The sequence below is a fragment of the Schistosoma haematobium genome, chromosome 1, assembly GCF_000699445.3.
Source record: "Schistosoma haematobium chromosome 1, whole genome shotgun sequence".
In the NCBI taxonomy this organism is placed as follows: Eukaryota; Metazoa; Platyhelminthes; class Trematoda; order Strigeidida; family Schistosomatidae; genus Schistosoma; species Schistosoma haematobium.
Window position 1 is genome coordinate 38,789,161 of NC_067196.1, and position 144,179 is coordinate 38,933,339.

At 33.9% G+C, this 144,179-nt stretch overlaps 3 protein-coding genes across 4 annotated transcripts; 1 reads left to right on the forward strand and 2 right to left on the reverse strand.

The window, feature by feature from the left end:
* Positions 1–8,764: 8,764 nt before the first annotated feature.
* Positions 8,765–90,419, reverse strand: MS3_00009662 (uncharacterized protein). Of its 2 annotated transcripts, XM_051218063.1 has the most exons (12): positions 90,361–90,419; positions 87,668–87,943; positions 81,514–81,696; positions 77,630–78,108; positions 41,665–41,969; positions 39,080–39,421; positions 34,606–35,318; positions 29,525–29,596; positions 21,604–21,994; positions 20,000–20,423; positions 11,921–12,040; positions 8,765–10,284 (listed from the first exon to the last, which is right to left on the reverse strand). In XM_051218063.1, exons 2-12 carry the CDS (start codon positions 87,863–87,865, stop codon positions 10,104–10,106), a joined length of 3,408 nt encoding a protein of 1,135 aa, XP_051074002.1. In that variant the 5' UTR covers positions 87,866–87,943; positions 90,361–90,419; the 3' UTR covers positions 8,765–10,103. The 2 variants fall into 2 exon arrangements, with proteins under 2 accessions (XP_051074002.1, XP_051074003.1); XM_051218062.1 differs by having other exon boundaries at positions 8,771–12,040.
* Positions 90,420–106,938: 16,519 nt separating this feature from the next.
* Positions 106,939–124,331, forward strand: MS3_00010122 (uncharacterized protein; the record flags this gene model as incomplete). Its single annotated transcript, XM_012946415.2, has 5 exons — positions 106,939–106,948; positions 112,466–112,481; positions 113,811–113,998; positions 114,363–115,135; positions 123,828–124,331. 5 exons carry the CDS (start codon positions 106,939–106,941, stop codon positions 124,329–124,331), a joined length of 1,491 nt encoding a protein of 496 aa, XP_012801869.2.
* Positions 124,332–127,079: 2,748 nt separating this feature from the next.
* On the reverse strand, positions 127,080–134,173 carry CWC15 (complexed with cef1p). Its single transcript, XM_051218075.1, has 4 exons — positions 134,058–134,173; positions 132,800–133,050; positions 130,030–130,521; positions 127,080–127,826 (listed from the first exon to the last, which is right to left on the reverse strand). The coding sequence occupies exons 2-4, from the start codon at positions 133,029–133,031 to the stop codon at positions 127,681–127,683; spliced, it is 870 nt and encodes a 289-aa protein (XP_051074004.1). The 5' UTR covers positions 133,032–133,050; positions 134,058–134,173; the 3' UTR covers positions 127,080–127,680.
* Between the last annotated feature and the right edge of the window lie 10,006 nt (positions 134,174–144,179).

Sequence of the window (144,179 nt, forward strand, 5' to 3'; positions counted from 1 at the left end):
TTAAACCTAAGTTACTAGATTTTTGATTGATTTGAAAGACGATAGGTATAAAAACGTGGAAATTTGTAATCTATTTATAAAATTCTAGTAAGTTAGAATCTTTTTGTATAATAAGGAACGTATATACTTTTCTCTTTTTAGAAACGGTAATCTGAATTTGTTTGTCTACAACACAAGGTCTTAATGTTCCTGCTGAAATCTGAACAACAGACTAACCTTATCAAATGTTAAAGAAGTATGCAGTAAACTGATAAGTCTGTATAGTCAATCACTTCTTGTTAGATAAATATGTATAAGAATGGGTTTTGTGGAGATTGTAGTAATTTCGACAGTTGAGATCATGAGTCTATTGAAGCTAGACCAGTGGGGTTCAACCGGGTCAGTTGTGAGATAGTAACTCACTGATAACAATGGTGGATGTGTCACTCAATTACGTGGATTAGTTGAAGTTAGACATTAACACCGTTGGATGCCGGCTCAGTGATATAGTGATTAAGCGCGTGGCGTGAGACTGATAGATCCTGGATTTGAATCCCGTGATGCGGGGTCGTGGATGCGCACTGCTGAGGAGTCCAAAACTAGGACAGAACGGCCGTCTAGTGCTTCCAGGTTTTCCATGTTGGTCTAGCTTCAATAGACTCATGATCTCAACTGTTGAGATAAATATGTATCATCCGTTATTACAACTTAATTTGATGTAGATTGCATACTGGAGAACGAGTTACATTTGCAGATAGTTAATTGTAACTTAGCATATTAACTGTCTAATAATTTAATCTGGAATATATATATTCTATTTGATTCTTTTTTTGACATAATTAAACTTCAGAGGAAAATTATCGACAACTTTAGTGTAAAATAAGATTGAATACATTATTCTGAATCAAATCAAATTTAAAACGAATCACTAACACCCCCTATTTTAGATAAAATCATTGTTACACCTTGAATATCCCAGTTTAAAAAAAGGATTTGAGAGAAGTAAACGTTTTGTGAAATAAATAATTCCAAATTAAAGTACACTATATGATTATAGTATCATTTTGTCCGTAAGCGAAAAAGCTGTAGAAAGTTGACATCTATCTGGAACAAAATTGTCATTTGTGTACATTGTTAGAGTTATCTCCTAGTGTATTATTTAGTGGTCAACAGGTCACAAACAACAGTCATAGTGACAAGAACTCAGTTATTATAATATACCTGGTTAAAATAGTAACAGAATATAATGGCAACTCGTTATGGTGCCGTCTGAAGATGCTTTTTGTCTCCAGGATGAAATCCACAAGAAACTAGTATTTTGAATGTAAGTAATTAAATTATATAAATAATGCTTCTCCAACAAACCATTGGTAATGGTAATGTGTTTTGTCCAATAACATATATGTTGTTACATTAAGGAATTAGCTGCACCTATTGTGCAATATTAACTCCGCCTGTAGCTCTTATAGGGTTACTGCCGGTCCCAAGCCCGGGTAAAGGAGGAGGGTTGGGCATGGGGTTAGCGTCCCCATCCCGTAGAAAACTAAATCGCTAGAAAAACGCTTACCAGAAAAAATAATTCAAACCATTTTAACTCTGCCCTGGGAGTTAGAAGGTCTTCATTTAGAAGAATTATGACGCTCCATGGTGAAAGCTGAGTTCCTTCGGAAGCCACGAGGCCGATGCCCCTTCTAACAACCAGAGCAACAATTTTTATAGGTACATGGAACGTTCGAACAATGTGGGAAACCGGGAAGACTAGTCAAATAGCAATGGAAATGAGGAGATACAACTTAGCAGTACTGGGAATCAGCGAAACCCACTGGACCCAAGCTGGACAGAAAAGGCTAGCTACGGGAGAGATGCTGCTATACTCCGGTCACGAAGAGGAAAATGCTCCACACACTCAGGGAGTCTCTCTAATGCTGTCCAAAGTAGCACGAAATGCACTTGTAGGATGGGAATCTCACGGATCCAGAATCATCAAAGCATCATTCAAAACAAAGAAGGAGGGGATCTTAATGAATATTATCCAATGTTATGCACCCACCAATGATAGCAACGACGACATTAAAGATCAGTTCTACGAGCGGCTGCAGTCAATCATTGAGAAATGCCCAAGAAAGGACCTAACTATTCTGATGCGAGATCTAAATGCCAAAGTCGGAATACACAACACTGGATATGAAGATATTATGGGACGACATGGACTGGGAGAAAGAAACGAAAATGGAGAAAGATTTGCAAATCTATGTGCATTCAACAAATTGGTCATAGGAGGCACAATATTTCCACACAAACGTATACACAAGGCTACATGGATTTCACCGGACCACACTACAGAGAACCAAATAGATCGTATTTGCATCAACAAAAAATTCCGAAGGACAATGGAAGATGTGAGAACCAGGAGAGGTGCTGACGTAGCTTCAGATCACCACCTAGTTGTAGCCAATTTGAAACTGAAGCTAAAAAAGAACTGGACAAGTGGACAAACAGCAATACAAAGGTTCAATACAGCCTTCCTTCGAGATACTGACAAACTCAATGAATTCAAGATAGCTCTCAACAACAGGTTCCAAGCCTTACAAGATCTACTGAAAGAAGAAGAAACTACTATGGAGGACAACTGGAAAGGCATCAAAGAAACATTGACTTCAACGTGTCAAGAGGTTCTGGGTCTAAAGAAATACCATCATAAGGAATGGATCTCTACAGAAACACTGGACAAGATCAAAGAAAGGAAGAACAAGAAGGCAGCAATAAACAACAGCCGAACACGAGCAGAGAAAGTCCAAGCACAAGCTGAATACATAGAAGCAAACAAACAAGTGAAGAGGAGCATTAGAGCCGACAAGAAGAAATACGTGGAAGAAATAGCAACGACGGCAGAAAAAGCTGCTAGAGAAGGAAATATGAAACAGCTTCACGATACAACGAAGAAACTAGCAGGGAAATACAGTAAACCAGAGAGGCAGGTCAAAGACAAAGAAGGCAAGCCAATCACTGAAATTCAACAACAGCGAAACAGATGGGTAGAATACTTCGAGGAACTCCTGAATAGACCGGCCCCAACCAATCCACCGGACATCGAAGCAGCACACATAGATCTTCCTATAGATGTCAATCCACCAACGACGGAAGAAATTAGAATGGCCGTCAGACAAATCAAGAGCGGGAAAGCAGCAGGACCCGACAACATACCAGCTGAAGCACTGAAATCAGACATCGAAGCAACCACAAGCATGCTTTATCTTCTATTCAAAAAGATTTGGGAGGAGGAACAAGTGCCGATGGACTGGAAAGAAGGACACCTCGTCAAGATTCCAAAGAAAGGAGATCTGAGCAAATGTGAAAACTACAGAGGCATTACACTACTGTCAATACCAGGGAAAGTCTTCAACAGAGTGTTGCTGAACCGGATGAAAGACTCAGTAGACGCCCAACTTCGAGATCAACAAGCTGGATTCCGAAAGGATCGGTCGTGCACAGACCAAATCGCGACACTACGGATCATCGTCGAACAATCAGTTGAGTGGAACTCGTCATTATAGATCAACTTCATTGATTATGAAAAAACGTTTGACAGTGTAGATAGGAGGACATTATGGAAACTTCTTCGACACTATGGAGTTCCTGAGAAGATTGTTGACATTATCCTGAACTCATATGACAGACTACAGTGTAAAGTAGTACATGGAGGACAGCTGACAGATGCATTTCAAGTAAGGACCGGAGTCAGACAAGGCTCTCTACTCTTTCCCTTTCTCTTTGTTCTGGTGGTCGACTGGATTATGAAGACATCTGAGGAAAAACTAGGAGTACAATGGACAGCTCAGAACCAATTAGACGATTTGGACTTCGCAGATGACCTAGCCCTCCTATCACGTACACACGAACAGATGCAGATGAAGACAGCCAGTGTAGCAGCAGCCTCTGCATCAGTAGGCCTCAGCATACACAAAGGGAAAACCAAGGTCCTCAAATTCAAAGCGGAAAACAGCAATCCAATCACCCTTGATGGCGAAACTCTGGAAGATGTAGAGTCCTTCACATACCTAGGAAGCATCATAGATGAACAAGGAGGTTCAGATGCAGATGTAAAGGCGAGGATCGGCAAAGCAAGGGTCGCATTCCTACAATTGAAGAACATATGGAACTCAAAACAACTTTCAACCAATATCAAAGTGAGAATCTTCAATACGAACGTCAAGGCAGTTCTACTGTATGGAGCTGAAACTTGGAGAACTACAACAACCACAGTCAAGAAAGTACAAGTATTTATAAATAGCTGTCTACGCAAGATACTCAACATCCATTGGCCGGATACCATCAGCAATAGCCTTCTGTGGGAGAGAACAAACCAACTTCCAGCTGAAGAAGAAATTAGGATAAGACGATGGAGATGGATAGGACATACATTACGCAAATCGTCAAACTGCATCACGAGGCAAGCCCTAACTTGGAATCCTGAAGGGAAGCGAAAAAGAGGAAGGCCAAAGAACACATTGCGTCGGATAATAGAAGCAGATATGAAAACGATGAATTACAACTGGACGGAGCTAGAAAGGATTGCCCAGGACAGGGTTGAATGGAGAATGCGGGTGAGCGGCCTATGCTCCTTCACGAGGAGTAACAGGCGTAAGTAAGTAAGTATTGTGCAATATTCAAACAAGTCGGTGTTAAACGTGCATTCAAACGGTAATTAATCAACAACATATTTTGCAGATGGTTTTAAGTTATAATTCGCCAACTATCATAAATTATGACAGTTTCCCATCCTTTTATTTGCTACAACTATATTTTTCATTCAACATATATAAGATGAATCGATTGTAGTACATTTCACTCTCGTTTTGTCAAAGGATAGATAAGGAGGAGAACATCCCAAGAACTACTAAATGCTATGATGAATTAATTGACATAAAGTGTTCGTGAAGTAGTTCCGAAGCCAGAATGCCCAGGAGTGATGTCGTTCACACAATTGGAAAATTAAAATTTAGTCCCCAAGTTCGACAGTCGGAAATTCGGGGTAAGGCTTGATGCTTACGATAGTAGAAATGAAGGATTATTTAACATGAATGCGACTGAACCGGACACTGACTTAGAAGTTCATGCTTACCTCAGGGAGCTTAGGTCAAATAAAGATAAAAAGCATGCCAATTTCATCACGTCCAAAATTTGAAATATGATCAGTTTTCACAAAGCACTCAGTGTTTTTGGAAAATTGTATGACGAGCAGTCATTAAATTTCATCACTCGTTATAGTTATATACAAACACCCGACAAAGCTGATGATATTTATCTTGTTTATTCGGACAAAGTGGATTTCAGATACAAAAATGTAAACCTTGTCTCAATATTACAAAGTTAGTCCAATTGCAACATACCTATATATAGAATGTAGCCACCTACTGATCTTAATGAGCATAATGCACATACAAATATCCCCTCCAAATGCTTTATAGACAAAGTGAGTGTACATGAATCACATGTTTTGTTACTGACAGGTCGAAATATAAAATGTGCTTATTCATATTGTGAATGGAATAATGACATCATATTTTTCGGTACGAAAGGTGAAAAAATCACCATGTATAACATTACCCATACACGACAAGATCATATAAAAGAATCCTTCAACCGTTATGTATGACTACATGCCGCAATACTCTCAATATAATGAAGGTGTGAGTAGTGTTGAGACGCTTCAGGCCAATAAAGTCACATTAATTGTAACGTGGGTACATAAAGACCCAATATTGTTTCGTACGGGAGGGAAAGTCATTTACACGTTGAACGAAGGAGTAGAGCATAGATGTCAGGAGCTAAAGTCAATTTTTTTTTCAAAGAAAGCTGAAAAACCAACTGTAAGCGGGGACACAACAATGTAACCGACCGAAAGCTTATTCCTATGTATTCCATGAAAAAAGAAGATGAGGTGATACGACAGGAAGAAAAGACAAAATCACATTATTTTACCCATTGTGATATTTGCTCAGCATTGCTTCCGCGTTTTAATTCAATGTGATGTTTATTAAGATTAATATTTGTTTTATAAGCAGAGATGAATGTTGGGTAACAGTGGAGTCCAGGAGGCGCGTTTCATCCTATTTTGGGATAACATCCTGGATTCCAATGCTAGCCACCATCCACCTCTGCTTATAACGTTTGTGACTTATGGTAATATCGAGGCAATCCGCACAAGATGCATATATGCTAATGAGAAACTGACCAATCGCTGTCCTAAACATCAATGGGAAACTTCAAACAACTCATACAAAAAAGAACCAATATTTGTCTTGTTTCCCAGTGAGGTATTTTATTCGTTATAACATTAATGTATTTGAGTGTGCTGTTCATTCAAGATACGATATTCTTGTATAAAATTAACATGAACTGCGCGCAGCATGACATGCAGCATGTGATGTTATAAATCTGGGTATTTCTTATACATGTGATTGTATCTTAATTAATAATCAAAATGGACGAATAATCAGTATACATTGAGTGCATTTTCGACTAGTCGTCATGTTTTGGATTTAATAAGACTTCACTTGTACCAGTCCTGGTGTGCTTACTTCACATCGTGGGAATTGCAGTGGTTTCTCGTTCTTCTAAGTAAAAGAATACCCAACGCGAATATAACACGTTTGCTTTCCAATATTAATAATAGTGGTAAATTCCAGGTATTATACAATGTGTGTAAGTACCTACAGTTAGCATTCATACTTATTTAATTCAAATAAATCATAAACGTGAAGGTCAATCCCAATATTAAAAAATAGAAAGGTAGGCGGCTCAAGTGTTTAAGCACATCATCGGAAGGTTAAATGAAGTGAAATAAAGTAACACGCAGCAGAGTCGAGACCTGAACTTCAATTACAAGTTCCACAACCAAAACAACCATGAATCAATCTGACCACAACTTACACACTTTTGAAAAAAGACATATTACAAAGAAGCTGTCAGTGATTCTGAACTAACTAACTAACGTATCGGTCCCCAAATACCCTGGTATAGCCGAGAGTGAGGAGAGTCGGCTCTCCCACTCAAAATGCTCTCACATGGCCTCGTACATACAACCACTGCAAGGGAAGTCCTACTCACTGCATTCTACAATAACGGGTGTTGTTTACGAAATTGAGAGGATGAAAAGTGAATGTCCGGCACTTTAACTAGTTTGGTGGACACAGAGGGTCCACCTAAGGGAGTTGCAAAACCCTGATTACAAACCAATGGTGAACATGGGATCCAGGATCCTGAAGGAATAAATGGCGTATGAAACAATCGTTGGTCACCGGACACCATGGGGCTGCATCTCCTGACGTCGCTCCACTGCTTTGTGGATTAGACCTTTTAGGTCAAAGGCTTGGGGTGTGGCCCCCTAAAAAACCACCTACTTCGGCTTGGGCACCCAGGCAGTATCCCAGGCGTCACAAAAATCGAATGATTTATGTGGTGCATATCTATTTAGTGCCTCCATGTATCAATGTTTATGTGTTTAAATAAATAACGTATTATTTATATGGGTATTCGTCAAGATTGGAACAAATAGTTTGACGACAATTAGGCGCCGAGTATAGGGAAGTCATTATATGTAAAATTATATTTGAAATGATCTCACCGATTGAAATTTAAATAATTCCAACGTTTCGTTCATCCAACTTATCTGGACTTCTTCAGGGTAATAATCAAAATTATCAAAGAAATATTAGCGTATGACACCATAAGATCGACATAAGTTAAAGTTAAAGTTATGTTACCAAAGGAAGAACGACAAAATATTGTCTATGAGACCAACTGTCATGATTGTAATACAGCTTATGTGGGAGGAACATCCAGGCGATTGAATGTAAGGTTAAAGGAACCTAAACGGTGTTTGAAAAATGTCCCCAAATCCTCGGTCGACCTAAAGAAACTTGAGAATAAGTCTGCGATAATGTTACATGCGTTGGAAACAGGACACAAGATTAATTTTGAAGGGACAAAAATACTTCAGAAATGTTTTAACACTCATAAAGAAGGATTGACAGCAGAAGCGCTGTATATATGGGCAAACAAGAACAGCTTAAACCGAAAGGATGATACTCAGTTAGCAGCTACTTGGCAAATATTCATTGACAAGTAATTGGACCCTTTCTTTATTCAACCTGTTTATTTCACGTGCATCGTTATCTTGACTGAAGTTAATGTGAGTTATTTTTAGCAATACAATCACGCATTTGATGAATCTCATTTTACATACACATCAATGATTCAGAAACGATTTTTCAACCTTCAACTTTCACTTTTATTTTTTCCTTCATATAAAAACATTAACACCAAGTACCAATCATTAATAACCCAATCTTACACACACTATTCGTTTAGTCATTTATTTTCATATCGTGAACTTTTCAAATGATTCGCATTTAACTGACTCATGTTATTCTAATTACTAATATCAACATCCAAATATGATTGGATTAACACAGTATAGATTTGATCTGATTTGATTGTTAAAACGCTATATACTTCTTTGGTGATTTTGATTATTATCCTTAAGAAGTCCAGACAAGTTTGCTGGACGAAACGTCGGAATTATTTTGAATTTCAATCACTGAGATTATTTCAGATATAATTTTCACACATAATAACGAATTATTATTAGACTTTCCATTTTGTTAGTTGTCTGTTTCACTATGCCACGCAGTGAAATCTGACAACTTGAATTGATGCGCAAGTGTGTTGCATCCTACATTGCTGCCCATCACCAACCATTTTATACAAAAGGAAAATAAATCAAATGATCCAAGACTATTCAACACAATTTATAGATTTAAAATACCAAAAAATCTGATATAGTCGATAGTAATAATAATAAACGTAATAAGTTTCAATTATAATGATAGATACTGTATAATATAGAAGCTAAATCGTATATAAATGGCAACAGCGATGAATTTTGAACCTGTTTAGTAATAATAAATACTGTCAAATAATGTGGAACAACAGATTATGTTCAATGAATAAAAAAAGTAAATCGTGTTCATCTCTCTCAAGAACACCTAGAATGGTGTATAAATTGAAGAATAAAGGTGAAGTTTGCTTTGAACCATACATAAGTTATAGAAAAAGCCTAATAATCTTTCAAGGGATGAAAGAAAATATATATGTGAAGTTTTGAAGAATAACATCAAACGGTAAATATGTGAGACGTTTTGCGAATAACTATTCATGCTACTTATTACTCATTAATAGTAGTAGTAATTGTTAATGGTGCTGATATCGTTGAAGGAAAATGAAATGTACTGATGTAAGGGAAAAAAATTAGAATCGAACACAAATTACATTTTGTAGACATGTTTAAATAAAAAGAGAAAATAAAGGTAATTAATGAGGAAAGAAGCTAAAACTGAGAATGTTATTATAGCACTAAGGTAATAATCACAATAAGAGTATGTAGGTGATGGAATTATGTAGGAAGATAATATTTGCTAACTTTATTATGACTTTTCTCAGGGAATGAGTCAGCTCCAAAGAAAACAAAATACGAAACAGAACAACAGAGACATTTCCTTGAAATGTTTACAGAAAGACAACGTTATAGTTTGCAAAAATGAAATAATAAAGGTAAACATGGTTGGATGAACAACTTCCCAGTACGGTGGGTAGAAGAGGCAGACGATGATGATGAAGGAAAGTTGTACATAGATAAAGAGAAAAAAAATACACTAAATACATGTATATATTACCTTACACACAGACATACACGAATGCATATTATACGAAGAATAAATATGTAACGAAAACAGAGGGAAGAAATTAAATAAACGCAATTCAGCAGGCGCTAACAAGTATGGAAAGCTGATATGATATGGAATAGTAAGAAAATAAACAGAAAACGCGATAATCAGCTGAGGATCAGTGAAGAGAAGGAAGAACAACACAGCACCCAAAAAAGAGAAGTAAGCAACTGAAAAAAAGACTCATAGCACTAAACTCTGAAACAAATAAAGCGGTAGCAGTGATAGAAGGAGCAGCAGACAAAAAATCAAAAGGCAAGAAAAACTGACGGAGTAGCCAGTGTCATTGTATCAGGATCCAGCAGTAGTGAAATGAACAACAGAATAAGAAAATGGTTAGCTACGTTTACATACAGGATGTGTCAGTGTAACTGAATAGGCACCAAGTACTGGAACAAGTGTTCGTGCATAATGATAAATCATTTGTGAAACACTTGCATACGGTTGACTATATTCTCCTAGAATAAATTGACCAGTACTATTTCGTGTAATTTTCATATGTAAGAAGGATTTATGTCTGAAGTGAAACATAATTACAAAAAAAAGGAAAATCAAGCAGTGTTTATACCATTGGTATTAGTACAAATTATAGTTTTTTTAAATTATATTGACTCTGTTATGATTCCTAACCGCGTTAAGCATAAAAGCCTAATCAATTTACAATCATATGTGAAAATAATATGACAGACTGATACAAATTATTGTGTGACCTTTTTCTGGCCTTTGCATGTTTCGTTGTGACTTTATTGATTAGATTATATTCGTGAACGTCTATACTTTTTTTGCAGATATTATTCCTTCTCTATCTCCACTTATGTACTTGTGTTGATTGTTCACTGTTAACGTCGAACATATTTTAATTGTTCTCATTTTATGTGTGTCTGGCATATACACTCTAATTAGTTATCTATAATTCATGCATTATTTACACCTTATAAAAACTAAATCACGTATTATTCACTAGGCAAGTTATGCAGTTACTCCTGTTTGCATCTATGCAACTTTCATATTCATTCGGTTCAGTTTACCGTGGTCACATGAATATATCTGAAACATACACGTCTTGAATGTAATTCGTATTCGGCTTTCTATTTCTATATTGTATCAACGTGGTTAGTCAACAGAAGATATACGAAGTTAAATAGGCAATATGTATTTAATTAGCACAATCGTTTAATCATATTAGTCAGAAAACAGGCACTAAAATTCATTCAATTGCTTAACTGCCAATGGCATGATCAAAGTTACTAAAAAAACACTCTAGACATTCTAATTACTGTATGTATTAAAAACAGATGAGTAGGATTCAAGTAGGTCGTAAATTGTACGAGAGGGATAAGAATTAATTCAAATATCCAACGAGAAGCTGTATTCTGTGAAATCAGTGAGGTAGGAAGTAATAGAGGACAAATAATCACCGATAACATTAAATCATATCCAAACTATAAAAAGTGCAAAATAATTATAATTATTATGAGTATGAGTAACTGGATTTAAAAGTGAGACATTAAAGTTAACTAAGGCTTTACGATACTATTGCAATATCCCCGTTGCTGCTGTAGTGTAATGTAGCTTCGGAATAAAAATAAGACAGTTTCCGGTAAACTACCAAAAGATTTCAGTTAATTGAAATGGAAAATATCTTTTAATTACCAGGTGAAGCTGGGAACGTGAACGAGATTTGATTTACACTTGACATAATTTACAAGGTTCTATGTTTAATGAAAAACCCTTGGGTCCTGGGTCCATCCACAAGGAAGATTATAAATGAGCACTACTGATAAGTTTCATACACAAATACAAAACAGCTATTCTGTGCTGTCTTGTACTAATTGATTTATGAAATGCTATCTCTTCATGATGAAGACTAATATGTAAAGACGAAACGACACAATATTTTACGCAATATGCAGAGTACTTACTCGGCGGTTAAGGCACTCAACACTCAGCCATCAAGTCTCGGGTTCGGACAGCACTCTATCTACTTTGGTTTGGGAGACCAGGTGTTACCGCTAAACCTTATACTCAGAGCGTGGCTTGAAGCCAAGTAAACTAATCTATACCTTGAATAACAGTAAATCACTCTTCACAATAAGGCCTTTCAAATAGCTTGACAAGTCATAGTAATAATCATAATAATAACAGTAACTTACTTGATAGTTAGAGAAAAGTCATTAGGGCATGTTTCACTGGGACGAACAAGAAAACTACCTTCTGGTTCATTCCGTATTAGTTCTTCAGCTTCTGATCTTGTTAATGACGGATGAAACCATCTATTATTTTTTTTAGTACAATATACACAACATTAATAGAAATACTGGTGGAAAAAATGTTATATTATTATTGACAAAAAGGAATTAATAGATAATAATACATAATAAAAGAATAAGTAATTATTAATTAAATTAATAAAGGAAATACGTTCATCGTACTATTAAGTTGAAACAAATAAATATCAGAAATAACTTTTTTAATATAAGCCACTATCCATTATTTCTAATTTGAAAACTTTGACATAAACAAACATGGTTAGCCTATTCACACTTGGAGACTGTCACTAGTGAGCATTTGATGATTATAATCAGAGAGGGGGTTTGTGGATATTATAGTAATTTAGCAGTTGAATTCACCATCTTATAGTAATCTAGCTTCAATTGACTCATGAATTCAACTAGTAAATTACCATAATATCCACAAACCCCTCTCTCTAATTATAATCATCATATGCTCACCAGTCACGGTCTCCAAGAGGTATTTCTTGGAGTTCTAGCGGGAAGCAGTGATCAGTGAAGTTCAACCGGGTCTGTTGTGAGTAACTCACTGATGACAATGGTGGACGGTGGCGCAATTTCGTGGATTGGTTCAAGTCAGACATTAAACACCATCAGATAAACGCTCAGTGGTCTAGAGGCCAAGCGTTCGCGCGCGAGACTGATAAGTTTTGGGTTTGAATCTCGAGAGACGGGATCGTAGATGAGCACTTATGAGGAGTCCCATACTGGGACGAAACGGCCGTCCAGTGCTTCCAGGTTTTCCATGGTGGTCTAGCTTCAATTAACTCATGAATTCAACTACTAAATTATATACATATAACATTGAAAACTCTATCAGATGTAGTGAGTATCATTGCGGAAAAAAAAGAGTAACTGAAGAAGATGAAAATATAAATAATTGTAGAATAATGACATAAACGTTTTAAAAGGATTATAAAATTGATTAAAATCCGTGATTACTTAGAACTTTACAATCTACACTAAAACACTTTTATCATAACACAATTAATTCCATTTTATTATTGTTTTTTTGTTTTGAAAGAAAAAAACATGATCAAGTTAACTTATCTATTGTAAGGTGAATTGTTTATTTTATTTTGTCAGCTTAAATGATGATGATAATAAAGCTTATTATTATTAATACAATTTTAGGAAGAAAAAAAACTAGGATTAATCCTGATAGTCAAGTTTTAGTAATAAGTGTTCTAACTTAAATATTTAATGACTTTCGTTTAGGTTTATTTTTTTAAATCTAATATTTTATTTATTATTTATTTTAACGCATAGATATTGGTACAAGGAGGCACCAAATACATATGCACTACACAGATCTCATTTGATTTGTGTGAGGGCTGTGATACTGCCCGGGTGCCCAAACCGAAGCAGGTGGTTATTTAGGGGACCTCTACACCCGGAGCCTTCGACCTGAAGGTCTGATCCATAAGGCAGTGGAGCATCGTAAGGAGATGTAGTCCCATGGTAGCCAGCCAGTGACCAACGATTGGTTCATGCACCATTTGTTCCTTCAGGATCCTGAATCCCATGTTCACCATTGTTTTGGAATCAGGGTTTTCCAACTCCCCTAGGTGGACTCTCCATGTCCGCCAACCCGGTTAAAGCGCCGGAAATTCACTTTTCGGCCTCTCAATTTCGTAAACAACACCCCCGCCACGAGAAGGCAGTGTGTAGGACTCCCCTGACAGAGGCTATATACGCGTGGCCATGTGAGAGCATTTGGAGAGGGAGAGCGGACTCTCCCCACTCTCAGCCGTATCAAGGCATTTGGGGGCAAATTTAATATTTAGTATTTAAATATACAACATTTACTAAAAGGAAGTACATTTTACTGATATTTATCTAATATTCTTGTATTGAGAGAGGGATAGTTTTATTACGTCAATTTGATCTTTACAAATAATTGTTACTCGGTCAAATTTTAAATCCGTTTAGAGAATCTATTGTATACCCGAACAGTATTCCTTTACAACTGAATAAATCTGAATCATAAGTTCAGTCACGTAATGTAACTAGAAAAACAATATTGAAAGAGTGAAATTGAATTTGAATATGTAAACCATTAGATGTCAATTTAGTTATCTGAGGACTGAAATGGTCATCGTGAGCCTCGAATGACCAGAACTCTGATTGAGTCGTGGATACACAATGTTGAGGAGAATCATATTGGAACGAAACAGTTGTTCGATGCTTGTTAATTTTCAATAATTGTCTAGTCACAGTCAATTCGTGATGTAAACTTTAAAATTAAAATATTCATGTTCATCTCCTTACCATATATTGAATGTTAATCGTATAAAATTTGAAATTGATGAACTGAAAAAAAAAGATTGACCACTGAGAACACCTCAATTTTGTAAGGTTGCAGACAGAATTTACATCAAGTTCTAGGTTTAGAAGGAAACTTAATTGAAATAAACTTCTTTAATATTTTGAAACAATACTGATAAACAACAATGACAATAGTCATCTCTTTTATTATTGATCCAACGAAAAGATAACTATCAGAATGAGGATTTGTGGTGATTGTAGTAATTTCAATAGTTGAAAAGATAATTGTCAAATGAATTTCGATGTTGATTCGACTGGTGATACAGTAAATAAATAGACATTTTCAGTTCAACAGCTATGATAACAAATCTAATCATTGTATGTTTGTTGGGATATTCAGAAAAATATCCCAAAACTTATTCTGTCAAGTCTAGTGCTATCCCTTGGACTTGAGATGGTATCATTTTCCTATTGATCAATACTTATTTCACGTGTCATTTTCCTGTTGGCCAAATATTGTACAAATGTTATTTTCTATTTTATGGTACGATGTGGTCTGATTTTGCTTATATATAAACGAAGTATGTTTGAAATCTATGATTCGATATAACGGAGACTGATATTTGCGTTCTGGACTGAAGCGGCTAGGTTGAACGAGAAGATGCTATCTCAAGGACTAATAAGAAATCTATGTTGCTCGTACTGGTTTATGCGTCATTGGTCCGGTCGATAAGTCGGTGACTTTAACTAGTGATCGTATCAAAATAATGATTTTTTTGGCCTTCAGAAATCCCTGGTCCCACTAGCACTACAGTTTGTTCAAGCGATAGCCCATATGATCAGTCAAGCATAATAAACCACAGTCTATGCAAATCCAAAATACACAACATCAATAAGGAAGCTCTCGGTTTTTTTTATACTCCATACTCCCTTTTTTAAACTTATTACTTATCAATGCACGTTCACTTCTGAACAAAATTTCAGCCTTGAGAACATTAGCTTTTCTAGCCAAGCCTTCTTTCATACTTATCACTGAAACATGGTGCTCTCAAGCAGTATCGGATTCAGAATTGAATATCCAGAACTATCGACTCTATCGCTGTGACAGAGAAACTAAGCGAGGAGGTGGTTGTATTATATATGCTTTGGATACCCTAACAACTAATAAAGTTGAAGATAGTGTCCTGAATAGTTTACCAGAATCAGTCTGGATATAAGTCAACACCCTGAATCATAGTCTACTCCTTAAATGTATATACAGAGCTCCTGATAGTTCGAATAATGGGAATGATCTTATTATCAATTCATTCATACATGCAACTGCTCTAAACTTTAATGCTAAGGTTATCACTGGGGATTTCAATTATCCTGGGATTACCTGGAGTACCGGTAGTTGTCAGTCATGTAGTGATGAGTTCTCGGCAACTATTAACATGCACTGCTGGTCACAGTGGGTTCGTACCCCAACTAGAGGCGATAGTATACTCGATCAAATATTTAGTAGAGATGTCATCCCACTATCTGTAAAAGCATACGATGAATTTGAAAGCAGTGACCATAAGATAGTAGTTTGCGCTCTCCCTATCTATCCCTCTTATAACCGACCCATTCAAAAAACCTGTCAATATAGAGACTATAAGCATGCTGACTGGGACCTCCTGCATTCACCGATTAAACTTTCAGACTGGGATAAGTTTTTTTCATGTAATAGTCTCACGGATGCTATCGATCGTTAACTGATCGTTAACTCTTGTTTAGATTCCTGTGTACGTCTTGAAACGTACAGGTTTGATAAACCTTACGAACTATATATACCAGCTGAATATCGTGATAAACTAAGACGCCTACAGAATCGTTATTTTAAGTCAAACGACTTCACGGCAGTTGCACAAATAACAATAATTTTTAATCAAATTAAAGAGAAACATGAGTTAAAAACCATTAATTAGGAGATACTAGCACTTAATACTAACTCAAAGGTACAAAACCTAACTCTCCTTTTCAATAAACGTGCCAAAGCAACTCAAAATGTTGATATACCATGCATCCAGCATAATAACAATTTTATATACGACTCTAAAACTATAGCATACCTTTTCAGTGGTATTTTTGGGAATGGTGTAGGAATCATAAGTGGCTCTGCTTCAAGAGTTATGTGCGTGACTAGCAACTCAATAAAATCTATCTCCTTCACATGCATGAAAATTAATAAGGTTATAAATACCCTTAAGCTTTCATGAGGTCATGAGGCTGACGGGATGTCATCCTTCTTCTAGAAATATGGTGGTCCAGATATTCCACTTCTTCTTCTAAAGCTGTTTACTCTCTCTATGGAAACTGGTTCTTACCCTAACCGTTGGAAAACCGCGTACATCATACCACGTTACAAATCTGGAGATAAGACTGACATGAACAATTACCGGCCAATAAATATTACTCCAGTTATTTCTAGGATCATGGAAAAAATTATAAGTGATGAACTTTCCAACTATATGCTCGCTGGAAAATTTATCAATGATACTCAACATGGATTTCTTAAAAATCGTTCTTGCATGACATGTCATTTTGACTTCTTTAATTTAGTCTATTCTCTACGCAGCCAAGGATATCCAGTCTTAGTGCTATATCTGGACATTTCCAAAGCCTTCGACATGGTTAGCCAGCAACTCCTTATAAGTAAACTCGCCTCTTATGGGGTTCGAAATCCTTTGCTAGCTTGGTTTGATTCCTTTCTCAGCAATCGACATCAAATAGTTAAAATTAACTCTTCATTGTCTGACGTTGTCCCTGTTAGAACTGGTGTAATACAAGGTAGTGTCTTAGGCCCTTTGCGCTTTTTAGTGTTTATCAATATTTGTGAAAGTTTTTGTGTGGGTAAGCCCATCCTATATACAGATGATCTTAAAGTAGTATATTTATTTTCTCCACATGAGCTGAAAAATATGCGAAATTGCATCAGCATGGAGCTTAACAAGGTAGCACAGTGGTGCTTAAGATGGCAACTGGAGTTTATTACGACTAAATGTTGATGGATATGCTTCGGCGATACATCACTCAACCTAGACCTTACCATAAATGGAGAAGTGTTATCTAGGTTACACACAGTAGTAGACTTAGGACTTAGATACTCCCAAGACTTGTCGTTTACAGAACAGATATTGAAACAGACTTCTAAGTCTCAACGTCTAGTAGGTTACATAACTCGAAACCTTTATAACAATGAGTCACGTATTTTAATGTACAAAGTTTGCTTTCGACCTCTTCTAGAATATTGCATGTTTATTCTCAGCAGTGCATGCACAAATGATAAATTATGGCTGGAATCAGAACAGAGACGATTTACACTTCGTATTCTTGGAGCTGATTGTACCTTAACTTATAATTCTAGATGTAATAAACTTTGTTGGAACCACATGAAGTTTATGCTATCAAAGATTCTACAATAAAAACTGTGTTAAGTGTCATTTATGTTGATGTCGGTCTTTATTTTGATCTCTGTTGATCGTTTCATGTTTTGTTAACATTAAAAAGTTTCCATTTAACTCATTATACAGAGAGGTTACATGTTTTTCTGGAATTGAACGTCACTTACTTTCATGATTTGTAAATTCTTGTATACAACCTATTATCCCTTACTGTCACCCATTATTCTTTCATGGACTTTGAAAAACGATTGCTGAAGCTAATTAACAAGGTATGTGGTGAATCTTTTGTTTTCGTTATTTATATGGTTATGAATAGACACTTGAAATCTTGTAAACATCAGGAGTGTAATTTTATCAGACATTAACCAATCACTCCATTTACGCTTTTCTACTTGTATATCTCCTGATAGAACGAGACGATGATACATTACAATCCATGCACGCTAAAAAAGCACGAAAGCTTCACAATACTGTATCTAGCACACAAGCTATTCAATAAGCATGCTATAAAGGATGACTTAACCTAAAACGTATACTCATCAGCCTGTTGCTTATCCACTCTGGCACAGACTTCCACATTCTTGGAAGAATTTTTACTTAATTTTCATTACTTATTTGGGTATGGATGTAAATAAAAATTTATTGTGACTTATAAAAAGAATAAGAGACGTTTGTTGAAACGTTGTAAGTTGGTTAGTAGTTAAGTATCTCATAGTTTTATAGTTTCGTGTATTATAGAACAAATTCCCACTTTCTCCACCGTCTTTTATATATCATTATGATAAGTGTCTTTAAAATTAAGCAGACTTATTCGAATGTTGGAGATTAAATGACTGTCACTCACAAGATGAAATCGTATTCTTCTGATCATCAATCGATAATCATTAAATTTCACTGGTTCGCATAATAATTTATTGAGACCGGTAAAATTTATTGGTCAAACTAGTACTATACGGAAATTAGATTCGGGTTACTACAGTTATCATATTTTGTTAGTTAATTAACAGACTATCAAACAGAAATAATAAAACAGGACCTGTGACCTGATGTACATATGAATAGGTGATGTATCAGTTCAATTAACACATAGTTCTGATTCGATCCAATATGACAGATTGACAAGAAATAAATCTTTACAATAATAATGAAAAGTTACGTTTATAGTTATTGAAGAAATGAATAAATGAAATGAAATATAAAGGTATGAGTTAACCGGTTCATCTTCAAAATAAGTTGAAGTACTCAAAAACAAGAGGTTGTTATTAATTTAATTAGACAATTGAATAAAAAACTGTTATTGTGGAAAAGAACTTTATATATAACTATTTAACCAGCCAACTCATTGAATAATGACCAGCAGAAAACTATGCTCATATATTCTCGAAGAAAATTTCACTATAACAATCATGAAGATTACTTAGTCAGATAAATAAATAAGTAGTTCACAAAGGTAAGATCATAAGAACATACTCTCTTTGAAAGATTTCTTAACTGTGAACAACTTAATCAGAACACATGTATTTATATTTAGGTTTATTTACTATAAAGAAAGTCGGATATTGCATTTTATGCATAAACTTTACACGGTTTATAAAAAAATTTTTCGCATTTTGCAAAACGAAACACTCATCTACATACTTTCATATAACATTGACCGTCTAGAGACTATGAAATGCATGTGAAGAACTCTTACAATCAATATCTTCATATTGTTTTGATTTTTTTAGCAGAAATTTAAGAATTGACGTTAACAGAATCCCTAGGTTGTACCTACCACACACCATGGTAGTCATATCAAATTCAGTGATAAAATTTCACTTTATAAAGAAGTTTCAATAATCCAATCCAAAACAGTGATGATTATTAGTATGAGGATTTGTGGAGATTGTAGTATTTTAACAGTTGAATTAACGAGTTGATCTAAGCTAAACCACCAACGATGTGCTAACTGGTTTAGTGTCAAGTGATACCTAACAAACGAAAATCATATGGATTTCTGATATACTTTCTGGATCATGAGTTTTTGAAATTAAATCATAAATATATATCATTTAAAATGGTCGTTACAGTAACAGCGTTAAACTGACAAATAATATGTAAGGGTATCGGTAACCTGTTTTTACTTTTTAAATAAATGATTAAAAAATGTTTAAAAGATCATATCAAGTGTTCAAAACCAAATTCTCCCTTAACTCTCAGAAACTAAACAGTAAAAACATATTAATTGATATTAAAACATAATACTTACGGTTGTTCTTCAAGTGACAATGTTTCCAAATGAGGAGGTAAACCCTTCGGTAGGTTATTTTGACTAGATAACAATTTATTTTTACTAACTGAATTCATCGAATGATGTAAATTAACATTAGATGAAGGTAAGTGATCAAACACCTGTGTCATAGAACTGGCACAATGAGAAGGGGGAGCAACTGACGTTATTACTACATGTGAGGCCATCGATACTGATGATGACGATGACGACGAAGAGGTGGAGGAAGACGTGCATGATGAGGAGGTTGACGACAGGCTAGGAACTGTAAGCATATTTGTTGCAGAAGAATTACAAGTTTCAGAAGTCAAGAAATCATTATTCACTTCCATTATTGTAGTTGTTGCGTTTCCAGATTTACCAGTGCTTGAAATAATAGTACTAGGATCTATAAAACGTCCACCTGCAAATGATATTTTAAAACATACAAAATAGGATAATTCTGATTTATTATCTCGAAACTTAAATAATCACTCACTTGATGACAATGGATGATGAACGTGCTATAATCATGAATTAACTCAAGTTGGAAATGTAGATCACTCTGTATCGACTCAGTAGTCTGAAGGTAGGTTGCTCTTTGAACAGCTTAATATTCTTAGGTTTGACTACTGGTGATGTCAAGGTTGCACACTGTTAAGTCCTAAACTGGGAAGTAATAGTTGTTCTGCTCTCCCCTACTAATAATAGTTCCCTATATAATGTCGATTTGTGACAAAAGCCATCATATCATAACCCCAGACTATATGAATTCATCTCGTCCAGAAGAATGAAACGATTTTAAAAAATCACATTTAATACACATTATGGATAAGTCTAAAAACCAAAAGAGTTCATCATATAGAATTTGCTGAAATCATATGAAATGTGAACACTATCTATCGACAACTAGGAATCATTAAAACTCCCTATTTCCTATATTTAGATTAAAATCAAAAGGGAAATTGATTAAGTTATAACTACTCACTATTCATTTATTTGTTATTCTAATATTTCATAAAATTTTATAAAACTAAATGAATTTAACATGAGAATAATCATTATTTGAAATAGATACGGTCAAAATATTGCTGCTTCCATGTTTATTCGTTTCTTACAACAGTTTTTTTTTCATCATATGACATAATTATTTGAGTGAAATGAGTTCCGATTCAATTCCGATATAATTACTAACACACAGAAGATGAAACTTTGTATAAACTAGTTAGTTGAAATAGTATTTGATAATTATCTCATCTTAATTAAATGAGAATCAATTTTAGAACTGTTAAGGTCTTAAAAAATACTAAATAATTGCTATGAAATCATTGAACAGAAAATTGACTATCGGTAGTTTTTTTTCTAAACAATTTACTCTGGGCATAGTGAAATATTTCAATTAAATTCTTTATGCCAAAAACATGTAACATTAAATTTATGACGTCATAATGAAACAGATCAATACTTAATTATTATATCATTTAAATTAAATTATCAGTGATATTACCAAGGAAAAACAGATTGAATTTCACATGCAAAGATAATTAAATAGAGTTCAGAAAGATTTTCTTTCATGCTAAATAACAAAACTCTAATAAACTTACTCATTAATTTAGAAACTAATCGACCATGTTGAGCATCCCAAGAATCATCACAACTACTTGTAGAAATGCTATCGAGATCATTAGATAAAACTGATTGTACAGGACGAGTAGTCAAATTCAATTTTAAATCATTACCATTAGTATTTTTAATTGAAATGAATTTACTAGACTCTTGTAACTGACCAGAAGAAGATAAACCATGTTGTATAAGCTGGTGATGGTCATTTGGATGGTGTTGATGATGTGAAGAAGGTGGAGGATGATTTAAACTTGACTTTACCGTTTTAATCATTGTTGTTGTAGGTGTTGTTGTTGCATTACTATATTTTGGTATATTTGGTAGTAAAGATGTATCATTTGATGAATTATTGATGGCTAGATCTAAACTGAGCTAAATTTAAAAAAAGCACAATAATCACAAGAATAAATAACTATAGTTACATTGTCTATGTACAATAAGTAGATTATTTTTAAAAGAAAAACAAAGGGGAACAATATTGATCAAATTAATGTCAGTCAGTCAGCAACAGAAATTCTTACGTACGTACATCAGTTCAAATATAGTTTCAAAAATGTTTGCATTATCCTTAGACGAAACGAGTAACCAGTAAGGTTCATAAGTTTTACTGAATGACATGTGAAGTTCAAGCCATACTGTAAATACAGTAAAATGTACATATATACACACATATGTCAACATCTGTAGTGCCCATTCGCAATAGAATTTATGCAGTATGACAACGCATTCCTATCACTAAAATGTATGCTGTAAAAAATGCTAGATCAAAGTTTACAGTATGTGAATCTACTGAACAACATTCATTTATTCTTAAGAAGAGCAAACAAAAGATATATTATGGAAGGAAATTACACATAATCAAGGCATCTTTCTACTATAATTCAATTATGCTTTGCTGCTAATTGTTTAGATTTTAAGACGACGAAACATTGTTAGTTTATAATTAGACAATAATTTAAAAGTGTTCTTAACTCCGCTGAAAACTGAACCCAGGAGCTTTGGTTTCTCACTGTGGGCGCATAACCTTCAGACCGATGAATAGATTACACAATGGTTTGCACATCTACCTTCAATGGATGGTTGTTTGAGTTCAGTCTGTAATCTAAACTATGAAAATTAATGATCTCTACAAAACCCCACTATACTGAGAAGTATATTTCAGAAGAACCTGTTTAAAATCGCAAAACAATGAAGAGTTGTTTCATCCTAGTTTGGTACTACTACTTATGGAAACGCCAATCACAACCACACACATGTGATAGAACGAAGTACTTTAAAATTTCGCAACAACTTTGATATTTCTAGGTAAATGAATTGGAAGAATACAATGATTCAAAATTTAAACAACTTCCATAAATTTGTATTGCAAACTTCGCTCCTGATTTAATGTTGTTTATTAGTTACAGTTATACCAATGCGCATTGTTCATTCCGTAGATATAGTTTCTCAATAGGATTTTCATTAAAAAATCTTATCTCAGAGTTAATCTTCAGTAAGTACAAGGTGAGATTACTTGACAGGATGATTTTGTGAAAACGTAGTGTTACAGTTGTAACAACCAGTGAAAATTAGACTTCAGTGAGTTAAATTGGTGTTCGTTCATGATGAAAAATACTTACAAAATATGTACAAACAAACAATACCAAAAAAAAGCAACACCATAATATCACTTCACTTAATTTTTATGAATATATAATACTGACTTCTACGAATTTACACAAATTCTCAAGAACAACACGAAAAGGCCAAATTTGTAAAACACAACAAAACCTAAACCAATTCGTTTTAGTTGTTATTGCCATTTTGGGTAAAAATTAGTGTAGAGGAATTAAGAAGAAGTAAAATTCATCAGAAAAAATCCTTTAATATACAAGTCGCATCAATTATATCACAATGTTTAAGGTCAAGAAAACAGCAGCTAACCAATGACTAAGCAGTAACTTATAATAGAATGGCTACACAATATATTACATGCTGATACTGACGACAAGAAATAGACATATTATAATCAAATGAAAATAACAGCTGATTATTTCCTAAATACACACATATCTATACATGATGATATACATAAACACATGTACAATAGACGAACAAACAGGAAAGCGCACTCCTATAACTAAGGATTTACAAGTTCCAATGACCAAAAATGAGAGAAAACATGTTAATATTTCAAGTCACAGAAGAGAAAAACACAACGGATAATTAAGAAGTAAACATTAAATCTAAAATTACAAAAATATTCTTAAAAATCTAACTTTTAAACTGAACACAAAGATATAAGAATATCACAATAAGTCGGAAAATGAGCTTAAGCAAATGATTCACATTCGGATTAGCATAGATTAAGTTATTTTTAAATCAGCTAATTGAAGGATCTGTGAATAATATTGTAGTGAATGAAAACTCAGATCCAGGACAACCAATTCACTTTTTATTACAAAATTACAGAGTTCTTTCATAAAATGTGAAAAGCATACATCAAACACTTCATTTGCAAATCATTCATCAAATGTCTCAAACTTCATCGGTCCTTCATTGCTATTACAATTACTCTCTGTTCACATTCCCGTCCTGTTCGATTCCGTCTTTCCAACCTTTGCTGTCAGGCATTCAAATTCTGGTTGTTATATACTACTTGTGTCGGCAGATATAAGTAGCATACACCACAATATTAAAATAATATTTGGGAAAATAAACGGGAATACTTTTTCACGTAGCATCACTGCTATCCTCCTACTCTTATTTACACTAACATTAAATTTTGTTTGAAATTACATATGATCTATCCCAAGTTATTTACAAGTCAACAATTAACTGATTATTAATAATTTTCGATGAAAAACCAGTTGATAATGAGTACAGAGTAAGTCCTTTGAATGGAAAGAATATATATAGGGATGAGGATAAAACAATTTAAACGAACTTCAGCCACTTGTTAGCCAATCAAAAAGTAACCTTGATATATGAGTAGTTCATGGTAAGTAAAGAATAATATTAAAAAAGTTTGACATATTTTACATAAATCTATTGAAGTTTACGACAGTGTATTCTATATGGATATAGACTATCTATCTTTCCGAAACTCTATAAGGATGTCTATAGATTTCTAAAAGTCCTCACATTGTTTTTGGTTTGGGACAAACGGGTGAGAAATAGGAGTTTAAAGTTAAAGTCATCAGGTTAGGGTGTATGTGAACAATGTTGATTTGTATGATGTATACAGTCTAAATAGGAAGACTTGAGCATTTGATACTTTAAACACTATTTTTACTCTATGGTAACAATAAGTAATATTGCTTTATCAATTTGAGCGTTTTGAGCACGATGCAAAAGTAATTTTACTTTTTGTTTTAAGTGATACAAGATAAAAGTCAGTTCTTTCTAAATTTAGTGTGAAAATCCAAAAGTGGTCTGTTCGATTCTGATTGGCTCGTTGGTATAGTGTACTTTTACCAAACATATGATGTGTTATCGGTATATGGTTTCCTGAGGATTATGGAATTTTCAGTTTAAGTCACGAAGTGACCTAAGCTAGATAACCATTCAAAACTAGGAAGTACTGGACATCTGTTTCGTTTTAATATGGGACACTTCAGGAGTGCGAATCTGTGACCCGCCACGAAATATCAGACCCAGGATCTTCGGTTTCCTACGCTCACTTATTAAACCAATACGGAAGTATTACATTGATATTATTCAGATAACTATATTCTCTAGTTTTGGTCTACTTGTGGAATCCTATGATTCATGTGAAATAAAACTGAGTCATAAAGTATGTGTCTAAATATGTACCTAATTAAACGTTTGAATGTATATGTATGCATGTGAGCAAGTGAGTAAGAAAATAAGTATATGTGTGTAAATTGAACCACTAAGTAAATCTAGTTGATAAGAGCCCATCACTGAACTAAACAAATATGTTAAAAAAATAAGTTACACTTTACTGTAACAGATTATAAATTATAATAAAACAATATATACTCCAATCCTGTCCAACCCTTAATCTATATATCTAAGCTACTAAAACAAATGTTTGCACTGGATATTTACCTGGTAAGTTATTTTATATCTCCCAACTAGTCAATTCTAAAAAATGTTCTATCTATCTGTTATAAAATGAAATCAGGGTCATTAAATATGCAACATAAATGAAAGACAAGCTATTCGATCCAATTTAACTACGACAACAATAGTTCAATTCATTTTGTATTGTTTTTTGAGTCTTCCCATTGATGTTAAGGTCTGCAGTTGATCAGTCTCTTATTGGCATATGTGCATCCTGTGCGGATTGCCTTAAGTCACAAGCGTTATGAGAAGAGATGGATGGTGGTTAGTAGTGGAATCCAGAACTTCTACATGTTGAACAGTTCTACGGTTAGACACAAGGTTTAGTTTATTAAAATAAACCGTCCGATAAGTCTAGAAATTTATGTTGGTTACAGGGTTCATGGCATTTCGAAATAGTAAGTTGTAGAAAATGACTTTTTCTGGCGGAAGATTTTATGAGGTGTTATGAAGGACATTAGTAGAACTAATGTATCAGAAAAGATTGTCGAACTCTACATTTTAAGTAAAAACCATTAAATAGAAAATGATGATATGTGTATGTTCGAATTCTTTTCTCATATAAGATTACTAGTTACGGGTGTTTACTTAGATGTTCGAGCATTTGACTTCCAGGCAATAAATTGCAGATTCCAACTTCCCACCTATCTCAGCCTTGAAATGCTGGTGGTATAACTGGTCCTCAAGCGGAAAATGTGTCTTATCTGTGACAGCTTATGTTTAGATTCCGTGTTTTGGATTTAAACAGTATTAGTTATTAGCAATAAGTTCCCAGTAGCACCTAACAGGCATATCCAGCTGAAGAGTCCCAAATAGGACGAAATGCATGTCCTGGATTCCACTACTAACCACCATCCATCTCTTCTCATAACGCTTGTGACTTAAGACAATATCTAGGCAATACGCACAGAACGCACATATGTCAATAAGAGACTGATCAATTGCAGTCATAAACATCAATGGGAAGACTCAAAAAACAATACAAAATGAATTTAAACTTCACCCCATTGTATAAGCTATTGGCTATCAAGATTCAGTAACTAAGTGGATAACATGATGGCGTTTGAAGCGAACAGCATTTGGCCTGAGTCCTGGAGTGAACTTCAATTCTGAGATACAGGTATGTCCAGCTGACAAGTCCCAAAATATGACGAAACGCGCTTCCTGGATTCCATTGCTAGCTACCATCCCTCTTTGCTTACAATGGTTCAATGTTTTCTGAGATAACTTAAAAATGACTTGAATGTCAGAGCAGAAAAGTGTTCCATAGAAAAAGGAAAAGCAGAAAACTATCTATCCACCTTTTTGGCTTCAAACCTACAGACAAATAGATTTGAGTGAGTCTATTATTCAAAAAAAACAATCAAGCATAATATTCAGTAGTTGAAGTGAAAATGAAATTTGGTTAGTAAATCGATTTTATTGGCTCAGTTAATAGATTATAAAACAAGACTTTTATAGGCCTTTTTTAAGTTAGAATATTAACAATCTCCAAATTTTCAACTCTAACCATTATCCTTGTATATAATAAGTAATTTGTTTGTTTAGTGTTAACTGATACGTTGGATACTGGATTCTCACTCATTAATCAGTTTGACAAATCGTACTGACATTGAAAATGTTTATTTAAACTAAGACTTAGGCAAACCAGCGTAAATACATTCTTCCGATAACAATAAGAGAATAGAATAGAGAAACAAACAAATTAATGCAAAGTACATATTTGATGAACAAAGAATCCACGGTTAAGAATGAATATATATATATATATATATATATATATATATATATATATATATATATAACACAACCGATGCCAATCATTTCATCTTACATCTCAAGTGGAATTCTCTTTTAACTATCTTTACATAAAAATAAGTACAAATGCATATTTTGAAATACAATAATTATTTTATTAGAAATGAAAGTATTTTTGAAAACACCTTTACAGTCATCTATAATTGTTAAATTACAGGGCTAAAAGAAAACTTGGCAATTGGAAATATGAATGACAGAATGTTAACTTGTTGATTTAAGGGTGATACATTTTAATGAGGCCTGAAGGTTTCGGGTTCGATCGCTGGTAAGTACATGTGTGCGCAATGCAACTATATTCCATATTAGAACAAATTATTTGTCCAGTACATCCTGGTTTCCAACATTTATAGAAACAAAGTTGATCCACGACATAAAATGTTTTTAGATCTGTATATTTATTGCAAAACTATTGAGTTATCGGAAGAAAACTGATTGAATAGTTCTTGGAGCTAAGTAAATTAGTATGAAGGGATTTACGAAAAGTTAATGATATTACACAACTACATAAAACGAGGTAATTGTTTTCGCACTCTTCTCTGTACTGCAAAATAGGAAGTTTAAATACGGTTCTTAAACGAGGTTTTAATAAATCCCGTAGATTATATTAAATGGATAATCTAGTGTTCACAATCATGGATATACTACACACATTGTTAAATGAAAGATACGATTCATTTTAGAGTTTTACAATAACAAGTAAACAGTGCGTAAGGTTTCGCTTATAACATCATTGTGATCGAATGCGAGTCAATATTTACCTCATGATTTTCGTTTTACAACATTTATTTTCAAGAATAAAACAGAAATATATGGAATTTTGTAGCCTAATTGTTTATTTGTTATGAAATCAATGGGCGATAACCATTAGAGGGATTCGAAATTTATTACATACGTGATGCTTATATATATATATATATATATATATATATATATATATATATATATATATATATAGTGCAATCCTCGTTTCATTCTTTTTTTCTTCTAAAGTATACGCGTACTTTGTTTTATAATGCACTCATACTCGTACTCTCAGTCAGTTATGGAAAATAGCTTACGCTATCCACAATTACGATAATTTATTAAATTAACATCTTTCAAAACCTATAATAAATTGTCTCTACACTGACAACTAGATATGATTCTATTCATAATAATACGAAAAATAGTAATAGTAGTAATAATATTAATGATAATGATAACGACAGAGTACACTAAAATGAAAAAATCTGTTGTTATGATACACTCCAGAGTTCAAATCGAATACAAACTATTCATTTTCAATAGTTTTCTTCAGAAGTTTAAGTCATTTAGTTGTGAACAACATGAAGTTTGGTAATAAGTACGCATTAGTTCAAGTTGATACATTTCACAACAGTACAGGAAGAGGAAATAAAAATGAGTAGGAAATTTGAAAATAACATGAGCAGTAGTGAAAATAAAACATAAGAAACATATTTTCGTAAGGAATGTTGATGAAGTAATGAGTTAAAATTCGAAGATAATATTAAAACTCAAGATTTAGGGGAATATTAAAATTAAATTTCACCAATGTTGCGCCGTATCGCTTAAGGTCCCCAAACAAAAATTACGATTATCCTGACTTCAACCAACAAACCAGTACCTCTTAACATACATTAAACTAATATTTCATGACTTCATATACTGTTACCGTATTTTGATCTCCTAGCACTCAAAAGTTTTCCAATCTATTCTTCTGTTGTTCAACAACGCACGTTGTGATAGGTTGTGTTTAGGAAGCACATACGTGAACCACTTAGGATTGGTTAATATATCATTCATCTATTTAAAGTCAAATCAAGAATCAAGTACCGATTCGCTATTTTATCTTAAGTTATACTGTTGGTAATTCCGTTGCAGACGGAAGTGTAGAATAATGGTTTTAAACATTATAAACCAGAAAACTAAATCTAGATTAAATCGATGTCATATAAGACGAAATAAACGTTCTACAGAATGCATATATAGAACGAGGTGAAACCAAAAAAAACTTACTTTGACACCCATACTCCATGAACCATTATAAGCGTAATCATATTCACCGTTGTTTTCTGTTTTTCCACTTAACTAAATAATAAACCAATAGAAAGAGATAAAATAAGATTAGTACAAACTGCCAGTAACAACAGTTTAAGATTACCCATTTAAATTACAGAAAAGAGAATTTTAAAGAAGAATCCTAGGATAGTTTAGTGAAAACAAAATGAAAGAACTTCAAAAACTAATTATAGGCTGTAATGAATTCCATTGATTGGAGTTAAAACAAGTGATAACTTCCTTTTACTACTGAACTATATATAAACAAATAAACACGTATACTTAATTTTTGTTATCCTTCAAAACCGGAGAAAGAATATAAAATATAATTCATAATCCACTGAAGTTTATAAACAACAATTTCATTTTACAACAGTGTAGCAAATACTGACCCCACTGTATGAACAGCTTAACAATAATAAATTCAATGATTGAGACATTGTGTGAAACTTAACGCTACATTTCTCCAATAAGTCAAGAATTGTAACCAAAGTCAGATCTATGCCCCGTTGATTACAAGCAACAACAACAACAACAAAAACACTAAATGGAATCCGTCGTTGAAATGTCGAAGTATCCCCACTGAATTGAACGATATAACAAAATCATTAAAATTATTATATGTTTACGTCAAAATTCTTAGTATTATCTATTTGGAGAATTACAAATAGCAAAAAATTATAATTGTATTGACCAATTTATTAAATAGATAAAATTTATGAAAGAAATCTCGTAGATCACTTTTGGCATGGATACTATATATTTGTAGGACACGAATAAAACAGATATCCAAGGCATATTAATGGGTTTGCATTATTTTTGCTTAGAATCCTTTTTTCAATAAAAACTTTTCAACTACTCATTATCAGTGTTATTTCTGGTAGATTTCAGTTGACCAATGAACAGCATTGATTTACAATATTATATTGTACAATTTTTAAAACATTGAACTGACCACCACCACCACCATCTGGATGGTGTAAATGATTGATAATGATGTTTTAACCATGAACAGAAGTAGCGTTTACAGCATTCAGGAGTGGAGGAAATACACGGAAATTACAACGAATGATTTCTCAGTTTGATAATGACTGAAAGACGAATTACTTGTACCAGTCTTTTTTTAGACTTACTGATTCAATTTACCATGTGTAACAATTTGCATTAACCGATATTAGAAAAATTTACTTTTCCATATACATGAACATTTAACAGGATGGCTAAGCAAAAGTGTAGCTTTGCAATGTAAAAAATGTGAACTAATAACAGGCCAAAGATTAGTCACTTATTATCAATAATCTGCCGTGCTGAATAATTTATTGAAGGCAGTTATACTCCTGATTACACAAATGGCAGAATCCAATGTCATACGAATAAAATGAGTTGGAAGGTGGATTTAAAAAATAGATTTTACTTCTGTCTTTACACCAGTTATCTTATGAAACCCAACCAATTGATGATCAAATACGCTGTAAATAAAAACTATTTTCCCTTACCGACTTTGAATTATCACTATTTAATTTTATCCATCCAGTTTGATGCATATCACAAAATATATTGCGAAGATTGACTTCACATTCATCCTATTTTTAACGCTTGTTTAGTACACGTCATTTTATCCACATTACGCAATCTCTGATTGAACATTTGATTTATTCACTAATTATACAATTGTTTTATTAATCTCCATTTATTCATCTGACAATCTTCCCTCATTAATAATCTGTCTAAAGTAATATTGATCTACAAACTGTTTTTTAACTTATGGTCTTCAATTTACGTTTTGTATTTAAATATTTATTCCAAAAATGTGTATTCGTCTCAAGCCTAATTGTTTTAATTTTTCGATTAATCTACAGTTTAAAAAACTGATGAGAATCTATTGAAAAGAACTTTTTCATTCATTCAAATATCTTTCCGTACAACAAAATGACATCAAAATTGATTCTTACATCTACGTCCCATCAAAAAAAAGTGCATCTAAATGATATAATACATCATAAACACTAAGAATGAATAACATCAAATCCTAAAAACAGTTATCAACCGTAAGACATAAATGTTAGGGATTTTGAGGCAGACATAAGAAAAAAATTGATATAATAGTTACTAAAGTTACAAACGCTCAAGTAGCACAATCGACTATATCTTGTCTTGTGATATTATGTTTTTGCAAGTGATCAACAGTTAACCGACCATATTATCTCAGACACTAATAATAGTTATCACTGATAAAAATAAGGGGAAAATATTACTAGTTAACCAGAACAAATTACAAATGCACATAAATACATGCATCCATACACCATGAACACTAATGATGAAGATAAATAAAAAAAACCAATTCACGTAGAATTATGCAAAAAAAATCTGAACGAATATAAAAACTACAAAATGAACTACATAAGCATTTAAGGATAGATTGGAATTTTACAAAAACAACACAGTTATATTAACTGAAATCATTAGGCTTGTGTTGAACCATAGTGAAAAAGCATAACCGGACAAAATAATAAGTATTCATTGATTAGATTAATTTAAAACAAGTAATTATTTTGTTAATAAATGCTCACAAAAAGGAGAAAAGAGAGAATCAAATTCATGCTGAGTGTAAATTCCGATGTGAATATTAAGCACGGATACACAAGTGAATTCATCTGTCGAGTATCAAAACGGGACGAGACGTATTCTCAGTAATTCAATGCTAATCAATAAAAAAATTATAGTCAGAATAGTCAATTCAGGTTATACAGAGCCTTCTGCTTAAAGAATCATGTACTGAAAAACTGACAGAACAGTTCGGCTTTTAATGCTGCATCAACAGTGAGAAAATATGCACCCTTCGCAACTAATTAATCACTGCATGTTTAATTTTAACCTGTCATTACTAGGTTATTCTTAATCTTGTGAGTGTAAGCTTGTTTTTATTTTTGTTTTAGTCAAACGATCAATTAGTAAGAAGTAGTTTACTTCTTTTGATGGTACTCCTATAATAAACTTTAACAGAATGATAAGCATAAACAAGAAGTCAAGATCAGTGAGTTCAGGCAATGTTGAGTTGAACAATATCGTAAATTGATCGAAGTTAGATCTGTAAACCGTTAGGTTATCTCGATACCTCAAGGTCCTGGATTCGATCCCCGTTGTAGTTGTGAGTGCTTACTATCAACAAATCCCACACTAAAACGAAGCAGTTATCCAGTCCTATCTGCTTTCTAATGATTGTTCGACTAATAACAATCTATGCTATAAACTATGAAAATTCAACAATCTTTACAAACCCCAATAATAAATATAAAATGGTAAAACAATTCTTGATTAGAACCGATGATTTTTCTAATAAAAATCTCATTAATTCATTTTATACATTAAAATAATTGGTAATCTTTATCTTCCTAATAAAATTAAAGTATTACAGTTTGTCCGTTGTATTTTATTATTTAAATTGTAAAAAATATACTAACAGAACAATATATATGATAAAATGATTATTTAATATCTGCCATTAACCTAACTAATATCTAATGTTGAATTTTTCTCTTAAGAAAAAATAAAAAAAATAAAAAGGAAACAATGTAAAATGAAACAAATGAAATGTAGCAATCATAATTATGTATGAATTAATTACTCTCAAGTGACCATTACAGATTATGAAATGTTACAAGAGAAAAGCAAATCGACGATTGTATAACATAGTAGCATTAAAAAATGTAATATTATAAAATAGAAAAAAGAATAAAACCATATGGTAGAAACAAAATAAAAGACATAAATTGAATTGATGAAGAGAATTCGAGAATGAATCGGATACTTTTGGTGGTGCTCCCATAGGGCATTAGATTGTTGGTCTGTGTATATGACGCTCTATTTATATAGTATAGAAGTTACTAGACAGATCTAAGTTAAATAATTTTGTATTTAAAAAAAAGGCTTGAGTTAATTATCGGTGGAATGTACTGGCGAGTCAAGGATATTATGGTTGAAAAACTTCCTAGCTTAATTAGAAGTATAAATGGTGTGTAAACTATTGTATTACACCTCAGACAGCTTACAAATCTACATATGCATGTGAAAAAAACATATAGGGCAAACAAAAAAGGGTTGATCACGATGTATCTAAGTGGCTGGGGAAAAAAACAAAGTTCAATAGTCCAAAAAGAGCAGATGATAAACACTCATTTTTTTCCACTGCTAAAACCAAATTTGAGAAACAAGTCATAAGCTGAATCTCAATTTAACCTTTGTGATCTTTGTATGAACGTTGCTAAGGATGAAGAACTTCTATTTTCTCAAAGCTTAACTTATACGAAAGATCAAACTTCATCATGTATCTTCGAAAGGCATCTGTATTTACAGTAAACCTACTCTGATAATACTGATTACATTCTGATGTCCAAATTGTTTGAAATGTATTGCTCTAATATATCGCATGATTTTGATAAATATAGTTTTCTCATTCCATTTCCCTAGGTTTATCAAACGGACTAACATTTTTAAAGTATCATACTCATTCTTACATTCATTAGTGATATTGAAGATTATAGTCACATTAGTAATAACCTCCTAAATTTTATCAATGAATAAGTAATGTGGTTTCCTCAACTCACTACATATAAGCGTATATATATATATATATATATATATATATATATATATATATATATATATATAATATTTATACATATTCTACTTAACAGCCTCCTGTCAAGAGATATTTTCAAAAATGACAGAAAAAACAAATACTTACTAGTACTACATAAATACTATTAAATCCTGTGAAATGGTAACTTCGTACGATTAAAGCACATCGCTTTCAACTGGTAAGTGGCAGGTTCGAATCCCACCCACCTAATTTTAGTTCAATCGACCGGATAGTATCGTTAGCCGTTGCATAACTACAGTGCAGGTCAAAACTGAACACATAAAATCTGTACTTAATACATGAGTGAAACATATCTATAAGTTCTCGTAACATTTCGATGACACACACATACAATAACATAAAATCGCAAGTAAAATATAATATTTATGATACATACCACCATATGACTAGAATTATTACTAATTAGTTCATCATGACGAAATGAACCATTAGTTGATTTTCGATCCAATTTATCCAAATGTACTAGTCTTGTATCCACCACATGATCTGCACGATTTGATGCATCCACATGATTAGTAGTGGTCATTACTGATATTAATTCAGAATTACTAGTTGAATTTATGAGTTTATCATTTGAACAAGAAGAAGATGAAGAAGACGAAGAGGATGTCGATGTTGAAATATTCAACAATTTCAAATGAGATTCAATAGAGTGAGAATCATCAGTTGAATATTGCCTATTATTATTACTATTATTATCCAGTGACAAAGGTTGCAACGGTGAAAAATTTGAATTATTATTTCTAATTTTATTTCTATTGTAAACAGAAACAGGAGATATTGGGATATTTAAATCATGATTATTTGTAGAGGTATTGGAAGGCATAGAAAAAGGAAGTTGTGGAATGTAATTTTGAACATTTGATGATAGCGGAATAATTGATGGTAGACGTGATACACCGACACCAAGTTGACGAGCTAATTTTAAATCCCAAGCTTCTTCATAAGTTGGATAAGAATTGGGTACATTAGAACGTCTACGACCGAATCCATGTGAATTATTTACTTTATTATTCATTGAATTTTGTAAATCTGCAGAATTTGTCTTAGACAAGTTTATCAATTGATTCGGCTCACTGGGAATAGAATCTGTAAAGAGAAATAAATAAAAAGTTTGACAGAGAACGGTGATGAGTTTTTGTCTTAAATGAAAGTTGACCAAACTTTTGTCAAGAACAAGAAAAATTAACACACTGACTAGGCGAAAAGATATTATCAAAAACTCGTTTTGATCATGTCTTATAAAATCAAACTCCTATTGTTATTACAAAAAAGTCTCTGTCATGATCGTACACCCATGAGACTGTAAAAAGGAAAAAACATCATAAACTGAGAACTAAATTACTGAAAGTTGTGAAAAAAAAAAAAAAAAGGAAACAGACATTTACTCAAAAATGAGCTTAGGTCAAATTAATAAACACTTTCGTCATGTAAACAACTGGTTAACATTAAAAATAATGAATAGTTTAACGAACAGAAATTTTGTTGAATATCTAAAACGTTTTACATATATTGAAGGATAATGTCTATTGTTCATCGACCAAGTGTTATGGAATTTCTAAGCATTTTTATGATATTATTTTACACATTTCTTCAAATAAGCAAAATGTTTTTTTATTCATTGAACTAAATTCCATACAACTGTAATAAAGTATATGGTTAGACGTTTAATCTCACTTTCATATTTTACGAGAATATCAGTAACAATAAGACATATCTTGTGATCGATTTGAATCATGATCATCAACATTACTGTCTAGTTTAGTAATAGTGATTAAATACAATTTTATCAGTGATTTCCCTAGTTTAAATATACTGATAGTAATCAATCAATGAGTTGGCCATAACAATGAAATATTATCGCAACTGCAAATGAACAAAAGTAAATTATATGGATGACCGGCGAGACTACAATTTATGGACGAACCAATCACGCATAAGATATAAGGTCTCGGATTTTGGCGCGAAACTCACTCATCTATTTGGGTAAATAGTTTTGGCATTTTATAGACGATGTCAGTTCGTGATGAAAACACTAAATCTAATTTGTAAGCTTAATCATCAACTGTAAATTGTAATTCTAATTCCTCACACATGTTCATAACCCTCATTTCGTCCTGGTTATTAGGTGGACACTCTCAAATCCAGTCTAGCATCGCTGAAAGGTCGTCGTTCATAAATTATAGTCTCACCGGATGACCTGTTATTCAGTTAAGGGTACGTAGTGAATAAAACAATAAATCCTTGATTAAACAATAACAATAATTAATGAGTTTATAGGTATCAATGCCAAGGTTGAAATTGATAGTTTCAAATAAATTGAGCATTGGGTGGAAAGTTAATAGTAAATTTTGTTATATAATAATATTTTGTTATATTACAACGAATAGAAAAATTGCATTTCTGGCGTTTCATGGCTTGATGTAAACCACTTCTTCGGAGTAATTAAATAAGTGAATTCGGCTATTTTTCTCCATATATTATTCAATTACAAAATTTGTTGTGTTTTTTTTTACTGACTAAGAATTATCAATATAGGGTTGTGGAGAGTTCTGAGTTTTAAGTGGGATCATAAACCGAAGAGCCTCATAGTAGGACGAAACGGACGTCCAGTGCTTCCAAGTCTTTAAATGGTGGTCTAACACTGATCAGTTCATGATCTCAATGACTAAGAATTGGCTGAAAAATTGTCACGATTATTTTAAGCTTGTCGCGATAGTATATATCAAGTTTCTTATACACTGTATGTCCATTAGTATACATACACATATTTCCCTTCAACTCAATTGTTTACGTAGAATTTAATTGAATGAATTTATACATTGTATCTCGTAGATAATATTGTAGTTAACAAAGAACTCAGGTAGGAGGAAACGAATTAATTGTCTAAAGCAAAATTACAGTGTCTTCGTAAAATATGATATTAAATCCATCATTTTCACATCTTCCATCAATTGTCTCCTCATTGTTACTTCATTTCAGTTGTTATTACAACTACTCTCTGTCTATATTCCTGTTCTCTCCAATTATATATTGTCAATCTTTTGTTGGCATGCATTCCACTTCCGATTGGTGCTACCTACTACTTATATCTGTCAACATAAGTAACATACACCACAATCGTCCTATCTTGAGGTGAAAGTCACTTGTGGGGTCGTTCTGCTCACCGTGTAGCTTGTTTCTTTGTCTCAGTCAGTGCTTCGCCTCCCAATGAAATGTCGAGCCGCCAGCGCGCTAACCTCCGTAGCAATGTCAACCTCTCGGGTCATCTAAGTCCAATATCCGCCCAGCACCCGGGACGTCAAACTCCTGCTCTCCAAAAACCTGTCGAGTCATCTACACCCGATGTCAGCTCAGAAATCAGACTCACAACATCTCCCCATCAACAGCGACTGCTTCAGCCAACGCCGCCCCACCAGAGCACTCCACTCGACGTCTCATTGTCGCACCAACTGGCGATTCCTTTCCCAGACCCACAACTGCACTTTCCTCTCCCCCCCTTTGACAGAAAAATTACAGAATGCTTTTGCAAAATACGAAAACCGCACTTCAACTTTCGATTTGTGTTACATACTGCTTATATCTGTCAACATAAGTGGCATACATCACAATATGAGCATGTTACAAATACACTCATGATAAATAGTAATTACTTATATCTGTACTATTATAATCATTTTTAAAATGTCATTAGAAACTAACACTTTTTCTCAGTTTACTCTAAACAATCCCGATGTATTCAGTCTTCTATATTTCACTCATCATATTAAACAACGAATCTATTTAGGAGGAAACAAACTACAACAGAAACATTTGTATCCAGTGGCAAAAAAAAAACGAAACAATGTTCATATTAAGACATATTCTCGTTGATAAATGAATAAAATAGTTATCACTTATTATCAAAATGAACATATCCAAATACTAACCCCTTCTCACTGTCCTTCTATACACGTATGATTTGACAGTTAATCGATCTCTTCAACTGAAATCATGAATATTATTTACATTAGAATTAATCCTCACCTCTGTAAACAGAAATGTAATGCGTACAGAACTATTCCAACTATAAACGTGGAACAACAGTCATACGGTAGCAATGTACTACTCTGATCCATTACATCAACAGTAAACATTATGGATAATGTATATCAAAATAGGTCAAATTGAAAATGGCATAACATTTCATCTATATAAATTGGTTGTTTGGATCCTCCCACTGATGTTTAGGACTGCAAATGATCAGGATGATTCTACTGCAAGTCACCTTCCATCCCTGAGTAAAATGTTTGTAACTTGATGGCAGTATTAATGCAATCCGCACAGAGTGTACATATGCCAAAAGAAACTGATCGATTGCAGTCCTAACCATCAGTAGGAAAACCCAAAAAACCAATATAAGTGAATTACAATTCACCCCATTGCATACACAAATGACTACTGGACTCAATAAGCTAAGTGGATAATGCGATGACATTTGAAGCGAGCAGTAATAGGTGCGAGTCCCGGGATGAACATCAAATCGGACGCAGACACATCCAGCTGATGAGTCCGAAGAAAGACGAAAAGCGCGGCCTGGATCCCACTCCTAGCTACCATACATCGCTACTTAAAAGGCATGACCTCTAGTCATGAAATATCAAAATTTAAAAAATTCAGTGGAAGAAATGATATTTAACATATCATATAAGGCTTAGAGTAGAATGAACAGTAACCATCACTTCCTTAACCGCTTGTCTGACCGATTTCCTATGATTGCTATCCAAGTATTGTGTGTATAAAGACTAAACAAATATAAAACTATACAACTCAGTATAATATTTTTATTTCCTAAAATAAATAAAACATACTTGGCTGTTGATCACCGTTTACATGACAAGACTGATTTTGTAGAGAACAATCAGAAGAATCTGACTGAAGTTCAGTTGAAACACAAGATGAACCATCTGTTGTAGAAATACTAGTTACAGGAATATTTCGATTAGTAGAAAAATTATCAATGCATGTAGTTGTATGGGTGGTAACGGTGGCAGTTATGCAGACATTAGACATGGATACCGATGATTTTGACTGGATAGGGGTTTTAACATGAACTTCATTTTTTCCAACTACACCACGAGGAACACGTGCAAAAGGGCTGGCTGGATGATGTGTAATAACAGTATTACCACGTGGAGAACTGGCAAAACAAACTGTATAAATTTAAAAACAAATAATAGTGAACATTTCTTCCTTTCCGTTTATTATATTAATATTCACACAGCTTAATATTGTTATGATCTGATGTATACAAATATTTCATAAAAATGTACTTAGATAAAAATAAATGTGGATTTTGTTAAAATAAAGTAACTGCGCAAACTGTATCGGTTTTTTATTTTACAAATGATCAATGTTACAAAAACATATTAGACAACATAAGTTATGAGGTTGAAGTTAATGATAAAAGGATAGGTCAACAAATCACAAAGAATAAAATTAGGGATATTTTATTCAAGTATGATCATTAATACAGTGCAGACTGGACTATCTTATTTATTATTATTTATTTGAACACACAAATATTGGTACAAGGAGGCACCAAATACATATGCACTACACAGATCTCATTTGATTTGTGTGAGGGCTGTGATACTGCCCGGGTGCCCAAACCGAAGCAGGTGGTTATTTAGGGGACCTCTACACCCGGAGCCTTCGACCTGAAGGTCTGATCCATAAGGCAGTGGAGCATCGTAAGGAGATGTAGTCCCATGGTAGCCAGCCAGTGACCAACGATTGGTTCATGCACCATTTGTTCCTTCAGGATCCTGAATCCCATGTTCACCATTGTTTTGGAATCAGGGTTTTCCAACTCCCCTAGGTGGACTCTCCATATCCGCCAACCTAGTTGAAGTGCCGGACATTCACTTTTCATCCTCCCAATTTCGTAAACAACACCTCCACCACGAGAAGGCAGTGTGTAGGACTTCCCTGGCAGTGGTTATGTACACTCGAGAGGGAGAACGAACTCTCTGAAACACTTTATGAATAATTGAGTAATTTGGAAGTAATATTTTGATGAATACATATTCTTCCTTGTACTATTTATTAAAAATCAGTAATGAACTTTCATTCAAGTTTCAAACATTGGTGTCTCTACTGAAGTTTGATAGATGCCTGTCATTTTAGAATATGCCTTTCAATGTAAGACCTCACTTTAGTTTTGTGATTTTAATCCAATAAAGAAACTGTAGTATAATGTGTACAACAAGATTAAATAGTTGTAGACTAAGTGAAATAAATAAAAACCCTACCAAATAAGTAAGATACGTAGACAACTACTTAATTCATTCTCTAGTAGATTACTTAAATCTATACAGGCTGATTAGTATTTGACCAATAAAAACGTCAGAATGAGTTTGTAAGTATCATTACGAAGATTGGACCTGATGATTTTAAATCAATTAAGGTATTGAGTGAGTTCTTTATAGTGTTAATAATCTTAGTAATATAATTGTATCATTACAATAAGTCAAAAAGTTTAGTTCTCTAAAAAAGCAACTTACACTAGGCTGTGAAACGTCAGAAATTCAACTTTCTACACTATTACTCTGTTATTAATATGAAAGTTTTGCATTTTTCGCGCGTACATAACAGAGTAGCTGGTTAATTTTGAAAGTAAATATTCAAAAAGAATATAATAATAACTAGAGTGAGAACGAAAGACACTGAAAGATTTAAAGTGTAATTTAAGCCGTTTTATTAAATTTGATACTTTTTTACATGATAATGCATACTAATAAGGAATGAATTAGAATTTACTGTAGAAAAAGTTCTATAATGCCTGTAAACAGTCTAGAATAATATCTAATTCAGATATTTCCTATTAATCAGTAATCAAATTAACTATGAATTAGATATTGGTTCCTATTACCTTGTCATGGAAGTTTGATCTAAATTCTGGGTCACCAGTTTTCCAAACGTGGATTTTATGACCATACATTTACCTGTTTGAAATTTATTTTAATTAACTTATTATGTCTATCAACAACGTGTAATTAGGTGTTTCTACAGAATATTAACAACTCATCCCGAATTTAATTACTAAGAAACTTAAAAAGTACCATGACAATGGTTGTTTTTCGTTTCGAGAGACAAGAGGCGATACTTATTGGATTGATACAGTATATACATTCGGTGACGAGAAAAAGATGTCTTGCAAGCAACACTAATCATGAACAATAACAGTGCTTTCTGGCTTTTACTGGTGGTCAGGCTAAGTTCAGTTCGTGAGTTAAGCTATGAAGACTACAAATGAACAGAAACGTTTTTGTACATATTTTTGGAATATTCACAAATTAAACGCTCATGAAACGGTACAAAGAGAAATTTCATTCTAAAATTTCGATTACGAATGGTTCACACTACGATGAATACGTTTAATCATAAAACTTACCATTTGACAGTGAAGTACTGTTATTTTTTGATTGAATACTAATTGCATTGCTGACTGCATTAGTTTCACCATTATTAATATTATTGTTAATTGAAGACAGTGGTGAAACAGAATGACTATTACCATTTTTACATTGAATTGATTCAGATTTAGTATTTATAGAATGATGATGAAGAAGGATTGGACTAGAAGTCACATTTGTTATTAATGTCTTCCGAGAATCGACATTATCATTATTATTTGTACAATGGTAATTAGGATGATGATCAGAATAGTTGTTGTTGCCGCTATAATAATTGCATGAACTGAAAGAATATAAGGAGGGTTTATATGAAATATGAAATATAAAGAGTACACTAAGTAAAAAAAACGAATGAAACACTATTGCACACTTGCAAAAAAATAAAAGTTCTCACTACTTCTTGTTCAGTGATAATTATCTTCACCAATATGACATACAGAATAAATTTTTGGAATTAGTTCACATAGGATGTTTGTCTGTCCATCATGAAATTGATATTCAAGTGTTTAGTAAACAGTCTTCTATAGAAAGCTTTATTCAAAGTGTATCCTCACTTTGTAATGGTTTATTGCATGCCAAAAAATGGATTGTCTAATAGTAACAAACTCAACTATGTTTCACGACTAAAACTTCAACTAGACCGTATTACTATTTAAAATGTCAGTATAGGGTTGTGGGGGTTGTTGAGATTTTTTAATTAAGATCATGAACCGAACAATGTTAAACCACCATTGAAAACCTGAAAGCCCTGGACGGCCGTTTAGTCCTAGAATGGAACTACTCGGCAGTACGCACCCACGATTTTGCACACGGGGCTCGAACTCAGGATCTTCAGTCTCACGCACGAACGCTTTACCTCTAGACCACTGAGCCGGCTGGCATCCAACGGTGTTAATGTCTAACTTCAACCGATCCGCAATATTGCGCGATCGTCCACCATTGTTTTCAGTGAGTAACTGTTTCACGCCTGACACGGTTGAACTCCACCAGTCATGGCTTCTCACTAAAACTGCGATAATTACCTATTAGAACTATCCATTAGTGAGTTTATTTATGTATTAAATTTATTGTGGTTTCTGTTCATTTGACTTTTGAATTAATCGACCATAATTTTTGCTCGGTATAACATGAATTTGTATTACTTAATCCATTGTGATTTTTTATTTACTAAACTTTTGTTCAGTATAGTAATAAATTGTATCCTGTCTGTAATCATTTGTTTAAATGACAGCTGTTCGGTTTGATAATTTCTGTAATTAATAATCACTAAATATAATTAGTATATAACTGATTAAACTGGGATGTAATTTAATTCATCGAGAGTCTTTAGTAATTAAATCTTCCTTTCAAGATTGGTACCTTGGAGTAGTCCAGAGGCCAAGATAGGAGAAAACTACCATGTCGTAGCTCAGGGTGTGATAAGAATTACTGCTGATACCTCAAAGAATAAAAATCTGAAAAGTCCTTTACAGTTCGACAGATGTAATGTAACTTCTGAGTTGTTGATAAGAGATACTTCAAAAACAAATGATGTTATTTAGATGTACGTAGATAGTTTTCATGATAACCTTAATTCAGCGAAAGAATTACTTTGAAAACTGCTCAGCTGTCTCGTCTCAGTATAAAACTCTTCAGTAGATCCATGGGGTAATATTAAGCCATCAAAATCCGATTCCGACCAAATAATCTAAATGAATAACGGTCACCACAAGATTCTAAGTTCATGTCCTGATAGGATAATGAGTGTGTACTTTTGGAAAATCTTTTATTCGAATTAAAACAGTTATCTTCAATGCTTGATGGTTCTAAATGATTTTCTGGATAAGTTCAATTCAGAATATAAAATATTTTCATATATATATATATATATATATACAGATTTCCAGAAATTTTCTCATTTGAAAGGAATCACTTTGAAATAATGAAAAAAATTATCAATCAAGCGGACGACAGCAAACAAGTTTCTAGCTTTAGTTAAATTTGTTCAGAAATAATGTAAAAACAAAAAACAATTACACTAAAGAATAAAAACCTGATTAGTGAAGAATAAATATTTAAATACTTAAACTAGAAAAAGAATAAAATCAATTGAAATACGTTAGTTTGCTCAATTCTTTACTTTTTACAGTAAAGAAAGCAGTAAAACAACAATGTCAGTCAATAATCAAAAGCATTCGGAACAATGAATTCATAATATTGAATATGATTGATTATTTTACAGATATATAACGTACACTACCTACACATAAACATGCACACCCAAATTCATTTGTATGTTTTGTTTCCTATATAACATCATTTACATTTTGATGCACTGTTTCACTGGTACTTTATTCTCAATTTTATTCGAAACATGATTCATCTTGTTAAGTCATTTGGTTACTAATCTTAAAGCTTAACACTTCGAATTTTACTTTTTGACTTTCTATAGTGATACAAAACTCTACTTCACAACTGATCTAGAGAGTAATGAAGTTTCATCAATTAATTCATTTTGGGCCTTGATCATCAAGAATAATCTGTTTGGTTGTGTTATTCCTTCTCCTCAGTTATTCTTCTGGACCAACTTAGACTAGTGTAGTAAAATCTCGAGAATTCAATAAAAAAAAGCTCGTAAAACCGAAAAATATTAATATATTTTAATCACATTTGTATTGCATTAGTACATTAGTACCGTACTTTTGGTGGCCTTTGAAAATGTTTTCTAAAATTCAATAGAGATAAGTACCAACTCATTACAGTTGAGTTCTGAAACATCCCTATCTGAGCATGACTTCTAGGTAGATCTTGATACGATCAGAAATTAATCAATACTATATAAATATATATCATTTACAAAAAACCAATACACAATCATTAACATAGAAATAATAATAACTAGTGTTAAAAATTATTTGCATAAAGGAATCGATAGTTTTTCTATAGATTAAAATATTACTGATAATTTTATTCGTAATTTGATACTATCTAAATAATCAGTGAGATTTACATTGAACAAAACAAATAAATTTGATTAAATTCAACATTTTGAGACCGTACACATACATATAACATTTATTCAACATGAAATAATAAACAGTAATATTTCAATGGTAATATCAACCATACAGGATGCTGATTTTAATCCTTGTAGTATATGGTTATGAAGAGTTACTACCATAGTCAGATGTCAAGTGATTATCAAATAATATATATTCATGTAAAATAAACATGAAATCGGCAATTGTATAAAATGAGAATATTTAAAGTAAAATCACGATGGGGGGTGGAGTGCCGAAAATTGACAAAACTCATAGGAATTAAGACCAAAGTATCACTCAGAAATGTTACATAAACCTCTGATATCGAATAAAATAATTACATAGAATAAAATTAATTGGTTTATTGATAATATAAGAAAATTAATCAATAAAATGACTAGTGACTGGATATTTACCACTATAATAAAACAAGACAAAATCAATTAGAAATAAGAACTAAGTAGCATTGACCTTAGTTACTCAATTTATCTAGTTACTGGTTAATGTAATGATCTTCACGAAAGTTAAATCTTTCTTTAAGTTATTTAATATAATGAATAAATAGTGAAAGAAAGAAATAATCTAAAAATTTATAACAAAGTAAAAAAACAACTCATTTCTGTTGATTCTTTGTACACAGAATAGTTTACTGAATGTCGGTTGTTATAATATTGCTTTCTTTTCTGGAAATAAACACAATTTCCTTTCGTTCTAGTATAAAAATAACATGCAGTTATACATAAATATATATAATAAAGATTACCATCGTGAGACTTAGAACAACACAAATATAAGTGAACAATATTGTTTTCAATTAGATCGTCCGTCAGGCTGTATTCTAATATAGATAAATATTTACATGTAAATTTTAAACCAATCAAGGCAATTTATGAGTCAATGATCATTATGGAATAGATTGTATGACTATATATAATAGGTAAACAGTGCAAATTGTCAGTAAGAAGACAGACGTACTAGTATTGGTAAGAATAATAAAGTAGCAGAAGTTCTAGTCAATAGTTTAACATGGAAAGTAGGTCAAACGCCAAAAAAAAGTAGACATCAGAATAATAATCGCAAAACACTATTAAAATTAAGTAGCATGAAGTATGTAAATAATTAAATAGTAAAGAATATAAATGGGAGGAGATGAAAGGCTACAAACAAATACGAGGTGTGACAAAAAAAATTTTCTAATGCCAAAAATGTAGAAGACAGAGTCAAAACCCCATTAGGAAATAATGAGGGTACATGATGGAACGTTCGAAATGAATTGGCTTCGTTTACCATATGACCACTGTCAACAAAGTGTGGGGGCAAGGTAGGGCTTAGGATTGTCTTTTTCTGGGCTTTTCCAAACCAAAGTGAGAGATGTTCACTTATTTGTCGGTTAAATTGTATGATAGTACATCCAGTATAGCTACCTTCAAGGAGCTAAAAAATTTTATTATTTTATTACTCTTATCAATACTTATGTACCTGTCTTCTAACTATCAATTTGTAATTTTGCCTACTATATGTCGTTATGCAATCTACACCATAGTGATCATTGACTCATAATAAATTGCCTTGACTGGTTTAAGGTTTTCATGTAAATATTCATGTATATTAGAGTAAAGCCTGATAATGATCGATAAATATGTGAACATGGAAGAATGATAAGAAAAGATGTAGGCAACATGAAAATCAATTTTAAAGATAATAACAATTGTTAATCATTCTATTTATTGGAGATAGTTTACTAAATAGTATGTAAATCCTTTAACACACACACACAAATACATCCCCACATATGTACACACAAATACGATCAGACATTAGATGTCAAGACGAAAACTACCTATAAAACGCATTATAGCATCCAAACTAGAATGAAGTTATCATTCGAGCAATAATCGTGATTGGAAAATAGTGGTATTTCTACCTTATTTAACATAAAATTACAATCCCCATCGAAATTGATGTTGTGTTTATATTTTTATGTTGGATTAAAATAATTTTAGAATTTTGTCCTTTTGTTTTAGAACAAGCAAGATACACTGACGGAAGAGAGTTAACTTCCAAACATTAAGTAATGTAAAACAGTCAACCCAATACAATTTACCAGTAGTAACGAAGCATGTATTTGTGTGTATGTATACATTTGGGGCGACCGAACCAACAATCAACAAGAACAAACAACAACGACTTAATACACTTCAAGTTCATACTTAGGTTATTTTAAGACTTCACAATCAAAGTAAATCAATCATATGATATCTTAAAATAACTATAGCAATACGAGTGAATGAGATTTGACAATTATGACTCAATTACTATTTTTCTTCGACACATGATGAGTGTTTTTCATCAGGAAGGTTTGAAATCCTACAGGTTGACAGTGAACGAGAAATGGAAACCGTTGAAAAAAAATAAAATCAGTATACCCATTGTATTTTCTTAAAAAATTCTAACTAGAAAAGATTTTGCTGGTTGATAGTCTAATTTCTCTTTTCTCTTACAAACAAGCTGAACAACAGTGGTAGCGAAAAAAAAACAGAAAAAATCGCATCCACTACTGTACGTCAGTTTTTTAGCACATCATCATCTATCTATCTAGTAATCCTGATGAATTATGGACACATCCCACCTCTACAATTTACATGAAGTAAATAAGAAAACTGAAGCATATGTTACTTCTACTAATTAGATACTAAAACGCGTTATATGAGTACGCACGCACATAAACGTACACGAAGTAGGGCATCAGGAATGCATCACACATATTTAATGAAAAATCAATAATAAATACTATTAATATGACCTTCATAATGTCTTAGTAATATAAACGTATATATTAAAGTACTCTTATAATGAATTGGCTTAAGACAGATTATTCTGTAAGGAATTTTCTATACTTAAACGATTTCATGATGATTAGGTGTAGTTTAAATGTTCAAAGTAGTACGAGATTGGAAACCTGAGATCAGCCCCAAAATAAAGTGATCATACTTCCTCATAAAAACGAACTATTGTTGGGATATCCCAAAAATTATTCTGTTAAGTCTAACTCTATCCTTGGACTTGAAATTGTGTTATTTTCTTATTGGTCAATATTTACTTCACGTGTCGTTTTCCTACTGGTTAGTATTGTACAATGTTATTTTCTATTTTATGGCACGATGTGGTCTGCTTGATTGGTATATAAACAAAGTATGTTTGAAATATAATGATTCATATATCCGAGGATGAGACCTGCGTTCTGAACTCAACTGGCTGGGCTAGACAGGGAAGCGGGACTAATCAGAACCCCAGGTCGTTCTTACGTGTTTGAGCGTCTTTGGACCGATCGATAGTTCGCTGTCCTCTAATCTGCCGTCACAGTTATAGCAACTATCGTAGATCCAAAAGACCTGTGACTAACAATCTGAGATTTGACCTTCACTGGAGATAGCAACAGCCATTGGAGAGGGAAGGGATACAATGATATTCAACTGACAAGATTCAAGTCAACTCAAAAATGCATCCTCCATTCAACTAATAATTGCTGCCAAACAGAATAAAAAAGAATATTTTGTACATAAAAAGTAAAGATGTTGAGTATTATTTCACAAAAAGTGTGTCAATCTAAGCGTAAAACTAGGTATATTTGAATTTTCCAAGCAATGAAACAACCCGTTCACGATAAGTGAAACCAATAGTTTCCTATAGTTCGTTTGACAATGGAAAAAGAATAGTCTGATCTATAATGAGCAACTGTTGGTCAATGTGAATACTATTAACATTATTGGAAACCACTCCATTAGACTAAACGATATTTACGTAGTCAGTTGTTCATACAGTAAGTGCCATGAGTTCTAAAACAACAGATTAGTAACTCCATACCGAATTATGTAGTTTAAAACACCATTTACTTGAAAAAAAAATGTTCAGGGAAATCGCTTTTCGGAATAACATGATCGTAAACATTCGATCGTTATACATTCCAAACTAAAGGTTGTAATATTCACAAAATACGGTTGTCATATGACATTCATGATCTCGATTAAAATCCAACAATCTCCACAACCCTATACTGATAATTATTATGTGCTTACTAGTGAATAGTTCTGATAGGTAATTCTCGCAGTTTTAGTGAGAAGCCGTGACTAGTGGAGTTCAACCATGTCTATTGTGAGGCAGTTACTCGATGAAGACAATGGTGGACGATCTCGCGATATCGTGGATTGGTTGAAGATAAAGATTAACACCGTTGGATGCCGTCTGCTTCAGTGGCCTACAAACGAGGCGTTCGTGCGTCAGACCGAAGATCGTAAGTTCGAATCCCACATGCAGAATCTAAGATACGCACTGTTGAGTCGCAATGCTAGGATGAAACGGCTGCCTAGTGCTTCCAGGTTTTCAATGTCAGTTTAATATTTCAAATATAATTTTCACATATAATGACTTCTCTATACTCGGCGCTCAATTACTGTCAAACTATTCGTTCTAATCTTGACGAATATTCGTATAAATCAGTTTAATATTGTTTGGTTCAATTCAATTAAAACATTACTAAAAATTTAAGATTTATATAGAACAGATAGAATTCAGTAGCTAAAATTAAAATCCAATACATTTCATTTGTTTCTATGTCAGAATATAAAATAAAAAATTTATCTTACTTTCATTTAAATTGAGTTAGTTATAAAGTCATCAAATGTATTAAAGTGAAAAGTTTACCATATAATTTTTGTAAATAATCAATTTCAATTTTATTTCAATAAATATAAAGAAATAGTGGATAAAAGTAGGAGGTATATAAGTAAATCGCAGAAAACAATTCTCTTTAAATCGATTGATATGACTTTTTTTATAAAGTAAATGCTTAAAATTAGTTCTTATTACAAATCTGTTATGACTTTAGGTTGCTGTCGATTTTTACCCTGTGCTAATTGTTGTGTCCTTGACTGGAAAATTAGGGAGCAGCGTACTTATCGATCGACTACAGTGACACGTAAACACGAACGAACGGCCTGAAGTTCTGATTGGTCCTGCTTCCCTGTCCAGCCCAGCCAGTTGAGTCCAGAACACAAGCCACAGCCTCGGAGATATGAATCATTATATTTCAAACATACCCTATTTATATACTAACCAAGCATACCACATCGTACCATAGAATAGAAAACAACATTTTGTACAATATTCAACAAGTGAACAGATATCGACCAATAGGAAATGTCCATTTAAAGTCCAAGGACACCATTGGACTTAACATGATAATTATTGGTCTATTCCTCCGCATCCACAACAAAATCGATAATAATTAGAACAATCACATGTCTATTATTAATGAGTATTACCATAATGATTTATCCTGGGAAAAAGTGATTAATTAGGAAGAAATTTTTCAGATAACATTGAAACTGTCAGCATTTATTTGCCTGATAACAAGTTTTTATGATGAAGGTACCATTTTGTTTCCTTTAAAAAAAACTATTATTCTTGTGCATCCAAAGTACACTTTAGGTGTGTGTGCGCATGTTTGTGCAACGAACCTAACGTATGAAACAACTCAACTGAAGAACACAATACATAATAGAAATCATTATCAATAAAAACATTATTGATTTATCTACATTAGACACACTGATAGAAATATCTCTATGAAACTGGGATTACACAAATACGTTTAGATATAGAATGAATAATGTATTAGTGTATTTTATTTAACATGTAGTCAGAGATTTCGGATTTTACAGTAGTAATATTCTCTGACGAATGAATAGTTATTTCATGGGTGTTGTGTAGATCACTAGATTCCTGTCACGTAACCATATTCGTATTGTTAAGAATTAGTTGTCACCGCCTATTCACATATAGTTATTCCTATATCAAGACTCCAAATGATCGTGAACACTAGTGTCTATTATTTTTAATTATAGGCGTCTGGTTAGGCATTCGAAATGTGTTCCATTTCAGATAAGGTCTGAGTTATTTTGAGCTCACTATTTAGTGTTGAAATGAGTGCTATAACTCTCAGGCCACTTCATTCTATTTCGATGGATTTAGTTCGGAGGTAACGAATGATTTTGAAGCTGTCACTGGGACGTTATCAACACACTGAATTCGACACACTTGAAATATCATGTTGTTTCCCAAACTATTCACGATTGATCACATAGCGTGGTGAAGTTGTTTAAGAATCAGTATTATGTTAACTGAAACATGGGTATCATACACACTATTTTGAGTAAACAATCTGTCTAATCTGTAAACACTTAAAACTTTAAAAAAGAAAAACAATTTCAATATCAGTACAACGAACCAATCCTTAATAGTAAAGTCAAATAAACTACCAGAGTAAATAATCAATCCTATCATTCAGATAGTTTGTTTATAGAGATTTAGTCTGAAGATAAATTTCTGTGATAAACTATAAGAAATCAGGAACCAATAGAAAGGTAATTTTTTCGACCTGACTTGAGAATTTTCAGCAATGAGTCATATTATATCGAACTTAAAACATTTAAGTCTAATAGTAAGTGAAGTTTCCTCAGAAAACTTAATCAGAGAGGATTCCAATTGAACTTTGATCCAAATGGTTTACCTGTAAATATTAATCTGTAATCAGGCCTACATCTTTAAGTGAAGGTAAATTGTAGAAATCGAATGACACCAAATCATGTCGTTCATCTTTTAGTCAGAAAAACATAATTCCTTTAGAACATTAAAAATAATAATAAGCTTATGGGATATAACATAAAGAAAGAGGATGAATGAGAAGTATTTCTGAACAACATAACTGATCACTGAATGAGTTCCAGAAGAAGGCACACACTAGATGATGTTTTTGTATGTTATTATCCCTAGGTAATATAAAATTCAATCAAGCTGTAGTGAATAATAACGATAAAAACCATGAGTATGCTTCATTTGTGAAATAAAGAGGAAGTACAACCATTAACATTATTATCATTACCATTAGTATTTTGTATTACCTGCTACAACTTGAGCATAAAGTAAGAGAATCAAGAATTTCACGAGATGAAGTTGTACAATTTGAATCCGTACAAAATACATTATTATTAATACTACTAATGCTATTATCATTATGAATACGGTGATTATTTCCATTGGAATTTGGCAGCCATAAATTACGTCCAGAACCAAACCAATGTTGATCGGAATCAGAAGATTGACTAACTGTTACTAAATTACAATCGTCAGACAATGATGTTGACGACAAATCGAAACTGACCGAATTTCTTCGTCTATTTTTCATTTTTTTCTTGTATTTATCAATGTAGATAGATTTTGTGCGTGTTTCTGGAGTACAGAATAACGGTTCAGATTTGATAAAAATACTTTCGTTACTTCCACCAGTATTATTTTCATCATAATTATTACAATAATCACTATGATGATAGGAATTTACATTATCATGAAATGAAATCCGATCATATTCTTCAGGCCAATAAATTCCACGATCACAAATATCAGCGTCAACATCACCACCACAACTAGTGATATTCCACTGGTTATTGCAATGTCTTGTTGTACCTTTAATACACGAAATAATATTATGACGAAAGGATGATCTTTTTAGTTGATAATTTTCATATAGTCCTTCGTTTCGTTCTAATTCTTCGATAAGATGATTATCAGCATAATTATTGACTAACTGTTGACAGTTTTCAACTATAAAATTATTATTTTCATTGTAGTGTAAACATTGTCCCAGTGAACCAACTCCATCTTCTACATGTATCTGTGTCTCTTTTTCCTTATTGTTAAAGTAGTCTTTTTCTGCTTCATTATCCTCTTCTATGTATTCTTCTGCTTCTTCTTCTTCCCCCAACTCCTCCTCCTCTTCTTCGGGTATTGAAGCTGGTCGATTTGTATTCAGTATACAACAACGATTTAAATGTGATAATTTACTTTTAGCCATTTTACGAAATTGACTAATGAACAATGGAGAAGATGAATATTTATCAATGGAAATATTGACATCGCCTGGTAGCTTATTAATTTCATCTGGATGATTATTTAATAAATAAGTGCAATAGTAATAATCCAATTGGGGTGCATTGAAGTATTGTCGTTGTAATGATGATGGTTGTCCTTTTCGTTCGGATTCTCCTTCTTCATTTTGTTGTAATTGTTTATAAACACTTGGTCTTACAAGCATTATGAATGCAATAACACAATATTATAAATGGTATAATGTAAGCAAATACATTGAAATAATCATAATTTCGATAGAATATAAGAGAAGTGAATTAATCATTGTTTATTCAAGTGAATGAATTAGTTTTATTTCAAAAATGATAAAATAATGTTTAAATAATAAAAAGAATGTAAAATAATGGATGTACATAAATGCTCAAATTAAAATTATTCTTTGAGAAAAATAGTTCAAATGAGATCATCAACTTGTAATGTGTATCTCTGTTTATATTGAGTTTTTCAATGTATGTATATTAGAAATAACATACATTGGTTAGATAATCGTTATTTCTCAAGGTCTAGTTAATTAAAAGCACATACAAACACTTAATAATACACGTAGACTTTGTGTGCATATATATATATATATAATGCACAAAAACAAATTTGTGCAACACCTTGAAGAAAAAAGGTCGATTATAACACGCGCAGACACATTCATATACACACATAAAATATATACGTACAAACAAACAATATAATTTTAACAGTTGATATAAAACTTGGTGTTACACAATGATCAGTTTTTTTATTTATTGAATAACTTAAATGTGATAAAAGGTTTAATTGCAACACCAAATGTTATGACTAATTATTTTGTTTAATAATCAACATTATTATTAGTCAGTGAGTTGTTAACCTTGACAAAGTCATTTGTTAATCAGTTTAACAACTATTGATATCAAATTTACACTGTAACGTTTTTTTTCTCTCATTCTTAAAGGGAAAGACGAAATAGATGGTAACGATGGCTGCATATGAAACAACAATATAAAACTGATGGAACAATAAAACACTGAAAAAAGAAAATATGAGTACAGAGACAGTGAGAAAGATGTGATGTCTTAACATACGAAATTGATATATATATATTGAGCAGATGAACTAGATTTCGACTATTAGAAGAAAAACATAGAATGATTCAGACACAAACATTTGTAGACAAAATTAAATAAAGATGGATAGTTTTGCATAATTATGAATAGTAGTTGGTTTGTATGTATACAAACAGAAGAAATATTAAGAGGTACACTGAGTGAATAAGAGAGTAGGGAATAGGGCGCCTAAATCGAATAGAACACTCAAATATCTATACAGTATATTTACCGTGTAACATTAAAAATTATTGACAAACCGGTATAACACATACAAACATGTATCTGTAAACGATCAATATAAAATACTGATAATAATTACTAATCTTTAAACAAATAAACAAACAAACATACATACATATACACAAAGAAACTTTATTTTAGTGATTAGTGTTAGTCAGTAGAGTAAATAAATGAATGATTTATCTTAACTGATACAACTCCACACAGTAATAAATATAGTGTGATTAATCACTGGAGTCAGTGTAGACAATTCTGCTAATATGAAATTGCAGACGAGCTATTTTATTTTTTATCTTTAAAGAAAGCCAACTATCAAACAACAATAACAACAACAGGGTTGTCCTATGTCTGTCGACGATTATTTTCCATTAAATTTGTTTAAAACAGAAAATATGAACTAAATATTTTAACAACAAGTAGGCATAGACATAAATGTATATTTAAATTAAATTAAACATAAAGACAGCATTATCTCATAAAACAGTGATGGAAGTGAGTAAGGAAGATCAAAAAGAATTGAAGTATTGAATACTGCTCGTTGACTAATCTTTCATTTTATATAATTAGAGTCAATAAAAATAATAAATTGTAATTCTAGTTCAAAATAAGGTCAAATTCTTACTGTTAGTATTTCATAGTTAAATTTCTAAAATTCATTCGCAAAACCTACATGAACTTTGAAAGTATCCTGGTGTATTGTAGTGTTTCATTGCAATAATAAAAGTATTTGGATGACCCAAATTACTCAATAAGTTGTTAGAACAATCACTAGACTGGTAATTTGCTCATGTAGATACGATGAGTTACACTTATCACATAATAAATGTGACGATTAATTCTCAACATAAACGAGGTAGTGGTATCATTGGATGAGATATTAACAAAATTTGCATAATTGTGACTTTACTTAACCATTTCCTTAATGTTACCTGAATGCAGTCGAAAGTAAACCAGTGCAGTCTCTCTAATAAACGTTTGAATTATAGTAAAATAAGAAGCCACAAAACTAAGAAGACCATACAACGAAATCATGTAAGATATAATTCCTCTATTAATAGTGAGTCAGTTTGATAGATATTGACATGTGTTTTGAGTAAACCACGGTTTTCTCAAAAAACACTGATGCTACTGTGATTGTAACCAATAATGCCATTAAATCAAGAACTAGTAAAATAATTAAAATGACTGAAATTTTATGAAAACGTTTATCATTCGATAAACTACAATTGTGTGGTCTAAATTAACCAGGAAGTGATGGTATTAGGTCTGAATATGTTTTGTAGACACGCACGGACATAGTGAAGAAAAAGAGAACCATAGTGCAGAGCAAAGATAAGTATCAAGTGTGGAAGTACCACCATTCTTTTTTCTTTTACGGTGTATTTAAAACTATAAACCATGAAGCTAAATTGGTACAACTTATTGTTCCTAACAGGTGTTTTAAATGCCTCAAATCCGGACATGAATCAATTCCCTGTCTGGTTACAACTCACTGTAGAAAGATCAACTGGAATTATCGACATAGCAATCTAATGAATATCGCTAAGCCTAAAGATGCACCATCGGTTGTCAACATAAGATCCGTGAACACTAGACATCCATTCACTTACATTGAACTAATTCGATTATTTGAACTTTTAGATTCAGAAGAATGTAAGTATTTTTTTATTTAGAAGTTAATCTCATAAAAACAGATTTTCCAATCGAACTTTGGACATAAATGAAACAGTAAGCCGCATTCATCGAGGCCAAAAGCATCAAAAAACGTTCCTAGTGACATTTTTTTGTTGAGTCTCTGAAAACCTTATAAATCAAAACTCGAGGAAACATACTTCAGCATTGAAAGGAGCTTTCATTTTCAAGATATAAAATTATTAATCCTTGCTAACAAAACTGTTCTGATAATAAATAACAAAAACCTAGATTTCCCATAAATATATCAGCAAGAATTGGGCCCAACGGGCTAACTAGATGTACAGTGGGTTCTGGGTCACGGTACTTGTACTACAATGCAGTCATATCTCTACCTCAATAACACTTTTTGATTGCATACTATATGAATCTATTTGTGAGCAATAAGATAGAGGATTAAATGCCAGCGATATAACTATTCATTCGCCAACACCGTCGTATAATAATTAGTACAAGAGGCTTGTAGATGCTAGTGGAGTTCAACTATATCGGATATGAGACAGTTATCCGCCATATTGGAAGATGTTCGCATAATGCAGTGAGTTGATCGAAATTAAACATATCTAGAGGTTAAGTGCACATGGATGAAACTAAAGGTCCTGAGTTCGGTTTCTGGAAGCAGGGTCATGGGTGCCCACAGCCGAGAAGTACCATACTAGGACGAGACGGAAGTCCAGTGCTTCCATGTCTTCAAATATTTTTCTAAGACCCGTTTATGACTTAAACTACCAGATATCTTAAGAATGTATGGACTAAAATCTCTCAATGATTGAAATAAATCGCCCAACTACTGATCAGTTGAAACAAAGTTTTGTATTCACTTCTCATTATTATTCAGTTAATAATGATAATGGATAATAATAATAATAACAATAAGAAGAAATAGGAATTTAGAATAGAAGAGGGAAACATGTTTCTAGAAAGCAACGATCTGTTATACAATTTTCAAATTAAATTATTTCTTTTTTTCATGAAAATAGTCTTTTGTCTGAGAGTCAACATACATGTATATGAAACAAAATGTACACACGTACACATACATACATACATATATTACTTGACTGTAAAACATGTAGAATGTATGTAATTCATTCGATGCAGTTGGAATTTTAAGTTTTATATTTTAACAACAATGTAATTCATTGAAATGGAAATAAATGAATGAGTGAACTGAGAAGCAAAAAAAAGAATTAAAAACCCACTGTTTTCCTCTTAATAATAAAAACAGTTGAATTATATCGGAATTCGTAACAGGAATTCAAAGAGTATCAATGAAATGAAGTTATAAAATAACAAATTATTATTTATTCAATATTATTATTATTATTAATTTGAAGTTACATCTAAGACAATAGATGACAAAATTACAAATATAGATGAGAACAAGAAAAATGTATATGAACTACAGAAGATATTTGTCTGCTGTATTTAAGAGTAAAAACACTGAATGGAACTTTCACAAGGATACAATGTCATTGCTTCAAAATAAATGAAAAGTATTGTATAGTTTATAATAAAAACATTGAATCGAGTTAAACAACCATTGAAAGCCAAGAAGCACTAGGGGTTGTTTTTGTTGATATGGAACTTCGCAGTAGTGCACACCCAAGTTTTCAATGGTGGCGTACAGTTAATATGTAATGTCAATTATAAAATTTAACAATTTTTCACAAATCGATCAATTGAAATCATGCCATTTAAATTTACTAAACAGTGTATTAATTCCAGTTGGTAAACTTAAATTATTGAATACAATGAAGACAACTAATTAATGTCAAATTTAAGATCAGGTTGGTGACTATCGGTACCAGGAAAAGTTTCTAACAAAGTGATTTTGAACCAAATGGAAAATTCAATAGACACGCAAATTCGAGATCAACAAACCGGATGCCATAACGACCGGGCGTGCACAAACTAAATTGCCACACTAAGGATTATCGTTGAACAACCAATTTAATGAAACTCGTCACGAAACATCAACTCCATTGACTATGAGGAAGAGTTGACAGTGTGGACGGGAGGACTTTATGGTAAATTCTTCGACAGTGTGGTGTAACTGAGATCTTCAATATCACACGGAATTCATACGACGGACTACAGAGTAAAGTCGTGGATGGAGGATAGCTGACAAATGCATTCCAAGTAAGGACCGGAGTCAGACAAGGCTGATTACTCACCCCCTTTCACTTCCCTTTAGTGGTCGACTGAATTACGAAGACCACAATGTTTGATGGGAAGCACGGAATACAATCGACAGCTTGCATGCAACTAGATGATTTGAACTTCGTAGATCACCTAGCTCTTCTATCCCATACACATCAACAAATGTAGATAAAAACAAACAGTGTAGCAGCAGCCTCCGCATCGGTAGGCTTCAACATGCACAAGGAAAAAGGGTAAGGATTGGCAAAGAGCAGAATTCCTAAAGTTCAAGAACATATAGAACTCAAAACAACTATCAACGAACATCAAAGTCACAATCTTCAATACGAACGTAAAACAGTTCTACTGTACGGAGTTGAAGCTTAGAAAACTACTACAACCATTAAAAAGCACATTTATTTATAAGCAATTATCTAATCAAGATACTCAATGTTTATTGACTAGATACCATCAACAACCTACTGTGAGAGAGAAAAAACCAGCTTCCAGTTGAAGAGGAAATTAGGAAAAGACGATGGAAGTGGATAGGATATATACTGCGGAAATCATCAAACTACATCACGAGACATTGGAATTTTTATTTTTGTTCAAGTGTTCTACATGAACATTAACTTATCTATCATACAAGTTTACTTTTTATAAAATTGTAAGAATATTTATTTAATTTGTATCCCGAATTATAAAATTCCCGTTCGTTTTTTACCGTTCAACTGGCTCCAACAACAATGAAACACCGATAAATACCCAAAAATGGACAATAAAAGTCATTTTGTCTATAGATAGATATGTATGTTTATGTTTTAAGTAAATTTAGGGTTTTAAAAACAACTGACAGTAGAAATAGTGAGTTAATATGTATGACGTGATAAAATCAATGGATCGAAGATTTACGCAATAAATAACCAGACACTTAGTTATTTACACAACACTTTAAATTCGTAATAATAATAACAATAAAAATAATAACGTCACTTATCTAAAATGAAAACTGGTAAATTGAACAAACAAGAATAATTACCGATATGATTATTTCATCAACAAAACTATTAACCCCTATGGAATTGTGGCAGAACAGGCTTATTTATGAAGGTAACCCACCCCCACCTTCATTGTAAGGTCGCTACTTTATTACTGTACCATTGGTTCAATAAAGACAATGAAATTAATCAATATTGCGTTTTATAGCTATATAATAAAATTGATCAACAGTTATGTATATATAATTATTTTAAAATTGAAATGTGACACAATTCTAATTACCAGCAATTAAACTATAACCTATATAGTCTAATAAAATCATGATAATAATGTAATTCTTTTTATCAGGTACATGTTAATGTACTCAATTTTCAGTCATATTATTCTCATGATGGCTAATAATGATACTCTGTTCTATTTATCGCATAAAAAACTAGGGTGAGGCACAGGGTTCGGAACTAATATTTCATTAAACAGCCTTGTTGGATAGATATATATTTAACTCTGCGAAACGATACAAACAAACAAAAAAGTAGTGACAAACACTCCAGGTTGTGACAGGGCATGATCTAGGGATTTCTGAAATACTACACTAAGAACAACTCATATTAAATGAACTTGAGGGAGTGATGTGATTAATACATTTCCAAATTCATAGAAATTATCAGATGTTAAGTTTCATGTTTGAAATAATGCTGCGTCACACATACGCACACACGGTAGGTAATGTATCACATTTGAGGATAAAATCCTCAAAATTTAGCCAGATCAAAAGAAATAATTAAAACAAAAGAAAAATTATAAAGTACAGCAGAGTATTTTAAGTGTTCAAATTAATCTGATGGAAAAAATTTGATTTCAAACTATCAGTGGTGATGATGTGGTAGCAGATGATCACGGAAGTGAGTCAATGAAAACTAATAATCAAAGGTTAAATTGGCTTCCGGTGATACGTTTTTAATTCGTTATGATTTAAGTTGATCTTATTAGCTTATCTTATTATGCATATATTCCTGAATAGAAAACGTAATATGATCATATAAATTAAAAATAAATCAAATCTATGGAAACATATATATGTAATTGTCACCAATAATTCCATAATTTGAGACAGCAAACTAGGAAATTTAACATTGATTCAATATGAAAAACTTTAAAACTAACTTGTCCAAGATATATGAAATCCTTTGATTGAATACTACATGAGAACGATTATACACATCACTTACTGTATAAGATTAACAAACTGTCAAGAGGAAATTGATTGTCTTAGTTTCAGCTGGGTGTATCATTTTGTTGTTTACTCTAAAATCAACTACAATAACCTTAAAATGCTTATATCATAAGTAAAAAATCTCTCAAGTAAAACCAAACAACCCAGAATAGTAAGCAAGATAGGAAGATTATTATTTGAATTAATTTTGGTTATTTATTAAAATGTCATTCAGTAACAACGAAATAATGTTAGAGATGGGTTTCACTTTTAAATGGAAAAAATGTTGTTTCTAGATTTTTTAGTTTGTTTCGATGTTTAGTCTGATTGTAGAGAATAAATTAGTCGAGTGTGTTAACCAATTCATTTATCCTCGTATACAATAAAATATCGGGCACGAACGTCATGAGTCAACCGAAGCTAAACCACCATGGAAAACCTGGAAGCACTGGATAGCCGTTCCATCCTAGTATGGGACTCCTCAGCAGTGCGCATTCGTGATCCTGCCCCCGCGAGACTCGAACCCAGAACCCATCGGTTTTGCGTGAGAACGCTTAACCTCTAGGTCAGTGAGCCGGCATCCAACGGTGTTGATGTCTAACTTCAACTAATTCCTTATTGTTCCATTTATCTACAACCACTAATGTCGTAGAATGCTTAATTCATAGGAATACACTTCACATACACAATCTCTTACATATGTAAATCTAATTAACATAGTACATATCAATTAGCTACATAATAGCCGATAAATAGTTGTAATTACGAATTATTCTATCAAGAAAGTTCAAACAACTTGGTAATTTCATTGACGATTATCTATTCGTCTATTTATATAAAAAAAACGAAGTGAACTTCAACACAATAATTGAACTGATATTTTAGAAACATTTAATAGTCTATCTCAATTAGATGTATCAATAAATATTCATATCAATGTTATTTTCGCTAAGCGAATGATACAGATTTCAACCACATATCGCAGCCTATATATATATATATATATATATATATATATATATATATATATATATATATATATATATTCATGCTAACCAACTGTTACACAATCCATTACTAATCAATCAAGAATTCATTTAGGCGAATAAAATTATAATCATCGATGAATATTAAAGGCAGAAAAAAAAAGAAAAACAAAGAGAAATGGTAGAATAAATAGAAAAGAAAAAACAAAGAATATTTGAGCGAATAATTGTTTCCAATAATTTTATCACCAAGCCTTACAGTTATAGGTTCGAATAAGCCTTTAACGCTGTACTTAACTAGGTTTTGATGTAATGGGTCTAATAATTTCACCAACCATTTTACTGTTGAATGGCATGGTGGGTCTGACATGTCTAGAATTGAACGCAAAGAAACCTCTGGTTTATAAACCTTAGGCAGGCCATAGAGTTGAGGGGTATATGTTCCGGAAGGCTTGAGCTTGTGGATACGATAAAAAAAATATGAATATAAAAGGCGAAACCATGTTATCACTAGTCATAACATCATTGTTTACTAACATACTTCTGACTGAAACCATCCATTACATATGTGACCAGCTGCTAGAAAAGAAAATAGAGATACCGATCCCAAAAAATAGAATAAAGGAGATTCTGTTGAAACGTACTATGAATATCAACTTTATGCTTAACAACGTATTTTACAGATAAATAGATGGAGTAGCAATGGGATCACCCCCAGGCCCGATACTTTTTAATATTTTTCTTGCCAAATTGGAAAATATACCGTTGAAAGACATCCCAAATAAGCTAGACTATTACTATCAATGCACAGATGACACACTAAACGTGCGTGACGAAATTATCGACAAAGGCTACTGAACAGTTTCAATAACGTCCACCCAGCTATTAAAGTCACCAGTGAAGAGGAGAAATATATTAGTATACCTTTCATTGATGTCCTACTTTCTAAAAGGGCAGACGGTTCCATAAAAATAAATATATTTAGAAAGAATACATGAACGGGTCAGCATACCCATTTCCAAAGCTTCACACCTCTTCAATACAAAATAAATTCAGTTAAATATCTCAGCCACAGAATCAAGCTATTATGTTCTGAGGATAGCGTAGACAGCAAAATACATATACTAAAGAACACATTACGAAATAATGGCTATCCAGATAATTTCGTCAGAAAATTCCTAGTAGAAGGTAATAAAAAAGAAGAAATTGTGACTCATTCAGTAAAAAAACCCCTATATCTGAAACTGGACTGTAAAGGGGGCATACTGGGTGATATTTTAACACGTTGCTATTTGGTAACTCTTCCCAAGGACGGTTTTGTACTGTATATATACGTTTTGAATTGTGTTTGTTTTTATCGCTCGTTTCTGGCTGTTTGCAGAATATACTTCCCCATTCCAAGCTTGGACTTCTCCCTCTAGTTAACGGGGCTGAGACGCATCAGTAGCTAGCTTACTGATCTTTGGTCACCGAGTCTTGTTCTAGTTCGCAGATTAAGTGAACTCGTGATTACCTTGATAACACCTCCTCTTATTACATATTATATTCACACAACGTTATTATCTTAGTTTACAATAAGAAAATCTCCTACTATACATTTTATTATTCACATGATTTTTATTTTATTATTATATTGCTATTATATTGATGACGACTTGACACTTTACCATAAAATTAAAACACGAATTTCAGCGAAGGGATCTCTTTTCAACGAATTTATTATCAAGCTGTACAATCGTATATATATGAAATTTTCTTGTTTTTTTTTAAAGTACTAATTCCATGAGGAAATGTGAACACAGTTAATAAAAAGGTTACCATAAATCATTCTGGTCTTTATTAAATGACCTTTCTAATTTACAAATAACACAATATTGAAGTATTTACGTCGTAACAGACGCAAACGTTCATTATTTTTAACATATAACATTGTCAAATTCATTAATATATGTCTTATTTTTAACTTTGTAAAATATCACGATAATTATGGACTTCTAACAGTACAGTTTGATGGTGAAATTATTGAAAATAATTGTTCACTCAAATATTTCTTTGTTTTTGAATGAGGATTTTTAAACTGATAAAATAGAAGTCATACAAATGATTTTTTCCAACTTAATCACTTTTATTCTATTTGTTTCATACACAGTATGGTATACACAGTACATATGTTGTGTACACAAATAAACTCATTTTAACCCATTAATACAAACCTTAAACCATAAGTATATGTCAATGTACATAGAAAATATACATACACGTATAGTCAATATAGGCAATCACAATAGTGGACAAAATTCAAATTAATTATCACACTTCAATAAATGTTTAGTAATGACTCATAAGTGAGTAACAGAATTTTTTTTTAAAAAAAGCTCTTAAATAAAACACAGATGAATAATACATAATCGTAGTAATAATTTCACCTTGAATAAGATAATTTTCCAATCAATAAAATCAATAATCCAGGGTCTAGATGACGACACAAACTTACTCATTATGAATATATAATTGAGTTTATCGTCCTTATACTATACTCTAATGACAAAAATTATGACACAATTAAAATCTCTGTACATAGTTAATATTACATTGATTAAATCAATAAATGGTTAGTTATAATTTTGGGAGAATATACGTGTTATCCTTTTTTTTTAAAAAAATTTTTGGTTATAAAAGAATCTTCATTCAACTAATCAGTTCAAAACTTATTCTATTCAATGTGAACATGTAAAGCAGGAAAGAAGGAAAATAAAAATGATTAAATTTGATAGATGACTGTTAAAATGTGAAAAAGTATATGTATTATGTAACTGGTTATAAAGTTGAATATATTTCTTTTATTTATTAAATAAAAAAATACATGAGAATAATAAGGACATCGGGCAAATAACAAGTTCTTGAAGGTATCTCATCTTGTAGCTAGACAATTTATTGTCAAAACAAATATTTAAGATATGAAAAAATCAAGCCTGAATTTTACTTTAATTAAGAAATCAATTATTATTGTATTTCAATAAATTAGCAACATGAAGGATCCGTCAAGTTTATGTTATTCTCATTGACATCAAATCTTTACCAAGCAATTAAAATATATAAATTATGTATGAAAAAACAAGTTCCTACACACATTATTTATAGTTAGTTATATCCGTCAGACTGTCCTATTTTCACTGACCGGTTATATCAGATCCGCCTAACAAAGTCTGCATGTGACTCTAACTAAAGAAATGTTACATATCAACAAGCTTATATGACTTACTGCTGGCTCTTTCTAAAGATAATGATGAACTTCTGATCAGGAAATTGACTAGATTGTTTGAAAAAAGTATAGGAAACAAAGAATATTTCAATATCTTGGAACGAAAGTAATGATCGTCTCCATCTTTGTAATGGGCTTATATTGTCTACGCAGCAAGTACGAGGAAATGAGCCTTCTTCTGATTGCCTTCAAGATATTAACTCGCATTATACTTCATAGATTGTCCTAAGCACATGAAAGATGGACTCACAAGGAATAGGTTAACCTTAAATAAAGTCATTCGTGTATTAATCACATCATCGCCCTCCGATGAATGCAGGGACAAAGCCATAATTTTCACAGGCCAGCAATCGCTGTGTTGATATCAGGGTAACCTTAAACTCGTTGGACAGGACCAAGCTCTGGAATAATCTGCTGAAGAAAGATGCGTATAAGAAGTCTATTGTTGTTTTAAAACATTTGTACGCAAATACATCAGGGGGAGTGAGGTTATGCAACTACTTCTCTCCATTTTTCCATCCCAGCAGTGCGGTTAGGGAGAGTTCCCCAACCTCACCATTCCTTTTCAACTGTGCCACAGATGACATTCTAGAGACGGCTGTGAAGAAAGTAGGCAGTGATAGTGCAGATCTGTTACCTACATAATGAATTTTAGATCTTGAGGTTGCGGATGCACGAGATTGGAATCACGCCTATTCAATTGACAAATAGAGTTCATAAGTTTGGCATGTACTTTGAACCTTCTAGATATAAAGTATTTTTATAAGACGGGCAGGACCCTGCATGTTGTATCCAAACAAGATTGAATTATTTTAACTTACGGGAATTATTCATATATATATATATATACTTATTGTATAACTTTTAAGTAACTAGATAATATATATTTATGTTCCTTTTACCACAAGCTTTCATCCGACCTATTGGCTTCTATTATATGATTTACGATTCTTAATTTATTCCCAATCTATTAGTCACAGTCTCGTACTCACAGCCACTTTTGTCTAAACCTCGTATAACTGTTATTTTTTATTTTATGTTGTGATGCGATCTGGTAGGCTTGTAGATAAACTACGTATGTCTGAAATACATTATTCATACGAGGGCGAATGTTGTGTTCTGGGCTCAACGGATCGAGCCAAGTGTGAAGTTATTATCTCGCCAACAATAAGGATTTGGAGTTAACTCAAGACTGCTAGTGCTAGTTGAGGTATCGCTGGTTTAGCATAAGGACAAGATCATAAAAGTCTACATTCTGTTTGGCGATTTTATCACATGACAATTGATAGAGAAATAAGACACAACACTGTACTCACTCTTTGTGATGATCTGTTAGTAGTCGAAAAGTTAGTGTAACTAGATAACTATGTGAGCGCCGTTGGTGAGTTGACTGCTGAAATAAATGCACATATGGTGAAAGTCAGAGTGATTTATGCCAATCTGGGTCATCTTCGGTGCCGTTGTGATGTAAGTTTGGCTGTTAAAGGCCGAATTTATGATGATAGTGAAACTTAGTCCTGCCCAAGTTAATGATGTTCAGAGACTCTCTGTGTCAGATCATTGTTGTCTTTGGAGGACTGTTGATATCTAGTACCAACAGTATGTTAGTAGCGCTGATGTTCGACAATGTGTGAGGATATAGGGATAATTCATTTAGTGTCAACATCCTGAAATAGTGGCTTGGGTAGCTTGGACATCTCTTACGGTATGGATCCCGACGGCAACAACTAACGTTGAGACTAAGTGGAAAAAGCAAAGAGAGTCAGTTTATGACATGGTTCAGGTGTTTTAAAGGAAAGTTATGTTATACTGTAAGTCCGTCATGAATTCCTGGTTAGTGTCCTATATGTGATCTAACTCAGTAATTTGACACGTTATCAAACATGGCTCAAAATAGCAGCCAAAACTTCACGTTATCTAAACATTCTTTTTTGGCACGTACTATTGTATGATGTCCAGTTGTACCAGATTTTGTATGGATTAAATAAAATAAATGATTAAATCTGACACACATGTGAGTTAGCCCCATGTTGTTATGCCTTGTATCAATGCGAAAAGACTACGTTTACAAGACGAATTCCAAAGCAGTCAAAGTAATTGCAGTAACCGTTATGACTTGTGGCCGGTTAATATACCATGTGATGAGGTAGCCAATCAGAATACCAATTATGCAATCTTAACATTGTGCCACATCAACGACGTATTGACCAGCATGAGTAGCCTAGCATCCAGAACGCCAATAACAGCTTCCACTGTCTGAATCATATTTTCCAAATAAATTTGGTTTATATACAAGCCAATCAGACCACATCATACCATGAACAAAAAAAATAACAGCTGTACATGATAAAGCCAAAAAATGGCTGGAGATGTGAGAGACTAATTTACAAACTGGATATGACTTAAGAATAATAAGCCGTATAACAATAGTCTATGGGTCAAAATAAAGCTTATAATAAGAGGGATATAAATATAAATAATCTACTTACTCAATAGTTATACAATAAGAATATATGTATAATATTAGTCCATTAATAGCTCTCAGAAGTTACGCATAATTTAATCTTCGCCAGGATATAATATAACAGCACCAATGTTCGTAAGAAATACTAATAATTGTAAATATGACTAAAAGATAAAATGAAAATGCATACTTAATGGGATACCGGCATTTAGTAGCCGGAGGAAGATGGAACGAATGAGTCTGCGGTATTGTGACCGAATTAAAACCATGACACCTAACGTATCCAACCAGTGAATGCAGTGGTTGTGTTGACCCTAATTATTTAGTACAGATCTACTAACAATTAAGGAAACTCGGATAAAATAAATCTGGAATTAACTACGGCAACTAAAGTGATATGTCTTAAAAAACTAGGTGGTTTAACTATAAAATTTCAATATCCATTTAGATAAGAAAAAACCAGTGGGAGTATAATATGCTGACAACTTCATGTGTCAGTCAGCTACAACGTAGAACCAGGCACATATGTGCATCGGTCCAAGTTGCCATACCTCATTAACACAACAAGATGAACACCGTACTCATAGGAGTGGTTAGGGCAAACGTGGTAATATATAGGAGAAAGATTGCATATAAGGATACAGTATAGGAAGAAAGAATTAGTTCGTAGAAAGAAAGATGTGAAGTGATTTTAATCTCTTAGTTTAAGGGAAGACAGGGAGTGTATACACCGACGCCATTGTGATCAATTCTGAGCCATGTCACCAAGAGTCTCCAACCATCAGTTACGAAAGTCACGCGGACCCCAACCAAGTAGTCTGCATCTACTAACATGGCTCAGACTAGAAGTTAGTGACTTCAAGCACTGATGCCATGTCTTGGTTTGGCCGCTCCTTACTTTCTTACAACCATCCCGAACACCGGTTAGCATTGCACGACGTGGTAATCGGTGTTCAGGCATACGTAACACGTGGCCCGACCATCTCAGTCGATGAAGATTAACAACCTCATCAACTGATTTACCGTCATTCCCTAATACCCTGCGTTTAACCTCACTATTACTTACCCGGTGATCCCAGCAGATGCCAGCAATATTTCTAAGGCATCTGTGGTCAAATACTAATAGCTTACGAGTGTCTTCTACTCTTAAATACCATGTTTCGCTGCCGTAAAGTAAAACAGAACGGACTGCCGCGCAGTATACTCGTCCTTTTATCTCGCCTTCGCCATAGGTGACGTAAGTTGGCAAAAGCCAAACGAGCTTTTCGAATCCGTGCTGAGATTTCGTCCGATACCAACCCATTAGGGCTGATCAGACTTCCAAGATAAGTGAAGTTGTCAACGCGTTCGACTACTTCACTCCCTATCCTTAGTTCAAATGTTGATACAGACCAGTCCTGAAGCAACAACTTGCATTTCGAGGGAGAGAAGCGCATTCCAAACATTCTGGCATTGTTGCTTAGTGCTACCAGAAGACTCTGCATTTTGTCAGCGTCTTCACCAAACAGGATTATATCATCTGAGTATTCTAAGTCGATAAGTGGACCTCCTGGAAGGAGGTCAATACCCGAGAATTCAGTAGACGAGAATGTTATTTCCATCAATAGGTCGATGATGAAGTTAAACAAAAATGGAGAAAGTGGACAGCCTTGACGAACACCACTTGAGGTTGCAAAAGCAGATGACTTATCAGCCAATCAGGAGACGGTGCCTATTTATAAAATTAACACCACAAAGCAATGAAATAACGGTGGGAGAATATTAATTAGCATCACTAAACAATTGATTATGCAGTGAACCACTTCAAGTACTTATCATACAGTCTATCTTAGGAGTAGGTGTTTTTTTTAATTTAATGTTAGTATAATCTAAAATTCAATTTTTAGTTGCATAGTGTATTTTTTAAAATTAATTTCAAGCATTTTACGAGTCAAATATTGCCAATTTTCATGTTGTTAATAATAGCATACGTGTTACCTATCACTGTACTTTAAGTTTCACGCAAAATACATGAGGCTCTATCTTAATTCTGATTGGGCAAATAAAGACCGTCAGTATATCATACTTTTATAAAACCTTTATTAAGCCTATACCATTATTGGCTTGTAATTCGAACCGACTAGTATACACGTCCTTGAAGTGTTGATTAGACACTGTATAAACAAAAGGATAGAATGTAAGACAGTGAAAGCAGCTATATTACCTAATCTCGAATGTATGTAATTAGAGTTTATCTGCATTCTTGTATGGACAAACTGACTGTTACACAGTTACATGGATGTTGATCTTGGATAGTCAATTAATTATTTTGATCGTCATAGATCATATATGCTTGTATCTGGCCTACTGTGCGACGTTGAAATATATCTGACTTGCTTGATAGTACCATGTGCTTAAGCTATAAAATTCCTTTATCAGTTTAGTGTTATTCCAATGAAATATTTTGTTAACGTCGCCACAATCCCCTACATTTCCGATTGAGTGTTTTTTAAATTGGTATTATTCCCTCAAGTATGTAAAGGAAATGGGATAAAGATATGTGTTTTCCTAAATAGGATATTGTTAAGTTAGTCAAATTTATTGAGTGTCCAATTTTTAGTTCAACTAAAGTATTAGTATTTCATGGCTTGGCAATAAGCCGGAAATGAAAAACAGCTTCGTACCTCTCCAGTACACTAAATTCCAAAATAATATTTTTAACCAATCTCCTCTAAGACAAATTTACACATGACTCATACGGCAAAATAACATGAAAGTGCAGTTACGCGAGGATGCTTTCTTAAGTGAATACTGTTTAGTCTGTTTAGATATATTTTGTCTCAAATATGACTCATCATCTGATGGTCACATGTATAGAGCGTGCCATTTGTAATCAGACAGAAGAAAAATTGACTATGTGAGGATTGTCATGTATTAGTATGATATTAGGCCTATTTGTAAACAACGTTCTGTCAACAATATTTCAAGTGGATAAAACCGATAAATTGTACAAGATTGAATATTTGTTTACAGTACTCAGCTTGCGACACAGAAGCCATGAGAGTAACAATCGCATGTATGCTATATACATCATGACAGTACATTTAATCACACAATGCAATGTATCACGTTGACTAACTAATATTAACAAGGCATTTTCTGTTGTGTTGACTACTTGGATTACCCTGGATAAATCTTATAACACGAACTATAATAGAGTGAAAATAATTTAGCATACCTGAGTAACAGCTTAAGTATGGAGAAATAAACGTCTGACCACTGATTAGTACGTTATCGATCATGTATTTTATGATATTACCAACCGTATGTGGATATGCATAATAAAAGATGTTTGCAACCTGTAGCGAAGAGAATTACGACCATATGACGAACTCACTACTCATTAGTAGTTGAGTTTATTTATGTGAAAAGTTAAGTCTGCATTTAGTGTATGAGACCACCTGAGTATGGAATAAATCATTAGGTGACTCGAAAAATAAACAAAGACAAAGATTCCAACTGTGTCAAATGGGCAAGGACCATAAGGAAAAAATATTGGAGTAAGCAGTGTTAAAATATTTTCTGAATTGAACGAGGATTTTAATTAAGGCTAGTAACAGAATAACATGGGGAACGAAATCAATTAAGGTTATATTACTGCGTATTAACCGCCATAGACCATAACTCGGAAGTGTAAAACACTTGAAATTATAGAATAAAATATACTACTGTCATGTTTTTTTAAAATGAAACTACTCATTTTTATAGTAATGTACCAGTCACAACACTAATGCACATGTACATGTTGGTTGGAAGCACTTGAAACGAGTGACTCAAATAAGTTAATGGTAGATTTACCGATTGAGACATCAACAAACGATAGTTTAAATTTTATCAAATAGTATGAAATCACACAATGTTACAGGATAAATCATATTGATGAGTGTTAATAAGCCAAAAGTAAGGCTCATCACAACTTACCACTATTGATTACCTCCAGACATTTACTACTAAATGATGATCACATTACAAACTTCAAAAAAAAACAGAATTCAGAAAACTTATGAGGGTTTTTGTTTATTATCAGTTTGATCAATAATTGATGACCACTTAGAGTAACACATAAGCACATAAACAACCACTGAGTAAACAAATCCATAAACAATTATTTGACTTGACTACAACAATGTTTTTCTACAATATGTCACATGAACAATCCCCTCAATATTTATCACTACATCAAGCTTTAGTAAATCAAAAAGGCTAGTAGCAATGTAACTTTTTCAATTAAAAAGGATTAAGTCAATCAATTATATATATATATGGTTGAATCCACGAGTCGATCTATGCTAGATCATTACTGAAAACCTAGAAACATTGGACAGTCGTTTCGTCCCAGCACGGGACTCCTCAGAAGTGGGCATTCACGACCCAGAGGGCTGGACTCAAACCCAGGACCTTCAGTCTCACGTGCGAACGCCTAACCTCTAGACCATTGGGCCGGCATCTAACAGTGTTAATGTCTAACCTCAATCGATCCATGATCTTGAGCGACAGTTTTCCAGTGCTTTCAGATTTCCAATGGTGATCTATCTTAGATCGACTCATGAATTCAGCAGTAATTTTTATCAAATCATAATTAGGTCATCATAACGAGAACATAGACAAAAAGCTTTGTCAAAATTAAGATGATAAGTACTCAAAAGTAAACAGTGAAGATAGTTACAACAATTTACACTGGCTTTTTAGGCATCACATAAACCACAAAACGTGGTACATGAACATGTTCTCTCTTGGTTACTATTTCTACCAATACGTTGAATTAAGATTCATGCGACTATGTAAGGATATTGAATTATGTTTTTTCAAACAAGTTTAGTATGAGTGACACAAAACGGCAGTTTAAAATTAGTTAAAATAAAACCAATGAAAAACATCGTTTCACACAATTATTTCCTATCGTTTATTCATGCGATGTTATTGTGAACCCTAAATTTAAGTGAAAAGTCCCTCTCTCCGAGATTGATTTATCAGATAAACACAATGTACATTGAATATTCCATTAAAATTATTTGAAACCAATTGATTTATACATGATATCACATATTACAATGGTTCGGTCTTTTTAATTCATATTTTACTAAATTAAACTGAATTTCTCTCTCCCCCTCTACATATATATACCAGACAATTGAGTGTGTAAAATATGAGAGATGTTCTGCCATAAAAGTAGTATATCAAAAGTCAAATGCAAAACACTAGTAGATATACATACAGAAACATGAAGTAGAGAATACTGAAAAGACTAATATGATCAAGTCAATAAACATTACAGATAAATATAAATGATAAAAATCTAACTAACATTTTGGGAACAATAAATGAAGGAAACAAATCAATATATTGTTCACTATAATCGATCAAATTTCAGGAGCCATAAAGAATTTAAAGTAATCTCATATTTATTAATTGATTAAATAATTGATGAATAATGATGATAGAAAAGAGTATATTATACCATAATTGCCACTAATTGATTCAACTCATTTAGAAATTAACGAGAAGGACAATGATATTGGTGATAACAATAATCAATGGTGAATTAAAAAGCATGAAAAGATCAGTAAGTGAATCAACCTTGTAATTGTTTACATAGTTTCTAATTTGTTAGACATTTTGGATACATGAAACACGTTACTTATACACATCTAGCACACACTTTTTAATCTAAAAAATACTGTTTCCTTAAAATTCAACCAGAAGTCGGAATTGAGAAATTTTTAAATCTCCGTCTTCTAACTTTAAGACTGGATGTGTAAGTCAAATCCCATCGCTGAAAACGATATATTTGAACAATAGTATTATAACCTTAAGTGTGATAGATTTAATGCATAGCATATGTATACATTTTAAAGAATTTTATACCCGTAAATGATAGAATATTAAGAATATATCTATGAAGTTTTTGAAGCTATAATTTTGTATATCTGATTTCAATGAAACATTAATGTATTGACGCATTGGATTTGAATTATAATGAAATTATTGTTGAACACACTTTTCATTCTACATAAAAGAAAACTCAAGTTAAGCTTTACTTCAAATTGAAATGGAAACTTATTGCAAACAATTTTAAGAGAAAAGAAAGAATTATACAACTAATGGGAAAATATCTTATTATCAGTGTAAATGAGAGTATTTATTACGTAAAACGATTTTATAACTAACCTAGTTAACCAATCGACTTATTTGAACAAACATACCCAATAACATAAGGTGAACAACAATTAGGACATTTATTATCAGCTCTCAAGTGATTATGAACATAATGAGAATGTTATGGATGTCTTTAAAAAACCATCTATTAACAAAGATTTTAAAAAATCAAATTCACGTTTCTGCGTACAGTTTCGAAACTTCATTGACAATTTTTTTAAAAAATCTCGTTTTAGTTCATTTTAAACGAATTTTCAAGGAAAACAGTTTAGCTTAATATATAATTAAGTCACGTAATGTAATTGGATCTTTTTTCCCGAATTGTAAATTTGATTCATTCTACTAATGCTTTTTTCCTCATTTCTAGTTCATCATCTAGTGAGTCAGTCAGTCAGTAACAACGTAGAACTTCGTAGGTACGTACATCAGTTCGAGTTGCCATACCACATTAGCACAGAGATGCAGTGGTCGATTCAAATCCCGTAGTGCTAGATGTAGTAAAATTATAAGCTGTAATAAGAAAAATTAGGGTTTTAAGATGTTATTCAAGGAGTATAATCCAGTGAAATAAATTTGGAAAGAGAAAAAATAAAGGGACATGAAGAATTCAGAAGATTAGAATTTGGGAGAACACAGAGAGTGGATGCACCTGCGCCATTGCAAACGATTTTGAGCCATGTCATTCAGGGTCTCTAACCATCGGTTGTTATCATCTCGCCGTCCCCAACCAGGTAGTCTACACCTACCAACATGACTCAGTCCACTTGTCAGTGACTTCATAGACTTGTGACATGTTTTGGTCTGGCTGCCCTTAGCTTTCTTCCAATCTACTCCTATACAACAAAACATCGCACATCGAGGCAGTCGGTCGTTGGGCATACGTAACACATGTCCCAGCCATCTCAACTGATGAAGTTTCACTACGTCATCAATTGATTTGCCATCCTTACCTAGTACCCGTCTCCTAACAACTGCATTACTTACTCAATGGTTTCGAAGACACCTATGATCAAATACTAGTAACCTACAAATGTCCTCTACTCTTACCGGCCATGTTTCACTGCCATAAAGTAGGACGGAACGAACTACTGCTCAGTAAACACGTCCTTTGGTTGATAGACGGATATCTCGCCTACGCCATAAATCACGCAAGTTGGTAAAAGCTAGTCGAGCCTTCTGTATCCGTGCTGAGATTTCGTCACACACCAAGCCACAATGGCTGATGAGACTTCCTATATAAGTGAAGCGGTCGACACGCTCAATTACTTCACTCCCTATGATTAGTTCGGGTGTCGATGGAACCCAATCCTGAAGAAACATTTTGCATTTCGAGAGGGAGAATCACATCCCGAACATGCTTGCATTGTTGCTTAGAGTGGTCAGAAGACTCTGCATTTTGTCAGCGTCTTCACCAAATAAAACTATGTCATCAGCATATTCTAAGTCAACAATTGAATCTCCCGGTACAAGTTCAACCCTTGGAAATCTAGACGAGGAAAGTGTTATCTCTAAAAGTACGTCAATGACAAGTTGAACAAGAATGGAGAGAGTGGACAGCCCTGACGAACACCACTTGAGATAATCAATTCTGATGACAGTTCGCCATAAGCTCTCACTCTACCAGTTGTGTTCGAGTAGAGAGCCTTTATAAGGCTAATGTACTTCTTTGGTACTCCTTTCAGTGACAAACACTGCCATAGAACCTCACGATCAACAGAGTCGAATGCCGCCTTAAAGTCGAGAAATACTACCATTATGGGGCGTCTGAACGTGTGTCTGCGTTCTAGAACCTGACGTAGTGTGAATATGTGGTCTATACAACCACGTCCAGGTCGAAAACCAGCCTGATTTTCTCTAGTCTGCTCTTCACGACCTTTAGTTAGGCGTCGAAGTATTATTGAAGCTAATATTTTAGACACTATATTTGTCAAACTGATTCCTCTGTGATTGTCACAAGAGGACTTTTGTCCTTTCTTATAGACTGGCACAATCAGTGATTGAGACCAGTCAGATGGGATTACGTCCAGTTCCCAAATTCTACCTAAGACCTCAGCTAATCTCACTGCTAATACTGGACCACCATCCTTAAAAATTTCAGGAGTAAACCTGTCAGGGCCTGCTGCTCTCCCTCGCTTCAGATTTCCTATGGCTTTTTCAACTTCGTAAAGAGTCGGAGGACCTACACTAACTTGCCATTCAGGTTGACTGGAGATCGTGGGAAACCGAAGTGTGGCTGAAGGCCAGTTGAACTGATCCCTAAAGTGTTCTGCCCATCCATCCAATCTCCTGGATTGAGAATGTATAATATGTCCATCTTTTTCGGAAATACTTTCGCTAACAGTTGGGTTCCTAATACCAGTTTCCTTGACAAGTCTGAACAATTGTCTGCTATTACCTATTGCCGCTGCCTTTTCCATCTCTCTTGCTTTCGCTACCCACCACTGTTCGCGATCATTGCGTAGGCTTTATATCATTCAGTGCTTAAGCTGACTCCGCTCTTCGTTATCTTCGGAGCCAGATGGAATGGGTTCTATAGCATCTATCAGTGAGGTAGATGCTGCTGAGATCCAGTATTTCTCCTCAACCTTATGGTTTACCTGACTAGCAGTTATCACTGCTGTTTCCACAGTTTTGCGGATATCATTCCATGCTGCCTCGGGGTGGGCATCACATACATGACTGCCTGTTTTCCTAGATGTTCCTGAAATATACTCTTAGCTTGACTATCATTAAGTAGGACCCTAGGACGTTTCCTTGCAGTGTCTTTCCTACGTCCAGTGAGATGCAGATAAATACCCGCTAGCATTAGAGTATGATCCGAAACTAAGCATGTGCTCCAGAACGAACGACAGTCTTCTATCGAGCCCCTCCATCGGTGACTGATAGCGATGTGATCTATTTGGGTCCAACGTTGGGATGAATTTGGAGGTCGCCATGTCATAAGATATTTTTCCTTATGCTTAAAGTTAGTGTTTTCTAGAAACAGGTGGTTATCTGAGCATCGTTGCAGCAGACGGTCGTTATTATCTTTTCTTTGAGTCACGACACCATAAGATCCACCCAGGTGTCTTTCCCTTTCGCTTAGTTTACCTACTTGAGCATTAAAGTCACCAGCCACTATTACTACATCAGAGCGCCTAGCTTTTCGGAGAAGGTCGGAGAGCTTTCTGTAAAACTTATCTTTTACATCATCCGAGCTGCAGTCAGTGGGAGAATAGGCAGAGACGACGAAGAGGCAACGATGAGTGTCCCTATCTTTTCGGATCCTTACTGTTCCGTTCAGTTGAACAGCGCACAAACGACTGTCTACTGGGATCCACTCTAAGAGAGCTAGTTCTGCCAGAGGACTCAATGCTATACCTACGCCGGCGAGGCCACGGGAAGCAGAATCAGGGCTTCCAGATACACGAAGTGTGAATCGAGTCGGTTCTTTATTTTGGCATGGTGAGGTCAAATGAATGACGCTACTCGGATCCTGTATACGCGTTTCGGAGACGCAGCACACATAGATGGCGCGGGATTCTAAAGTCCTAGCTAAGGAAGCCTGTTGTCCTATTTGGCACAGTGTTCGGACGTTGAAAGCTCCTACGTGTAGTTTAGAGCGTGGTTTCAGGAGACCAGGAATAGCGTTCCGCGTACTCGAATCGTTTGCCCTAGCGGTGCGAGGTGATAAAGAAGCGTGAGGAGGGTTAGTCATGGAGATAAGAGAGGTATTAGGAGGTGTAGGAAGGATTTGAATGTGACCAACTTGGTCTCGTGTGCTGTTTCGGGTATGAGGGCTGATATCACTTCCCGGCTGCTCACACCGTGGAAGGGTATTTCTTGAGGAACCTGAAAAGGAAATTGGATTAGTGTTGGTCTTAACGACCTGGGAGCGTGACCGCAGAGCCCAAGGGACAACTGCTTGAGGCCGGTCGCGCACGGCCTTTTCGTGGAAGGTTTTTAATGTGTTAGCTCCGTTCTTCAAAGGGCCTTACCGCCGGAGACGGAAATCCGTGAGGTAAGGTGAGGTGTGACATTTTTAGGGTCGACCTTTTCTAACCCCACCCCTCCTTGTGGGAAGGCAGCATCGCTGTAGATGCCGGTTGTCTGAGGGAAACACCTTAATGCTGTCACACCCCTCTACAGTCAGCAGTACGACTTCGCCCTCAGACCTTGAGCTAGTGCTTTTAATCATACCGTTCTCCAATCGACTTGCCTGGCATGGTAGAACTTACAGTAACATATGTTCCAGCCAATCTAGCTCGGTTGGGTCATCACGATAGGCAAGCTCGACCACCGCATCAAGGTAGCAGGTTCGGTCGAGCATCATCTAGTGAAATAATAAGTATAATTAGGTTATGTACACATGAAGTATAAATTAAAAACCGACTACATAAATTTGTATTTTACATACTACAAATTGTATTGCACGAATAAAACTGTCAGTAGGTTACTGTGTTTACAGATTTTAGATTAGGATTAAGTAAACAATATTTATAGGAATGTTGTCAATATGATAAATAGTCAATACATTTTAATGATAAACTGAATTCCATATCTCTTTTTAGTTTAAATTGTTAGAAAAAAAAACGATTAAAACCAACAAGTTGCAATATAAATAATAATGATAGTGATATCTAATGAACTTTTTTTTACTAAAAATTAACGTCCAACAATAAATACCTGCTCTCCAAGAGATTACATTCTACAGGTGCATTTTTCATGATGACACTTCTAGTTGTATAAATTGTAATTGGTTCATTCAATAGTGACGATTTAGCATCACATGGTTCGTTGTATATTCCAGTAGGATTTATATTATTCAAAGTATTATTAACATCATTATAATTATTATTTAATGATTTATTACACGGATCGAAATTAGTCAGTGGTGGTGTAACAACAACACTGTCAGATATTTCATGATATTGTTGATTATGATGCTGATGTTGACGATGTACATCAACAGTGCCTCCACTAAATGGTATAGATCCACAATGCATAGGTACTATAATATTTCCGACAGGAAAAGCAGCATCAGACCAAGCTGAAAATGTATCTGGTGATTTTCTAGAACAGGGATTTGAACGACCTTTCAATCCATCCAGTATAGTATCAGCGAAATTCGCCAAAGATTCTTCATATTCTTCTTCAACAATAAACTAATACAATTAAAATATTAATATGGGAAGGTTTATGAAAAAAATTGAAGTGATACAGTCAAAATTAACTGCATAACAAATAATATCACGCCGATGAAAAACAATTCTTAAAAATCACGTCAAGAAGAACAAACAGATTTAGAACAAATGTTTATAAACAATGATAATAAGTAGTGGAATCGGAAGTTTACGGGATATGATGCTGCTCATCTGTAGTTTACGTAAGTTTTTATCTATGAGATTCATGAATGCCATTTAAAGTATGGGAATCAAGGCTGTTCAAGAGTGACATAATGCAATTTCAGGGAATTAGAGAACCAACAATGTGATAAACCTGTACTGATATGTATACATGGTGGAAAAGATTAAGGTTCCCTAAAAGAAGCTCTACCATTTTATGAAAATGTAATATTGTTAAATAAAGTCTGTGTACTTAGTTAGCTATTGACCCGTATTTTTCTCACTTTATTCACCAGGTACCTAGCTATGAGTCAGAGTTAATGATACTTACTTGGATGCCAAAACTGAATTAGGTAGAGTAGAGTTTGTACCTGAGTTTCAGTGCCCGAAAGCTGAACCCCATAACCAAATAATGTCGCATAGTATACTATTCAGAGCTAATCAAAAGAGTTCAATCACATTTTCAATATGGTTTATGTTTTGGCATAACAATGTCGATGAATACCAAAATGTTAGGTTCACAGTTTCTTGGAGATTGCCTCAGATCGTCTAATAATGAATGACTTTAGTAACGACATTTAGTGAATTAGCTAAGCGATTGCGCTACAGACTTAGTTAAAAATGTAGGCTCTTACAAATTTGCGCATTGTATCAATAAACACACTTTTTCAAATCAACGTCATTCAGTAACAGATGTTGTATTACCTCGCCCTTAAGGTAGACTTTATTTTCAGTTAAGTCTGTAGCACAATCCACTGAACTAACTCATTAAATTACGTTACTCAATTTATCCAATATTAGGTGGTCTGAGGTAGTCCCCAAGAATCTATGAACCTTTATATAATGCACAGCAATGACTGATTATTAAATATGCTGAAAAATACCGGACAGAATATAAATAAATATTCTCATTTGACAATCGACTTTGATAAAACATTGAGTCTTTACTTGGTTGATCACTGATGTTGGTTAAACTTAGTTAGAGAATAAAAAATATACTAATTTTTAGTGTTATCACTTCGAAGCACATGACTATAGCATCACTTACTCCCAAGTCGGTTCACCAGAAATAAACCCTAAACATTTGAACATAAAAACGGTATTTCACAATAATATTTTATATACTTTAGTTTATGATAAAACTGAATGGGATATCCTGCAAGGAGTAGAAATCAATCATTAGCACCAAGAAACTTGAGGAAGCGTGAATATTAATAGTTTGATAGTTTAAGAGAAGTTATTAACTATATACGAAGAGTGGCTAATGCAAATAAGATACGACTGGCCCATGAACGGAGACAGACAGTTACTCAGTATATAAACTATTGTTATTATTGGGGTGATCCAGAAAATTGCTTGCAAAAGACAAGCAAGCATCAGGAAACACTAAGAAGCGTTTCATCCAATCAGCGTTCACTTGGAGTCTTAGCCAAAAATATCAAGGAAGCGAAACGTCACATGCGGAGGCTCTGATTAGTTGGCTGCTACACTGCTGCTATGTTGAGTAGCATTCAAGAATCTTCTAGCAACCCAAGGACATTTAAAATATTATAAAAACCCTGTATTTTCTGCATTAGTTAGGATGAACCTTGGAGTAAACTACTTCTCGCGTACTTTGAGTCTTCTCTCTCGTGTTCAGGTCGCTGTATAGTTCTAGCTTGGGGGTTACAGAATAGCTTAGGAGACGAATATAGCGTTCAATCCGCAAGACTTGTCAGTTATATGTAAAAGATTGAATTCACGATTTGTATTTTACATTGAGTGATTGGACTATATTTTATTTCAATAAACGGTGGTTCTGATCTGTTGTTCGTCTTTCAACTGTCGATCAGATATTCCGTCTGTGCAAACTCCGTGATCCAGTACGGTAGCTCAATTATCGCTTGCAGAGGTTTAGTATATCTAGTCATACAATACAGCCGACTGTTCTGTTTATCAGGGTCAAGTGTAGTCAAATGTTATAGACGTTATAGTATTTTTTTATCAAAGCTCAAATCTTTAATTGTTTTTGTCGTTGTATCACTATATATATGTAGAATCCACCAAATAACTATTGAGAATAATATGCAAGATAGATTGATTTTCCTAACATATCAATTCTTGAGATATGGGGAATATCGGCATAAAAACCATGAACGACTTAGCACAATATTAACAAAGTAACAGACAAAATTATTTGCTTTATATTAGATAAACTTTGAGGTTTATTTTAATATTAATATGATTGATGCGTGAAATTTTCCAAGAAATCCATTTCATTATAAACAGATTGACAATCTACTCCAGGGCAAATATCATTCAACGTAATATAAGAGATATTATCTAATGTGTTATATTACATTATACGTTAATATGCTAAAAACCGTTTCTTGTTCATTTATCTCACTTTCTATAGTTCCTGATAATATAAACAAACTGTAAATATTGTTTAGGAAATTTGATAGAATACTAATCTAAAAAGGGTAAGTTGTTTACATTTAAAGCAATTCAGTTGTATTAGAATATGAATTCAGATACAGGCATTTAAAATTAGTACTTCTAAAGATTTGACAATTTTCTTACTACTTTATCAAAATTCAGCATAACTGAGACGCATTAAAAAAGATTTGACAGAAAATTAAATGTTGTAAATATAGAAAAAAATGTATACAATGTAGAACTATTGGTAACTTATACCTAAATCCGCTTTTAATAGTGATAGTTTGGAGAAATAAAGAATGAAAACCATTCTGATGTGTACAACTCCAATTTAATGGGACGATGTAAGAGTTAACAATGTACAAATCATAAACTTGATAGTTATCAAGCTATTATTCGTCATAAGCGCTATTTTCATTTGTAAAATTTACAGTTTTATTTATAATACGGAACATTTGTATCTTTTAACGCTAATCCGTCACTTAGTAGTAAACATTAACATGTTTGTCAAGTCAAGTATCCGACACTAGTCTACGTGACTAAGTATAGCGGTGAATTTTGTTAGATCTTAAGAGTTTGAAATTAATCGGTAGGAAGTATGCGCTAAACTTCATTCCCATCAGTTTCGTTATGTATAATTCATAAGTCTGTAAGAGACCTTTAACGTTTTTCCATTATTGGATTTTATTGTTTTATTCAGAATACTAAAAAACAGATTTTATATTTTATGATTGATTTAAATCTATGGTTTCATCATCAAGATTGTTGATATTGTTTCAGTAAAGGAAAAATAAACTGTAAACTTACTTCTGAATTGGGACTTGCATGATCACTGCCATAAGTTGGATTTCGAAAAGCGGTACTGGTAATTATCGGTGAATTTGAAGCACAATCAAATGGTACAGAAGCTGTTAAACGTCTTCCAAAATTTGGTGAATAGGAATGTGGTGATGAAGACGGTGAATTCTCAACATTCACATTGATGTCCATCTTAAATTTAACATATAAAAAGATAATAAATGAATCAAGAGTTTATAAAAAGTAAATGGAAATTGAAGACTAACTTCAATGTTATCAGTATCATTATTGTCAGTCAGTGAGCTACAAAATAGGACCAGGCACATATATGCATCGGTCCAGGTTGCCATACCTCATTAGCACAGCAAGATGGACACCGTACTCATAGGAGTGGTTAGGGCAAACGTGGTAATATATAGGAGAAAGATTGCATATAAGGATACAGTATAGGAAGAAAGAATTAGTTCGTAGAAAGAAAGATGTGAAGTGATTTTAATCTCTTAGTTTAAGGGAAGACAGGGAGTGTATACACCGACGCCATTGTGATCAATTCTGAGCCATGTCACCAAGAGTCTCCAACCATCAGTTACGAAAGTCACGCGGACCCCAACCAAGTAGTCTGCATCTACTAACATGGCTCAGACTAGAAGTTAGTGACTTCAAGCACTGATGCCATGTCTTGGTTTGGCCGCTCCTTACTTTCTTACAACCATCCCGAACACCGGTTAGCATTGCACGACGTGGTAATCGGTGTTCAGGCATACGTAACACGTGGCCCGACCATCTCAGTCGATGAAGATTAACAACCTCATCAACTGATTTACCGTCATTCCCTAATACCCTGCGTTTAACCTCACTATTACTTACCCGGTGATCCCAGCAGATGCCAGCAATATTTCTAAGGCATCTGTGGTCAAATACTAATAGCTTACGAGTGTCTTCTACTCTTAAATACCATGTTTCGCTGCCGTAAAGTAAAACAGAACGGACTGCCGCGCAGTATACTCGTCCTTTTATCTCGCCTTCGCCATAGGTGACGTAAGTTGGCAAAAGCCAAACGAGCTTTTCGAATCCGTGCTGAGATTTCGTCCGATACCAACCCATTAGGGCTGATCAGACTTCCAAGATAAGTGAAGTTGTCAACGCGTTCGACTACTTCACTCCCTATCCTTAGTTCAAATGTTGATACAGACCAGTCCTGAAGCAACAACTTGCATTTCGAGGGAGAGAAGCGCATTCCAAACATTCTGGCATTGTTGCTTAGTGCTACCAGAAGACTCTGCATTTTGTCAGCGTCTTCACCAAACAGGATTATATCATCTGAGTATTCTAAGTCGATAAGTGGACCTCCTGGAAGGAGGTCAATACCCGAGAATTCAGTAGACGAGAATGTTATTTCCATCAATAGGTCGATGATGAAGTTAAACAGAAATGGAGAAAGTGGACAGCCTTGACGGACATCACTTGAGGTTGCAAAAGTAGATGACAGTTCGCCATAAGCCCTGACTCGACTAGTAGTGTTCGAGTAAAGAGCCTTCACAAGGTTTATGTCCTTCTGGGGTACGCCTTTCAATGACAGACACTGCCACAGAATCTCGCGGTCTACAGCGTCAAAGACCACCATTGTCGGACGCCGATAAGTACGCTTATGTTCTAGAACCTGGCGAATGGTGAATATGTGGTCGATGCAGCCACGACCAGGTCTGAAGCCAGCTTGGTTCTCTCGTGTTTGCAGTTCACGAGTCTTAGTTAGGCGTCTGATAATTATCGCGGCTAGTATTTTAGATACTATATTAGTTAAACTAATCCCTCTGTGGTTGTCACAGGATGATTTTGACCCTTTCTTATATATTGGGACGATAAGTGATTGCGACCAGTCAGATGGGATAACGTCTGACTCCCAGATCTTAGCTAAAATACTAGTCAACCTAATCGCTAAAATTGGACCACCATCCTTAAAGACTTCTGGAGCCAATCCATCTGAACCAGCTGCCCTTCCTCGTTTCAGATTAACTATAGCCTTCTCAACTTCAGCAAGAGTTGGGGGACCTACTTCAATGTTCCATTCACATTGTCTGGGAATGGAGGGTAGTTGTAGAGTAGCTGAAGGCCAGTTGAACTGTTCTCTAAAATGTTCCGCCCATCGTTCTAAACGTCTGGACTGGAAGCAGATGAGAGTATCGTCTTTTTCCGAAATAATCTGACTTACATTTGACTTATTAATTCCAGTTTCTTTTATTAGTCTGTAAAGCTGTCTTGTGTTCCCTATAGTCGCCGCCTTTTCCATCTCTTTTGCTTTCGTTATTGTAACGTTAACCAACTCCAAGTCTAAATAGTCGGCTTTCAGTTACGTATATTGTTTGTACAGATGAATAATATTTAACTGACTACCTAAATCAAGACAGTTAAAACTAGTTTTAGTATTCTGGATGCCAATGATTCCAGCCGTATACGTCCATAGTGAAATATTAAGTATATTTATGTACGGAAATCTCATCGATAACGAGTAACATCAAAGAATCTAAAAAATTGAAAACCTATATAAACTTGAAATTTTCTGATAAAATTAAATCGCCTTTAATTTTATTTATCACCAAGTAAATTGTTTTAAGCAACTTATAATGTGTTTAGAAAATTTTCCTTAGAAATCATAAAATGATGTAACAAAATAATCCGTTAGAATTAAACATCAATTTATCCCTTAAAAAACTTGATGTATAATATAAAACATTTTATCGTGAACAAAATCACAATTACAAATAACAATAACAAATTGTACCATAAAACAAGACTTCTACAAAAATTAAAACATTTGTTAACACACTAAATTATAGGTGATAACATACACATACATTTACCTCGTCATGCATAAAATACACACAGTGAAAAGATGCACATAAGTACAAGTGTAAATTAAATTTCATAATTTCATGAACTGTTTAAACGATTGTGACCATATTATTGTTTTCGATACACGTTAATATATAAATATATACACACTTTGTTACTAGGCAAAAGTTCGTAGCTTGATGAATATTCAGTAGCACTCATATATACATGAAATACACAACTGAAATGATATAACTAATATATATATATATATATCGCAAATTATCAAACAATATGGTAAATTCGCTAGATCCAAACTTGTTTTTAAAAAGCAGATGAAATGAAATTATGTTGAACAATAAAATAAATCAGTATCAATATCATTAGACAACAACATTTACTTTGGAAAATAACTAACTACACTAACAGTTTGTGATGTGTACGAATTGTCAATCGGATAAATTTATCTTTTCGTATTGAATATTAATGGTAATTAAAAGCAACATTATATTCCTTGATCATTTTTATAGTGCGTACATTATAACTAACAATACCATATGAAGTTTCGAGTATTACAGGTTAAACTACATAGATATATAGATGGAATCCATAAATTTAATTCAATAAAAGTAAAAGTGGAAAAAAATCATCTCTTCATTGTTGTTATACAACCATTTATCTTTATAAATCATCGTTTATCATTGATTTTCTTGCAAAACAGAAATTCTTATTCTTATGCATTAATCGATAAGATACTAGTGTAAGTAATGAAATGTTTTTTTTTTGTTGTTGTTTAGATCAAAGAAAAAGCCTATCATTGAATAGATGTATCAATAACTTGAGAAATATTCAAATAACTTTGAATTGAAATTAATTTGAGTTCAGTATACGTTGACGTTACGTCAATATTTGTACTGTGCATAAATAATGTGATTAACTAAATATACATCAAGACAACGAAACTAACTAACATCATAATATGACATTTATAGTAAGATTTATTTCGCTCATATTTTTTCGGGAAACTCTAGTTGCATTATTTATACATACTAATGAATTGAAGTGAACGAACTAAACAGGAATTTCAACTATCCCACTTCATCCAAATGAAATATTTAAACTAATTTTAAGATAGTAAAAAAAAACAATCGAAGCTCTGATGCAAATGCTAACTGATCAAAACTAATATACCTCATAGCAAAGCAAGAAGAAATAATATTGCCAACGTTTAATGGGTGACTAAAAAGTACACGAGAAATCAGCGAAACTCGGTGATAAAAGATAGAGTATATTTCTGCCATAAACTTAAAACAAAGAATAAACCCATCTCGACGAATGAGACCTATTCTGACCTATACCATAGTTGCTCGTGAACTCCTATCAAAAATTTTACTTCCATACACAGATCAGGTCAAAAGCCGATAATCCCATAGATTGACGACACTCCTTGGTAACCTTCGTTTTTTCTAAGCTACTTCTAGGTTAATCTGAGCAAAGTGCTAGAACAAACAGTAGTTGAGTATATGCAATCGATTTCCAAAGTACTGTAGTCGACTAAGGCTAATAATGTCATTAATTTATTATTGTTTAGTCCTTCAATCAGGCTAAACTGTTTTCTTTATGTTGTTCAGAGTTCACCAGGATGAGTCCACAATGATTCATTTACTTAGAAATTAATGCGACCATTCGGGTTCTCACAATCTGGTGAACTTTGATGACACTAACGTACTCTACCTAGTAATTACAACAAGTTCTTTCTTAAACATATAACTGACATTAGTTGACCGAGCTTAGAAAGTTGTTACCGTAGTGATCTGTATGTCTCTAAAACAACTCAAGCATACATAGGCCTTAACTGAAAGTCGAAATCTGATCATATTATCTAGAAAGAGAGATGATGATTTGATTTGTTGTGTACACTCTCAAACTGTTTAACAATACTAGTCGCAAAGTTAAATATTTTTATACGTCTATAAATGATTGTAGCTAGAAACAAGTAGCTTCTAGAGTATAACTATATGGTACGGTCATAATTTCCTTGGCAGATTTGAGTTTTAAAAAGATGGCCTAAACGTTATCCTCTCGGATAAGACCACCTACTTCGCTGTTAAAGTAACATGATACAACAACTAAAATTGAGTGTTTTATTTCTTGTGTGAGCAAATATTCGTCGTATTTTTAAGTACAATTAACAGCCCGAACCCGAAATTCGCCAACTTTGATCTTACACCCCCTCAGTGATCTATTTAACAAGCTGGGTTTTACGGAGCAACCATTGCATCTAACATCTTTTCTTCAAAGTTGTTTTGAAAGGCACGTTAAATTAGTATATTAGATAATAAACTTTAAGGATGAGATCATATGCGTCTTTGAAAGGTTGCTTTAGTGTGGTGAGCCCGCAAAAAAGAAGAATATTTAGGTCGAGTAAAATTGTATGAAGCTGATAAAATTGAAAACAAAATCATTAGATGTATGAGTAATCAGTAGATGATTTTATCAGCAAGTTTTTTCTTTGTTTTTTATCCTAACATATCTAACAGAAAATTAAAAATTATACTGTTTAGAAATTCTCATTGAAAAGAAAGGGATGACAAGCTCTATGGCATAAATTATTTAATTTCTCTATGTAGTTTTTGTTAGTAAACGATGTAATACGCTTTGCCTACAATTCTCTTTACGTAATAATGCGTAGGTTATCACAATAAATAAAGTGAAACAATCAATGAAACTCGCCAATAAATAGTAGTAATAACTAATCCAACTATTTTGCGCATTCGGTCATGAGTCATAATCCAAGTGTGAAAGTTAATAATATTACTCGGTTACCTGAGCCGAAATAGACGGAATGGAGTCCAAACATGCCAATAATTTATTTACCAAAGTATGAATTGGTCTAAGTTGCCATACCTTGGGACCTACTGATCATAATTCGAATAACGTAACCACTACTAAGTCAAAATAAGAAACGAATTCCTTCCAACGCCCGCATTTTAATATTATATATATGAAAATACCACCTACTATTCAACAATATCTTGAATCATTATAAATTTCTAAATCATTGGTGAACACTATTTATTTAAACACAAACATTGGTACAAGGAGACACCAAATGTGTATGCGCCATACAAATCAAATGATTTGTGTGAGGGCTAGGACATTGCCCGGACGCTCAAACTGAAGCAGGTGGTTTTCTTATGGAGCCACTCCCCATATATACTTTTGGTAAAAGAATAAGGATTCACATAAAGTAATTTTGAATACGACAATCTCCCTGTTTATTATAATTTTACTTAACTTTTATTATTAATGATCAGAAAACATAATCGCTTACCATATCATCATGGACAGATTTACGTTTTTCATTCGATGTATCAGTTGATTTGCTTGTATTAGATTTTGATAAAAATAATAAGCTAGGTGAAAATCGACTCCGATCTAACAATCTTTTTAAACTATATCTTCCTTTTTTCGATTTATCTTTTATATCTGATTGTGCTGTTTTATCCTTCATATCAGATTTGACAGGCATAACGTTTTTGAGCAATGCAATACAATGCTTATATCTTCCTTTACAATTGATCTTCTGCAAATACTTCTAAAAGACCACCTAGATTTAGTGTATAAAAAGAAAGAGCTACATTGTTAATGTCATTGACACAACTTATAGAAAACAAAGAGTAATAACACAAGTACGGATTAGTGTCCAAGTTAAATAGATTTTGATGCAATCATATTAGTTTGATGGAAAGGCAGTTAATCTCTGGAAGGATGTTACAGTAATAACAGGGCCGTAAAAGAGTCCAACTTAGAAATCATATGCGATTGCTAATGATAATTTATGTATTTTATCCACTAAGTAAAAAAATTGGTGATAGTATTCAAACGACAAAACCTCGACAAGTTGGACAGCAATCTTTGTAGCTCAGCATTTAGAACTCAAAGTAGCTTATAAAAATTAAATGGTTTTAGATGGTTGGATGCGACTGACAAACTGGAACTGGGTTTTTTATAGATGACATTAATCATCAGGAGGTATTCCCATCCTTAAGAGAACTGATCCTCCCAACGTGATAAGCTATTCGAGAAGTGACTAACTTGTAAAGTTTAAAAACTTGTACTTATTTAGTGAAAACATTCTAATTGGAAAATAACAATATAGAGAGGACACATGTAGACAATGGAAAATGTGTACTTAACGGTAAAACGTTTGAGATTCAGGGGAACATACAGTAAACGCATTCGCACTAATAATAAGGCTTTCTTTAATCACGTCTAAGGAAGACTTAAACTTTGTTTCATAATATAGAGAACCTCAGACAGGAAGCTAATACTTTATCATGAAGTTTAAATTTGCGATCCACAATGCTGTGAATTGTTACTGTCACCGTCTGATTTTCCTTTTTTTACACTTCTGTATGTCACAGGCTTCTTTAGGTTCCATTTTATCACATTTATTACATGATTAGCCACTTTACTTTGCTGGAACTTACAATCTCATTTACCTACTGCCTCATAAACACCAATGGTTTAGTAGCTATTGGGATATTGTCGCTCCAAAAATCAAGTCGCATAGACACCCATGCCAGGCCGCTTAGAACATTCGTTTACGTTTGGAAACCATAGTTATTGTGAATGCCTTTGTCGACTTCCGTTCACGATTGAAATAATGCAGCGAACTGTAAAATAAAACGAACCAAAGCTTTCCATCCCCCTTCTTACCGCTTCAATTGTTGTAATAGTATCTTCACTACATCTGAACCTGGATGTTACAATCTGTTCTCTGTAATATATTTCTTAACACTTCTGTAATACAAAGCTTTTGAGTGTTGAATAAACAATTCACTGTTTTCCGTTTATGTTGCCTTTAGTCATAAAATCCTAGTTCACCGTAGAAGTTATGGAGTACAGAATAGATTATAGTTTCTGACTACACAGATGTGCAGCGTGCCCACTGGATATGAACAAAACGAAGCAACTTAAATTTGACAACCGATGATTTTCAACCATATATACTTTAAAATATTTTGGTTCATCAGAAAATATAAGTGACTAAAACCTATTTGAGATGTTTATACGGGTCTGTAATGTTTGCATAGACTTGTTTGGTCTATCGATAAAAAGGATATTTTAAGGGCTGTGCCACGACAATCTCTTTCTGTATAAACTCGTTGGTTTGTAGTATGTTAAACTATTTAAATTTGAGAAACGTGTGAAAATTACTGTCATAAATAACCGACTAATTAACCACATATCAACATGAATTATGACCAAGCATTAGTGTCTTTTGAACGACGCAGAAAGAATTAATGCGAAATGGTGAGAGTTGTCAATTAAAGTGATAGACCGAAAAAAAGTTAGAACTGAGACTTCTATGTATTCTCCTGACAACCAAAAACTCCACATTTTTGTATGATATGAAGTGAGGAGTAACCTAAACTTGGCAGTCAGATAGGCACACATTCTCAAAAAGACGATATTGAAGGGAAGTCTTCATGAAAGAGATTCACAATAACAATGAAACAGATTGATTTCAGATCCTACATATTTCAAACTAAAAAACACTGCAGAGTTGCTATAACTACATGCAATCTGCATCGGCAATAAAGTCGGATTGTTTTATCCCACAAAACGAATCACAAAGTGGTCAGAATAATTGAAGGCGTAAATATACATATTTTGAAAAAAAACATGAGCAAATTCCAAGTCACATTATCGAAACCCGTGAAATATATTGCGCTTGAGATGTCTGAAGTACATGTCACCAAAAGAATGCGTGAAAACGAAGATACGAAACATACTAAAACTCATGTGAAACATTTTTGTATCATAAACTATGCAACTAACAAGGTGAACACACTACACTGAGCAAGTTGAGGTGTTTAACGTAAATCAAACCCAAGAACTTTGATGTTGATTCCATAAAGCCATGTTTTAATACTAGGAAATAAACGAAACATTTTGAAATGTGTGATTTTACCAATAATAGCCGCAAAAAGAGAAGAAAAATCACATAAAGTACCCTACACAGCTTAAGACAAAAGTCCCGAAAGTAACGTACTAGTCAAATATGTGCCAATATGATCAGTCTTGTGTTCGAAATTCAGCAGTTAACAGAAAATGTATTGCTATGATAATTCAACACATAAAAGATTGTATGAAAAGTTCTAATCTCTGATGAATTCATAAAAAGACGGTAACGCTTCACCTAATGAAATAGCCGAATATCCCGAAATCTCATCTGTTATTTCCTAATTTTGTTTTAAAAGTCTGTGCTGAGAATTCTATATTGTACCAAAATATAATATTGAATAAAGCCAATAATAATAATTATTATTATAGTTGGAACAAGTCGCTTTAAACTTATGGATGAAAACTTTGAGGCTGTAAATAGGTTCTTCCTAGAGAATCCTTTATGATAGGTAAGGACTCTGAAACCTTGAGGATTCGCCTTTTCTTGCTTTAGTGCCAAATTCTAGATTTTCCCTTAACCGATATTTATGAGAAATTACTACATTTTTCAGGTCACACTCCGATAGTTTCCATATCTCTGTGAGTTAGTGTTGTAATTCGATGGTCAAAAGGTAAAGTGGTTCTTTTTTTAGTATGACCTGTCGTTCAACAAACATTATACCGTTTGGTTAATTTACAGTGACATGTATGTTCAGTGATTTTTGTAATGACTAAATATATATCCGGTATTTGTTGTTTGTATGTAATAATCGTAAGACGGACGGACATTAATAACTGGTTATTTTAACACACACGCTACTGTTAGTACTGAAATAAATACTATTTCCGTATTCCATGCTTCTACTTTATTGGTCACGTCCTGTAACTGACGGCCTATGCTCCATTAGGAGTAACAGTCGTAAGTTAGTAAGTGAGTAAGCCTGTAACTGAAGATTATAATAGTGTTATAACATCATTTCGGCTAGTCTACACTTCGTATGACTCTTGATCTGGATTATTATTTATAACACTATGGGATGAATATTTCGCTTCATGATGACGGTTTCAACGATACGGAAGCACCATTTTTACTTATTTGAACTCTATTTGTGATTGAAATCCCAGAAGGAGCTTACGAGTAACATTCGTCTCACAACAACTGTTATTACCCTTTTGTTTGGTATACCACTTTTAATTAAGTGTTATTTGTTATTTTGCTTTATTTATAAACAGTCTGTTCGGTTTACAGCGTTGATATATTTTAAGTTATATTGCCAGTAACTTTGCGCGTTGTTGCATCTTGAATAAGTTCTTTACCTGGTGCCCACTACAAATCTAGATGCAATCTCATGTTCGTACCGATGTTAATCATTCAGCAACGTCGTTATACAATAATACCAGTAAGGCCAATATCATACATAATTCTATTACGCGTATTAAAATTTCTGGAATCTTAAGAGTTACACCTCATCACGAAATTTGTATAATATTAATTCCGGATTGTCTGTGGAGGTAAATAAATCCCAAAAACAAATAGTTCTGTAAGTCTTCGGCATTGAAGCTGACCCCATTAGTTTTACCAAACACACCTAGCTGAAAGCATTCGGTCACACTTCAGCACCAGATCGCGAGTAGGTACGCCGTACTACGTGCCCCTTGCAACTGTTAAACAGATTAGACCAAACGCTTATCGACAAATCGATAGCTTTCCAAGCATATCTTCGTACAATGGCATTCCTGACTTTTGATTTGACTGGGTTTGCATGTTTCGGTCATAAAGGTGTTACATGTAAAGACGTTTTCAAACTCCGAATGTCTGTAGCATCGTAAGGTGTCTGGAATCAAAAACAAGCCCAGTGTCTACTGGCCAAATGTATGACAGATTTCTTCAATATTAAGAAACAACTTACTTTATTTCTATGGCCTTTAATGATTTGAAACTAATTAATACGTTAACTATCATATTATGGAGTAAGATTCATATTGTATTGTCATATGCAAAAATAAAGAAAATCCCTCCATGTCTGTTTTTCTTATAACCACCCTTTTGCGTCTCTACAGCATGTGTTGTTCCTTTTATTGTTGTCCTTATTTCGTGTACGGATTCCTATTCTTGAGTTTGATTGCAGTTGCTATTGCTATATTGTCTAAAAGTTCTAGATCATTACTATTTCCCTATTGTTGTTGAGTCTTTCAATGACTCTTTTATATTTGTTTTACTCACCATCGTTTTTATGACACACCAAATCATTCCGCCATACTTTGGCTGATACTTGTGGAGTGGATTCTCCCTACTTCCTGAAGTTAATTTTTAAATATATTCCGTGATTGATTTTAGAAACGTTTAGTATTATTCACTGCTGATTACTTATATTCTCAGCAAACCGAATTGACCTATCGTCCTTCTTTAGGTAGGATATTACTAATGAATGATAGTCTTTTCCTGTCGTGACGGTTGGGTTTTCCCAGGTGTCTGTACCAGTTAGATAAAATACTATTCAGTATCTCTACTGTGTATATTCTACACTATTTTGAATGGTTGTTCTGCTATTATAAACAAATTTTTGGCTATTATCGTCTTGTGAATTATCAAACTTAGGGTTGTGTGACTGAAATTTCAACTTTTGGACAAACACATTGAAACCGCCTGAGTTCCGGATCTTACAAATGATGTGATCTCTAATCTGAAACTGCCTCCATCGACAACACTTTCCAGATACCGTTAGAGTTATTTTATCACTTTCACTAAACACAGATTTGATTTAATTTCTAGCGTAGTACGTCTAGCATCAGTATTCTCCCTGAACCTACTTGCTACTTATCTTTCATTCGTTTTTAAAAATTTTCAAACTTAAAGTTTAGTCCACAATAATTTGTTTTCAGGTTTATAGTTTCTAACCAATCTTAATCTGTCTGTAAATCATGTAGACCATATATGTCAGTGTGTAGATGCTTATCGTTAAAAAAATCTTTTCACTTTTGAAGTGACTAATGTAAACGCTACTTCGACAGAAAATCAAATGTCTAGCCAGGCGTACACACTTCATGATCTACCATTGCTGAACACGCAGATGATATTTTCTGTCAAACTGACTTGTTGTCCTTCTGGTTCCCTTACATATGAGATATTATTCAGAAAATTCGAATTCCCAAGTTGATAAGCGGATTCTGCATTGTTCGCTGGAACAAAAAATGTTTCTACCGCTTTGAATTTCATCTTTACGCGCTCCAAAACGAAACTATCTAGGTCAACCACAATAAACTCATAACTGACCGGCAAAATCAATCGCCTACATCCAAGATTCCAGAGTTGTGACTAATATCAATGTTAGATAAGGTTTAATGACCATTGTGTCTACTTCATGTAACTTTTGAAGTATTATAAAGTGGAGTATAATAGAGTTTTAAACACAGTGTTAATAGATAGAAGACTCCAATTCCATGGTTTTTTTCGATACAAAGAATAATAACCTTAGAAATTTTTACCAAGGTGTTATTTTTATCAGAACATCAATCTACGGAGATGGTTGTCTTCAGAAACCCTCGAGTTCTCGAACTAGAATCCCCACAAATCGATTTTCTAGATAGCAGCGCACATTGATCGATATAGACAAAACACAATAATTGGGTAAAGGTATTAGTACTAGATTCACACAAAATAAGTGTAGAGTTACGAGTCGAACACTTTCTGAGATAAGCTGTGCAGGTCACTTATCTCTACGAAACAGGATAAAACCAAACTCCAAAAATCTTAACATCAAAAACACTAATAACTACAACGCTGGTCACTATTAAAAGATACACCAGGTTCCTGACATACAACGAACGCGGTACCAGTTAACTGAATGAACCACTCGAACCCAAAATACGGCAGGAACGCCGGTAATTTCGACGATTGGTTACTTGGTAATGGAAATAAACTATTCTAACGAATTGTTCGATTACCCTTTCTTATATATGTGTCCGCAAAAACATGTAAATTGGTAAATGTGATGAGATGTGACGTAATCATATGTAAATTTTCTGTTTATTTGCAATCATGGGCTTATGTTTTTCAATCACAACCAGATTAGCAGAGTAATAGGTTGTCGCAGTGATTGATTTTGTTGTGAGAATTTTTAATATACCCTATCGTTGAATTTTAAAACAATATGTAACTGAGGAAACAGTCTCCTTGTGGTATTGATAAAACAAAACCGAACAGTGACCGCAAAGTATGTTTGAATTTAGAACTACACCGACCTGTGAGGTTCACTCTGGCCGCTGAATAATTGGTGAAGAGCAGGTGTCAATGAAACTCAACAAGAAAATTATTATCTAGACTTGATGACCCGGCCATGCAGACATGGTTTGTCTGCAAATATGTCATGGTTGTATGAGATATATTGTCCTATTCAGCGGTTCTTATAAACACTGACTCCCACATGAGGTGGGTCAGTATAGACTAAGATGTTAGTCCGAGGTATATTCAAATAAGTCGGCCAGTCGTGTCATGGCAAATCCACTATGTCATAAGATCTGTTATTCCAGCAGCGTAGGTAAATGCACTGGTAATGACGCTGGACCTAAACCCAATACCCTTAAAACCATGCTTGGCTGAAACTGGCAGTCAATGGTCTAGCACATTAAAGAAAGGACACGGATAAAACAAATGACGAAGATCCTCAGGTATTAAATCCCATTGTATGTATGTATGTATGTATGATTTACAGTCACGACACAAATTCCTCATCATTCAAAGAAATCGTAAAGACCATAATAGCCTATGACAAGCAATCTCAAGTATTGCCGGAAATGCAAAGTACTCGTCGGGTTGATAGTCGAAAGTTCCTTTATATCGGGTTTTCATGGGAAGTTTGAGTAGGTTTTAAACCTAATTTGGTGAGTGTTCTCATTACAATACAATTCAACTGTTTTGTTATTCTCCGTTTAAATTTACGACTATTATATAATGTTGTACTACAATGTAGATCTCGAATTTCAACTTTTATAGTTTGCATTGCTGAATCTTGTTTAAGTTTCATTGCACTATTCGTAGGTCTATTTAGTTAGTACAGTTGATTAAATTGAAACTAGCATCGATTTATAAACCACCTATTTCTATTATTTTTATTCAAACTGTAACCTCTAAATGTTGTCTGGAGTCCGTCTAGTGTTATTGTCGATCTCAATCCCAGACAAAGGAGAGGGGTTTTGTATTATGTTACCAACCCAGTACCGCAAAGAACAAACTTGCTAGAAAAAAATGTAACCAGAAACGTCGTTTGAGCTATTGCGATTCTGTTGTGGGAGTAGAGGGATCTTCATTTTCAATAGTTACGACACTGCAATATGTCAGTCAAGATTCTTTGGGAATCACGTGTTCTAGCCTCCTTCTGACAACCGAAACAATAATTGACAAAGATACATGGAATGTTTGCGAAATTTGGAAGAGCAGATGGACCACTCAGATAGCCGCGTAAATGAGAAGATGCAACCCAAAGAAGCGTGAAATGAGTGAAACCCATCAGGAACAAGCTGAACGGAAAAGACAAACTTCGTAGGAGTTTCCGTTGCATTCTGATTATGAAGAAATGTATGCCTCAAATGCCAAGGAATTCCATTGATGCTCTCCAACAATTTACAAAAAGTATCATCTTCCTCACAGGTGCATACATGAAGTCACATATTTCTCACTGGACCACACTACGAAAACTGGGGCGATCACATCTGTACCCGTAGAAACCCAGGGGGTCGATGAAAAACACAAGAACAAAGTGATGAACTGATACAGTTTCAGATCACCACCTGATTGTGTCCAAGGCTCGCAAATGTGTGTGCTTTCAACTAAGTGGTTAGTGGTTCTTCCGTTTCCTTCCACAAGCACATAAATGAGGCTCCATAGGTTTCATCAGGCAACAACACAGTAAACTAGATCGACCACAAATTCACCAATGAAATGTTCAGTAGATCCATGGAAGACATAGTTGCAAAGTTAGGAGCCAATATCGCCCTAAATCACCAAGTTGAAACTGAAGCTAAAGAAGTGTTATACAGCTGGACATATAGCATTATAAACACTTCATACGATCTTCCTTCTAAGTGCCAACAAACTCATTGAGTTCAGCATAGCTCTCAGCAACAACGTCTAAGCTTTACAAGATCCGCTCAGAGAACGGCAAAACAATATGGTGAACACCTGTGAAGGGGTTGAAGAAGCGGAAACTTCAAAAGTTCAGGATATGTCGAACCGCATGAAGTACCAGGGAAGAGAATGGATCTCTGTAGATGGCCTGGGCAAAGCTAAAGTGAAGAACAAAAGGATAAAATCAACAACAACAACTGAACAGAAGTAGAGAAAGACAAGGCACAGACCCAACATACGGAATCACACAAACGAGTGGGGTAGAGCATCGGAACTGATAGGGAGAAATATGTCGAAGACCTGAGAACTACAATAGGAAAAGCTGAACCACACGATACAACGAAGATGTTAGAAGGGAAATATATTGGACTAGGGTAAACATTCACGAATGGAGAAAACAAACCAGTCCCTGAGGGTTAAGGAGAACTGAACACGATGACAGAACACAATGAAGTGCCCTTGAATAGACCAGCCCTACTAAACCCACCGATATCGAAGTAACACCTACAGACCTTCCTATATGTCACCGCGCCAACGACAGAAGCCAGCAAAGCATTCAGGCTAATCAATAATGACAAAGCAGCAGGACCATACAGAATTCCAGCTGAAACATTGATGTCTCATGTGAAGGTAGCTGCCAATACGTCCTGAGTTCTCTTCAGAAAGACTTGGTAGAAAAAGGAGATAACAAAAGGCTGGAAAGAAGGGTACCGCAAAAAGATACCAAAGAAAGGAAATGTTAGTAAGTATGGGAACAACAGAGATACCAGACTACTATCAGTATGAGGCAAATTTTCAACAGAGCGCTGCTAAATAAAATGAAAGACTCCTAGTGCATCCAACTTTGGAACCAGAAAGCTTTCAAGCAGTTACTATGTAGTGGACAGAACACGGGTGGGGAAAATCGAATGTATTTAACACAAAATTACAGGACTTGTTAATAAAATCTAACAATCAAACAATAAACGCGTAATTTGCAAAATGTCCAATTGTCTCAAAATGACTCAGGCTTCATTGTTCTTACATTTTCATACAAATTGCATTCTGTTTCCATTCTTTACTGTTCGATCCTCTTGCCTCTCTGCTGCCAGACATTCTGTTCACGACTAACATCATCTACTACTTGTGTCACTATAAGTAACACACACCACAACTACAACTCTTAACTATTCTGATCTTAATAGCCACCTAGTGTATAATTACTTTCACCTTGTAACTTTTCCACTAGACGATTATTACATGACTTCCTTTGAATATCTGATTTTTAAACCTTAACAACATACCACTTCAGGGTATATATATATATCGACAATGATAATTACCGAATTCATTCTAGTTCACAGGCATCATCGGCTTGATATAAACAATAATAATAAATGTAAAGAACATATATGTGATATAAGATTATTTTAAGTGGTCTGGTTCAAAAATTGTTTGGTTAGTACATGTTTCACATGTATTACAGCATTAAAATGCATCAGCTTGGAACTTTTAATCCTTTTTATGTTGACATCCTGTTGATGTATGAATGGTGCATTGAAGGTCATTTCCTGCCCCATTCCAGAATCATTCTATCTTATTATAGCATACTATTATGACAAATAAGATTAACTATAAATATAATTGTACAGCATAAGCAAATGAAGTCGTTGAAAAAAAAAATCTACTCGGAATTGCCTTCTTTCTTCCTCAGTAAGACAAATGGTCTCTTTCATTACTGTATTTTCAATTAAGTCAGCTAGAAATCGAACTATTATCATAAACTTAATCATATTATGGTAGGTATACACACAAATGGAACATTTTCATGCTATTATGTGAGTATCAGAAAAAGGATTGTGACATCACTATCTCTAATTATGTTCATTAGCTGAATATGAAACGTAAGAGTAAATAAATAAATATCAGGACAATTAGAATATCTTGATTTAAAGTAAAATACTCATGAACTATGCCAGTATGGTAGTTTATTCCATTTCTAGTAATTTGAGCATCTATTCAACATTGCCCGCTCATACACATACATAAAATACAGTATAAAAACAATTATGTAAAAGAAGAATAAAGTTAATGACTTAATTATGCTAAAGGTTACATTTATTGAAAAGCTTATTGAAAATAGAAAATGGAACATAGACTGAAGCAAAACAACAAATTTAGACAAATAATACAAATCATTTAAAGAATTGTTATTTCATCTCAATTTGTTTTTAATAATAATAATGATGTGGAGTAAAATAGGCATTTATTTAGTTTCATTTCCCATAAGTGGAATTTTTCGAAGTGACTTAAAAACAATAGGAAAGAAGCGCTCACCAAAATTAGCATATATATTTCTTACCACATATGTCTCATATTATTATCAGTTTATGGACTTAATTTTCTCAAAAAAAGTTATTTTGTTCTTTCGCTCTCTCTCTCTCTCTCTCTCAACGAAGAAAAACCGGTCAACATGGTCAAATATCAAGTTGTACACTTAATGATACTTAAAAACTATTAACATTTATTTGAAGATAAACGTTTCGATCTATTTAAAAATAAATAAATAAATACTCATTAGTTCTATTTGTTTTAATGAATAATATATAATTTTCTCTTCAATTCTATACAATGAATGATAATTTAAAATGTTAATAGAAGTATTTTCTTTTGTCTAATAAAAGAAATTTACTCATTCACAAACTTGATCATTGTATTTAAACAAATGATATATGTAACATTTTGAAAAAAAAGTAAGATGAATTTGTTATTTGATTTCATTATTCATATTACATAATATTAATTAGAAAAGTTTGAAAAATAAATTTATATATTCACTTAAAATTCTGAATACAATAGATACAAATGGCGAACAAAAACTGAAAGTTTAACACCAGAACAAATAATGAACCATTGAATATGATAATTACGATTATTTTAAATAAATATATCATCTTAAAAACAAAAAAAACAAATCAAACTAATAACCACTTCAAATATAAATTATCATTGTTATAGTACTAAAATGACACAGTAAATATATTTTTGTGGAGATTTTATTGAAAAACTTTGTTAAGTATTTGTTTTAACAAAAATATGTGTAAAATTAATACTTCTTAAAAATTTGAATAGGTAGAAATTCACCCGATTGCACAAGCAAGTGGCTATCAGGACTCAGTAGCTAAGTGAATAACTCGATGGCGTTTGAAGCAAACGGTACTGAGTTCGAGTCCCAGAGTGAACATCAACTCTGAGATGCAGGTACATCCAGCTGACGAGTCCCAAACAGGACGAAACGCGCGTCCTGGATTCCACTGCTAGCCACTATTCATCTTTGCTTATAATGCTTGTAAATCAAGGCGATATCGAGGCATACGCACAGTATGCACATATGCCAATAAGAGACTGATCAATTTCAGTCCTAAAACATCAATGGGAAGATCCAAGTAAAACAATACCAAGTGGAATAAATTATCATTGTTATAGTACTAAAATGACACAGTAAATATATTTTTATGGAGATTTTATTGAAAAATGTTGTTAAGTATTTGTTTTAACAAAAATACGTGTAAAATTAAAACTTCTTAAAAATTTGAATATGTAGAAATGAAAATTCATTAAATCACTGTTTTGCTGTGTTTGAAGTGAGACTATAATTTATGGACGATCTTTGAGAGGCATCAAACTGACCTTGAAAATGTCCACCTATTCACAAGGACTAAATGAGGGTTATAAAGCAATGTGAGGAATTAGAATGATGATTCACAATTGATGATTAAGGTTATGAACTAGATTTAGAATTCTCATCACGAACTGACATCAACTGAGATGCCAAAACACTTTTTAGGACTGCAAATAAATGCAACTCGATTTCGTAAATGTGGCAGTCTGCATACCGACCAATCAGAATGAGGAGGGAATTATTGTATCCGCCATCTTTATAAGCAATGGTGGTCGGTTTTCTTCGTTCTGTGTTTTTTAGCAATTTGTGTAGCTACGTAATTTAATGTTTCAGTGTGCTAAAATGCAGCAGTTAATATAATACTCCAAATGTTGGCGCAATTATTTTTTATTCAGCTTTGTTTTCTGGGTTTTTGCTGCTGCTACTCGAGTCAATGTATTTCTTAAGGCAAGCTCGCTAGTCTTATGCTACAAAATGATAATCCGTTTTCTTTTGACCACTGTTTTTTAGATATCCAAAGCCGAAGTTAGTTTTTTTTAGCTAAAATATTAGATCAGGTCAGCTATTACAACTTGTTCAAAGCATAACATGGGCTTAGTACCGTATCGCACAGCTCTTATTAATTTGCTCCCATTTAAGTATTCCCATGCATCTGCGTCTAGTTTTACAGGAAGATATAAAAGTAGAGTTGGTGTCTGATAAACTAAAAGTCCCAGTTGTTAAAAAGATTGTTATCAAAAGGGGTTTTGTGGAAATTTTAGTAATTTTAATAGTTGAAATCATGAGTCATTTGATGCTAGACCGCCATGGAAAACCTGGAAGCACTGGACGGCCGTTTCATCCTAGTATAGGACTCCTCCTTGGCAATGCGCATCCACGATCTCGCTCCTCGCGAGATTTGAACCCAGGATGCAGTGGTCTAGCTTTATGATTTCAACTACTGGAAAAAGATTTTTAACATTTGTCCCAGCCAGCCGCATTTAATTAAGACACCGAACACTCCTCTTCTAGGACTGCATACTGCTCTTTTGCACACAACTAAAAGCACAGACGCTTATCTATCCTACTACCGATGTTAACGCTGGGTAAATCGTTTAATGTCAGTGATCCTGAAATATGGTCAGTGCTAGATGTACAGTCTACTAATAAACACCAAACATAATTATCACTATCTTATAATGTATGATAGCAACAGCACCAAAGGCACTTTTTTTCCTATTTTTAATTAGGCTGATTTGAATCAACATACTCATTAAAAACAGGCAGCTCTACTTACTAAACTGATCTGTTTCGTTACAGGCTTCAAACATTATACTTAAGTATGCTATAATTCTATCGGCTAAACTGAATTATAAGACAACCAAGAATACGAAACTAAGCAGGTGTCATAATTATTATTTCGCTTGCACAGACATGTTACTCAAAGTAGTTAACTGTACATAATTCAGCCGATAAACCCAAAACGTGAACTGTGGGCCAGTCAAACTAACCTATTAGAAGACAAATGATATTGTTTTGAGACTGAAGACAACAGTCAGTTGCTTATAAAAACATAGGTTGCAGCACAACAAACCTTTCTTCAGTAACATTATTTACTGACAGTCTATGTGAAGAAAATTAACGACGTGATTAAACTTACTATGACTTGGGATATCATTCCAGCATGCAATGAACGTACAGTGTAACGCAGTCGGACGTGTCGAATAAAAATTACAACCAGAGCAAAATTCACAGTATAATCTAGTCATTTAATAAAAAATGTATTATAAAATGGCAAATTCTATGATTACATGAACGTAAACATGACCGTTATTACACTGGGCGATACATGAGGTTTACATGGAGACGTTGCGTATAAACCCACCGCTTTTTATCCAAACGATGATTGAATTTCGCGCTGAAATTTAAGACCTGTTATCTTACATCTGATTGGTTCGTTCATAACTTATAGTCTCATCGAATTAATGAGTCTCCATTGCAATAAAACCACTTCATACATATACCTGTAGACAAAAATGACACTACAAAATGTAATTATAATCACCATTATTGTAGAACCTATAGCTCATTAACCTAACTAATGGCACTGGAGTTTTTTTCTTTGTCAAATGTTGTACTTAAATCTCAGTGATACCAATCCGGAATTCAGTGGAATCCAAGTGAACTTGATTAATAAATACCAGAGAGAATAGGACATACATATCTTGGAATTCACTTCTAACCTTCAGTAAATAATTAATTGGTAGATGTATTTTCCAACTAGTTATAAATATACATTTATATTGTAACTTAAAATATTGAATGGTACCGTGTTTTATTCGTTTTTAGTGAATAAATAAATAGTCAATAATTTTACACTGGTCGGTCACTGAATAATCACAATTGTGTAGATTAGATTCTCTCGACTATAATCATAAATTGACGTGGCTCAATATTGTATAAACTGTTTTAGTGAATTGAAGGGAATCTAGAGAAAATCCTAGAACAAGGTTTTACGAGAACTGGCATTTATCACCAGTGGATATCTGCAATCTTGCAAAAATTGATACTACCAGTGTGAGAAGTTCGTCGTAAAGTTACTAAGTGTTAGATTAAATTATGAAGGCTCAAATGTCATTGGGAGCATCAGTTCCATTAATATAGTAAATACGCCATGCTGATATGTTTAAACTAACACAATACTGATGTTTAGAGTTTTTTTCAACTGCCTCTAACCAACCAACTAGTGACTTTACTTTGATTGCAATTAATTAATAGATCACAAGCAACTGAGATGGATTTTGAAGAAAACAGAAATATGTGGATCGACCAAAAGAATCACAAGTTAAAATGAGTTTATCGAACTTCATAACTTTCAATAAGTTTGCGATGAACATTGGTGAACCTATAAAAAAGTCTTTACAGGATTTTCAATTATTAAAGTTCGTAGTATCATTCTATCTGTTATTTATTAGGTGACTTTTTTTCGAAAATTCAGCATAATTCGAAGTTGATTTTAAATATGATCTAACGCTACTTTAAAAACTATGGGAACCCGGGATGCATTGGACAGTTATTTCGTCCTACTTCTGAATATTTTATTGGCGTACACTCACAACTGTAAATTACATGGTCCTAAAATTATGGGTCATTTGATGTAGTCTTATTAGTTGAATGATATCGTATACATTATAAGACTTCAGACCACTGGGCTCAACTTTGTGTGGAGGTTCATATATATGCAGTGTTGAGGAATCTAAGTAATTAGGACAAAGCAACCCTCAAGTGCACCCTTATTTTTGATAATTCTTCATCTATAACGTCAATTTATGGTGAAAAATACCTCAAAATCATACTCGAACTACCGTATGATAACCTAAGAGGAAAATCAATAAAGTCGTTACTTTTCTTGAAAAGAATTTATTCAGAATAACATAGTTGAATACATATAATTTCATGAATTAAAAATTCTCATTATATGAACGAAGAGTATTCTTCCCAATAAATCTGCATCTGATTGTGCAGTTACATATCCAAATTAATCATACAGAAGAATAACAAAGTTTAAAGCAAGTAAATCATTTAAAATTTATTCATTAATTAATTAAAATGAAAATAAAAGTTAATAAGTAATTAGTTATTCATTGTCAATAACTGTGAGGTTACAATTCCTGTTCTTATAACATCTCCACTAATAAACACTTTGAAATTATTTCACTATGGTCATTGAGTACTTCTCTTCATATTTGTTTTAGTCTTACTTTCCTACACATCATCATTACTTTTATTTCTTCTATAAATTGTTTCAATAGAACAAACTCAGTAATCAATATCTTATGTACAATGGAGTAAGCCAAATGACTAAATTTACTAAAGTATTATACTCGACATCTTATAGACTAAAGAGTAAACAATATCATAATATTAATTCTTGTCCAATGATCGGTTGGTTTAATTATTCTATTCCATTTTGAGTTGCTTAATGGTACTCCGACTAAATCAGAAACTGGATTGTGTCATTATGAATATTTTAACAAGTTCGAGGTTAGATGAAATGGTCAATATGATCATGTGGAAAGCACATAAATTTTCACAATTATTTATTTTTGATCTTTTCTTTTAAACATTAAAAACATCAATGTCAGCTGAATGTAATCTGTCAGTTGTTTCTTACTTACTACTGATTCGAATGAAATTCAAATATTATGAGATGTGAACAATTCCATCTTCTGAATTAAGTTTATATTAGAGATATCGTTAGGAATCATAATCTTAAATGGTAATATAATATTGATAATTACCTGTATGTTGAAATTGACCAATGTTCACAGTGCATTATGATCCTTCAATAAGTTAATGATTTTTTTAGAGAATGTACAAAGATTTATTATGATAGAAGTATTGTAGAGATTTGTATAATGTAAAGAGAGAGAAACAGTTTGTCACTTGCTAGTATCAGTGATCTGAGATGCATTCACTCTGTCTTCTCCTCTGTCTTGTTAATTCATTTTCCTAAGCTTTAGCCTCTCTTTCCATCATTGTAACTACATTATTTCAAGGCTCATTATCATTATTTTTATTTGGTCACGCTAATCAGATATGACAACTTGGACCAACGCAAATTTATTCCAGGCACTATGTCGATGATGATTGTTTGTCTGTCTATCTGCTATGATCAATTAGGAAAAGACTAAAGTTCAAAGCATATTTGATAATTGTTTTGTCTTAGTCTAAAACCCGTTAACTGTGTGTGTCTATGACGTTGTCAAATAATATTTCGAATCCGTTTGAGATATGTTGTGTTCTCATAGATAAGTGGTTTAGTCATGGAGCTTTCAGTATCTGCCTAGACGACATTATCAACACATACTTCAAAAAGAAAAGTGAACTACTGACATTTCTTCACAACTCATTAACAGTTTTTTTCTGTGAATCTGGAATCTGGTTAGTTGTTGTCCATAACTCTGTGGCAGTTGATTGCAAGTTTCTTTTTGATATTCTCCCTATCGAATCAAACGTAATCTTTAGATTACATGATGATTATGTTGTATTATAGCGATCACTGATTAGGACGAATATCATCCCATCAGCGGATAAGTTTTACACTGGAAATAATTGGATTCTCTCAGTCACTACTTGTTTGATAGAATTACCTAGAACCGTTTTATAACCAGTCACTAAAGATATATATATATATATATATATATATATATATATATATATATATATATATATATATATATATATATATATATATGGTTATATATATATATGGTTATTATATATATATGGTTTCCGTTAAGAATTGACACCATCAGTGAACTCTCTAATTCTCACTAATTATTATAAATGTGTATAATGAATGAATATATTCACTTTATTTTACAGTCTATTGTATTAACTTTCATTGTAGGCAGTATTACTATCTTGAAGGAATATGTTCAAATATATATAGCACGACAATGAAAGAATTAACACATTTCATTTTTTTTTCATATTCTAACTCATATTATTCACTGTCATAATTGACAATTTTGTGGGTTAATTAATCATAATCTCTAATAAATATGAGATTATTGCCATGGTAACCATTTGTATGTATTTACAAATTAGCGCATAGTATCTTTATATATATACATAAGAAAATTTCAATTATCACATTAGAACAAAAGTTTTCATAAGAATTAATTTTTAAGTAAAGTTATCTAAAGAAACAATTTGTATATTCGAATGTCTTTGAATGTGTGTGTGTATATATGATGAAAACCAACTAGAATCATTTGATTTCCCTATTATTCCAATCCTTTTTCACATATTACGCGAACACTATTCCCTGTTTTGTTTAAATTTCACACCTCCTATTCATTCAACTATTGAGAGTAATCTATCTTATTAACATATTTTTACGAACCAAAGTCATTATATTACAAATGTATTCATTTATTTACCAGTTAGTTGGCTAGCCTATTAACTGGTCCACTCATCTACCCACTTATATACATATATATAAGTATATTTCTTAATTCTTAAACGAAATAGATAATTACTTAATCGTATAATTTATTGAAGAGTTTAAACATTTTCTCACCCATTTAAACAATATTGCTTAATATTAATTTTAAATTTTTAATCTAGTTGCTACCTTCATTATCTTGAAAAGATTTTCCTTTATTAAAAGGAAAAAATTAAATTTCTCCAACTAAATTTTGGTTACTATATTATTTCTCTTTCATTCAATTTAATCATAGATACAATACACAATGCATATAGCCGCTCACCACCTACTCATCCACAAAAGTAATTATATAATCTAACCTCACTTATATACATATTTATGTCAATTATATATTCATTACTGAACCAAAGAGGAAAGTAATCTAATTCTATTGTGTGATATGTGTACTAGTGAATTTGTTTTAGGGATCATTTATACCTTATAATATCGGTCAATAATGTTCATCAATATCTCTGTGTATGTATTTGTGTGTTTGAATGAGTAAATCACCTATGTTTTACATTAATATATAATTCGCTTAGTGATTACTATATGAATTGGATTATATTAATTTAAATGTATGTAAATCTTATTACGTAATCACTATTTGTTTTGAAAATTTAATGAAGTAAAGGTTGGATAAAAGTTGGATAAATATGATGTAAACTTAGTGAATCGTAACTATGACGAGACATATAGCATGCAACACACCAATACACAACGCACCTTAATGTACTTAATAGAATCAAATTATGTGACGTCACCAGAAAGAAAAAACATTCAGTACCCTCAATTTATTGATTGTTATGATAAACACTTATCAAAACATCAAGTATTCCAAAATCATCACAAAATTTCAGTTAGACAACCAGTGTCATCCAAGAAGGACTAGACATGATTGCAAGTAATATGAGTAACTCGTCAATGAAGACAATTCAGGATAACGCTATGACATATAAATTAGATGGATTAGAAATTGTAGATCATTGGATTATAACTTAGAGGCATACAATTAGATTATTCATCTCGGGTGAGTTGACAATTTCGAATCCGACCTTTTTGTGTTGCGTCGGTTGACGACGATTTGTAATGAATCTCACATCTCTTTAAAATCTTGTAAATAAATACAAACTGTCAAATACTAACCTAACTTAACATCCTTCCCACCAAGATTCTTCAAAAATATTTCTATATGAACAATTACACCATCTATGAACTACACTGACTGAATTTAGATATGAATACCATTAAGTGCCGGTTCACTGGTCTAGAGTAGTGCATTTTCACAGTAGATCAGATATCCCAAGTTCAAATGAAGGATATGGGACCACGGATCGCCCTGATGAAGAGTCTTATGCTATTACGAAACTGATGTTCAGTCCCCCAAGATTTACAATGGTTGTCTAGGTAGGATCAGTTTCTGATTTAAATCATGAAAGTTTATATAGAAATCCGATCCAGATTCATATTCTTACTTTTATGTTACCGTTTATGAAATCTCACATTAGTTTCATTTTTAATTTTTCAGCTAGAGTTAATAACTAAAATAGATCGACCCACTGTTTATTTGATGGCGGTTTTATGTTGAATTATAAGACTTATGTATTAGTGAAGAGTCTTGACGAAGGACAAATTGAAAATAAATATTTCTTCATTTAAATTGATATCATGAATGGATGAATGTTAGACCACCGTTGGAAACTTAGAAACAATGGACGGCCGTTTTGTCCTAGCATGGGACTGCTAAACAGTGCGCATCCATGATTCTGCATGCGAGATTCGGAATTACGACCTTCGGTCTCACGCACGAACACTTCATCTCTAGACCACTGAGCCGGACGGCATTCAACGGTGTTAATTTCCAATCAATTCACATTGTCTTCATCGAGTAAATGCCTCACAATAGACATGGTTGAACTCCACTGGCCACAATGCCATACCGATAATTGTCATGTGCTTACTAGTGACTGGCTTCAAGATGAATTTCCTGGAGTTCTAGTGAGAAGCCGTAATCAGTGGAATCTGTATTTGTTGTTCTTCCCAAATCCTCCTGAATAGAACGTGGCTCATGTTTTTAGCTGCTTCTGTGTCTGAATTCATTGAATTAGCTAGTATTTTGTCAGGTGCTACGGCTTTCCCACTCTTCATTTTTCTGATGGCCATCCTGATTTCTTCGATCGTCGGTGGAGTGCCATTTATAGTAATGCCTGTAGGTGTTGCCTCGATGTCCAATGGATTCAATTGAGCCGGCCTATTCACGAGTTTCTCAAAGTGTTCTACCCATCTGTTCCTTTGTTATTGAATTTCAGTGACTGACTTGCCTTGGTCTCTTCAGTTTATTATATTTCCCTACCAGCTTCTTCGTTGTGTCATATAGTTGTTTCATATTTCCTGAGGCTACGTCAGCTCCTCTCTTATTTCTCACTTTTTCCATGGATCCTCTGAACTTTTTACTAATGCAAATATGACCGATCTGATTCGGTGTAGCGTGATCCGATGAGACTCGTGTGGCTCTGTGTATGCGTTTATGGGGAAATATTGTTCCACCTATAACCATCTTGTGAAATGCACACAAATGTGCAAATCTGCCACCATGCTCGTTCATTTATTATAGTCCATGTCGTCCCATGATAGCTTGATACCTGTTGTTATTCATTTCCACTTTGACGTTTACGCCTACTATCAGGATGGTCAGGTCCTTTCCTGAGCACTTCATTGTGATCGATGGCAGCCTCTCATAAAACTGATCTTTATTGTCGTCACTGCATTAATTGATGAGTGTATAACATTGGATAATATTCATTATGATTCCATCATTCTTTGTCTTTAAGATGTTTTGATGATCATGAGTCCATGAGATTCCTATTCTATAAGTGCTTTGTGTGCTTATTTGGAGGGCATCAGAGTAACTCCCTGAGTGTGTGGAGTATGTTCCTCTTCGTGACCGGAGTTCAGCAGCATCTCTCCAGTTTGGGTGCAATGGCTTTCACTGATTTCAAGAACCATCAGGTTGTATGTTCTCATTTTGTGGTTATTTGATCAGTCCTCCCAGTTTCTTTCATTGATCAGATATTACACCTACCTATATTAATTGTTGCTCTGGTTGTAAGAAGGGCCATCGGCCTCGACTTTCATCATGAAGCATCATAATTCTCCCTTCAATTCGGAGGGCAGAGTTTTGATTGTTTGATTTGTCTATTCTGATTAGCGTTTCCTTTTATCAAGGCTGTTTTCTACGGGACGGTTTTACTGATCCCATGCCGAACCCTCCTTCTTTTCCCGAGCTTGGGACCGGCAGTAAATCTAAAAGAGCTACAGGTAGAGTTGGCCTCTGATTAGTTAAGATTTAATTCAATTTTACAAAGCATTACTTGAAGTAACAAATTGTATCAGCCGGAGTATCATTAAATTGAAAACGGGATTGAAATGGTATTCATTGAACAAATACCTCATTCTAGTTTAATACTTAACAAAAATGCACACTCACCAACGCATAAAAGATTTCTAGTTCGTGTAGTAGGCACGATAAGTTCAAATCACTCGATCAACCTTCACTTGTTTACATTTTTGAAATAGTCAATTTTATAGCCCCCGATTCATTCAATATTATAGGTTCGTTATTGTTTTACACATGATATTTGACCGAATACACATAGATTTTTAATTATTTCTCAGTTGTCATCATATTATGAAGAAAACTACCTTAAAATAACTCCACAATTTTTTTCAAATCAGTATGTTTATGTTGAATATGGTAAATAATTATAACTAGTAATTTGAATTAATTAGTTATTCATATCATGAAAATAATTACAAGATGCTGAATAATCTTGAGCATTAAATAAAACATAATAAATTCAATCACTTATTCACGGTGTACCGAAGATCAATGTGTTTATTACTAGATTACATGAATAGTGCAATTAGTAAAAAGAATTAATTGATGAAATGCGTGAAATTGATTAGATGTTATCATCGTTACGTTTGCACTACTTAATTACAGTTTACATATCATTAGAATAAGTGCTCAGATAAATATTCTTAATAAGTTGAATATATACAGTTGAACAGAGGTTATTTTACATATTGATGATTTAGTTAATATTCAATTACAGCGACAATATAGAGTTCCAGTAGATTGTTTACAATGATATTCTAATGTTCGAATGAAATAATTTAATCACAAGCCCATCATTCTCATTTGCATGAAATCAACACTGTTTCCTTGATTTGGAAATGATTTTTTTTTTTATTATCCCATAAGAATTACAAATCAATCCATTTTCGACTTTTTTTAAATACATTATGATAAATCTGGAATTTAGTTCCGTTTAGTCAAGAAGTACACTTTAGTAATTCAAACAGTTGTCTGGATTTTTTTAGGTCTAAATTGAAAATGAAAATATTGAAAACCTATTGAATAATCAACTAGAAGTTTTAGATTATCTCAAATTTCGTGATTGTTAATAACGACTCACTGTGAAATTCATTGTGTATCGTTTGTTTGAATCTTATTGAGAAATAAGAAACTGATCAATTGCAGTCCTAAACATCAATGGGAAGATTCAAACAATACAAAATGAGTTTAAACTTCACCGAATTACACAAACTAGTGACTATCAGGACTCGGTAGCTGAATGGATAACGTGGTGGCATTTGAAGTGAACGGCACATGGTTCGAGTCCCGGAGTGAACTTCAACTCTGAGATGTAGATCATACAGCTGACGAAACATACGTCCTGGATTCCACTATTAGCCATCATCCATTTATGCTTACTAAATGCAAGCTTACAGAAAAAGGAAAATCAACTGATATTTCCCTAGTGATTCATGTCTGTACAAATCAGTATTGTAAAATGGAAAAAAATTACCGATTAAATTATTCTAGAAAGGTTAACAATCAAATTACATGTTTTAAACTTATTATTTTAGGTTAGCTTTTAATACAACTATGCTGACAGAGTGGGTTGGAGAATGCTGGTCAGCGGCCTATGCTCCATTGGGAGTAACAGGCGTAAGTAAGTAAGTAAGTAAGTAAGTTTAATACGACTACATCTAAACAATAAAAATTACAATGAAATATACCATTCAGTTTCATAGATTGTTAATCATATTTTAAACATAAAGCTACTTAACGATTGAATAAAAATATTTGTTTTAATATCTAGTTATTATGCATTGAACATGTTTTACATTGTTAGTAGTTATTACGTAATTATTACTTGATATATAATAATGGGACAAAAATTTAGATGTAAATGTAATTTCTTTATTATCAAGAGCATAACAAACTATAACTTGTAAGTAGATTTTTTTGATAACTTTATCTGATCCAGACCTTACAAAAAAATAAAATTACAAAACTGCTAAACATATTTTCTGAGAAGAAATCGAAAAATTGCACCTAACTTAATGAGACAGAAACCTGAAATTATAAATTTCTTTTAAATACTTTGTTCACTTTGCACAAACGTTGAAATTTAATCATTTATAATGGAACTTTGCAACGCAAAATGTGATGTTGTATATGGATTAAACATAAATCTAACGGATTCTTCTTTTAAAGTAATCTACAAAGCCAAAGGAATTGGATAGAAGGAATGTCAAGTCAACATTTTATGCACTACTGGGCATTGGCAATCCACGAACACAAGCCCTAACTTTGCGTGCAGAAACGATTCGTCCAACCTCTCGTCCTTCCTTGGACCTAATTCGCTTTATTGATAAATGTTTAGATTAATTATTTCATAGTTAATACCAATTTAAACATCTTTTTTCCGTTAATAATTGCACACATGTTGATTACGTTTGTGTTTATTGCTGGCTTTATTAATCGACCCTAAGTATGGGACAAGACAATTTTAGGATATTAAGTAGTTGCTTAACAAAAACTGTTAAAAAATGTCTTCTAAATCGACAATACAATTTTGTCTTTATTGACTGATTAGATATGAACAGTATTTTAATATCGAAATACAGGATCAGCTTAGATCTGATCACATTTATCGTGATGTTCCCGTAGTGTTATACATTCTCTTAGTTGGTTGGCTTAAGTAATTAGTTATTAGTATTTATTTGCAAATGGCAATAACAACCTCGCCGTTATGAAGTCATACAAATTAGGGTACGTAACATAATCTATATCCTCTTCCACCCTTTTCAATCAGGTCAATTTAAAAATTATTAATCAATAGGGGTGACTACTACATACTATAATTTTCGTCCCAATTAGACTGTCCTAAAATTTAATTGGTTAAATTAAATGTAGTTATATAAAGAGGGGAGTAAAACACTCTTGAAATTTGCGTAAATTGTGACCAATCAAAATATAATGTCATTGTTATCATTTTAATAAAATTGAATAATTTTTAAAATAATTCATTTTCTCGTAAAATTGGTGGAAACTTTTGTACTCGGTTAGAAACAATTTCTATTCGGTAAGTATTTTGATGAATAATAATTTATTTTAAACAATTTTTTTGATTAAACTTTGAATCATTTATTTTATTTCAAATTGTTAAGGAGATATGAGGGAAATTGTGTCTTATCACATCAGTCTGATAAATATTCAAAGCACTACTTTACTTTAGAAAAAATATAAGATGTTTGACCTCTGACCTGTTTCTAGTTATTTTTGTAATCCAGTTATTTACACTCATTTATGTCAATTGTTTTCACACTATCTCCATGTAAAAAAATTCTATCACAATTTTGGTTTGTAAGCAGCTGACGAGAAACCTCGAAATAATATGAATTCATACTATTCTGCATCAATGTTTGTTCTTGCTCTATTTAATTCTTATAATTGGTAGTACTCAGGCGTTCTAATAATTAAAAGTGTCCAGACTTCATATTCAGTAGTGACTACAGCTGTTATGTATGTAGATTTCAGAAGGTAATTCACAATTTATCTATTTTGTGCTCTGAAATGAGCTCGTTAAAAAAACAATGTCAAGAAACAAAACGTTTGAATTTACCAAACTGATGCTTGTAAAGATAATTCCATTAGAAATAAATTATCCTCACTGATTGCACCAATTGAAAAACACATTGAAAATCACGGTTAACTAGATAACATTGCCAAATGAGCTTAAAACTTCTGAATAATAAACGTCGATTATCTTATAAGGACCATAATCCGGTGAACTACAGTTTTTACTTATATATATTATATCGTATGTTATGTCTGACGGGCAGTTAATTGATAATGTCCAAAACTACAAAACTGGACCCACCTGAGGACATCATATCCCTCAGGATTTAAAGTACACTTTGGTAACGAGTGCTAACTAGGATAAAACGTAGATTCATTGTCTCCTGTCCACTAACCATCTGACATGATAACGTATTGTACGTCATATCAAGTCAATCAGACTAGTGGCTTCAGTGTAACTTGATCGACAGAATCCGATCAGCCCTAGGAACTAAACAAACTAGATATTGACAACTACCCAGTGATCAATCAACTGTAAATATCATAATTTTCGCGGCATATGTGAACGACTGATAAACGTATCAGACCTATTTAAATCCCATTGTTCGATACTTGATAAATGTCTTTGAAATCTTAACAATTATACTACTCACGAAAAATATGTACTAGAGAGATTTCAGTATTATTCAGCAAATATTATTTAGGTTGTTAGGATAGTTGAATCTTAGTGGGTTTAATGCTATACACCACTAGGTAAATCAATTTATTAATCTCTCGGAGTACAACAATGTTTTAATTCATAAAAATAGTCACTTTCCGTTCTGTTTTTCAGTAAAAAAAGAGCAACCACGAAACCAATGAGTTTCACAATTGAAACACTACTGAAAACAGATAATTTACCATTTAATGATTTAAATAACCTCGATCAAGAATCCGTTAATTCTGACATTGATCAAGAATACAATGACGTACGAAAATACCGATCACATCATGGCTCTCATCATAGAAAACGAAATTCTGGTAAGTTCTGAAAAAAATGTTAATGAACAGTAAATATTTTCTTATTTGTTTAGAATGCAAATATCATGATCATTCAATCCGAATAGGATAATGAATGAAAATCAATAAACGCTTTGGTTACTGACTCTTATCATATAAGTAATTAAAGAGTTGAAAATTATCCAATAAACATATTAATTGTCTTTCTTCCATATGGAAAATGATAACTTACTTTGACATATGATGTATTGTAAAGTAACAGAATGAAAGGGAACACATAATATCTTATTTTTTAAAACATGTTTGAGTGTTATATTCATTAAGTTGTGACTCTATAATCATTCTGAGGTACGTTAATTATTCGTTTAAAAATTATTAATTTTAGGGTCAACGTTCCAAAAACAAACCGATTTATCATTATCATCACCGGATAACTCCAATGAAATGACTTCTACCGCTAATTTATCTCCAGCTAGTCTTCCTTCATCAGAACCAACTCATTTGGACAATCATCAAAACATACATTTATCTTCTAGCCCATTAATTCAGTTCTCTTTACAACAACCAATATTATCGCCATCCTCTTCCTCTACTTCTTCTTCATCGTCTTCATTACTAAGTACTTTCTCGAGTCCATCTCATTCAATAACAACGCACAACAATAATATATCACCAATTACCAATAAGAAATTGAATATAATCACTGAATATGATTCGAAGTCAAATGTAAGTATTAAACATCATCATGATCATCATCAACAAATAAATTCCAAGATTGAATATTTTAATCCTTGCACAATTCAAAATGATAGAAATTCGACAAAAGCAATTGCAAATAGTATCACCACCATAACTACTACTAGTAGTAGATGTTGTAATAAGAATTTAAACGAAAAATCAACAAATCATCTTCATTCAAAATCTAACAATAAGTCTTCATTTAATTTAAATAATCGTTCTGATCACTACCACCACCACCATCATCATCATCATCATGCAAGTTCAAAATATACAATGAGACCAAGACGTTTAAGAACAACATTTACTACATATCAGTTGCATACATTAGAAACTTCATTTCTGCTTAACCAATATCCAGATGTTGCAGCACGTGATCAATTGGCAAGTCAACTGAATTTGTCAGACGGTCGTGTACAGGTAAGTGTATGAATAATATTGGTGAAATAAGTATTGAATTTTATGTATATGTTTTTGACCAGTTTTGGGTAAGCTTATCATTAGCCTTGACGAATATCATATTATTTCTAGTTGATATTTACAATTTTGATTTTTCTTGTGATTAAACGATTATATTTCTAAGTATGGTTAGAGCACCCTAACTGTCTTACCTATGTTTGTACGGTAAATGTGATCAAAAATTAACCAAACATTAACTGATAAATGTTAAAAGTTAAACTTGTATTGAATGATTTACACACCCGAATGTGGTTAGAAATTATAAAATAAAAAAAAGTATTAAAAGTTCTCTCTTGACTTACAGTCAAACTAGCGGCTTGGCATAAAATTTTATTTTGCTGATTGAACAGTGATTCATCTAAGCCATTTCAACAGAATATTCAGGATTCAATAATAATCTATAATATTTTGTCTCTAATTATAAGGTACAGTTGTTTATCATTTGTCCGGAATTCAATTATATATATATATATATATCAAGTCTTCAAGTATAAAACCCTCATAATATATTTTATAAAAGTTTCAATTAACGACTAAAAATATATTTACCGTTGTTCAGTCTTTAATTATTCTCAGCCTTCACACTAAAATGTAGAAATTACAAGACCGTTTGCGTTGAATAAATAACAGTTAAGTTCATATAAAGAAATATACAGGGTACATGTATTCATATATTACTTCATCGGTCAGAATTCGTTGACGGATGTTTGTCATCAATAGTACATTTGATGTTGTGCCAGTTATTATTCAAATATGCATTAGAAATAATACTGTATCAAACGATGATGATGTTATATGACATTATGTATTATATCGATTTACCCGACGATTGTTCCATCATGGTATATAAACAATGTATATTTTCACTATTATTATTACTAGTAATTATGAGAATAATAATAGGATAAGTATTGCTAAACACAGTTAAACATAGTTTAGAATAAAAACTTTCTATGCACTCATTATTTTATTTTGATTACATTCAACTACAAGTAAGCTGGTTCATAAAAAATTTAAGCGAAAAATGATTAGATTAACCTATTCAATGCTGAACCTCACTAAACATTTAGAAAACTTAGCTATTATTACACTAAAGTAAAGTGCTTATTGAGTAGTTGACTACTGAATGATTGATTGATAATTGATTTAACCGATATTCATAACAGTTGAATTCACGTGTTGTTATGACCTTGAATCGCTTTTACCCCGTGATACTTGTTATGAATTGACCTTGGTCGGTGTAGTCTAAATTATGACCTTGACGCGTTAGGCTGAGTGGCTTAACCTTGAGTCTAATATGCGTGAGTTCGAGATGGGGTAGAGAGAACTATTCTAAATCCTGATTGGTTGGCAAGCACACACGTGAAAGAAGACAAGACAGTTGGAACACTAAACTCTGGATTCTCTGAATTCGGATTACTACAAAAATGTACATGAATAAATAAGTGCATATCTTGACCACGACGTACGATAATTTGGAAAAATACAGTTATGCCCGAAACAGGGAATTAGGGTAGAAAATATAGTGCAAAATATTATGTTTAAATTACAATATTTTTGGAACAAAAAAGGGTATGCTAGTGAATGATACATAGAACGAAAGCTCGTGTTATGTAGAATAAGATAGGGACAAAAATAGATATAAGTGTTTTACAGGGTTTGAATGAAATGCAATAACGTCCCAAGAAAATAGCTTTCTTAATTGTCTGGGCTTCTTAATTCCCCGTTCATAACACCTTCCCCCTTAAAAAAAAGAAAAAAAATATGGTTAGTTACTATATACAGGTAAGTGCTGAGATATCATCATTGATATCTTCCTTCGGAAACGTATGTTCTCCTCTTTGGGTCTACCTGTAGAATATCTGGTCTTCTGCGTTCCCGTGATGCTTTCCTAATAGGACCTTGTTCATGTTGCACAGTCTTCTGAGTTGCTGAGCATTTTATGTCGAAACTGTCCAGAATGATTCTCCACATTGAGTCTAATTTCTCGGTTTTCTGTGAAGTGCCAGCATTTTCCAGTATGTGGTTGACATGGCGTGTCCACTTCTGTCCTTCAACTTCCACCACATACATTACGTTCCCTTGTCTCTTAAGTATGCGTCCACTGGTCCATTGTGGAGGTGAATATCGGAAATCGCGGACGTATACTTTTTGATTTCTTTGGAAAATTCTGCGTTTTGCCCCATGATGGCGATCAAATTGGTTTTCCATCTTTCTGTTTCTTTTTCCGATGTCTATTTGCTGTGGTTTTATGGCATCGAGAGCAGTTCTTACTTTTCTACCAAACATAATTTCTGCTGGGGACATTTGATTTGGTGTTGATGGGTTTGGAGTTGTTCTATAGACCAAGAGAAAGTCATCAAGAATCTCCTCTATCTTTCCCTCCCCTTTTGCCTTCATTAGCGCTCTTTTGAAGGTATCTACAAACCTTTCGGCCTGACCATTCGATTGTGGATGGTACGGAGGTGAACGGACATGTTTGACTCCAAACCTCTTGCAGAAATCTGAGAAGATGGAAGAAATAAACTGAGTGCCGTTATCTGTCACGAGAACATCTGGAACTCCAAAACGGGAGAATAACTGCCGTAGCTTCATGATAGTCTGTTGCGAAGTGATTTGATTTATAGGAAAAATCTCCGGCCATTTTGAATAAGCATCAACACAAACGAGGAAATACGTACCCTGGAATGGGCCAGCAAAATCAACATGTATACGCGACCAAGGTTCTTCTGGAGATGGCCAGGAATGTAGTTCAGCTTTTCGTGGACACTTAGAAACCTCAGCACATTTTCTGCACGCACGCACGAAATCTTCGATGTGTTCATCGATATTAGGCCAATATACATAACTTCGAGCAATAGCTTTCATTCTTCCAGTACCTGGATGGGCTGTATGCAGTTGTTTCAGGACGAGTGAGCGTAAGTTATACGGAACCACTACGCGATCAGCAACCATAATACAGTCATTTACGATGGATAAAGATTGGCGTCGTTGATAATACTGTTTCAGTTCATGAGATGTTATACGTGGGGGCCAACCACGCTGGATAAATGTAGATAATCGTCTTAAGATAGGATCGCGGCGAGTGTGTTCAGCGATTCGAGCAGCTGTCACTGGAAGAATTTGTCGAAGATGGTTTATGTAAGATACGGACGACAATTGAGAGGAAGCAGAAGACTTTGATGTAGACATAACATTAGAAAGAAGTACATGAGATTCCGAAGTTTCACTAGCGCATACTTTGTCTGAAGTATTCGATTTGGAAATTTTATGAGAAGGCAATGAATCGGCGGTATTTGATTTGACATGGTGAGAACACATAACATTTGAATTGTTTGATTCAGAAAGATCATAAGAACATGTTTCATCAGAAGCATTTAATTCGTTAATATCCAGAGAGGATGATTCGTCGGAGACATTTGATTTAGAAATATCATTAGGGATTTGGATAGAATCATAGGAAACATTTTGAGAACATACCTCATCTAATAATTTATTCAAAGTATCAACATGTGCAATCCAATCTAATCCCAATAGATCTAAATCGTGTCGATTTGTTAGATAACAAACATCTGTAAATTTACTTCCCATAAGTTGAACATTGCATAGGACCTCTCCTGTCAACTCTACTATGTCTCCTGACGCATTTCGGGCGACATGTTCTGTCGGTCGGATGGATGGGCATCCTAACTTGTGCCATGTGTTCTTTGAAATCAACGTGACATCAGAAGCAGTGTCTAACTGAAGTCGTATAAGTTTTCCATTTACTAATAAATTTACAAATTTCCGCCTATTTTTAAATCCAACTTTAAAGGTTGCAAACGTGGTTTTAATCTGACTATTTGATCGTTGCTTTGAATTTTCACTACGATGTTTAGTCTTGCGTTTATTTAACGAACAATGACCTTCTTTGTGGCCAATGCGATGACATTTGCGGCATTTATGATTCTTAAACGGACAGAATTTTGCAAAATGCCATGCTCCGCAGAACCAGCATGGTGATGGGGGTTGGCAGGTTTTTTCATGCTTGTACAATTTTGTTTCGATGATTTTATGGATCGGAGCGCATTAATTGAATCAGAACCGGAAGGTTTACCCTTCTGTTGCACCATCGCAGTGTCATGCTTGAGATTAAGTAACCGCTGACATTCGGTTGTGACCATTTGTAATGTCATATTTGGTTCTTGTTCAATGCGTACCAACATTCTGGTACGGACATCTGCATCTTCTTCATTCTTTAGACCACATATGAAAATCAAGCATTTAAATTGGTCCGCTGTGATTTCGTTTATTTTGAAGCGTTCGCACTGTCGATTTACCTTCCCGGCATACGTGAGATAATCGTCCTCTGGAGATTTCGTTATTTGGAAGCATTTATAGCGAGTATTAAATAATGAGGACTGTTCATCGAAAATATCAGATAAAATCTGGACTGTATCTTTGAATGATACATCTCGTGGATTTTGCGGCAAGATAAAATTCACATATTTATTATATTCCTGTGTTCCCAGTCTTCTTAAGAGTAAGCGGACTTTTGCTGCGTCATCAAGATGCGAGCATTCAACGCGGAAAATATCTTCACAGCGGTGAAACCACGAACTGAAAATGACATTAGCTTCAGGATCATACTGGAATTCAGAAATAGAATTTATGATGCTTTCATGCTTATCTGATTGACAAGCTGAGGACGACTGTAATGAGAACATTCGTGCCAATGCATCCAAAAGCTTCGTCTGATTTGCATCATTTTGTGCTTGCTGCATTTGAAGAATAGTTTTAAGGTCGTCCAATGATACAGGCATTTTGTACTGGATCAATCAATATAGGAAAGAAAAAACAAAATTCTCCGTCGCCAGTTGTTATGACCTTGAATCGCTTTTACCCCGTGATACTTGTTATGAATTGACCTTGGTCGGTGTAGTCTAAATTATGACCTTGACGCGTTAGGCTGAGTGGCTTAACCTTGAGTCTAATATGCGTGAGTTCGAGATGGGGTAGAGAGAACTATTCTAAATCCTGATTGGTTGGCAAGCACACACGTGAAAGAAGACAAGACAGTTGGAACACTAAACTCTGGATTCTCTGAATTCGGATTACTACAAAAATGTACATGAATAAATAAGTGCATATCTTGACCACGACGTACGATAATTTGGAAAAATACAGTTATGCCCGAAACAGGGAATTAGGGTAGAAAATATAGTGCAAAATATTATGTTTAAATTACAATATTTTTGGAACAAAAAAGGGTATGCTAGTGAATGATACATAGAACGAAAGCTCGTGTTATGTAGAATAAGATAGGGACAAAAATAGATATAAGTGTTTTACAGGGTTTGAATGAAATGCAATAACGTCCCAAGAAAATAGCTTTCTTAATTGTCTGGGCTTCTTAATTCCCCGTTCATAACACGTGTCGATTTAATCTAGACCACCAGTGAAAACCTGGAAGCATTGAACGACCGTTTCGTCCTAGTATGGGACGACTCAGCAGTGAGTACCCATGACCCCTCACAAGGGACTCGAACCCAGAGCCCTCTGTCTCCCGCACGAATACTTAACATCTAAACCACTTAACCTGCATCTAATAGTGTTTATGTCTGGCCTCAGTCGATCCATGATCTTGCACAACCCTTTATCCATTGTTTGAAGTGGATAGCTGCCTGATACGGATTGGGCTGCACTGGTCACAGCTTCTTACTAGAACTCCAGGAAATCCATTTTGAAGATAGTCACTTGTGAGCATATGATCATTGTCAGAATGGGGTCTAGCTTAGATCAACTCATGAATGTAGTTATTAAATTTACTACAATCTTCACAAACCCCCATTCTGATAACAATTTAAATGTGTTAAATAAATGATGACATTATTAACATTAAGTCTTCAACTTATTCTCATTGGTCAATTAATTGTTTTAAAAAATTCTAGGCTTCATCACATACATTTCTGATCATTCTAGCAATGTGATAAGCAATTGTTCAACCAACACATCCAATTATAACTTTATTTTTAAAGGTGTTCAATTAAATGTTATAAGGATTGTTTTTTTAAGTGTATAGACAGATAAGAGGTTGTTCATCTTTTTTGGAAAGAAACATCATCTTATCGTTAATTTTCTTCTCATCAAAAAGTTTATTACATAACCCAGTTACAACATCTAATTATGATAATAATCAACTACAAAACATAAATAATCCCATCCACTTCAATTCATTATTCAGAGTTCAAATTGTATAGATATGTCAACTTGTGTGTGTACATGATGATCGTGTTTCTAAATTAATTAGAAAATATTAAATTCTTTCCAAACAACAATAAAATTTAATCTCTCATCACATATATTCTGAGAAAAACCGTCCATTCATTGATCAATGATTACTATTCTATTCATTTAAATAAACCACATCACCCACCCCCACCCTAGTTTATCCACTTCAACTTTATTCATAGGTTTTGCTTACCATGTAGTATAACCTTATAAATTTAAATATTTGATACATTAATTTGGAAACTAGTTAATTTATCACTAAACTTCTTTTTTCCATTTTGTTTTTCGTGTTAGGTAGATGATGATAATGATTAAAATCTATTTGAATACTTTGACTACTAAAAACACAAAAGTTTTTCTCTAAAATGAAATCACAGTTACTTGGTTGAATTTTATGATTAAGATTTTATGTATAATATTCATATTTTTGTATATGTGTGTATGGATAGGTTTATGTGGTTGGGATTAATAATTAGCAAGGACATTTTTATATTTTAAACACATTACATTGTTTGTATGTTTGTGTGAATGTATGTGTGTTATACATTAATCCCCTTTTAATTAATTTCATTTCATTTTGAAAAGAATGAATTATTCTTGTCACCTTTCAATGAGTGTGTAATTACACTTCAGTAACAGAAGATATTAGTATCATAAGAAATAGGAAAAGGTGGATAGAGATAGTGTTGTACACTAATAACAATGTGTTTGAGTGTTTACATTCATACAGTTTCACTACTTGGTTTATATATATATACACACACGCACGCATACATAGATACATCGTGCTTAAGTATCAATTAAGTTGTTATTTTCAAGTGGTTAATTTAATTTGACAATAAATCTTAACTCGACTAGTGATAATACAAAATACAGAGTCACATATGACACTTAAGTGATTAAATCATTCACTGTATCTATGTTCACTGATTCAATACATATGTGTGTTTAATAGCTACTTTGATTTGCTTTATAGCACATAAAAATAATATCAATAACATAATTAAAGATGATTATCATAGTAACATGAAGTCATTATAAAAAAACATGGATTAATATTAGTGTTAAAATAGTTGAGTTTAGTTTAATTTAGGATTTAACACATGAGGTTTATTTTCAAATTATTTTATGACGACTATCATACTACTGAAATAATCGTTTCAGTTAGAACGAACATCAGACCGTATGTAAGTAAAACAGAATAGTAGTTAGGAGTGGAATACAAGATATGGGTTACTTTTTGTTGGAGACTCACTAACTGCATATGCCTGCATCCAGTGTTAATGTTCATACCGGGATTCAAGCCAGATATCCTTCGTTTCAAACACTTCATTAACATCGGAAACTCATTGAAAATTTCATTAAGTACCCATACTTTTACGAGAAAAATATGTAAATTACAGGAATATTTTGTATTTCTATATTTAAACAAGCTTACTTACTCATCACTGAAAAATTACAAACTCCAATGCCGTCATTTCCAATTAATAAGTTCGATCCTGATACCACTTAATTAATTATTATGAAAGTATTGACCGATAAACTGTATTAAACTATATCTGAAGTTATTTAAGACGAATTTTATATTTTGAAGTGGACAAAGTTTTATAGTAAATATATATGTGTATAAGTTAGCTGTGGAAACTAGAGTTTTCAGATTGTTCTAATAGTCTTGCTATTAAATCTAAATGAAATCTTGTAGAACTCAGTGTTTAATTAAACAAAGGGTTTGTGCACTTGATTTTAACCAAGTGGGGAGGTAGTGATACACCAGTTAGCTGTCTGGAATGAGATAAACAAATCATCATTTGTATCCACTACAGACTAATTTGCGAGTTGTATTTTAATTATAAGAAAGAATTGCCATAACGTATTCTATTGTAAAGACATGTATTTGAAAATATTAGATTGGACTACATTTATTGACAGTAAATAGTTTGAGAAGAAACTAATTGACTTAAATTTCACTTATAGGACTGAAATTGTCACATTTAGGTGCTGATTATAGTTACACTTGAATTATTAGATCAACATTTAATGAATGATTTATTCCAATATCAATAAGTTAACGATATGGTTCTGTAATTACCTATGGAAATAGTTCATTGTGCTTTCTAGTGACCCTCTAATCGAATGCTTTCAAAAGATCAAGGGAATTTTATTAATTCAACCGTGATGTAATGCGTAAAGGATTTCTATGGAACTATTACACCGTTCATGACTAATGATTAGTATTATGGTGGGATGATGTCATGTTTTAACGGTTTTTTAAATGGTTGTTTCATTAATAATCTCTGTATTAAGAGATGAACAATATTGTAAAATGCTCTATACAATTTCCAGTGAGCATAATTCAATGATTTCTTTTTGCTAATTCTCTTAGGTTTGGTTTCAAAATCGTCGAGCTAAATATCGTAAATACGAACGATCACATAGCCGTAATAATATGAATATCGACAATAATAATGATAATAACAGTCATAGTAGTATGGAAATAAATCAACAGCAGCTTAATCTATTGCCTGATACTCAAAAAATATTGAACACATTCAACGCTTATACATCAGCTTTGCAACATTTAATCCCTAACAACAATACAGATAACAATTCGACTGTATTATTTTCAGTTAACAACTTATCTCCTGTTGCACTGACAACAGATACTACTTCAAATGTTTCTCAAGAAATTCATCTGAAAACCAAATCATTGTTAAATTTGACCACTGGAATAGATACAAAGGAAACATTCACAAATACATTGTCCACTACAGATACAACTGTAAAATTAAATTCTAGAATTGATTATTCTACATTATTAAGTTCTAAAGACTTAGCTACAATTCTAATTGGATTCAATGGAAATCAAATACCATTTCAAATGAAATAGTCTAATTTTAAATGATCTTAATTTTAATATAGAAATGTTACTTTGATATCTTGTTATTAATTTAAAAATTGCGCCATTGTGAATAAATTTTCATTAATTTACATTCAATAAAACCTTTTTTGTCTAAAAAACACAAGATGATTAAACTGAATGTGGCGAATCAACAACAATCTTTAATTATCCATATAATGTAAGTAGTCGATTGAAATGGGTAATATTTCTTCAACTCTTTTATTCATTAATTTCAGTTTAAAATTAGTGCGTTGTATCAATGAAAATAATTACATATTTGTGTAAATATTAAATATACTGAAATATAAATAAACATTGTATATTGAAATAATAATAATTTGTTTTAAATTATTATTATTATAAAAAAATAATATCTGTAACTTCAACTAAATGTCATTTTCAAATGATAATATTAGTTTATGTTTCACTCTTAATGATAAGAGAATAATGGTGAGACTCTCATTTATGGACGACCTTTAAGCGACGTTAAAATGACCCTGAAAATGTCCACCTAATATCTAGGACTAAATGATGGTTGTAAAGCAGTGTGAGGAATTAGAATTATAATTTACAGTTGACGGTTAAGGTTAGTGTTATGTCATGATGTCCGGATTTTTATCACGTGATTTATCCACCAATAAAAACGCGACTTATGCAATCTTAGCACTGTGCCAAACCAATGACGTTCAACCGGTATGAGCAGCCTAGCATCCTTATTGGTCCTATGTCTGCCTAGCTCGTCCAGTTGAGTCCAGAACACTAATACCAGTTTCCACTATGCTAATCGAATCGTTTATTCCAGACATACTGGGTCTATATATCAACCAAACAGACCGCAACGCACCATAAAATAGGAAATAACATCTGTACACAATAAAGCCAAAAAGTGGCTGTGAACGTGGGAGACAGTAGTTAATAAATTGAGCATAATTTAGGGACAGTACATAGATAATAATAAATTATAGGTCAAAATGAAACTTATAATAAGAGGAATATTAATATACATAATCTAGTTACTGAATTGCTATACAATAAGAACATATAGATAGTATTAGTCTATTGATAGGTCTCAGACGTTACTCGTACTTTAATCTTCACTAGGATATAACAGTTAGGAATTAGATTTAAGGTTTTCATCACGAACTGACATCAGCTAAAATGCCAATCACTCAAAATGAAGACGAGCCCCAAAGGGTAATACATAGGAACAGGAGCAAACGAGGACTAAACACTTATACTACTAGTAGAACGAAGAGAAATACAAATGGTTAGGATATTTGTCTTGTTGTTGTACAGGTGTGGAAGCAATAGAATATAATTTAGATTACTGAACACTAATAAGTAGTATACCGAGACAAAAAAACCGTTACGGCCTACACTCGAAAAACGTAAATTCTTACTTCTGTTGACTCATGATAGATTAGAAATAGTGGTTTAGGCTGTATGAAGTCACATCCTGTTATAGTTATAAATCATTAAGTTCAAGTAACTAAAGGTTTGTAGGAGCACGTTTGTCTAAGATAAATTATGATTTTGTATCCAGCTAGTAACTTTTGAATTATTTACGGTGAAACTCGTGGTTTAGTACAGTAGTGCCTGTTGGATTTCTCATTACTGTTCAAATTCTTAGCCTCACTTTGTTAACTAACTATACTCACTGATGTAAGTAGTCAATGTGTGGATAACCTGATAAGTCTTTTAATGTACCTGTTGTTCAATGAAGAATATAATTGATGTATCCTACTAAATCGTTAGCATACTTATTTTAAACAAGGAAGTGTTAACTGACATACAAACAGTAAACGTGCAAGTTACACTGACCAAAATATAGCGTTCATTATGAGAAAAATAAAGCTACCAATGACAAAATCTGAGTGACTTTAAATTGCATAGGCTATACAACTACTTATCTTCAGTATGCTCAGCGGAAAAGTACCAAACCGTGTCTTATTTTCGCAACTAACTGAATGCTGCTCTGATCCCGTTCAAACAAACTTTTTTAGAAAACTTCCTCAAGACACTAATATTCACCTCATTAAGTGACAAAACATTGGGAACAACTAATTATTTAGATCGATGGTAAGATGATTACAAATCCTTAAAATTTCCGACTTATTTGCTTTTACAGTGATTGACTTGGATCCACTATAATTGTTACTGAATTAAGTTACTTGCGGTTCGTAACCATTAGTCATCAAAATACCCAAACTTCAGAAAACGGGACTACTTCTTATACCGACTATTAAAAAGTTTTTGATTGAGATCATGAATCAATTAATGTTAGGCCATCATTAAAACCTGGAAGCACCAGACGGCCGTTTCGTCTCGTTGTGGCACTCCTCAGCACTGCACACCCACGGTATTCAAACCCAGGATCTTCGGTTTCACACGTGAATGCCTAACATCTAGACCACTGAGCCGGCGTCCGGTGATGTTAATGTTTAGAGGTTAAGCGTTCGCGCGTGGAACCGAAGATCCTGGGTTCGAATACCGTGAGTGTGCACTGCTGAGGAGCACCACAATGAGACGAAACGACCGTCCGGTACTTCCAGGTTTTCAATGATGGCCTAACATCAATCAATTCATGATCTCAGTCAAAAACCTAACAATATCTACAACCTCATACTGATATTAGAAATAGTGTTTATCCTGATGGTTAGGAATGTATAACATATTACATCGGTAGCGCAGTGAATAGATACTTGGATCCTGGAAATGAATTGTCTTTATTTTTAACGCTTTGGTTAGAAACATAGCATCACTTGGTTTTTCCATTGAATGGAACTCCTCCCATTTTATTCTTTTATCAACTGGCTAACGGTACCGTGAGGAATACAATAATGCGTTTGTAAACCTAACTGCTTCCATAGAAAGAATAGACTGTAATATATACATTGAGATTTTGGTAACCTAACACGAACTGTTCCTAAAGTTACCACAGGAATCAACATTTAATCATAGCATATAAACGGAGCTTTTATTTATTATGAGACCTGGAGATTCAAGCATAAAATTCGTTAAGTTTGATGTTGTAAATTCATAAATTACACTAGGTGACGCAGTTCTGCTGCTTGATTTTGTTTGCTTCATGATAAATTCCGATCCAAAAAATCTAATAAACTGAACTATTTACGACTAGTAAGTATAAAGTATATTAATGTGATGTTTCTAGATTGAAATTTATTCATGTTTTTGGAAGCAATTTTTATTATAAAGTTTTAATACACTACATATCGAGACACTCTTGGATACAAATAAGTTAACATAAGATTGTTTAAAGCAATTATTTATTTACAGGAAATAAAGTATTATTGAGGGAAGACAATGTACATGTGCATTATTGGATATATTTTTTCATAAATTTTTTATGAAATTCAGATCGTAGTGTATCATTTACGAATCCACGTTTTACATGATCGACTTCACCTCGAGCACAATTTTTAAATACAACATCATCATCCCATCTTCTTTTGACTTTAAATTCTTCAGTACAAAAAAGGAACATATTTTACACACAATGAAACAATGTAATAATAGAAGTATAATGAATATAAAACTAAGCGGTAAAATATAAACGTCAATTTTTAAAATTTTGATTTTTTACCAGCTGACATTAAAAAACAACACAAATCGAATTTAAAGTTTTGGGTGACTAGTCTTAATGGAAACCTTGATTTCTTTATAATGATAATTACAAACGATTTCATCGTAATAACCAATATGAAAATGTAAGGTATCGAATATGGATGTATGAACCAGATATTTATTTACTGTATCTTATATCGTGTGCGTAGCAATAAATTTTGTGTCAGAAATGACTGTACGTAGGATTTTTGAGTATTTACAAAAATGTAGATTTTTAACGTCATATATATATCTGTCTGTTATTAGGTCACAAACAACATTCTCTATGAATGGTAAAAACTACTCTTGACACAACTAAAATAAATCAAGTTTAAAAATTTATTTACGAATAACTATTGCTGAGACAATGAGCTGCTAGTTTACGGCAATAATTATTTTCATGTGATGTTAGGAATAATGGATACCCAAACAGTGACAATTTATCTCCCATAGATTTGAAATTATTTAAGCAACTCAAGTAATAGTGGTATATCTAACTTCAATAGGGCAGCATCACCGATGAACAAGGAGGACTCGATGCAGACGTAAAGACGAGGATTGGCAATGTAAGGGCCACATCCCTACAGTTGAAGAACATATGGAACTTAAAACAACTGTCAACCAATATCAAAGTGAAAATCTTCAATACAAACGTCAAGACTGTTCTAGTGCACAAAGCTGAAACTTGAAGTACTACAACTATCATCAAAATAGTACAAGTATTTATAAACAGTTGTCTACACAAGATACTCAATGTCCGTTGACCGGATACCATCAGCAGCAGCCTACTGTGGAAGAGAACAAACCAGCTTCCAGTTGAAGAGGAAATTAGGAAGGGACGATGGAGGTGGATAGGACATACGTTACGTAAACCATCAAACTGCATCACGAGGCAAGTGCTGACTTGGAATTCTGGAGGGAAGCGGAAAAGAGGAAAACCGAGGACCACATTGCGTCGGAAGCAGATATCAAAATAATGAATAGACACTGGAAACGATTTCCCAGGACAAAGTTGGATGGAGAATGTTGGTGGGCGACCTATGCTCCTCCACAAGGGGTAACAGGCCTAAGTAACTTCAACATATAATATAAACCAACAGGAAAGTGCTATTTTGGGTGACACTGAGTCCTCCGAGCTGGATGATTTAATTGTGAAGCTTTGATTGTTGTTCTTAATAGAATCACCAGCGTCTAATACAAGTAGACACCTCTAGATTACAGAATACAACACCATTGAAGTCATCCGATTGAGTTACAAATCATTCCAAAAATTAGTGTACTCTAATGCCACTGATTTTTATTATTGCATACCAATCTTTTAAATTTTTCTGTTAGTTTGTATAAACTAGTATTTCATGCACTATACCGTTTATGAACATAGTAAATAATAACATTCATCGATTAGTAAGACTAATTTTATTTAATAAAATATCGAGAGTCTTCTTCAAACTACAATCAGGATTTGTTTGACCAACTAGTAAGAATATGACAGTACTAGATATCTGACCTACTCAAAGACCTACGATCTGTATACATACGTATGATCACCCTCTTCGGAACGAATCTATGGTTTTAAAGCTTTTCGAAGAGCTGGTTATTTAATAAACTATTTGAAGAGTTAATGAAACTTGAGAAGCAGGAAATTTCCCTTATAAAGGCACTAGATATATCCCAGTATTATTACTTCATTATCCCCACCTGGTATAAACCACATCAATTTGCCCGGTAAGTACGATGATTTAAGTCCAATCAGTGGTGAATGAATCTTTGTGTGAGCATTTCAATCCTGGAATTTATAACTTACTAGAATGAGCGTGAATTGGTTTGAAGACAGATGATCGACACAGTCGTATTGAATTAAATTAATAAATCATTTCATACAATTTGCATGGACGGTTGTATAAAAGTTAAATAGTTCACTGTATGTAAAAATCATTAAGCCATTATTAAGTCGCGATATGCCAGAAATTTTCTACTCACTGGGATACCAGATATATATATATATATATATATATATAATTTCATAAGTATAGATTCACTGTAAACACACTGTAAAACAAACCTGAAGAATCAGATGAATTTAAAAGAGGATTTCCTTTCAAGATATTTTCCATACGAATAGTTTCTTCAGCTGCTTTCCTTTCAGCAGCCAAACGGGCTGCTTCTTCAGCTCGTTCACGTTTAATTCTAGCCAATTCGGCTAAGAGCATTTCTTCATCTTCTTCATCATCGTCGTCGACGTCATCATTGTCAGCATCTTCATCGTCATCATCATCGTTTTGATTATTATCATCAAATTTATCTCCAGTTGAATTCTTACTTTTATTATGATTCGACTTTTTAGTGATAATTACATCTTCTTGATCTTCATCATAATCCTCATCCCACGGATCATCAGCGTCTAAATTAGTTGTTGACACAGCAGTGGTTGTTTCAGGTCGTGTACGTTTTATACTACCTATAGTACTACTATCAATAGTTGGCGCGACAGCAGCAGAACTTGGTCGTTTGGCACTGGTAATTGCTGGTTGTTGACTAGTGGAATTTATTGAGGCTGAATGAGGGCGGTGGGAAAAAGTAATACAAATGTAAAACTCCTACACTCGTAATGTCTTGACTTTTGAAAGAGGAAGAATGTCAAAAGGTAAAAGATACAAAATTCTGATCTAAAATATAATATGAATTTCACGAAGTTCCTCAAAGTCGTCGTCTTCACGAAGGAGTAATTCTGTGAATTTATTAATGAAGTGTATTAAAAAACAAAGTAGTTTAGAAGTATTTGGTGGCTGTTGACAACCTTCATCTTAAGCATTCTAACACATAATAGTAAGGTATATCTACAACGCCCACAAAATTCATGTTTACAAGCTAAGAAACAGCATTGTTTAGTGTTACTTAAAGGTATTTAGGCTGGAACTGGTACTGTGGAGAATTGAATCAGAGTTAAGAACCAATGTTATAATCACAAAATTACTTAATACCTTACAAAAATGAATCAACACAATGTGCCGTTTTCACATTAGCACAGAGGAATAAAAACAAGGAACATTGAAAGTTTTTCCAGTAGACAGCAGGGATGAGTTAAACGGAAACAAAAGGTAGTACGTTAACAATCAAGGAAAAGTGGATAGATCCGAGATATTGCGACTAACTTTGAGCTGTTACTTAAGGTTTCCAACTTCTGATCTACGTAATTTTGCTAACTCACTGAGCAAGGTGTATATGATTCTGACTAACATTAAGTGAACCATTCTGAAACAATCTCCAAGAAAAATAAGACGCAAGTCAGGTTTTAGTTGATTAGAGAATAAGTGAAATACGATCTAATTTATTGGAAATACCTAATACGTTTTATAATGTTTATTTTGTACAAAGACGCGTTATTTTATTATATAAAAGACCTTACTATCTGGCTAGTAATCTTGTTACTGGTTGATCGTTCGTGGACTCATTTATAATACCCTCAAACAATGAGTGACCTGTCTCCTTTAGCTTTTTTCAACCCTATTCTTCTTTCGTCAGCATCGCAATAAATATGACAAGGACGAGTTGATATGAGAAAACTGGAGGATAACATTTAAATAAAGTATTTCGCTAACCCCACAAATAATAAACAAGACGACAATGATAAGACAATACACTTGATCTCAAACATAGCCACTCTCGAATGCACTGGTACGGGGGAGGGTTGAGAGAGTCTGCTCTCTCTCTCTCTCTCTCTCTCTCTCTCGAAATGCTCTCATATGGCCACGAGTATACAACAACAACTAAGGAAGTTCTACTCATTGACTTCTAGCGGCAGGCGTGTTGGTTGAGAAATTGAAAGGACGAAAAGCGAATGTCCGGCATTTTAACAGGATTGGTGGGTACGGAGGTTCCACCTAGGGGGATTGAAAACCCTGATTCTAAACCAGTGGTACACATGGGCTTCAGGATCCTGAGGGAACGAATCGCGTATGAACCTATTGTTGATCATTGGCTACCATGAGGCCTAGATTTTGTCAAATTGCGTCACGTAAGACGAAGGCGAGATTTACGTCTATCAATTAAAGGACGAGTATACTGTGCACCAGTTCATTCTGTTTTATTTTACAGCTGTTAGACGTGACCACTACTAGTATTTGATCACAGATGTCCTAGAAATATTGCTTGCATCTACTGGGATAATCGGGTAGGTAGTAAAGAGGTCAGATACAAGGTATTAGAGAGTGGTGGTAAACCAGTTGATGAAGTTGTGAAGCTTCACCGACTGATTACCACGATGCACAATGCTGACTAGTGGTGGAGACGGTTGGAAGAAAGTTAGGAGCGGCCAAAACAAAACGTGGCATCAGTCCTTGAAGTCACTAACTTCTGGTCTGAGCTATGTTGGTAGATCCAAACTACTTGATTGGGGTCTGCGCGACTATCGTGATCAATCGTTGGAGACTCTGGGTGACATGGCTTAAAATCGATCACAATGAATACTTTTTGTCACAAAAACCCGGAACATGAAAATGTAGAATATCTTGAAATATACCTTTAAATCACATGTGTAAGGACTGTATATGCTGTATGAGTCCCCTAAAAAATTTGTTGAGTCGAAAATTTAAGTTGGAGAATTATTCTAGGAGACAGTTTTTACCAAACAATAGGGTCTATAGAATAAGAGGAATTATTTGAGACTATGTTAATCAAACTAAATGTATCTATACTATAAGTTAACTGTCATTTAAAGATGGAAGTGTGACGAAATTTCTAAAGCCTATGCATTTTTATCTCTTTATAGGTTGAGATTTTAAAGGTGCTCATGACTAACTTGTATTAAGAATAAGTGAATTAACTATACTTACGCCTCCCCGACTTTTCTTGAGCTAATCGTTTCTCTTTTTCTTCCAAAGCACGTTTAAAATCTTTTCCTTGAATATCTTCAGGTCTTCCTTGTCCTTCTTGACGCAATTTCAATTTCGTATGTGCCGGTAAGTCACGAACAGAGTACTGCTTAGACAAAGCACTTAAATCACCTTCCCACTTTCCTCTACTACCTTTAGCAGTATCCCATGTTGGTCTCCCGGCTGTGGTCATTTTTTAGTCGATGGACAACCTGGAAATAAAACATTTGGTTAAAACTGCTCTTAGACAGTTATTGATATTTGTGAACAGACTGTTGGGATCACAAATTGTTGTTAAGTTCTAAGAAAACGTTAAACAATCAAGGAGCTAGTGACAGAAATACCAATAAGGAGACAAATTGCAGCGGAAAATAACGTTTTGGATGAAAGGGACAGTAAATACAATACTAAGAGACGTTAAGTATATATTTATGAAAGATAAGCGGAAAAATCAGAATTTTTTCTTCTAAGGAAATAAAAACACTTAGAGTATTGAGCAGTATTACGAACGCTTTGTTGGATCATGTTTCATAAATTTAACTTAAACTAGTAAACTCCAACCGGCTTTAAATTGGAAAGGGAACTGAGAGATCGTCTTACGTAATTCAACAAGTTAATATCTCAAAATTTGCTGAACTTTCAATTTATCACAAAACAGACTGACAGTGTCAGTAAAGTAAAGTTATGCAAATGAAGGTCAGAACAGTTAAAGTTATTTACAAACATGAAAGACAAAAGCATCAGGCTAAGTCACGTCACTTTATTAAGTGGATGTATAGTTTTAAAGGATATACAACTACTATATATCCTCTTCTTAATTCATAGCTCCTGTTTCAGTGACTTGAAGAAATGTGACATTCATCAAAACTAGCTGGTAACAATAAATCTAGTTGTGTCAGATTGGCCTATTTTGTTTCGAAACATAAGGAATGTGATTGGTAAACTATGCTTTTTTAGAAAAAATAAGTGGAAAATATGAGAGGTATTCCACACAACTACGCTAAGCGAGAGATCAACTGAAATATACTTGAGCTTAGTGTTTGCTTACTTGACTCCTTGTGACCTTTAAAGTATTTAGATTATAAAAACTCTCAAGAAATATGTTTTGATGGGTGTCGAAAAGTTTGAAGGGATTTCATGTAAGTTCAGAAGCGAGAGAAAGAAAAAAAACTTAGTGCTTCTACATGAAGGCTTACACCAAACAATATCGAGCAATGACCTGGGGGAACAGTAGCGTTAACGGAAAATGTACCGCACTCACATTCAAATGGTTCAAATGTTTGTGGAAGGAATAGAAGAAGCTTTCGCTTAACGGGCTTCCGTGTCTAATAGCAGTGGATCACTAATACCTCCAGGCAGAAACCTAGGTATATCAACGACAATGGAGGGAAAAAATGGTAAATCATAATAAGATGTCATCATTAGTCCTTAAGAATAGGTCAGGTTTCCTCTTAAAGGACTCCTGGGAAGTCTCTTGGACAAGTCCAGTCGTCAGCGAATTCCAGCGTTTGACAACTCTTAAGGAGTAGAAGTTGTGTCTACAGTACGTTCTGCTATGTTGTATCTCCAATTTCTGGGTGTTACTTTTTAAGTTTGTATTGGGACTAAGCTTAAGTATGTGTTTAAGGGTGTAGTGACTCACATTTATCACAAGAACACGACTGGTTTAATGAAAACAATTATTATTATAACCAACTATACCAGAGTTTGTTTTAATGTGCTTTTGTTTGACTGTGCTAATGACAGCTACATTGTGCTTCCATTCCTATTCTTACACTTTGATTGTGACTTCGCGCGAATTCGGTTACATTCTGTAACCAAGCTTGTATCCTGGCACGATCTCGGTATCCTTTCGATACCACGAGATCGCCAGCAAATATATCTCGACTTGGTCCATTAACTGCCTTCTGATATTTGGCTTCTCGGGGATTTTATGGATTTATTTGGTTACGTTCACCCCTCGCCTTCTGATTTATTTGGCACGTGTTTTTTTGGTAGCGGTGTTCATAGATAATTTCAACTCGACGCCACTCTACAAGGGGATGTCCAGAAGTGTTAAGGATACTGTAAGCCATCAGAGGGTCGCCTCTAGGACGCCTATACTCTAGTGGGTAAATGTTAAGTGGCTGGAGGCGCTCTCCATAAGGCTTGAATTCGAGTCCCCGAACTGATTTCGTGGCTCGCCGTTAGATACGCTCTAGTGTCCTTATCCTTTTGGAGTGCGGGGGGAAATACAATGTTTCCGTACTCTAAATGGGGACGAATAAAACTGTTGAAGATTATGTGGAAAGTTCTACCGTCAAACTGGCCAAAAATGCGCTTCAATGATACCAGTGCAAGGTTTGCTCGAAAGGCATTTCTGTCACAGTTAGCGTAGGACTTCAAATCGTATGGCACGAACACCTAAATCTTTTTCGACTCGGGATACTACTAGAGAGGAGTTTCTTAGGTTGTAACTGTAATCTGCAACATGTCGCAGGTGGACTACTTTACACTTTGAAGTGTTGAAGGTAAGTCGGTTGCCATGTGCCCAACTTTGAATTCGAGTAAAATCCTCCTGAAGTGCCTGTGTATTCTCTTGGTTGTGTATCTTTCTCCAAAGTTTCACGTCATCAGCAAAATGTAGTAAGTCTGAAGGCACCTGTTGTGGGAGATCATTTATGTAAATCAAGAAGAGAAGGGGTCCCAGTACTGAGCCCTGGGGGAGCCCACTAGGACATTCTATAGCCTGAGATAAAGTGAAGTTAACCCTGATCTTAAAATGTCGATTTTTCGGATATGAGATGAGCCAGTCAATTAGAGGTTATTTGATGCCTAATCGTTTGAGCTTATTGATAAGACACATATGGTTGATCCTATGAAAAACTTTTGAGAAGTCAAGGTAAATGACATCAGCCTTCCCCTTGCGGTTAAGGATTGTCGTCCATCTGTCCACTACAGTCAGCTGGTTGGTTATACAGGAGTAACCCTTTCAGAAACCATGCTGTTGGGGTGAGAAGAAATTTAAGGACAGTAATTAGTCATGTGTACCATCGCATATCAGGGACTCCATAATTTTTATAGGTATAGATAGAAAAGCCACCGGTCGGTAACTTGAAGGTTCGCTGCGTCGACTTACTTCGAAAATTGGTGTGATGTGAGCCAGCAACCAATTTTCCGGTAGTTTTCCTCGGCTTAGCGAGTGTGAGAACATCACGCTAAGTGGTGTTGCCAGGATTGAAGCTGCTTCCCTCAGTATAGCAGAATGAACCATATATGGGTCGGGAAGTGTTTTTTCTTGAGTACTGCAATTTCCGGAACACGAAGTCAGCGCTCAGGTTCACTTCGGAAAGTCATGTGCAGTTGCAAATGAAGCTGTCATCAGTATAGTTGATGTGGGTCGATTGAAATGTCCGAGAGTATTGTTCAACCAAAGGGTTAGGGGCGTCGCCTCTGTTATTGGTCGGGCCATTAGGACCTAGCAGTTGGGAAACTTCAGTTTTGGCTTGACGAAGAGAGGCTGCATAACGGAATAAGCTTTTCGAATTGGAGACAAATTTATCCATAAACTTTATCTGTTACTGGAGGCTGTCTTCTCATATAGCCTTCGCGCATATGTTCCTTGTATGTTTGTATAGCCTGTATGTGCCGTTGTTACCACTTCGTTTGTCTTCTGCCCAACAGTATTTTTGTGGCTTCCCAAATGGAGTGAGGTTCTTGATGACTGTAAGTTGCTTGTAGATTTTAGGGACCACTTGCGGAACAGACTGCTTTGTAGCATAAAAGATCGTGTTCAGTAAGAAATCCCAATAGGCATCCACACAAAGTTGAGGGTGAACTTCCCAGTCCACCTTCTGTAGATTGTCCTGTAGAGCAGACACATCCAACCGTTTGAAATTCCTGCCCCCGTTGTTGGTGGGATATCTTAGCTCAGTTTTGCTGATAAAATTAAAGGCTATGACGGTGTGACCGCTTTTCCTCAGGGGAGCCAGAATTGATAGGTTGTCAATTAGGAATTCTTCGTTTGTAAATACCCAGTATAAGCGCGACGGCGTCTGACTGTTTCACCAACGAGTTGCCGACTTCACATTTTCGAATAATCCCAGATCCTCAATGAGGTTGAAGAACCGAGGTTTATTAGAGTTTTCACCCCTAATATACGTACGTTCCGCAAAACTGACTTTAGGAAGATTGAAGTCCCCTAGAATCAGGATATGAGTGAATCCAAGACGCGTAGAGCGGGATAGTCCTTCTAACATACGACTGTCACACTCGATGTCAGCAGTGGGCTTCCTATAGATGACCCCAACTTGGCACCTCGAGGTGGCCGACAATCTTGCTGAGCACCATACAGATTCATCAAGATTGTTAAACTCATGGTTGTGAACTTGATGTACCTCCAGGCATGATCGTGTGTATACGGCTACCCCACTCCAATTCCTATTTTTCTGTCGTTTCAAAACAAAGACATCCCAGGTATTGCTAGCTCTTGGTCTGCAAACTGAGAAGATATCCAAGTTTCAGATATTCCTATCAGATGAGCCTTATTAACATTGCTAATTTCACGTAGCTCATCCATTTTATTTGGCAGACTCTCAGCGTTCATGTATAAGCAATTTATGCTTTGAATTAGAAGCGCGTGAACCCTCCTGTCCTGTTTGTCTTCATGAGCCTTATGTCAATGGACAGGGAGCCTACCTACACGGGGTTTTCTGAGCTGTTAGCCCCCGTCCTTTCCATGTTTTTTGTCGTCTAGACACTCCACAAGTGGAATGGTTAGCTCCAACTTGCCTTTCTGCTTGATGTCGTCATCATATAGTCTACCCGGATGCATATGGATTCCAGTTGGCAACCGGCGTTTGTGGGCACGAAATGCTTCCAGAGTTGCGGCCACCATATGGCAGGATGGGAAGGTTTTCCTCATCAGCCGGGGTCCAGAATTCTCGTCTTTCTTGTCTAGTTTCACCGCCTGTTGAGTCAGTTTGTTTTTGAGATTCAAAAGCTGCTTGATGAATTTTCACTTCCGAATATCGGAGTTTGTGTGATCAGGGTCCGTGTTCTCTGGCACATCTTGCACAATGATATTTCTCCCACGGAAGGAATCCTAGCGAACTTCCTGAAGGGTGTTCCGGGTGAGATTGCGCTGAAGGTATGGTATATCGGGCAGTATTCTTACAGTCCGATCTGAATTTAGTAAATTGCTGGACAGTAAGACACACTGTACATCGTTAGGGTTGGTGAGCGTTATACTTAGTAGTCTTTGATGCTTGCAGTTCTTTTCCCGAGTGAGTCGTGCGACCGTCAAAGACTCTATTTTGGGAAGTTCGAGCTTCTTCTTCAATTCTCCCCAGAGCATCCTGTCGTTTTTGGCCTACAGGCTAGGGGGAAACTTAGGACTGTTTTTCAGTTTCATGATTATGAGTGAATCCTCGCGAACAGAGATTATATTCCCAGGTTTTGAGATACGCTCAGATGGAGGACCTTGTTGTTTGGAGGTCGAAGCGCGTTTTATATTTTTATACTTTTTGCTGAGCGATTGGACACTCTTGCGGTTAAATTGTACGGCCAAATAACTAGTTGATCTCACTACAATACCTGGGATATTCAGCTTTTTAGGCAGTGACACCCGGTTATTTTTGACTTTGTTGACGGGGTCCAATCGCCTACAGAGTTTTTAGGAACCACCATTGCATTCAAAATTCCTGTGCTTCGGGACCTAAGCTTGCTGAGGGAATCTAGTACCGTCGATGTTATGATGGTGCTGAGCTTCAGCATGTCCTTACTAGTGTCTTTAAATGCTCCATCGATAGCAGAGTTGTCGATTTTCCTCTTCTTGCTTTCACTGAGCGTCTTTGTTTGTTTACTTTATTTTGGACATCCTATTTTCAGGTTTGCTGACAACTTGTTCCACAGACCTGTCAAGAGAATGATAACATCGCTCAGCAAAACCTCAGCATTCGTGTTGCTCGTGACACATACTCACATATGATCCGCGTTACTGAGTCTGTTGTATTCAGTTACTGTAAGGTTTGTGCAAGCTTCGTGTAACGAACCTTTGCGTTTGTCACACTGCATTCCAGATGTAACAGCGAAACGGCAACCGGGTCGCTTGCATGAATTCTTCACGGCTATATTGACGTAAATTTTTGTATAGTTCTTGGCGAAATTCTACGACCGTAAAGAAAAAAAAGCAATGCACTAAAAACAGATAAAAACAGGTGGTACAAAAGGTTAGGATAAACTGAAACTGGCCTTGACATGAAAAACTGAAAAACCGATTGGTAAGCTGAGGTATAACCACAGATAACTATTAATTTGGGTAAAAATAAAAAAGAAAAGTAATCCACTAAACGTAAAGCACAGGACAGATTCTATATATCAGAAATGATGCTTTTGTTGCTTAATGAAAAATATTAGTACTCGAAACGTAATTAAAGATTAAGAGCATCAAAATAAGGTCATCTCGCGTTCTGCGATACGATAAGGGGGAAACGTTTAGGTGTATTAAGCACTCATCGTAAGGGATTTTAGAAAGGCTCTTCATTTAATTTGTTCCCACATGCTCAACACGCTCAAGTGAATTAGTATCCTTCATCAGACATCGGTAAGCTGCTCGGATATAGTACTCTAAGTGTGGTCTTAAATAAATGAGACATAAAATTCCAAACACCTCTTCAAAGCATTTGGGTGCTTGGCGAAGTGAACATAACGCCCGATAACCTTTGGCAGCACCTGAGTTACAATGCGTAGTTGTTTCCAAGTCATGACTTATTAATACTCTTAAGTCCTTATGTTCTTGAATGCATTGAAGAGATGTACCATCAATAATACAATGGTAATTCTTACTGTGTCTGATGTGCATGAGCAAATTCGTCCTCGAATTAACTTCTAAGCCCCAACCTCGAGCCCATCTAATTTTTTCGTCTAAGTCAGCTTGGATATCAAAATGATCAGCCTAATTTCTTATTGATCTACAGGTTTTGACATCATCTGCAAACAATAATGTCGACGACTTGAGCAACGGCGGTAATTCATTAGCACAGAGAGGGAAAAGTAGAGGGGTACACCACATTTGACCGGTCTCCATTGAGATAGCGTTCCATCCACACTCACTCTCTGTCTGCGGTCACATAAGAAGTTTCTCATCCATTCCTGTACAGCGCCCTTTATTCCGAAGATCGAGAGCTTCTGCATAAGAAATAAGTGTGAAACATTGTCAAACGCCTTGCTAAAATCTATGAATATCACGCCGACAGACAGATCGTTATCGAGTGTTGCTGTCCAATCCTCTCTCGTAATAGGTAAGTTAATCAAGCATGAACGCTTGTTACGAAACCCATGTACTCAAGAGTTAATAGGTTGTGCGAATCTACAAGACTTCGTAACTTAACCCGAATTATCTTTTCAAGTAACTTGACAACTATGCTCGTTAGACTGACAGGCCGGTAGTTAGATAAGATCTGTCTCTGACCGTCCTTAAATATAGGACTAATCACAGCATCTTTTCAATCCCTAGGGAGTTGAGTGTGGGACATGGAAATGTTGAAGAGCAATCTATTCCATTCGTCTTCGATTGTTCTATGTGTATTGACCTACTAGTCCATCGAGACAGCACAGTATTAGGTTGCCGGAATGTTGGCTCGCTAGATACTGGGACGAGGTGGAGCAGATGAGTACCGTACATAATGCGTCCGAAGCCTAAAAAGAAATATAACATGATCACTGTTTACTGGGGTGGGGGAAGGTGTTGAATGTCGATGTCATCATCACAATGGAGTGCAAAGACAAGGTCAAGCACTGACGGTCCATGTTACAAGCCAACATGTGCCCTTTTTGTGATACATCACACAAGTGCACACTGAATAATAACAGATTGCTACCTAAAGATCCACCAGAAGTTGTAAGCTCTACTCAGCTGATGTGCAGCGAGCTGAAATCTTCAATGATAAGACGACATTCTGTCATAACGGATATGACTTACAATAAGGTCGTAAGCAAGACGATGTGGACAACGGAATATTGCTCCTGAAGTCACTAACCAGTGTCCAGGCTTAATTATACGACAAACCAACTCACCTGTACCACTATTAGACGTCTCTGACGTGATAGGATTTGCACGAAAGTAATCTCTGACACATGGTACCGTACCTTCTCCCCTTCGACTTGCAACTCTATCACTTCCAATACGGATGTAACCTGCGATGTCGAGGAAACAGTCGATAACTTAATTCAGACGTCTTATTTCGAAAACTACGAGCATTCGTGCAGCACACAATTAAGGTGTCTTGATAATCACTCGTTCTACCCATACATGTCTCGAAAGCATCGGCTTCCAACTCCTGACCACTTAAAACCCCAGGATCCTAAGGTTTGTTTTGGCATTTAGCTTTCGAGTTTTTAACTTTATAAGGGCATTGTTCCACCTGATTCCATCCTCAAGCAGCCAATCCAATCAGGTACGAATATTAAAATTACGAGTTTTGTATGGGTTATTCATTATGACATCTCTTTTTGTATAACTTCTGAGTACTAATTTTAAGATACTTCTTGGTTTGGTCTCGCCTCCGACCCACTTACCGAGTCTCACTACCTTCGTGATACGTACCTATATTTAGTATAGCTATTGAAATGGTACAGAGGACTACAAAAGTAATGGAAATCGTTCTTGAGCAGCAATTTTCCGTGTTCAGTAAAGGCATGTGATGGTGAATAATTACGCAAAATAGATAGTGCAGTTGACATTTAAGACTGGTTCTGGGATAAGTTGTAACAGATTCAAAGTCCGTGGTTACTTATTCAGGTATCTACGTTATCGCTTATGTAATCGCCTCTTCAGGACTCTTGCTCTATTCTATTGATACCTATCTACACAGTCCAACCCTCAAATATACCATTTTCTCACAAAAATTTGTCCTCGACCTAATGAAGATGGATAGGGTTGATGTAATTCAAATATTAGTAGGGATAAAAGGCAAATAACGTTTTCTTTAAAATCTGTGTGTGGATGATATGAGCAAGTCATCATAAACGGAAAAATATAATACTTATTATTGTCTCTTCTGGCTATGAGGAACATAATAATGGTTAGTAATGAGGGGAGTGGTTGTGAAGTAAAACGAAGGGTAGTTTCCATCAGCATTTTTGAAACTAAATTAAAGGTCGGGTCTCCGTTTTGAAAGACTAAGGAGGAGGTGCTATCACTATTGTTTCCTCTGACTTATTGAACGTAACCACAAAAATGTTTTCCTGAATTTTCGTGTAAGTTGTTTCCTGCTCTGTCTGAATTGACTGAGCACTTAGTGTAATTTGGTACTAGATGATATAAGTGGTCTTTTTTAGTGGAGGTTTTGAGGTATATTATACATTAAAACTATACTCTTTGACAGTAAGAGATAGCTAGAGTGTCAGGTCGGGTGACATTTGAGTCTTTTTCTGTGATAGAACCGTCAAAAAAGGTTTAAGTGGTTGTTTAAAAGCCGAAGATATATCATCAACAATCGACCAGTAACTTCTCGATGTAATAAAAACATCTAGTTATAAGTCAGAGCTACTTAATCCCTTATTTTATACAGGTATCATATTTTCTAGTTTACTCTGTTGAATAGTGAAATGTCTGAGTGTATAAATAAGATAAGCCTGAGATACATGTACTTCTGTAGTAGCACTGGGCCCTAATCACACAATTCTCCAAGCTGAACACGATACATTTGGGAAAATAGATATTCAACGTTTAGAAAGGAGAAAAGACCAACAACGAGGAAGGCTGGGAACAATGAAGTGAGTTAATTCGAATTGGTCGGACGGCATGGCTCAGCCTTGCAGGCATGGTCGATCTGTACAACATTCTTTTACTCATATTGAACACATATTGCTCTATCTCCAGTCTGAATGAATTCTCCATCATATATTGGTAATTGTTGCGATACGATGATTCAGTGTAGACAATGATGTGACTTCCACGTAAGATCTTATACGTTAGGCAGTTACATCACTTCTTTTATTGTTTAATGGAGTCTTTTTCTGATTTCACCAACTTCAGGCAAGGGACTTGGTTATTTAACTGCTCAGAAATTTTTCGAAGATCTAGAAGACCCATAAACACCTGACTGTTGTGCTCCAGCGAGAAAACCCGGGAATCCCAAGCAATTAGTGAGTCCGCACATCATGATTTACCTGGGACAAAACCGTTGTGGATTTTGGATAGCATAAGGCTATTGAATAGGTAGTTCCTCGGGGCTTCAATAATTAATTTTCACGATCTTGTCCGGTGAAGAAAATTTGTTACGTCCTTCATGCATCAGTGTAGCAACACCTGATTTCCAGTCTGGACAACAAAGCAGCTGAGGGGGTTTGCAAGAGGGGGTCAAAGGTAGTATGAACTTTATCCAGACTAGCATATTTACATAGAATCAACGAATACAGGACCCACTTGATTTTTGATAGAATCAGACTCCGATGTTTAGGTTGTAATGTAAAAGACCAAGAAGGGACTTATTTGCTTGAGTGCTATTGAACTAGAATTCATTGGCCATTACTTTAACATTTTCATTATGGGAGATATGTATGGTTAGTGAATCTTGAATCGAATATCTTTTGTGAGACCTGACCTGTTCTCTACAGAGATATATGAAAACTCACCACTGTCTTCCAAAGTAGTTCATTCTATACTATTTGATTTATAAGGTGTATCTGTGTTATAACGGTCGGTTTTCCACATCTACACGAATGGGATGTTAATTTGCCTTAGACGAATGCCTACACTAGATTCACTCCCAGTGTCTATTCTGGAGGGCATCAACACAACTCAGATCAAGAACACGTGACTAGCTTGACCAGATCGTGAATATATTTTCACACCGAAAACCCACAACAATCCGATACAATTAAAAAACAATCAATAACAATAATAAGGGTAGGAGAATATATAATTTATCTAATGCTTATCAGACTATCTACAAGTCTGACCAAGTAAAAAACCAATGATTATAATTCTCGCCCACATATCCATTATTGTTCAAGGTTATCATTTACCCATGTCACAGGAGAGATGTCATTTGTCACGAGTTCCCCCTGATGATTTTTTGACTCGAGTCACTAGCTAAGCGAAGGATATAAGGTGTTTACTTTGTAGATGGAAAGGGGTATATACTGATCAATGGACTAGGAAAGGTTGTCCTTTAGAAGATTGTACTATTCATTAACGTAGACTGGGCCTTGTTTTTTCGGTCTGAAAATTATTTTAAAGACCCGCTTTAACAGCGACTCAGTCAGTTTTGCTGCAGACTTTACACAGCACGTTCGAGTGATAATGGAGGTGACGATAAATGATGAGAGAACATAGTCAAAGCGTTTAGGCATGTAG

What these genes read in the sequence shown, in the direction of transcription:
- MS3_00009662 (XM_051218063.1), bottom strand. Translation starts at nt 87,865, where the DNA reads ATGCCTGTCAAATCTGATATGAAGGATAAAACAGCACAATCAGATATA. An exon ending in AAACGGTGATCAACAGCCAA is followed by an intron (nt 35,319 to 39,079) that starts GTATGTTTTATT and finishes TTCTCTTTACAG; the next exon opens with ATTCTATTCCCAGTGAGCCG. An exon ending in GACTTTTCTCTAACTATCAA is followed by an intron (nt 10,285 to 11,920) that starts GTAAGTTACTGT and finishes GTTTCACTTCAG; the next exon opens with ACATAAATCCTTCTTACATA.
- CWC15 (XM_051218075.1), bottom strand. Translation starts at nt 133,031, where the DNA reads ATGACCACAGCCGGGAGACCAACATGGGATACTGCTAAAGGTAGTAGA. An exon ending in TCAAGAAAAGTCGGGGAGGC is followed by an intron (nt 130,522 to 132,799) that starts GTAAGTATAGTT and finishes GCCCTCATTCAG; the next exon opens with CCTCAATAAATTCCACTAGT. An exon ending in AAATTCATCTGATTCTTCAG is followed by an intron (nt 127,827 to 130,029) that starts GTTTGTTTTACA and finishes TTTGTACTGAAG; the next exon opens with AATTTAAAGTCAAAAGAAGA.